Consider the following 144,179-nt stretch of genomic DNA (forward strand, 5'->3'; position numbering starts at 1 on the left):
ATGTGGATTGAGTCTTATGGCCGCTAGAAACAGGACAGAAGTAACAGAATTTGTTTTATTGGGCCTGTCCAACTGGCCAGAGATGCAACCAGTCATTTTTGGGACCGTCCTTCCCATGTACCTCGTGGCAGTTATGGGCAATGCTCTGTTAATGATTGCTGCCCTCTCAGACCCTAAGCTTCAGACCCCCATGTACTTCCTGCTAAGCCAACTTTCCTTCATTGACATCTCTCTGACAACCATCACTGTTCCCCAGATGCTGGTGCACACGCTGTCTGTGAACAGAACCATCTCCTTTAACTGCTGCATGCTCCAGCTCTTCTTTTTTATGGCTGTGGGCAGCATGGAAGGCCACTTGTTGGCTGCCATGGCCTATGACCGCTATGTGGCTATCTGTGACCCCTTAAGATACTCTGCCATCATCAGCCATCGCCTCTGCTTACGCATAACATTGACCTCGTGGGTGGTCGTCAGCCTCAACAGCCTTCTTTATAGTGTGTTGGTCACCCGCTTAACTTTCTGTGGCAACCAGGTCACCCACTTCTTCTGTGACATCACACCCTTGCTGAAGCTCTCCTGTACCCGGCCAGTGGTCAATGAGATGTTAATATTTACTGAGGGGGTAGCCGTGGTGGTCAGCCCCTTCTTCTTTATTTTAGGTTCCTATGCCCGCATTGGTGTGACCATAACGCACATGCAGTCAGTTGCTGCCCTGCGTAAAGCCCTGTCCACCTGTAGCTCCCACATCCTGGTTGTGCTGCTCCTGTACGGCTCTGTGATCTGCGTGTACCTCCGGCCATCTTCCAGCCACGACTTGGACCAGGAGCGTCAGGTGGCCATCTTCTACACAGTTGTAACCCCTATGCTAAACCCAATGATCTACAGCCTGAGAAACCAGGAGGTGAAGGGTGCCCTGCGAAGGCTTTTCAGGAAGCTCTGTATCCCAAGCAACTTCCAGCCTGGTTCCCAGGCAAACAGGGAATGGCAGCACAGCTCCTGAACCCTTTATGTAGTATGGATATTTTAACAATATTCATTCTTTCAATCCATGCACATGACGTTGTTCCTTTGATTTGTGTCTGTTTTCTTTCATCAATGATTTATGGTTTTACTGTACAGATTTTTCAGCTCCTTAGCTAAATTTATTCCTAAGTAGCTGGTTCTTTTTGTTGTTATTATAAATGGGATTGTTTTCTTGTTTTTCTTTTCAGATAGATTGCTCTTGTTGTAAAGATACACATCCCTTTGAGAGATAAAGGAGGTAGTATCCATAATTACACTGAAACAATAGAATCAAGGAGTTCTTTTGTGCAAACCTAGGATCTCTCAGAAATTATTTTCCTTAAAGAAGTCAGAATGAAATAGAGTTCAAAAGCCCAAGGGAAAATGCTAGGGCTTGTTCGAAGGTAGTATAGTGTAAGTGCTTAAGGGAGTGGATTTTGGAGACAGAGTGAATTTGTGTCTCAGCTCTGTCATTACTTCTGTGGGATTGTTTTGTGCCTATGATAACCAGTGAGCTGGTCAGGCCCTTTTGATTCTTACTAGGATTGTAAGGCACCCTCAGCAGCTCTTTGGGGAAATTTGGGGAGAGGAAATGTTTATTACTCACAGGTCCTGGAAAGGACAAGCACATCTTGGGCCACCCAGTGAGGTTGTGGATAGAGGGAGAGAGTGTGGGCTTGGAGTTCTGCTTTTATTGTGGATGAAAATAAGGGATTCATCTTCAAGGTTCACTGTTTAATGGATGGATTTAAAACCCAAGAGTTGGAATTTCAATCACAGGAAGAATAAAATCAAGTGGCCCAAACAAACAGTTAATCTGAATCAACCAAGATCTCTAAACCAAGGAGGTGGGTTTGGCTGGCAATGTGTGAGGTAGCCTTTGAAATGCATGCTTCCTCAATCAAAGCCTATGTCAGGCTCTTGCATCACAAAAAGAAAAACACAGTGTTTATTTATTTGTTTATTTTTGTTTGTTTTTTAAAATTAATTAATTAATTAATTTTACTTGAAAATATTGTATTGGTTTTGCCATACATTGACTTGAATCTGCCATGAGTGTACATGTGTTCCCCATTCTGAACCCTCCTCCCACCTCCCTCCCATCCCATCCCTCTGGGTCATCCCAGTGCACCAGTCCCAAGCACCCTGTATCAAGCGTCAAACCTGGACTGGCGTTTCATTTCACATATGATATTTTACATGTTTCAATGCCATTCTCCCATATCATTCCACCCTCTCGCTTCCCACAGAGTCCAAAAGACTGTTCAATATGTCTGTGTCTTTTTTGCTGTCTTGCATACAGGGTTATTGTTACCTTGTTTCTAAATTCCATATATATGCATTAGTATACTGTATTGGTGTTTTTCTTTCTGGCTTACTTCACTCTGTATAATAGGCTCCAGTTTCATCCACCTCATTAGAACTGATTCAAATGTATTCTTTTTAATGGCTCAGTAATATTCCACTGAAACACAGGGTTTAAATGCTTATCATCTTTGGCAATTATTCAATTACTCTCTGCCTCAGCTATCCATTTATAAAGAGAGAAATAATATGTATAATTAAGGTTTAGGGTTCATAAGGATTTGATGAGTACAATATATGTAAAACACCATAACAATGACCAGTCCACATTAACTACCACATATGGTTTTCTATCATTATTATTATTACTTATTATTAATAGCATACACATGAAGAAATGATGGGAGAAAAGGACAAAGAATGGCTAGATAAGGGTTTGCATATCTGTATGTATCCAAAGACTTTATGAAATGAGAGAAAGGCCAGAAAGTAATCTGCTCCAGTTTTTTATAGACTGCACAGCAATTCATAGTATATGTGTTGAATTAGTTTGGATTTCCTTCAAAGTCCTAAATAAGAAACAATCCTAAATCTCAGTGGCTTATAACAACAGGCTTTTATTTCCCAGGCAAAAGTGTGGAGGCTGAAAGGGCCAACCATGCTTTAGACCCCAGGTCAAGTTCAGGTCTGTTCAATTTATTTCTTATCCTGAGATCCAAGCTAAGTGGCCCTAACTACACAGGGTGAGCTTTTCTTCTCATGATGAAAGCCAGAGCTCAAGAGGGCAAACCAAATCTTCTAAACCCATTCAAAGCTCTTTATCTGAAGAAGCATTTGTTATCCCTGTTCATAAACTATGGGCTAAAGTAAGTCCATAGTCAAAGGGATGGAGACGTGTATTTGGTTCTCAGTGAAGCCAAGGCAGGGATATGAAGGGAAGGAAGAAGAGATAGATACTATCTAACTACTAAACATGATAGTGTTACTGTTAGTTGCTCAGTCGTGTCTGACTCTTTGCGACCCCATGGGCTGTAGCCCACCAGGTTCCTCTGTCCATGGAATTCTCCAGACAAGAATACTGGAGTGGGTAGCTATTCCCTTCTCCAGGGGATCTTCCCAAACCAGAGATCGAATCCAGGTCCCCTGCATTACAGGCAGATTCTTTACCATCTGGATCATGAGGGAAGCCCCAATATTCATTGGAAGAACTGATGCTGAAGCTGGAGCTCTAATACTTTGGACACCTGATGTGAAGAGCCAACTCATTGGAAAAGACCCTGATGCTGGGAAAGACTGAGGGCAGGAGGAGAAGCATGTGACAGAGGATGAGATGATTGGATGGCATCACTGACTCAGTGGACAAGAATTTGAGCAAACTCCGGGAGATAGTAAAGGACAGGGAAGCCTGGCTTGCTACAGTCCATAAGTCACAAAGAGTCGGACATGACTTATTGACTAAACGACAACACTGGACATGACAAACCAAAAATTCCATTAGTATGCGTGAAGATTGTTTCTAATTTTTTACTATCATAGATAATAATATACTGAACCTAAATATATGTGTGTATTTACACATAAAATATATATTTATTCATTACATATGCTTATCTGTGTGATAAACTCCTAGAAGAGGAAGATATCTAAATACAAAATTTTTGATGGAATTGCCCAATTCTCTCCATTTCTTCAAAAATATTGTTTAATTTACTCTCTTGACCATCTCTTCATCTTAAGAAAATTCTTCCCATGGGGCAGGGGGGATTCTTAGAAGAGGTTAGAGTGCTAAAAAGTGAGGCTAATCCATGGGTAAAGAATGGAGATTAGTAACAAAACTAAAGGCAGAGAAGGAGGAAGGTGGGGCTGGGAGGCAGGAAATGGAATTCAGAAAAAATTTTTTTGGGTATATAAGATACTTACTGGCAAATGTTAGTTAACTAACCACAAGTTGGCTTTATCTTTTGTCATTTTATAAGTGCCATGGCTCTCAAAATCACTGCAGATAGTTACTGCAGCCATGAAATTAAAAGATGCTTGCTCCTTGGAAGAAAAGTTATGACAAACCTAGACAGCATATTAAAAAACAGAAACATTACTCTGCCAACAAAGGTCTGTATAATCAAAGCTATGGTTTTACCAGTAATCATGTATGGATGTGAGAGTTGGACTATAAAGAAAGCTGAGGGCTGAAGAATTGATGCTTTTGAACTGTGGTTTTGGAGAAGACTCTTGAGAGTCCCTTGGACAGTAAGGAGATCCAACCAGTCCATCCTAAAGGAAATCAGTCCTGGGTGTTCATTGGAAGGACTGATGTTGAAGCTGAAGCTCGAAAATTTTGACCACCTGATGCAAAGGACTGACTCATTGGAAAAGACACTGATGCTGGGAAAGATTGAAAGCAGGAGGAAAAAGGGACGATAGAGGATGAGATGATTGGATGGCATCTCTGACTTGATGGACATGAGCTTGAGCAAGCTCCGGGAGCTGGTGATGGACAGGGAAGCCTGATGTGTTATAGTCCATGGGGTTGCAAAGAGTTAGGCACAGCCGAGTGACTGAACTGAACTGATGGCTCCCATTACCTTGGAAGATTTATTATCCTGGTGCAAAGACTAAGGCGGTATACCTTCTCCATCCCATTTCAATGGTGTAAGTTTTGACCAAGCCTTTATATATATATATATATATATATATATATATATATATATATATATTTTTTTTTTTTTTTTAATAAGAAGCCCTTATTCTAGCTCATTACACAAAAATTATTACAATTTTATTTCCTTCTTGACTTTGTGCCTATAACAATCCATATTCTATGATAGAAACTTTATCTAGACAGATGGATTAAATTGATTTGTATTTGTGACATCTGCTTCATGTCATGGGAGGCCACTTTCACTTTTCCTTTTGATCCTATACCCACAAAACTGAAGAATCAATATTACTGTTGGCCACACCATGCATCATGTGGGATCTTAATTCCCCAACCAGGATTGAACTCTGGCCCCCTGCCTTGGGAGCACAGAGTCTTAACCATTGGCCCACCTGGGAAGCCCAAGAATCAACATATTGGTAGACATCTTGGCTCTTGGACCTGTTCCCCATGTCCAGCATTGATTGGTCAGCAAAAACATCGTTGTTGTTCAGTTGCTAAGTCATGTCTGACTCTTTGCAATCCCATGGACTGCAGCACACCAGGCTTCCCTGTCCTTCACTATCTCCCAGAGTTTGCTCAAACTCATGTCCATTAAGTCAGTGGTGCCATCCAATCATCTCATCCTCTGTCACCCCCTTCTCCTCCTGCTTTCAATCTTTCTCAGCATCAGTCTTTTCCAATGAGTTGATCTCATCAGGTGGCCAAAGTGTTGGAACTTCAGCTTCAGCCTCAGTTCTTCCAGTGAATGTTCAGGACTGATTTCTTTTAGGATTGACTGGCTTGATCTCCTTGTGGTCCCAGGGACTCTCAAGCGTCTTCTCCAACACCACAATTCAAAGGCATCAATTTTTCAGCACTCAGCCTTCTTTATAGCCCACCTCTCACATCTGTATATGGCTACTGGAAAAACCATAACTTTGACTATATGCACCTGTGTCAGCAAAGTGAATGAAACTGGAACACTTTCTAATACCATACACAAAAATAAACTCAAAATGAATTAAAGATCTAAACATAAGACCAGAAGCTATAAAACTTTTAAAGGAGAACATAGGCAAAACACTCTCCGACATACATCACAGCAGGATCCTCTATGACCCACCTCCCAGAATATTGGAAATAAAAGCAAAAATAAACAAATGGGATCTAATTAAAATTAAAAGCTTCTGCACAACAAAAGAAACTATAAGCAAGGTGAAAAGACAGACTTCAGAATGGGAGAAAATAATAGCAAATGAAGCAACTGACAAACAACTAATCTCAAAAATACACAAGCAACTCCTACAGCTCAATTCCAGAAAAATAAATGACCCAATCAAAAAATGGGCCAAAGAACTAAATAGACATTTCTCCAAAGAAGACATACAGATGGCTAACAAACACATGAAAAGATGCTCAACATCACTCATTATCAGAGAAATGCAAATCAAAACCACAATGAGGTACCATTTCACGCCAGCCAGAATGGCTGTGATCCAAAAGTCTACAAGCAATAAATGCTTGAGAGGATGTGGAGAAAAGGGAACCCTCTTACATGGTTGGTGGGAATGCAAACTAGTACAGCCACTATGGAGAACAGTGTGGAGATTCCTTAAAAAACTGGAAATAGAACTGCCTTATGATCCAGCAATCCCACTGCTGGGCATACACACCGAGGAAACCAGAATTGAAAGAGACATGTGTACCCCAAAGTTCATCACAGCACTGTTTATAATAGCCAGGACATGGAAGCAACCTAGATGTCCATCAGCAGATGAATGGATAAGAAAGCTGTGGTACATATACACAATGGAGTATTACTCAGCCATTAAAAAGAATACATTTGAATCAGTTCTAATGAGGTGGATGAAACTGGAGCCCATTATACAGAGTGAAGTAAGCCAGAAAGAAAAATACCAATACAGTATACTAACACATATATATGGAATTTAGAAAGATGGTAATGATAACCCTGTAAGCGAGACAACAAAAGAGACACAGATGTGTAGAACAGTCTTTTGGACTCTGTGGGAGAGGGAGGGGGGATGATTTGGGAGAATGGCATTGAAACATGTATAACATCATATAAGAAACGCATCACTAGTCCAGGTTTGATGCTTGATATGGGATGCTTGGGGCTGATGCACTGGGATGACCCAGAGGGATGGTATGGGGAGGGAGGTGGGAGGGAGGTTCAGGATTGGGAACACATGTACACCTGTGGTGGATTCATGTTGATGTATGGCAAAACCAATACAATATTGTAAAGGAATTAACCTGTAATTAAGATTAAAAAAAAGTGATGTCTCTGCTTTTTAATATACTGTCTAGGTTTGTCATAGCTTTCCTCCAAGGAACAAGCATCTTTTAATTTCATGGCTGCAGTCACCATCTGCAGTGACTCTGGAGCCCAAGAAAATAAAATCTGTCAGTGTTTCCACTGTTTCCCCATCTATTTGCCATGAAGTGATGGGACCGAATGCCGTTATCTTTGTTTTTTGAATGTTGAGGTTTAAGCCAGCCTTTTCACTTTCCTCTTTCACTTTCATAAAGAATCTCTCTTTTTCTTCTTCACTTTCTGCCATTAGAGTGGTATCATCAGCCTTGTGGCAAAGGGCTTTTCATAACTCAGTGAAGTTATTAATCATGCCATGTAGGGCCACCCAAGATGGACAGGTCATAGTGGAGAATTCTGACAAAATGTGATCCACTGGAGAAGGGAATGGCAAACCACTCCAATATTCTTGCCTCAAGAACCCCATGATCCATGAAGCAACCCCTTCATGGATCACAGCAAATACATAGTAATAGACTAATTCCACATTTCAACTACAGAAAAGATTAGGAGAACCCTGAGACAGAAAGAGGTTAAGTAATCCCAGAATAATGCAGCTCATCAAGGTTAAGGAAGTGCAAGTTGGAGAGCTGTGACAGGTGATCAGTTCTGAAGCAACTGTAACTCCCGGCCCTACAGTGGACATTTGTCACTACGTCCCTCTTCCCATTCCAGAGGAGTTCCCCCATTTCCTTTGTCTTGGTGGGAAGCAGAACCTCCCTTATTTTTACGGAAAATAAAAGTAGCAGTATTGTTTTTCCAGTTCCCTCGGGAATTAGAGCTTGGGTGAGTGACCAAGACTTGGCCAGTCAGACGCACCATTTTATATTGAATCTAGAGGTGTTGATGCAGAGAATAGGAAGTGAATGCTCTTTCTGGAGGTGATCACATCTGATTTTCAGGCCCCTAAGGGCTCGGCCAGTGACTATTTCTGGTAATGTTGGTGGGGATTCAAGTGGCATTGAACAGAGTTTGGTAGCTACAGTGGTGACCTCATCATACCAGTTCTGGGATGTGATTTTGACTATGGTTCTGCCTGTGTGGCCTTTCTTATTCTTGTCCATTTTGCTGAACTTATTGGCTTAGCCTTCTTGGAAATTCATGAGTTTCATATATGCTTTCAATAAACTTGTTTCCTCCACGAATAACCAGAATTAGTTTCTGTTGCCTGCATCTAAGAACTCTGAAAGTTACAATCCTGGTGTTAGATATCATGCCCACAGAACACCATCAGCTGTAATTAAAATCATGTCACTGATTTACACTAAATACATAGCTCCATGTACTTTGGATTTAAGAAATATTTCTAGGCAATATCCATTGAGAAAACTGTGATACATACCTAATATTTCTGGGAAGTTCTAAAGGAAACAGACATTTGAAGGACGAAAATCTTTCATAGATAAAGCTTGAACTCATAGATAAAACTTGAAACTGTGTTTTGGGGTTTTATCTAAATGAAGAGGTCCAGATCCTGTTCATCCATTTCCTGAAGGCTCCCTTGACATCCTTGTTCCTTAGGCTATAAATGAAGGGGTTCAACATGGGGGTCACTACTGTGTACATGACAGTCAGGATACGACCCCCGGGCACTGAATAGCTGGTAAGGGGCCGGAAGTAGACCCATGTGAGGGTCCCATAGAATATAGCCACCACAGTGAGGTGGGAGCCACAGGTAGAAAAGGCTCTCCACTTGCCTTTGGCTGAGGGGCTCTGGAGGACTGCTGAGATGATGCAGGCATAGGAGGCCATGATGATGGCCAGGGCTCCACTGATGACAATGACTCCTTCCGTGTGAATCATCAAGGTGTTGAGGTGGGTGCTGGAGCAGGAGATCTTCATCAAAGGGTAGAGGTCACAGAAGAAGTGGGGGATCCTGTTATCTGCACAGAAGATCAGTCTGCCCATGAGAAAGGTGTGCAGCAGGGCATGAAGATGGGAGAGGATGTGGCACATGACCACCAAGTGTGAACACAGCTTCCTGTTCAGAATCATACAGTAGTGGAAAGGGTGGCAGATGGCGATGTATCTGTCATAGGCCATCACAGCCAGGAGGAAGTTCTCCATGGCTGCAAAGCAAATGAAGAAATAAGTCTGTGTTAAGCAACCCATGTAGGAAATAGCCTTGGTAGAAGAGAAAATGTTCTGCAGCATCTTGGGGACTGTGGTGGAGGTGAAGCAGATGTCTGCCAAGGCCAAGTTGCTGAGAAAGACGTACATGGGAGTTTGGAGGCGTGGAGCAGAGATAATCAGGATGATGATGACAGAGTTGCCAGAAATGTTGATGGTATACATGAACAGAAAAAGAAGACAGAGCGGGATCTGCTCTTCCTGGTGGGGAGAAATGCCCAAGAGAACAAAATGGGACACACTGGTCCAGGTGGTATTGTCCATCTATTACCATTAAACAAACAGGATTATTATTATTTTTATTGAGGTGTAATTCATATATAACTTTACATTAGTTTCAGGTGTACAACATAGTGATTCAATAAGTGCATGCATTATAAAATGATCACCACAGTAAGTCTAGTTATTATCCATCCCCATACATAGTTACAAAAGTTGTTTTTTCTTATGATGAGGGCTTTTAAGATTTGTTCTCTTAGCAACTCTCAAATATGCAACATGATGTAATTAACTGTAGTCACCAAGCTGTATATTACATGCCTATTATTTATTTATTTTATTAACTGGAAGTTTGAGCCTTTGAATCCCTTTCACCCACCTTGTCCATCCCCTCACTCCCCCGCTTCCAATCTTTTCTCTATGAGCTTGTTTTTTCTTTAATTCCATGTATAAGTGAGACCACAGAGTGTTTGTCTTTCTCTGTCTGACTATTTCACTTATCATAATACCCTCAAGCTTCATTCATGCTGTTGCAAATGGCAAGATTTCTTTCTTTTTTATTGCTGCTTAGTATTCCACTGTGCATGTGTTTATGCCCTCTTTATCCATTTACTCAATGATGGACACCAAGTTGTTTCCATGTCTTGGCAACTGCAAATAATGTTGCAATGAACCTGGAGGCTCCATATATCTTTTAGAATTAGGGTTTTGTCTCCTTTGGATAAATATCCAGAAGTGGAATTGCTGAATGATATAGTATTTTTAATTTTTAAAGGAGCCTACATACTATTTTCCAAAAAGAATTGTTTTTATAGACCTGGATATCTGAGCAGTCTGTTTAGTTACTTTTAGTTTTGTGCTCCAGGGTAAACTACACATGAGTAACTTGGTATTGATAACAGGATCAAGTGCTTAATTATTTTCCAAAATAATGAGATATGGATTTTTCATTATCAGTATCAAGATCACTATCATCATAGATAACATTTATAGAGCACTTACTTTGAATCAAGGACTTTGCTACATTATCATATTTGATTCTTACAATAACCCCATGAGGCAAATATTATTATTATTATCGTATTCATTATTATTCCAGTTTTACAAACTAGAAAATGGAGGCATAGAATGTTTAAACTCATAAAGGGCAAAATCAGAACTTAAAGTCATATTTGTCTCACTCCAGAGTATGCTAGTGACAAAATATAATACGACTTCCCAAATTAAAACTAAGACATCCGAGATGGCTAACAAACACATGAAAAGATGTTCAACATCACTCATTATCAGAGAAATGCAAATCAAAACCACTATGAGGTACCATTTCACACCAGTCAGAATGGCTGCGATCCAAAAGTCTACAAATAATAAATGCTGGAGAGAGTGTGGAGAAAAGGGAACCCTCTTACACTGTTGGTGGGAATGCAAACTAGTACAGCCACTATGGAGAACAGTGTGGAGATTCCTTAAAAAACTGGAAATAGAACTGCCTTATGATCCAGCAATCCCACTGCTGGGCATACACACTGAGGAAACCAGAAGGGAAAGAGACACATGTACCCCAGTGTTCATCGCAGCACTGTTTATAACAGCCAGGACATGGAAGCAACCTAGATGTCCATCAGCAGATGAATGGATAAGAAAGCTGTGGTACATATACACAATGGAGTATTACTCAGCCATTAAAAAGAATACATTTGAATCAGTTCTAATGAGGTGGATGAAACTGGAGCCTATTATACAGAGTGAAGTAAGCCAGAAGGAAAAACACCAATACAGTATACTAACACATATATATGGAATTTAGAAAGATGGTAACAATAACCCGGTGTACGAGACAGCAAAAGAGACACTGATGTATAGAATAGTCTTATGGACTCTGTGGGAGAGGGAGAGGATGGGAAGATTTTGGAGAATGGCATTGAAACATGTAAAATATCATGTATGAAACGAGATGCCAATCCAGGTTCGATGCACGATACTGGATGCTTGGGGCTAGAGCACTGGGACGACCCAGAGGGATGGTATGGGGAGGCAGGAGGGAGGAGGGTTCAGGATGGGGAACACATGTATACCTGTATGGATTCATTTTGATATTTGGCAAAACTAATATAATTATGTAAATTTTAAAAATAAAATAAAATTTAAAAAAAAAGAAAAAAACTAAGACATCTAATTCATGGCAATAAAACTTGCTAATGGGCTACATAACCTTGTTAAAAGAGATTTCAAAGGGCATTTGGTTAAGTAGTGTCTATTATGGGTAATGCATACCCTTGGTAGTACCCACAAACTTCTCAGAGTACACAGACATGGTTTTAGGAGAATCAATCTCTAGATTCCCAACTTATTCTCTTTACTAAAATCATTTTGTCTTCAATATGTCACCTCATGCATTATCCTGTCTCTCACTTGCCAAATAAAAGACTTACTTTCATCCATCACAAATCTTATTAGATGTATTAACTCAGGAAATAAAAACTTCAAATAAGTTAAATGAAGCGATAGTCAGCAATATTAAGAAAATGAATGGCTTTTTGGACCAGATAGCGAGTCTATTTTGAGATCAGGGAGCTTCCAGTTCTTTGCTCTCAAAAAAATTAAAAAAGGAGAGATATTGAAGGAGACCTAATCTGCTTGTCAGTAGATTTAAAATAATTTTTCCATTTCTTTCAGTATTGTTTTTTTATTCAGAAATAAGTATATTTATATTCCACATGTAAGTGAGGTCACATAACATTTGCCTTTGTCTGACTTAACTTCACTCAGTGTGATAGTCTCTAGGTCCATCCGTATTGCTGTCTGTGTAGCCCCAAAAGATTTGGGGCACAACTTAATGACTAAATAACAACAAAGCAGAAATAAGGCACCCAGAATAGAGATGAAGAAAATAAAACTTTTGTTTTTAAACAGAACTATAAATGAATATTTTAATTCAACAATCTTCATCCTTTATTTATATAGTCAAAATATAGCACCTATACTATACAATCTTTTTCCAGAAAATAGAAGAGGAAAAAATACTTTCCAGCTGAATTTCAGACAGCATTATCCTAATACCTATCAGAGAAAGATATTACCAGAAGTGAAATAAAAAATCAATAACCCCTCATAAGCATACCATATCTCCCTATGATGTAAGAAAATAAAACTTTTCTGACTCAAAAAAAAATAATTTTTGTTAGTATGTGACACTAACTTCTGTCATATTACTTGCACAGCGTTTAGTCCTCTGGAATCTCAAAGAACAAGTCTATTATTCTTTGACACAAAAAGTCCTTAAGAACTCTAAAAACTAATACAATTATGTAAAGTTTAAAAATAAAATAAAATAAAAAAAAAAAAAAGAAATCTAAACATGAGTTAACAGAGGAAGCACTGCATGGTGGGTTTTAAAGCCACTGGACTAGAACCTGGCTCTTCCATTTAATTGTTCTATGACCTAGAGGAATTTGCTTACCCTCTATGAGCCAACTCTTCTCATCTGTAAAATGGGGAATGGTAATAGCACATTACTCATAAAGTTGTTCTGAGGATTAAATGATACTTTCTGGTCCCTGGCAAGTGTTCAGTAAATCATGACAATTATTCTGATCAATTTTTCAGACTTGTTCTGCGCCAAGTCAATGGATTTTTCTAGGACAGTGTGCTGCCAGCTGGGTCCCTCTACCTAAACCTACTCTACTTTGTCACTGTCTTTGTTTTATTTTATTTTTAATGTTTATTTATTTATTTGACTATGCCAGGTCTTGGTTGTGGCACGTAGGATATAGTTTCCTGACCAGGGATTGAACCTGGGTCCCCTGCATTGGGAGTGGAGAGTGTAGCCAACTGGATCACCAGGGAAGTCTCTGTCACTATCTTCAAAGTGTGGTTTCCAGAACTGAGCAAAATTCTATGAGTCTGGATTCTCATCACAGGGTAAACATAATGATTCAGTCTGGCCATCATTCGTAGCTTTTTGGGTGGAGATCAAAGTTGGCAGTCCACAAGCTAGCTGTGTCCATGGCTAGCCCATGAATTTTTAAGCTTCACAATTCAGTTGTTGGGAGAAAAAGTGCAAAGAGTTAAGAGCTGCCTGGTGGAAGGCACTTTCACATGCTTTATCACATGTAACATATAGTAATCCCAACATACTTGTAGCCACACCAGTCATTTATTATCCTCATCTCACAGATGAGTAAACCAAGGCTTAGAGAGGTATAACAATTTGCTCAGCATCACTCAGTGTTAAGTGGTTCGACTGGACTTTATACTTGTGTCTGGACACCTTGAGTGCTCATATGTGTAAGGCTCTACCACACCGCCCTTTCATTGCCTAAGCTTCTGCCCCATGAAAATGGATTTATTCATCACTCCTGGTCTATCTGCTTTCATATCCCAAATTAAAGGATGTCACCATGGAAGCACTCAAGAAAGTAAACTTTAGATGTTTCAATGACAAAAATGTGGAAATTCATAATATGCCATTGAATCATCCTGAATTGGTTTCAATAGGATATGATGATAAATGAGAACTGCAAGTTGTAGCCACATTGACTGAGCACTAACTATAAACCAGGAAGTGATCTGAGAGCTTTATATGTGTGTTTCTCATTTGGTGATCACAGCAAGTCTATGATCAATTGAAGCTCAGAGGGATTCTGTGAGATGCTCAAAGACACCGAATTAGTAAGCGGTAGAACAGATATTTGAATTCAGTTCTAGCTGACCTCAATGTCTATGCACTTAACCTTGGGCTGTGCCATCTCTTAAATGTCATCTTCCCATTTCAATTCCCACTTTTCTCTTTGTTCCTTCCTTTCCCACTGTGCTGTCTTATGCACTTGGCCAGTGATAAATGTCTACCCCCCTTTTTTTTTTTCTAGTTTAATCCTCATTATTGAACTTGAGAGTAGATATTACTGTTCCTACTTTCAGATCAGGAAAATAAGGGCTGGGGGATGAATTTGCTTTCCCAGGGACACAGGGCATAGGGTTGGAGTCAGGTTGATTATAGATCTGTCCCACTCAAAAGCAAGGCTCTCTCTACCCCACTTCACCCATTTACACCTGTGTTTTTTTCTGTTTCTGCATTTGGGTCCCTTTTGTTAGTCTGTCACTGTAATTGAACTCTCCAGATTGAATCAGTGGTCCTGAGTCATGACTTAGGAAACAGGGGAGGGCTGGAGAAGGGACTGAGCTGTACTTGACAGTCAGCAGGCTATGGCCGGTACCTGGGGCAATGTCCATATAGCTCCTGTGACAGCTGCTCAGAAGCTAGAGAGAGCCCCAGAGGTGGGGGCGGAGGGACTTCCTGGAGCCTTGGAGTCCTTGCTCTCCTCTGGCTGGCAAAAGTCATTCTGCCTGACCCACAGTGCAGCATGTGAGCTCCTGACATGTGGTGTGGGGCATGGGGCTGTGCAGTTGAGACTGGGGAACTACAAGTGAAATGTCTTGCTTTATAGAGAAAGATGTAGACAAAGAAAAAGTAGGGTGGGGCACGGGAATGGGTCTGGTGTCAGAAATTGAAAGATTTGGGCTTTGGTCCCAGGTCTCTCATGAACACTCTGAGATCTTGGAAAAAATCACTTCATTCTTGGAGACCTCAGTTTCTTCATCTGGGAAATGGGATGAATAATACCTGCTTTTCATGCTGAAGCTCTGTAAAATAACAGAGGAGACTATGGACATAACAAGTCCTTTAACAAGTCTTATGAGACAGGGAGAAGTTTGTTTTACGTTTCCACTTGGAACTTGGTTTCTGTCTAGCATAGATCCCCGTAACTTCTGACAGTCTGATCCACGGACTTTGGTGATAATAAAGCATTTCATTCTAAAGAGACCTAAGCATTTGGATAATGTGACCGTCTATTCTCTGAGTTTCTCTGTTGGAATATTAATGCCCAGATGTGAAAAGAAATGTCTGAGTCAGTTGTTAAGCAAGACAAAGTAGACAGCCTTGAACAGGGGCAGAATTTTTGGGTCACTCAAGGGTAATTATCTACAATCCTTCCCTACCTGATTGAGGTCTCTGGAATTCCATTAGATAGTTTCTTTTTTCACTCAAGAAAATTTTCCTCAAAGGAAACACTTTTGGCTATGTAAATCCATTCACTTTTGTGGTTCTGTTTTAATGAGGGGAGGAGAGAGAGTTCACCAAGACCCAGAATATCTGAGGATGGCATAGGGAAGAGACACCGTGAAGGGAAAGTAAAGGGCAAAGATGACCTGCGGAGTCAAAGACGAACATCACAATGCACACAACGCTGCGTGAAGGATCAAATTTGAGAAAGATGATCCTCCCTCCAGAATTTACAGGGAGCCTGTGTAGGAACTGTCTGAGGGGCTGTGTGAGTGTGGGGTCCTCAGCACACACTCACCTCACTGTGGACCCGCTCTGGGCTGGAATGGGCTGGGCTTGGCACTTCCATCAACCCTCAGCAGACACTCACCTCACTGTGGACCCGCTCTGGGCTAGAATGGGCTGGGCTTGGCACTTCCGTCAACCCTCAGGTGACGTGTGTTGTCCTGTTGTGACAGCAGCTCGGATCTGTCTGCTCAGGGAAGACAGAGCAAGTTGCCCGGCATGGAAGGAAGAAAGACCTTAGAGAAGGGCTGACGGGGTTGAGCACCAAGACTCCTGGGAGGGTGCTTCTGCTTGGCAGGGGCAGGAAGGCACGTCTGGGAAAGGCGTCGGTGGTTTTTTTATTGCATGCTTTTGGATGAATTCCATGGCTCCCACCACCTCATAGTTCCAAGTGCATCATCGTCCAAACTCACTGCCTTCTCTGGGGACTGGGGCCCATGAAGCAGTGCTTCCAGGATTAGTGGGAATATTAGCATTAGTGACTGTTTCTTGGCAGCTTGGCTAATCCCAGGAGGGGAGGCCAGAACTTAGGGGATCATCCTGGACATGGAGTTCTCTGATCTGTGCTCCAAAATTCGACTGTGAGGTGGAATCTCAGAAAAACCCAGGTATGGTCAAGGCACAGATGGGTGTCTCCTTGCCCTGAGTTCTTGAATGTAGCCTCACGTTTTACATTTCTTTCAGGTAACACACACTTATTGTAAAAAATATTTAAGGACCTCCCTGGTGGTCCAGTAGGTAAGAATTCACCTTCCAATGCAGGAGACATGGGTTTGATCCTTGGTCAGGGAACTAAGATCCCACAGGCCCTGGAGCAAGTAAACCACGTGCTACAACTGCTGAGCCCTCGTGTTACAACCTGAGAGAAGCAGCAAAGAGCCCAGACACCGCAGCTAAGGCCCAACACAGCCGAGTAAATAAAGAAGTAGGGAAAAGTACTCAGCACTGAGACATGTATCAAATGAAAAGTGAGAATCTGTTTCTCATCCTTCCCATCTCTCTCCAGGGGTAATCACTGTTAGAGTTTTGACCTGTACACTTTCAGATACTTTTCTATGCACATACATATATAGGTAGCGGAGAAGGCAATGGCACCCCACTCCAATACTCTTGCCTGGAAAATCCCATGGACGGAGGAGCCTGGTAGGCTGCAGTCCATGGGGTCGCTATGAGTCGGACACAACTGAGCGACTTCACTTTCACTTTTCACTTTCATGCATTGGAGAAGGAAATGGCAATCCACTCCAGTATTCTCGCCTGCAGAATCCCAGGGACGGGGGAGCCTAGTGGGCTGCTGTCTATGGGGTTGCACAGAGTTGGACACGACTGAAGCGACTTAGCAGCAGCAGCATATATGTAGAATTTTGATTTTACAAAAATGGGATCATTTGTTCTGGAGCTTTCTGTGTTTCTCTCACCAATATATCATGGACCTCCTATATTACCATGGGATCTACCTCATTATTTTTTAAAGTATTTAATAGATTAATAGATGTACCATTAGTAATACACATTTCCCTACTCATGCCACTTACCTATCTCCTTTTTTTGGGGGGTTGGGATGGTTATTACAAAAGCGATGCTGCATGGATATTTTACAGGCATTTTTGTGTACATATATTTTCTAGAAATGGAAACGCTAGATGGAAGTATTAATGGAGGAATTAAAAAATACTTTTCAACCATTTGAGTTTCTTATTTTTAAAAAAATTTCCAGCTATATTGTTGCCTCCTTTTCCCTATGTCGTTGCTATGCTTTTATTATTGATTTGCAGGAGTTATGCTTTGATTATGAAATATTCTCAAGTTTTCCTTCTTGACCTAACTTACAACTCTAATTATTCTCAATGTCCAGCTCAAATAGACATTTTCTCTTTTACTTACACTTTCTGTTCATTCTGGAAACATAAATCATTAGTTTCCCTAGAACATGAAACAGAACATTTCTTATCATCTTTCATTTTTGTCAGCTCTCAAAAATCTGAGACTCACATGGACACAGACGTAACTGAATGCATATAGTTAGCAATAATAACAGGTTATATATGTTGAGTGTTTACTGTGTGCCAGGCATTCTGTTTAAAGTGTTCAAATGTTTTTATATCCTTCAGCCCTTTCAGCAGCTACATTAATTATCCTCATGTTCATTGCAGCGTTATCCACAATAGTCAAAATATGAAAAAAAACCTAAATGACTGTCGACAGAGAAAAAGAGGTATATATAAACAGTGGAATATTACTCAGTTATACAAAAGAAGAAAATTCTGCCACTTGTGACAACACGGATGGACTTGGAGGGCATGATGTTAAGTGAAATAAGTCAGACAGGAAAAGATAAATACTGTATGATCTCACTTACGTGTGAAATCCAAAAACGCCAAGCTCAAAGAAACAAAGAGCTGATGTCCAGGTGTGACGTGTGATGTCCGGGGTGTGGGTGAAATGGGGAGAGTTTGGGATAATGCTATATATTTCCATTTATAAGACAAATAAGTTCTGGGTAAATAATGAACAGTATGGTGACTGTAGTTAACAATTCTGTGTCATATACTTTAATGTTGTTAACAGTGTAGATGCTAAATGTTCCTAACTCCCATACCCACACACATAGAACATAACTATGTGAGGTGATGGATGCGTTAACTGACCTTTATTGTAGTCGTGATTTCACCATGGGTGTATACCAAATCATCAAGTCCTATACCTTAAACTTCCATAAACATTATATGTCAATTATACATCAATAGCACTGGAAAAATTTTTTTAAAAATTAAAAATGGGCAAAACCAAACTATAATGTTTAAGCACACCTGTGTATGTGGAAAAATTAAACGGAAAGCAAGGAAGGGAAGTAATTGACATAAAAAGTCAAAGAATAATTTTTACCCTTATGGGGAAGAGAGGAGTAGCACTTTGGTAGAGGCACAGATAACTATTTTATGATGTCATTTATATGTGGAATCTAAAAAGTAATACAAATGAATCTTTATACAAAACAGAAATAGACTCACAGACATAGAAAGCAAACTTATGGTTACCAAAGGGCAAAGTGAGAAGGGGAGGAATAAATTAGGAGTATGGGACTAACATACAAACTACTATGCATAAAATAATTAATAGAAGTTTACTGTATAGCACAGGGAACTATATTCAATATCTTGCAATAACCTATGATGGAAAAGAATCAGAAAAGTATATAAGTAAAACTGAATCACTTTGCTGTACACCTGAAAGCAAAACTCAGAGAAAGAATATTCCTAAAGTTATACAGTGTGAAGTGGTGGACTTTGGTTCTGACTTGTAACTTCTGACGTGGTCTTGCATTCTTGTTACTCTAGCACTACATATTATTAGAACTGGGAACATGTATGCAGGGGCTTCAGCTCATATAACACAATCACTTTATTTTACAAAAAGGGAAACCAAGGCTCAGAGATGTCAAGTGATTATCCAGCTGTCATACAATATATACTGTCAAAGCCAGCAATGGAACCCAGAACTTATAGCCCCATCCTTATTCTTCTATAGATCACTGCTTGGTTAAGATAAAGCTTGTTTAAGATTATATCCTTTGTATTTCATTCTACCAACCACAATCACTCCTGTATTCTTGGACTAGAGATATCCTCCATAGTTCCTTTGTGACTTCAGCAAAATAAGATTTTCACTTTCATTTTCATGTCATACATATACAAATGTATATATATATATATATATATATATATATATATATACACATATATATATATACACACACACACACACACACACACAAGCCCCCTACCTGTGGACTTCAGGTAGGCATCTAGTAAAAATAAGCAAGAACCGTTTTGAAAGTGAATAGTAAACTGCTCAGAGCATGGACACTTCACAGGGATGATTAGTGCTTATAGGTGTCAGTGGTCCCTTCCCTGAAATGTAAATATGAGGAAAAGAGAAGTCTCAGGTTAAGGGACACTATAGTGGTTAGGCCCTTAAGAGACCATTTTTCAGCCCTCAGCTCCGAGTCTTGGAGACTTGGACCTTTCAGTCCCAAGAAAGAGTGTTAAACATGTTTCTTCTCAGTATTTTCCCCAGTGCCCCCTTTATATCCCTGTTTCTCAGGCTGTAGATGAAGGGGTTCAACAAAGGGGTCACCACCATGTACATTACTGAGAAGACCCGGTCCTTTCCACCTGAAGGGGATGATGGAGGACATAAATAGACCCCAATAGCTGTGGTGTAAAACAGAGAGACCACAGAGAGGTGCGAGGTGCAGTTGGAGAAGGCCTTTTGCTTACCCTTTGGGGAATCGATTCCTAGGATAGCCAATGCAATGTAAAAGTAAGATGTAAGGATGCAGACAAAGGGTGCAATTAACAGTGTTCCTGCCACAAGGATGAGCACCATGTCATTGACATGAGTGCTGGAGCAGGCCAGCTTTAGGAGTGGGACCAGATCACAGAAGAAGTGGGGGATGACATTGGGGCCACAGAAGGAAAGCCTGGTCACCAGGAGGGTGTGCACTAGGGCATGGAAGGTAGTGACCACCCATGACCCAGCCACCAACAGGATGCAGCGTTGGGAGTTCATGGTAATGGCATAATGGAGAGGTTGGCTGAGGGCCATGTAGCGATCCAGTGCCATCACAGCCAGGAGAAAGTTGTCCAGATCTGCAAACAGGCCAAAGAAATAGAGTTGTGTCAGGCACCCGCCATAAGAAATCTGTTTACTTCCTGAGCCAATATTATTGAGCATCTTGGGAATGACTGTAGAGATAAAACCAATGTCAGAGAAGGACAGGTTGGCCAGGAAGAGGTACATGGGGGTGTGGAGGTGCACGTCAGAGCCAATGGCCAGGATGATAAGCAGGTTCCCCCAGACGGTGACCAGGTACATGCCCAGGAAGAGCCCAAACAGGAGAGGCTGCTGCTCTGGGTGCTCAGAGAGGCCCATGAGAAGAAATTCATACGTGCCTGTCTGGTTTCCTCTGTCCAAGTCTGGAATTCTGTATGAAATAAATGTTATTATAAATAGCAAGAAAGTAAAATAATGCTGTGTTGGAAGTACTCTGAACCCCTGTTTAAAAAAATAAACATGGTTTGACAATTCTGTTTTGGTAAAGCTTAGATTTATAATTGTGCACATTTAAAAAGACAATTTGGATTAGACTCTATAAAGTTATGGATGGATGTCAGCACTTGATCAGATATCCAAAGCTTCTTTGAACTGTTTCAACCATCCCCATGAAACATGTCAGGTACCATGTGAAAGTGTTCTTTGAGTAGCACTTTGCTTTTGTTTTTTTAATATGTTACTTTGCTTTTTTCACTGAGTAGTAGCACAATCAAGCAAACAATATTTAACTTAACAAAAAAAATTAAAATAATGTTTATAACACAATAACATGTAATAGTTATAAATACAATAATTATATAATTAATTACCAATTTTAAAAGGTAGAATTTCAGAATAGCATGTGTATTTATAACTATTTTTGTAAAATTGAAACACACATGTTGATATATGAGTAAAAACAGTGAAAGAGCACATGTTAAAGCCCATAAGCCATCTAATACAACTCACATTTTATGAATGAGAAAATGATAGACTCTTAAAAAGTTGCTGTAATCTGCTGAAGACCCACACTACAACTGGTACCAGAAACAGGTTTCCTACAACTATTTCCAGCAGACCACTCTGTTTCCCTCAACTGACCAAGAAGGGGGACGTATGGCCAATGACTTACTGTCTGTCCCGAGGTGGGCCAGGAAGGGTCATCATTTCTCACGTTAAGACAGAGGTTTGACTCTTGGGCTCTCAGTTCTCCCTTGTCAAAAGTGGAGAAGCCATATGTGATGGCCAGATGAAAAGACAGCCTCCTCCCCTCTGTTTAAGGAGGGGACAGGGAGCCCTCATCTGCTCCAATGAAGGAGAAAGGAGGGCAGGCCACTCCAGATCCTTAGTCAACCAGACTGAAGAGAAGCCCAGGAAAAGAGAAGTTATCTGCGTGTAGTGTCTGTCACAATCCCTAGAGCTGCCTGTTGGAAGCAGCAGAGACATCTGGGAATACCGGTCCCTAAAATACCCATTGAGGGAAAAACCTTGGTTCCTTGCCCAGTCCCAATCCTCAAACTCTAAATTAACTTACTCTGTGGCTCAAAATTCTCTTATCCTCTCTGAACTTTGGTTTTCAGGTAAATAAGTCAAAAATATTCTCCCCCTCAAAAAATAGTCTCCCAAAATAGAAGTACATTTTTGCCATTCTGTAATAAAAGCACATGAAGTGGTACCTCATTTTGGTTTTACTTATCATCCTTCCAATTCTTAATAATGTTGAACACATTCTCATATGCCTATTAGTCATTCTTATATCTTCTTTTTAGAAGAGTCTGCCTATTTTTATTGGGTTGATTATCTTTTGATAATGATGTATAGAAATTTTAATACTATTTATAAGGGATATACTTCATAATTTTTCTTTTAGCTCAGCCCTTTTAAAAAAGCCTAATTTTTTTTTTTACTTTACAATATTGTATTGGTTTTGCCATACATCAACATGAATCCGCCACAGGTATACATGTGTTCCCCATTCTGAACCCCTCTCCCACCTCCCTCCCCGTACCATCTCTCTGGGTCATCCCAGTGCACCAGCCTACTGGAAATAAAAGCAACAATAAACAAATGGGACCTAATTAAACTTAAAAGCTTCTGTACAACAAAGGAAACTATAAAAAAGCCTAAATTTTAAAGAAATATTTGACCTTTTTTTGGCTATCAAGAGGATATTTTTGATTTTTTGAGTGTTTTTTTAATTTTAATTTTATTGAAGTAGAGTTGATTTATAGTATTGCATTAGTTTTAGGTGTATAGCAAAGTGATTCAGTTATACATATACATATATTGGTTCATTTTTTTAAAGATTCTTTTCTTATATAAGTTATTACAGGATATTGCTTATGGTTTACTATGCTATACAGAAGATCCTTGTTGGTTATCTATCTTCTATACAGTATGTAAGTATATATAAAGCATTGTATGTATATTCATATCCTGATTTATCTCCCCCCATTCCTCCAATGTTTCCCCTTTGGTAACCACAAGTTTGTTTTCCGTATCTGTAAGTCTGTCTCTGTTTTGTAAATAAATTCATTTGTATCTTTTAAAAATTAGATTCCACATATGAGTGATACCATATGGTAATAGTTTTTCCCTGCCTGACTTATTTCACTCAGTATGATAATCTCTAGATCCTTCCATGTTGCTCAAATGGCATCATTGTTTCAAACGACAGTAATGTTCCAATGTATATATGTACCACATCTTCTTTATCCTTTCCTCTGTCAACAGACATTTAAATTGCTTCCACATCTGCATTTCACACATCTTTCAGAATTTCCTAAAAATTTTCTTTCTTTTTATTTGAGTATTTCCTCCACAAGTCTCTTTGTGTGACAAAACTTCTGAGGATTTATACATCTAATAAACGAATGGCCAGTCCAGGTTCGATGCAGGATACAGGAAGCTTGGGGCTGGTGCACTGGGATGACCCGGAGGGATGGTATGGGGAGGGAGGGGGGAGGGGGGTTCAGGATGGGTAACACGTGTACACCCATGGCAGATACATGTTGATGTATGGCAAAACCAATACAATATTGTAAAGTAAAATAATAATAATAATAATAAAAGTAAAAATAATCGAAAACATCTCTACATTTTAAATAGCAACTTGACTGGATATAAAAATTTGGGGTCAAAGCTATATTTCCTTATGCATTAAAAACATGTCATTGTCTTTTTACATACAGTTCAGTTCAGTTCAGTCGCTCAGTACTGTCCGACTCTTTGCAACCCCATGAATCGCAGCATGCCAGGTCTCCCTGTCCATCACCAACTCCCAGAGTTCACTCAAACTCATGTCCATCTGGTTGGTGATGCCATCCAGCTATCTCATCCTCTGTCATCCCCTTCTCCTCCTGCCCCCAATCCCTCCCAGCATCAGAGTCTTTTCCAATGAGTCAACTCTTCGCATGAGGTGGCCAAAGTACTGGAGTTTCAGCTTTAGCATCAGGCCTTCCAATGAACACCCAGGGCTGATCTCCTTCAGAATGGACTGGTTGGATCTCCTTGCAGTCCAAGGGACTCTCAAGAGTCTTCTCCAACACCACAGTTCAAAAGCATCAATTCTTCAGCGCTCAGCCTTCTTCACAGTCCAACTCTCATGTCCATACATGACCACAGGAAAAACCATAGCCTTGACTAGATGGATCTTTGTTGGCAAAGTAATGTCTCTACTTTTAAATATGCTATCTAGGTTGGTCATAACTTTCCTTCTAAGAAGTAAGCGACTTTTAATTTCATGGCTGCAATCACCATCTGCAGTGATTTTGGAGCCCCCCCAAATCAAGTCAGCCACTGTTTCCACTGTTTCCCCATCTATTTCCCATGAAGTGATGGGACAAGATGCCATGATCTTTGTTTTCTGAATGTTGAACTTTAAGCCAACTTTTTCACTCTCCTCTTTCACTTTCATCAAGAGGCTTTTTAGTTCTTCTTCACTTTCTGCCATAAGGGTGGTGTCATCTGCATATCTGAGGTTATTGATATTTCTCCCAGAAATCTTGATTCTAGCTTGTGCTTCTTCCAGCCCAGCATTTCTCATGATGTACTCTGCATATAAGTTAAATAATCAGGGTGACAATATACAGCCTTGACAAACTCCTTTTCCTATTGGGAACCAGTCTGTTGTTCCATGTCCAGTTCTAACTGTTGCTTCCTGACCTGCATATAGCTTTCTCATGAGGCAGGTCAGGTGGTCTGGTATTCCCATCTCTTTCAGAATCTCCCACAGTTTATAGTGATCCACACAGTCAAAGGCTTTGGCATAGTCAACAAAGCAGAAATATATGCTTTTCTGGAACTCTCTTGCTTTTTCTATGATCCAGCGGATGTTGGCAATTTGATCTCTGGTTCCTCTGCCTTTTCTAAAACCAGCTTGAGCATCTGGAATTTCATGATTCACATATTGCTGAAGCCTGGCTTGGAGGATTTTGAGCATTACTTTTCTAGTGTGTGAGATGAGTGCAATTGTGTGGTAGTTTGAGCATTCCTTGGCATTGCCTTTCTTTGGGATTGGAATGAAAACTGACCTTTTCCAGTCCTGTGGCCACTGCTGAGTTTTCCCAATTTTTACATACAGGGTAGCTATTAAGAAGTCTGATGTGAATATGATTACTGTTCCTTTGTAGGAAAACTTCCTTTTCTCTCAGAATTTTCTCTTTGACTTTGAAATTCTTAAAATCTATTAAGCCTATGGAGGTTTTTGTTTTCTCTCCTTTTTGCTACTTTACAGACTCTTGAAATATGAAGTTGTTAATATTTAACTCTGAATAAATTTGTCTCCATTATTTTTCTTTCTTTCTTTTTTTTTTTTACTACCTACTAGGTAACTTTATTGAAAGTATCTTGCATTCATGACGGATGCTTTCTGGGTTATGCCACACATTTTAACATTAAAGGTTAAATTATTTTCTACATGCAAGTAGTATGAATAGTTTTCCCCACATGGGATCACTGATTATAAAAAGATGACACACCATATAGGCTATCTTTTTTTAACTGAAAAGCTAGCAAACTAATTATTATATCTCCTCCCAAACCACTAACTGAGTAGTAACTGAGCCTTCAAAGCTGAGAGGATTAAAAATGCAAAAATAAGCCCTCAGACCCAATTAAGGAAGCCCTGCTACATACAGGCTAATGAATACCAGGGGTACTTACTCCTCCAGGAAGATTAAAGACACTCTGATAACCCCACTCAAAGCATTTACCTCAAGTAGCCTTTATCCAGTTTCCAGTTGAATAAAGATAATACGTTGTTAAATTCTATTTCAGAAGGTTTTTTGCAAGTTGCTTTATTTACAACGCCAACTTTAAAAGTCACTGAACTAAAATTAACTGGACAATAAACTAGGCAGAAATTGCTTTACAGAAAGGGAAAGCCCAAAATGCCACTTTCTGTAGGGAACCCACAGTTCAATTTTATTCAGAGCAAAGAAAAGAAACTTTCAATCACACTAGAAGAAACTGGGCCTTAAGTTTGGGAACTGTACTGAAACTACACATGCAATGAGGACAACATTCTGCTGATACAATTGACTTGCTGCTGCATTTGTTGACTCTTTTTCTAATATTAACAATTATAAACAAAGCAGTGCAACTAGTATTTGGAATAATCCTTACAGTGTTACAGCGTTAGACACGAAATTTCACTTCTCCTCACACCACTGGTTCTCTTTGCGTACCTGGCTTCCTCTTCTTTAGTAAAATCATTTTTGATATTGAATGTCTTTCGAATCTCCTCAGGAGTTTTGCTCTTGATCATATTAGCAACAGTCTTGCAGGTAACATCAAGCAAACCTTTGATGTCTAAATAGTTTGCTGCCAATATAAGTTCAAAGAGTGTCCCTTGGTCAACTTTCAGGAATTCTTAATCCCAAACAAATATATCATCTGTTCGTTTTTCTTTGTTCTCATCATCCTCAGGAGGAGGAGGATCATCCTTGTGGTGGGTGCACCACTGAATGACCTTTTTCAATATTGCTGCATTAACATTTGGCAAGGGGACTGGATCATCATCTCCTTCATCATCCATTCCCAAATCTTCCAACATAGTCTTGATGGTCGCAGATTGTTTTGCAATTTCAACATCAACTTCGAATATCTCTCCATCAGAGCTCTGCAACTTAATTGAAGGCATGGTGGTAGGTCTCAAGGAGATGGCGGGCCGGAGGCTGAAGTGAGCAGGGCAACGTCGTCAAACAGCAACAGCGAAAAGCGGAGAACAAGGCCACTACAGCGCAGCCTCCATTATTTTTCTAAATCTTTTTCTCCAATTTTATTTTTTGTTCTTCTAGGATTCATATTACATTTTTAATTACTCTTTCTTTTATTTTCCCTATGGAATAAATTGTACTTTTTGAAAAAATTTGGAATGTAATTGCTTTACAATGTTGTGTTAGTTCCTGCTGTACAATGAAGTGAATCAGACTTATGCATACATATATCTCTTCCCTCTTGGACCTCCTTCACATCATCCCCATCCCACCCCTCTAGATCATCACAGAACATAAAGTTGAGCTTCTTGTGCTTTGTAGTAGCTTCCACTAGCTATCTATTTCACACAGGGTAGTGTGTGTATGTCAATCCCAGTCTTCCAATTTGTCCCACTCTCCCCTGCCCCTCTTGTATCCAAATGTTTGTTCTCTGCATCTATATTGCTGCCTTGGAAATAGGTCCATCTGAGCGACTGAACTGAACTGATACCATTTGTTGAGATTCCACATATATGTGTTAATATATGATATTTATTTATCTCTTTCTGACTTATTTCATTCTGTATGACAGACTCTAGGTCCATCCATGTCTCTACAAATGACCCTATTTTGTTCCTTTTAATGGCTGAGTAATATTTCATTATATATACACATATCATAAAATTTACCATTTTAACCAATTTAAAGTGCACAATTCAGTGGCATTAAGTATATTCACAGTGTTGTACAGCCATCACCTCTATCTAGGCTTTCTTCTGTAAGTTCAGGAACAATAGTGCTTCTAATCAATATTCACTGAAGGTTATGACCAACCTAGATAGCATATTTAAAAGCAGAGACATTACTTTGCCAACAAAGGTCCATCTAGTCAAGGCTATGGTTTTTCCAATGGTCATGTATGGATGTGAAAGTTGGACTATGAAGAAAGCTGAGCGCTGAAGAATTGATGCTTTTGAATTGTGGTGCTGGAGAACACTCTTGCGAGTCCCTTGGATTGCAAGGTGATCCAACCAGTTCATCCTAAAGAAGATCAGTTCTGGGTGTTCATTGGAAGGACTGATGTTGAAGCTGAAACTCCAATACTTTGGCCACCTCATGCAAAGAGTTGACTCATTGGAAAAGACCTTAATGCTGGGAAGAATTGGGGGCAGGAGGAGAAGGGGATGACAGAGGATGAGATGGCTGGATGGGATCACCAACTTGATGGACATGGGTTTGGGTGAACTCTGGGAGTTGGTGATGGACAGGGAGGCCTGGCATGCTGCGATTCATGGGGTCGCAAAGAGTCGGACACGACTGAGCGACTGAACTGAACTGAACTAGCCAGTGCAATTAGGCAAGAAAGTAAAAGGCATCAAGATTGGAAAGAAGAGAGAAAAACTTTATTTCCAGGTGATTATATATATATAAGATTCTAAAGAATCCCAAAACAAACTATGAGAACTAGTAATAAGTTCAAAAGATTGCAAAGTGCTATATACAAAAATCAATGGTATTTTCTACACATTAGCAAGGAACAATGAAACTGATGAAACAATTCTACTTATAATAGCACCAAAAGAATAACATGCTTATGAATACATTTATCAAAATCAGTGCAAAATTCATTCTCTGAAAACAGCATAGTATTGTAGAAATAAATTAAAGGTATAAATATACCTATGTTCATAGCTTAAAAACTTAATATTGTTAAGGTAGCAAGACTCCCCAAACTGATCTATATATTCAATATAATTTCTGCCAAAATCTCAGCTGGCTTCTTTGCAGAAAATGACAAGCTGATCTCAATCTACATATGCAAATTTAAGGAATCCAAACTAACAAAAAATATCTTGAAAGAGTAGAACAGTGCCAGGATTCATATGTTCTGATTTCTGATTTTAAAACTTTATATAAAACTGTGGTAATCAAGATAGTATGATGCAGGCATAAGGATCGATGTGTAGATCACTGGAATGGAGCTGAGAACCCAGAAGTAATCCCTTACATTTATATACATTTGAATTTTGATAAGGTGTCAAGACAATTCAGCGTGGGAAAGAAACGCCTTCTTAACAAATGGTGCTAGGAAAACTGAACATATACAAAAGAATAAATTTGAGCTCCTTTTCCCCTATATACACAAAATTAACTCAAAATGGACTGTATTCCTAAAAGTTAGAGCTAAACTATAAAACTATTACAAGAAACATAAGACTAAACTTCCAAGATGTTGAGTTTGACAAAACCTTTTTAGGCCTGACACAAGTACCAAAAAAAAAAAAAATTTCATGAAAATTAAAGCCTTCATGCTTAAAGTAATATGATCAAGAAAATGAAAAGTCAGCTCACTTTTCATGGGGGTGAAAAATGGGAAAATATTTGCAAATTACATATCTGATAAAGGACTTGCTTCTAAAGTATATATGTGTAATTTTTACAACTTGTTAGAAAAATCCAGCTTAAAAGTGGACAAAGGATCTGAATAGACATTTCTCTGAAGAAGATATAAAGAAGGCCAATAAGCATATGAAAAAGATGCTCAGCATCTTTAGAAAACTAAAAATCAAAACTACAATGAGATACCACTTCAATCTCGCTAGGATAATGAAAACCAAGAAGGAAAACAATTTCAAGTCCTGGTGAGGATATGGAGAAATTGAAACCTTCTTATATTCCTGGTGGGAATGTAAAATAGTGTGGCTACTTTGGGAAACAGTCTGGTAGTTCCTCAAAAGTTAAATATAGACTCACCATACAATCCTTCAACATCCAATCGTAGGTATATATCCAATAGAAATGAACACAGGCCCACAAAAATTTCTGCACAAATGTTCTGAGCAGCATTATTCAGAATATCCAAAAAAATTGTAAAGGAACTCAATGTCTAGCAACTGAAGACTGCATAAATAAAACATGGTTTGTCCATACAATGAAGTATTATTTGTCAATGAAAAAGAATGTAATACTGTTCGTATGCTACAGTTTTCTCACTTTAAAGATGATAGTTCTCCCCAAGCTGTTTCATACGTTCAATGACCTCCCAAATAAAATAACAATAATTTGGTTTTGGTTTTTCTCGAGCAGAATCTAAAATTTAAATGAAAAGAAAAAATAATTAAGACAACATATTCAGTCATTTGATTTATGATAAAAATGATATAATGATTTTGTAGTTTTAGTGGAGAAAGGATGTAATTTTCAGTAAATTCTTGTGTATCTATTGTATATCCATATGGAAAAAAATTAATCTGAATCCATATCCAAAACATATATAAGAAGTGAACCCAGATGGATTTTAAATACAGATATCAAAGAATATTAAAACAAGAAATTTAAAAGGAAAAATCTTAGAGTAATATCTTTATGAATTTTGGATAGACAAAAATTTCTTCAACAGAACACAAACAGAATTAACTAGATTGGAAAAATATCTATTACATTAAGATTAGAACTTCTGTTTGACAAAAGAATCATTAATACAGTGCACAAACAAGCAACATAATGGAAAAAAAAACTCTTTCTCTATAAATATATATATATATATCCAAAAAGGAGTCATAACTATCATATTTAAAGAATTCCTGGAAAGTAATTTATAAAAGCAGACTACCCAATAAAACAGCAGTAAAGAACTGGGAAGAGGTCCTTTGTAAGAGAAGATACCCAAATGATTAACAAGCAGAGGCAAAGGGGACAAATTATAGGAGGTATCAGACAAATGTAAATTAAAATCATAACACAGTTCTGCAAACCCATAAAAATGTATGCAGTGGAAAAGACGGATGGTATAAATGTGGTGAGGAAGTAGACTAGTGTTTCACATGTTACAAGGATGATCGGTACAAACACTTTCATTTTCTGATGCAAACTATTAAGGCTGAAAATATGCATTCATTGTGAACCCCAAACTCCATTCTTAGGTATATACACAAGTCCCAGCCGGAAACAATCCAAATATCAGTGAAAACTAGAATGGATGAGTACATGAAGGCATGTAGACACATTAGAAAACTACAAAGCCTTGAGACTGAGTTAGCCATAGTGCTGCTGCTGCTGTTGCTGCTAAGTCGCCTCAGTCGTGTCCGACTCTGTGCGACCCCAGAGACAGCAGCCCACCAGGCTCCCCTGTCCCTGGGATTCTCCAGGCAAGAACACTGGAGTGGGTTGCCATTTCCTTCTCCAATGCAGGAAAGTGAAAAGTGAAAGTGAAATCGCTCAGTCGTGTCCAACTCTTAGCGACCCCATGGACTACAGCCCACCAGGCTCCTCCATCCATGGGATTTTCCAGGCAAAAGTACTGTAGTGGGTTGCCATTGCCTTCTCCAGCCATAGTGATACTGAAGCAAAAAAAGTGGACCACAAAAGAGTATTTATTGTATACTTTATATAAGGACAAAAACATCCAAACTGGTAAACAGCGTTAGAGATCAAGATAATGGCAATAAAATAATCTGATTAAACACATGGTTTTAAAGCCATACGTGTCTGAGACATGTAAGTAAGGGCAGTTACTTACTTGATTTCTCTGGACTTCTGCGTGTGTGTGTGTGATAATTCGCTTCAGGTGTGTCTGACTCTTTGCAACCTTATGGACTGTGGCCTGCCAGTCTGCTCTGTCCATGGGATTCTCCAGGCAAGAATAGTAGAGTGGGTTGCCATGCTCTCCTCAAGGGAATCATCCCCACCTAGTGATAGAATCTTTGTCTTGTATGGCTCATGCATTGGCAGGTGCCATGCATGTGCCATCTTACCACTAGTGCCATCTGGAAAGCCTGGACTTTTCTTTGCTTCTCTGTAAATTTGGAAAATGTTAGCATCCTTATAAAAGGATGGTGCTGAGGATTAAATAAATTGCACGTTAAAATTGTATATTAATTAATGCCAGCTGTAATTGATACCATTCCATAGATAAACCAGTTTGGTAACTTCTTCTGAATTCCTCACACATGAAATAAGAGAAATTTGGTGGTATTAAGAAAATTCATATGACTATGTGTTGATATCAGTACAAGACAAGAAGATTACTGAAGAAAAATATGGAGACAAGAAAACTAAAATCTCAGGGAAGTGGATTCAAAGTCTCACAGCTTGCAGTGACCATCATAGGAGTGGTTGGAATTTCAGTGCAGAAACATTAATACATAGAATTCAGAGAGCAGATAGGGGGAAAAAATCAGGTTAAGAAAAAGATGAGAGAAAATATAAAATGAGACTGAGAGAAAAATGGTGTCAGCAATAAGATTTGTCCAAGTTACAACTTCTAAAGGAAACATATTTTACAGCCTCATGAGTGCCCATGACATAGGGAAGGAATTAACGATAGCCAGGGGTGCCCACGGTCCTGAAAAATTTCTGAAGAGCATGTTTCATATCCTTATTCCTCAGGCTGTAGATGAAAGGGTTCAGCATGGGGGTGACCACCATGTACATCAATGAAGCAACTATGTCCTTGACTTTGGAGTTGCCTGATGAGGGGAAATAGTACACACCTGCAATTGTCCCATAATATAAAAACACTACAAAGAGGTGAGAACCACAGGTAGACAAGGCTTTGAAGATTCTTGTGAAGGAGGGGACCTTCAGGATGATGGCTGCCATGCGGATATAGGAGCCCAGGATACCACCCAAAGGCAAGGTGAAGATCAGTCCTCCTTCAGTGAGGATGAGCAGCTCATTGAGGGAGGTGTCGGAGCAGGAGGATTTGAGCACAACAGCGAGATCACAGAAGAAGTGAGGGATGACAGTCCCTGCACAGAAAGTCAACTGGTCCACAAGGAGGGTGTGCAACAGAGCCTGGGCACAAGCGGCGAGCCAGCACCCAGCCACTAGGATGACGCAAAGCTCATCCCTCATGATGGCAGTGTAGTGGAGAGGGTGACACACAGCCACGTACCTGTCATAGGCCATCACGGCAAGAAGAAAACTGTCAAGGCAACCGAAGAATATAAAGCAATACACCTGTGAAATGCACCCTGCATATGTGATAGCTTGGCATCGTGTCTGCATGTTCATGAGCATCTTAGGGAGGGTGACAGATGAAAAGGAGACATCAGTGAGGGCCAAGTGGCTGAGGAAGAAGTACATGGGGGTGTGGAGGCGAGGGTCCAGCCTGATGAGCAGGAGGATGAGCAGGTTGCCCAGCACCGTGGTCAGGTACACGCCCAGGAACAGGGCGAAGAACACACCCTGCTGCTCTGGCCGGATGGGGAGTCCCAGGAGGAGGAACTCGGACACGCTGCTCTGGTTCTCAGGTCTCATACCATGCTGGGGATAAAGAGGGTTTAGGAACATCAGGACGAATGGTAGGGATATATTCTGAACTGCATTTTCTGAGAAAACAATGAATTTTTAACTATCTTCCTATTCATTTCTAGCCCCTGTGGATGCATGCATCCTTGCTCTATCCCAGTCTGGATCCAGGAAACATCACACCCAGAAGTAGCCAACAAGACCTCATTGCACAAAGGCCAGAGGATGTTTGCTGTTTCATTCAACCATTATTTATTGAACATTGAGTATGAACCCTGCCATCTACTCATGATTGAAAACGCAGCAGTGAAGAAGAAAGGCAAGGTCCCTTTCTTCTGTGAGAATATTTTCTATAAACATGCTGGGATAGTTTATGCCAATGAGATGGAGCCAAACCATAATACTTCACTGTGGCAGAAATAGTAGATGAGTCTCTATAAACTGATCTCAGGTGTTTCTGGGCTGAGGTGGTGGTGTTGGAGCCTTGTGAAACACCTCCTGGGACCCTGGTTAGTGCCGTTGACCTATAGCTATAAACTCATTGGTCCTCTAGAAATGGCTTAACACCACTTGATGCCAGGATAGCTCCCCAAACAAAATAGTCCACAGACTATCTTTCATAATGATGGTGAACACTTAGCGGATTATACTATGTTACCAGCACTATGCTAAGGGTTTTTCATACATTATTGGCCTTCCCTGGTGTCTCAGATGGTAAAGAATCTGCCTGCAATGCAGGAGACCTGGGTTTGATCCCTGGGTAGGGAAGATCCTCTGGAGAAGGAAATGGTAACCCACTGCAGTATTCTTGCCTGGAGAATTCCATGGACAGAAGAGCCTGGTGTGCTACAGTCCATGGGGTAGCAAAGAGTTGGACACGACTGACCAACTAACACTTTATATACATTTACTAATTAAATTCATATGTCAGCCTTATAACAAAATCTTTATGGTATTAAGAATTAGTGTTCTTTCTGCTTTTAAGCTTTTAGGAAATGACAACATAAATGATATAAATTTCACAGGCATGTAGCTGATGTAGCCGTCAGAGATGGGATGCATATATATTCACATATATATGGTAATGTGTGTTTATATATACATACATAGATGAACTGTATAAAAACATATATGGAACCTGGGGCATATACATATGTGTATATATCCCATACAGATATAGATTGAACTATATTCATATACATACATACACATGAACATATGTATAGGAATATACAAATAAGTATATAAGAATATATATGTATTACACATATAAAATTGCCTTTTTCTGTAGGTTAAAAACGATCAACTATTAGTTACTTCATGTAGTTCAGTCTAATACTATTCATGTGATCAGATTCTGTGCCTTTAATATGGAAGCATCTCCTTTCATTGTCATGGACGCCAGACACTCTGTGTTATTTGAGGGCTGCAAGGAAACTGAAGCTGTCCTGAATTCTCTTAGTGCTCTGTCTAGATAATTCCTTTCATTCATAATTCTATACTTTCCAGATGCCAAAAGGCTCTCACATACATTAGCTTATGTTTGCTGCTGCTGCTGCTAAGTCGCTTCAGTCGTGTCCGACTGTATTCGACCCCATAGATGGCAGCCCAACAGGCTCCCCTGTCCCTGGGATTCTCCAGCCAAGAACAGTGGAGTGGGTTGCCATTTCCTTCTCCAATGCATGAAAGTAAAAAGTGAAATTGAAGTCACTTAGTCGTGTCTGACTCTTAGCGACCCCATGGACTGCAGCCTATCAGGCTCCTCTGTCCATGGGATTTTCCAGGCAAGAGTACTGGAGTGGGGTGCCATTGCCTTCTCCATAGCTTATGTTTAAGCCATCGATAATTATTGAGAATTTGTGAGCTTCCATTTATGACCACCTAGATAGCATATTCAAATGCAGAGACATTACTTTGCCAACAAACGTCCATCTAGTCAAGGCTATGGTTTTTCCAGTAGTCAAGTATGGATGTGAGAGTTGGACTGTGAAGAAAGCTGAGCGCCGAAGAACTGATGCTTTTGAACTGTGATGTTGGAGAAGACTCTTGAGAGTCCCTTGGACTGCAAGGAGATCCAACCAGTCCATTCTAAAGGAGATCAGTCCTGGGTGTTCATTGAAGGACTGATGCTGAAGCTGAAACTCCAATATTTTGGCCACCTCATGCCGAAGAGTTGACTCATTGGAAAAGACTCTGATGCTGGGAGGGATTGGGGGCAGGAGGAGAAGGGAACAACAGAGGATGAGATGGCTGGATGGCATCACCGACTCGATGGACATGAGTTTGAGTGAACTCTGGGAGTTGGTGATGGACAGGGAGGCCTGGTGTGCTGCAATTCATGGGGTTGCAAACAGTCGGACACGACTGAGTGACTGAACTGAACGGAACTGAACTGAAACTGAAATAAAAGAATTAAGTGGCCTTCCAAGGTATTGCACCCATTTTTTTGGTGGGGGGGCTCCTGCATTCTAACTTCACTCAGCAGGGTGCCTAGTGTTTCTTTGCTGGGACATTAAATGAAGCAAAGAGATACAAAACTTTGAGACACTCAGTCACTCTCAGGTGTCTGAAAACGAGGGCGGTTCCTTTACAGGAAACAGTCACTTGGAGCATTGGTTATATCAGTTGATGTTACCCTAGAAGAAGGTCACATAAGAAGATACTTGAGATCATGGATGCAAGTCAGTGAGTCAGTCAGTTCAGTCGCTCAGTCGTGTCCGACTCTGTGACCCCATGAATCGCAGCATGCCAGGCCCCCTGTCCATCACCAACTCCCGGAGTTCACTCAGACTCACATCCATCGAGTCAGTGATGCCATCCAGCCATCTCATCCTCTGTCGTCCCCTTCTCCTCCTGCCCCCAATCCCTCCCAGTATCAGAGTCTTTTCCAATGAGTCAACTCTTCGCATGAGGTGGCCAAAATATTGGAGTTTCAGCTTCAGCATCATTCCTTCCAAAGAAATCCCAGGGCTGATCTCCTTCAGAATGGACTGGTTGGATCTCCTTGCAGTCCAAGGGACTCTCAAGAGTGTTCTCCAACACCACAGTTCAAAAGCATCAATTCTTAGGCGCTCAGCTTTCTTCACAGTCCAACTCTCACATCCATACATGACCACTGGAAAAATCACAGCCTTGACTAGACAAACCTTTGTTGTCAAAGTAATGTCTCTGCTTTTCAATAGGCTATCTAGGTTGGTCATAACTTTTCCTCCAAGGAGTAAGCGTCTTTTAATTTCATGGCTGCAATCACCATGTGCAGTGATTTTGGAGCCCAGAAAAATAAAATCTGACACTGTTTCCACTGTTTCCACATCTATTTCCCATGAAGTGATGGGACCAGATGCCATGATCTTCATTTTCTGAATGTTGAGCTTTAAGCCAACTTTTTGACTCTCCACTTTCACTTTCATCAAGAGGCTTTTGAGTTCCTCTTCACTTTCTGCCATAAGGGTGGTGTCATCTGCATATCTGAGGTATTGATATTTCTCCTGACAATCAGGAGTCCTCAAACACACATAGAAATCTCTCTCTCTCATGCACACACACACACCCTGCTGATCTGAGGATTCCTGTCATCTGTGTCTGAGACTCATTCCAGGGGAAGGATAACCAGTCTGTGGTTCAGATCGTAAACACTCGTATATGTACAAGTCATAAATAACACACAAAGCAAGACATATACAATGCACAATCATGTGTCATCCAACAATACACTCACAACACACCACTGGCACAGCAGGACACACCTTATAAAATACATAAACACACTGCATACACATAGCTCATCACTATACATACACACCATCAAAAACATACAAGGCCAACTACAAATCAAAAATCTTACAAGACACACAACAACAACACACAAGCACACCCAGTCGTGCACTCACTACAAGCAGCACACACACTCCCTTAATTGAGGTTTGCTTGTGCCCCAAATCCTTGCGAGGTGAAGGCAGTTAGCATGGGTAGGCTAAGCCTATTCACCACCACCACCAACCTGTGCCCTTCGTGACACACGCACAGACAGAAGCAAACAACACACATTCCTGCTCTCACTCTCAAGTGTGTCACCCACAAACACAGGTTGGACACACACTAAGCTCTGGCTGCCGAGTGGAGGTTGAGCCCTGTCTGACTTTGGTTCCTTGGTGAGGTCGGGCATCTGCTCCAGCAGCCCCGATGCTGAACCCTCACCCTGAACTGTAATGCCTGCCTGCTGGGGGACATGCCCCATCATGACAACAGGAGGCAGATATTTAAGATGATGGGCACCACTCAGGAGCTGCTAATTGCACGTTAAGAGGCTGACAACTAGATCTCTGTGTGCTAAAACAGGCCTGGACTGGGTCTAACTCAGGAAGAGAATCAGGCTGAGTCAGGTACAGAGGACACACACATACACGACTATCAAACAACACATACACAATCATACACAGCCCACACACACAAACTACCAAGCAACAAATACACAAGCATACATGATACACACATGCTTATCAGACAACTTGTACACAAGCATACACACATACACACTCATGAACACAGACATACTCACACTCAAACCCAAATAGATCCTTCGGCAAGTGTGGATTTCCAGCTCCTTCTGACCTGTGCTTGTCATGAGTTCAGACACCTCTTTCAGACTGTTGCTTAAATCCTCAGCTTCTCTTCATAGTACAGGAGGAGCTCCTGTGGATTAATCGGCCAATTTCTTACTACCATTTTGGGAGTAGCATGTCCAGGAGCCAGAGGGGACTGGAGGAGTCACAGGGGAGAGTGTCTCTAATGCCAAGGCTGACTGGCATTCCTTCCTTCTTGGGCATGGTTCCAAGCTCAAACTTACCTTGGGCAGAGTTCCAGCTGGGACTCAGAATTTTCTAATTTAATTTTTAAATGATTTCAGACTTAGAAAAATGTGTGTAAAGGTGATAAAATGAATTCCTGTATGCCCTTTGCCCACATTCCAGAAAGACTAACATTTTACCATGTTTTGCTTTATTATTAATACGTGTGTGTGTATCAAATATTCACACTGCAAATCTTTGATAGGTATACACAGCACATGTATCAGAAGGCATATGATTCCGTTCAGATGTCAGAGACATCTGAATAACTCAGGACAGGAAGATAATTTAAGAGAAAGTGTATTACTCACACTAAAGGACTCCTGGGGAGAGCTGGGTGTGAGCAAGCAGGTTGGCTTTGACAAAAGAGAGAGAGGGTTTGGGAACTCTCAGTGGTTAAGGAGTGGGAGGGGGGAAAATGTTCTGCTGGAAGGACAAACCATGTGCTGTGCTCTCTGATTAACTCTGTGTTGTGTATTCACATACTGCAACATGTACCCTTCAGGGGAAAAATGCCCGCTTGGCTGACGGCAGATAATCTAAGGGATTGTCAGTAACCACAGTGGCCAGTGAGCACTGCCTTTCAGTCAGGGCTTCAAGGGTGGTGGCAGGCAAACAGTATATTCAAATATTATTTTGGATATTTCTTGGTTGGTATTGATTATTTTATTTTGTTGTGCAATATTATGGGTTCCACAGCAACACTGGTGACCCCCATGTGGTCAGCAGAATAAAGCAGTTGGCAAGAATATAACATACTTGGTGGTGAGAAGCTGGTTGGTGAGCTTTGTTTATGGGCAGGAACCCAAAATGCAGATAGTGCAAGTTAGATTATGAGGAGAAGCCTGAGTAAGAGGCCTAAATCAGATGAAGAGGGGACAATAGGCACCACGTGGGAAGATCCAGGACTTGGGATGTGCGCATATATGAACTGGATGAGCGGGGTCTCTTTCAAAGAGAGTTAGAAGTACCACCTTTTGTATAGTCTCTGACATGTCTGTCTTCTCTCCCTTCAGAAGGTGTGGTGGCATGGACCAGAACAACCAGTCCAGTGCCACTGAATTCCTCCTCTTGGGTCTTTCTGAGAGGCCAGAGCAGCAGCCTCTCCTATTTGGCATCTTCTTGGCCATGTACCTGGTCACCATGCTAGGAAATCTGCTCATCATCCTGGCCATCGGCTCTGACCCCCACCTCCACACCCCCATGTACTTCTTGGCCAACCTCTCGTTGGCTGATGCCGGCTTTTCTTCCACCATGGTTCCCAAGATGCTGGTGAACATTCAGACTCACAGTCAGACCATATCCTGTGGGGGATGTTTGGCCCAGATGCACTTGTTCATGACATTCTGGGCACTGGATGACTTCCTTTTGAGGGGGATGGCCTATGACTGCTATGTGGCCATCTGCCGGCCCCTTCTCTACTCCACACTCATGAGTCCTCTTGTGTGCGTGCTCCTTTTGGCATCATGCTGGGTTCTCACCAAGCTCGCTGCCCTCTTACACATCCTGCTCATGGCCAAGCTTGCTTTCTGTGCAGACAACACTATCCATCACTTCTTCTGTGACGTGATCCCTCTGCTGCAACTCTCCTGCTCAGATACTAGCATCAACCAGGTAACCCTGTTCGCTGTGGGCTCCATGATACTGACTGGTCCTCTCTCCCTGATCATCCTGTCACACACACATATCATCTCCAGCATCCTCAGGGTCCCATCTGCCTCTGGCAGGCAAAAGGGCTTCTCCACCTGCGGGTCCCACCTCACGGTGGTCTTCTTGTTCTATGGCATGGCTACTGGGGTCTACCTGTGTCCTCCTGCATCACATTCTGGGGGTGAGTATAGGCACTGTACTGACACCGATGTTGAACCCCTTCATTTACAGCCTCAGGAATAAGGATATGAAGGTGGCATTGGGCAGGCTTTTGGAAATTCACACACTGTCTTCTCAGGGACTTTAATCCTAAATCCATATTTTGCAGTTTCACTCTGTAGAACCCATGTGTTTATAAAGGAATACCATCCCCTACTGTATTGACTTACATTTTGAGAAAAGTGATCTCAAAATCATTCACTTAAGCCCCCAAATCCTACAATGTGAATCATCTGTGTATTTTATGAATGTCTTATAAACATTGGGCACAGAGAGAAATTTTAACAGACTTTGTTAGGTTCCTCTCTGTTTACTACCACTAGTTCAAACCGTGGTGATCTATGGTGATGGCTCCCCTCCTGGAAAAGGTCCTCTGTCTACTTTCTTTTAGGGAGTTCTGGGAAAGGTCGAGGTTCTTCCTGAGTCCTTTAGGCCTTAATTGTCATCAACTTGAACTAAATGACAAGTCAAAGAGATACTTTGGGGTGGCAAATATTGCTCCACGAGTCTAGTCTTTCCCATCAGAACCGTGGATTCAGAACAGGAGTGGGTGTGATTTGCCAGTACATGCTGTGCTTTGGCTGGTTTCTTTAAATACTTATGTGGAGCCATTTGGCTTTCATATCATGCCTTTAGTGGCTAGCTGTCCATGCTGTCAATTCTTGTCTTTCATTAGTATGTCTAGTTCGGTTCACTTCAGTTCAGTCTCTCAGTCGTGTCTGACTCTTTGCAACCCTATGAACCACAGCACGCCAGGCCTCCCTGTCCATCACCAACTCCCAGAGTCCACCCAAACCCATGTCCGTTGTGTCAGTGATGCCATCCAACCATCTCATCCTCTGTCGTCCCCTTCTCCTCTTGTGCTCAATCTTTCCCAGCATCAGGGTCTTTTCAAATGAGTCAGCTCCTTGCATCAGGTGGCCAAAGTATTGGAATTTCAGCTTCAACATCAGTCCTTCCAATGAATACCCAGGACTGATCTCCTTTAGGATGGACTTGTTGGATTTCCTTGCAGTCCAAGGGACTATCAAGAGTCGTCTCCAATACCACAATTCAAAAGCACCAATTTTTTGGTGCTCAGCTTTCTTTATAGTCCAACTCTCACATCCATACATGACTACTGGAAAAACCATGGCCTTGACTAGATGGACCTTTCTTGGCAAAGTAATGTCTCTGCTTTTTAATATGCTGTCTAGGTTGGTCATAACTTTTCTTCCAAGGAGCAAGTGTCTTTTAATTTCATGGCTGCAGTCACTGTCTGCAGTGATTTTGAGCCCAGAAAAATAGTCAGCCACTGGTTCCACTGTTTCCCTATCTATTTTCCATGCCATGATCTTAGTTTTCTGAATGTTGAGCTTTAAGCCAACTTTTTCATTCTCCTCTTTCAGTTTCATCAAGAGGCTCTTTAGTTCTTCACTTTCTGCCATAAGGGTGATATCATCTGCATATCTGAGGTTATTGATATTTCTCCTTGCAATCTTGATTCTAGCTTGTACTTCTTCCAGCCCAGTGTTTCTCATGATGTCTGCATATAAGTTAAATAAGCAGGGTGACAATATACAGCCTTGACGTACTCCTTTTCCTATTTGGAATCAGTCTGTTGTTCCATGTCCAGTTCTAACTGTTGCTTCCTGACCTGCATATAGGTTTCTCAAGAGGCAGGTTAGGTGGTCTGGTATTCCCATGTCTTTCAGAATTTTCCATAGTTTCTTGTGATCCACACAGTCAAAGGCTTTGGCATAGTCAATAAAGTAGAAATAGATGTTTTTCTGGAACTCTCTTACTTTTTCGATGATCCAGTGGATGTTTGATCTCTAGTTCCTCTGCCTTTTCTAAAACCAGCTTGAACATCTGGAAGTTCACAGTTCACATATTGCTGAAGCCTTGCCTGGAGAATTTTGAGCATTACTTTACTAGCGTGTGAGATGAGTGCAATTGTGCGGTAGTTTGAGCATTCTTTGGCATTGCCTTTCTTTGGGATTGGAATGAAAACTGATCTGTTCCATTCCTATGGCCACTGCTGAGTTTTCCAAATTTGCTGGCATATTGAGTGCAGCACTTTCACGGCATCATCTTTCAGGATTTGAAATAGCTCAACTGGAATTCCATCACCTCCACTTGCTTTGTTTGTAGTGATGCTTCCTAAGGCCCACCTGACTTCACATTCCAGGATGTCCGGCTCTAGGTGAGTGTGAGTGATCACACGATCGTGATTATCTGGGTCATGAAGATCTTTTTTGTACAGTTCTTCTGTGTATTCTTGCCATTTCTTAATATCTTCTGCTTCTTTTAGGTCCATACCATTTCTGTCCTTTATTGAGCCCATCTTTGCATGAGAAAAGGGAGCAACAGTGAACTAAATTCACAATCCTCAGATTTACCTTTGGCATTTATCTTTTAAAAAAAATTATTGAAGTATAGTTGGTTTACAATGTTGTGCTTGATTTTCTACTGTATAGCAAGTGACTTAGCTATTCTTTTTCAAAGAATTTGTCTATTTCATCCAGTTGGACAATTTTGTCCATATAAAGTTTACTACCACTGATCAGTGAGAATTCCTCCTCCTATGATACATTCAACTTGCTTTCTCTCGTTTTTCCTAACTATCTGGTAGCTGTTTATCAGTTTTGCTGATTCTTCAAAGAATCAACTTGTTTCTTTTTATTTTCTCTATCCCTTATCAATACTGTGTTCCAGTACTTCTGTATTTATTTTTATTATGTCTTCCTTCTACTTCTGGTATCTTTTATCCTGCCTTTTATAGCTTTCTAAGGTAGAGCATTTTGTTATTTTTGTTGATGTTTTTTATTCTGTTTCAGTGTACGTATTTAAAGTGATAAATTTCCCCTTAAGCATTGCTTTATCTGAAGCTTGTCAATGTTGATATGTTGTCTTTTCTACATCTTGCAACTTAAAATATTATCTTATTTCCCTTGTTCTTTTATTTTTTGACTGGTGATCTCTTTTTAGAAGTATGGTGGTTAATTTATGGGTTCCTACATATTTCATTATTATTTATTATTTTAAAATTTTTGTGTTTAATTATTTTACACTTTTAAATTATGAAATAGTTTTAGACTATCAAAATAGTGCAAAAATACTGAACAGTATTCTTATATACCTGATAACCAGTTTTCCCAATTACTCTAGAGTGCTTATCAAAATCAAGGTATTAATATTGATAAACTTCTATTAAATAATCAGTAGACTTTTTTCAAATTTTCTTACTTATCCCAGTAATATCCTTTTTAAGCTAGGAGCCAATCCAGGGTCACACATTATATTTCACTGTTAAATTTCCTTTAATATTGTATAGTTCTTTTGTTTTTTATGTCCTTGATATATATGAAGACTACTGGACAGTTATTTTGTAGAATTTTATCCCTCATTTGGAGTTATTAGATGTTTCTTCATGATTGGACTGAGCAGATACCACTTTGACATATCACAAAAGTGCAAGTGTCTCCTTATTACATCCTATCAGGAAGTGAATAGAGTTGGTATGCTTTTCTCTCTCAGTTTAAATGCTGTTTGTCTTTATTTGTGACAGACATTGCAAATATCTTTCTTTTTTTTTTCCAGTTTGTCAACTGTCTTTTACTTTGTTTATAGGATTTCTTTGTCATGAAAATTTTAAGTTTTTATATGATCAAATTTATTCAATTTGTATTACCTCTTGATTATGAATGAAAGTTATTCTTAATATTGATGTTAAAGAGGAATTTTTCTTCCTAGTACCTGTATGACAAATGGCAGTTCACTTATTCTAGGACATTTATTAAACAATGCATCTTTGTACAAGCATGGAAGTTCTATCTGTATGTACTCTAAATTTTTATTTCCAAGTATTCTACTCTGTTTTGTTCTATTCACTTGCCTATTCTGAAGTTCTATCTGTATATATTTTAATTTCTGAGTATTCTATTCAATTCACTTGCCTACTTGTTGATTCATTCACTAGTTCCACACTCTTTAATTACTGCATTTAAGACACACTCCAAACGCTGGACTGGAAGAAACACAAACTGGAATCAAGATTGCCGGGAGAAATATCATAGGAAATGACAATCATATTTCAATATTATTTGTATTTTACACAGAATTTTCAGATTATAAGTATCACTGTGGTAAGCATTTTATGTGTTATCATTTATATGGATTGTCACAGCAGCCTTAGATGATAGTTACTGTAGTTGCTACCAAATACTTATTCATGTATTTATATTTGGAAGCAGACTCAGAGATGTTGAGAATTTGTTGAAAGTCACACAGACAGTGAATAGTAAATCTAACTTACAAACCCAAGTATTTCTGATACTAATGTAAGTTTTACTTTCATTTAAAAACTATTTTAAAAACCTGAGTTTATCAGTGAGATTTCAGTAGAATCTGAGTTATGTGGGGAAGAAATACAGAGTGCAATACAGGTTCCAAACTTCCGCATACATTTTATTAAAAAGTCCTCTGCACATTGTTAGGATATATCCTTAGCAGCATCCTTAGGGGGGATGCAATAATGAAATTGATAGTTACATTTTAAAGCATATCTAACATGGACTGTTGCCATATTGCTGAAGAAAGATGATGATTTCATGAAAGAAACTTGGTAAGAGTCTCAAACAATGTGGTCCCAAGTTCCCTTCTCTCTGATCATGTGGCTTGATTCACAAGTCATTGCAGGATATCTAAGTAAGGGCTTATGCTTAAGCAGAGGGTGTGCATCCCCGAGGAGAGAGAATCTCTGGGCCTGTTTCACACTCATTCTCCAGCTTCTTATTTGCTTTACCTTGTTTTCAAATCATTTGCTTGTATTGGGAGAAGTTGTTGATTAGAACTGTGTATGTGAACAATGTGAAGGAAGAAAAAAAAGAGAAAGCTAGAAACTGAGAAGAATATGTGTATTTCATGTCCATTGAACCAAATGTATGCATTTTGGAATCAGATATCTCAGTTCAAATTCTGACTCTGCCACTTCCTGTGGTAATAATTATTTCAGGTATATAATTTAGCCTGTTTGAACCTTTGCTTTCTCTTCTGCACAATATTTGCCTCAAAGTCTCATGTTGTCTATTGCTGAAAATAATGAAGATCTAAATAAATTTACACAACACAGAGTACTTGGAGATTGATATATGCAAAGAATTCACCTGCCAATGCAGGAGATGCGGGTTCTATCCCTGGGTTGGGCAGATCCCTGTAGAAGGAAATGGCAACCCACTCCAGTATTCTTGTCTGGAAAATGCCATGGACAGAGGAGGCTGTCACACTACAATCCATGGGGTTGCAAAGATTCGGACATGGCTGAGCAACTGTACACACCCACCCATTTAAAATAGATAACTAACAAGGACCTACTGTATAATACAGGAAACTCTGCTCAATATTCTGTAATAACTTAAATGGGAAAAGAATTTGAGAAAGAAGAGATATATGTGTATGTATACCTGAATCACTTTGCTGTATACCTGAAACTAATACAACTTTGTAAATCAACTGTACTCCATTATAAAATAAAAATGAAAAAACTCAAATGATGATGTACATAATAATGAACTTTCCTAAGAGTTTACCATAAAAAATGAATTTGCATATGCACACATTTTTTTCTTGTAACCTCTCCAGAAACCCTGCATGATAGAGAGTGTTTTATTACCTCCTTTTACAAGTAAGGGGAGAAGGCAATGGCACCCCACTCCAGTACTCTTGCCTGGAAAATCCCATGGATGGAGGAGCCTGGAAGGCTGCAGTCCATGGGGTCGCTAAGAGTCGGACACGACTGAGTGATTTCACTTTCACTTTTCACTTTCATGCATTGGAGAAGGAAATGGCAACCCACTCCAGTGTTCTTGCCTGGAGAATCCCAGGGACGGGGGAGCCTGATGGGCTGCCGTCTACGGGGTTGCACAGAGTCGGACAGGACTGAAGTGACTTAAAAGTTGCAAGTAAGGAAATTGTGTCTCACTAAGACAGGGAGGCCTGGCATGCTGCGATTCATGGGGTCACAAATAGTCAGACACGACTGAATGACTGAACTGAACTAAACTGAAGGTTATTTAATTTGCCCTGGGTTTGAAAGCTAGCAAGTGGCAGATACAGAATTTGAATGGAGGCACCAAGATAACTCTATAAGTTGATTTCCCCTGAATTCCCCCAAATGATGTGTTTGACCTCATGGAGATTACAGTGCCCTTCTGCTCAGGAATCTCTTCAAGGCACTCTTCAGGTCTCTGTTTCTCAGGCTGTAGATGAATGGGTTCAGCATGGGAGTCACCACGGCATACATCACTGCTGCAATCCTGTCCTTGCTGGCTGAATCTGCAGAGGAGGGAATGAAGTACACCCCAATAGCAGACACGTAGAACAAGCAAATTGCTGAGAGGTGGGAGCTGCAGGTGGAGAAGGCTTTCCACTTGCCACTCACTGAGGGGATGTGCACTATGGCAGCCACAATGCGGGCATAGGAAATGACAATCAGCAAGGGGATCAAGATGGTTAATGCCCCTCCCCAGTATGTCAGCACACACCTGTTGGCATAAGTATCAGAACAAGAGAGCTTCAACAGGGGGAGAAGTTCACAAAAGAAGTGGGGGATGATGTTGTCAGTGCAGAAGGATATCTGAGCCAGGAGAAGGGTGTGGGTTAGAGAGTAAGCCTGAGCAAGGATTAGGGGCATGACTACCAGCAGGATACAGCATCTGGGACTCATGACCAAGGTGTAGTGAAGAGGGTGGCAGATGGCTACCAGCCGGTCATATGCCATCACTGCCAGGAGGAAAACATCTAGACCAATGAACCACAGGAAGAAGTAGATCTGAGACAGGCATCCAGCATAGGTGATGGTATGCCTGTGAGCCTGGATGTTCACCAACATCCTGGGGACCGTGGTGGATGATAAACCCAGGTCAGTGAGGGAGAAGTGGGCCAGGAAGAAGTACATGGGGGTGTGGAGGTGAGGGTCAGAGACAATGGCCAGGTTGATGGCAATGTTCCCCACCACGGTGATCAGGTACACGCTCAGGAAGATGCCAAAGAGAAGAGGCTGCTGTGTCTGGTGCTCAGACAGGCCCAGGAGGAGGAATTCAGAGACACTGAATGTGTGGTTTCCAGGTTTCATCTCACTGGTGTAAACTAAGGAATAAAATGAAGGATGATGCTTCCAAAACTTTTCTTGCTCTCATATTGTCTATATGTAAACAAAAGTATAAAACAAAGATGGAATCAGGATATTAATAGCTGTGCATTATCTCATTTAAACCTAAACAGATCTGTGAGATTGTTATTATTATACTCATTTTGTTGATAAAGGAATGAGTTTCTTTGAAAGAGAGGTAAAGTTTAAACCTGGAGATTCCGATTTTAGAGTTTGTGATCTTAACCTCCTTACCAGTCTGCCTCTGATTTGGTACCCAGAACTCATTCATTTATTCGTTCCACATATTCAGTGAGTACTGACTATAACTAACTACCAGAGAAACAATGGTTCCTGCCTTTCTATGGATAGCATGCTAGTCAAAGGAGTCCTGTAATATACAAAGACTTTTATAAAAAACAAAGAAGAATTAAAATGAAGCAGAATATAGCTATCACTAGCAGATTGCTTTAAATTTTGTGGTCAGCAAAGAACTCACCATGAATGATTAAAAAGGACTCAACCAAGTAAAGAATTGTGGGAAAGAGTGTTTGCAGGAAGTGTAAACAGGGCAGGAGCATATATATTTGGAGGAGCAGAAGGAGGGCAGGTGGGGCTCAAATATGGTAGGTGGAGAGGGGTAGGAGAAGGGAGAGGGTTGAGAGAGGGGATGAGGGGTGGGAGGGGTGTATAGGGGTAGGCAGAGCATGTACACCATGGAGTGAAGATTCCCAGTAACATTGGAGACCTGCTGGCATGGGTGGCTCTTAAAACAGCAGACAGGATCAATCATGGGATCTGTGGAAGGATCATTGTGCTACTGTGGGGAGAAGGACTGTAGGGGCAATAATGACTATATAGTACAAGGAGACCAGTTAGAAAATTCAGGGACTTCCCTGATGGTCCAGAGGTTAAGAATCCACCTTGAAATGCAGGGGACGGTGAATTAGACTGCACATGCCTCAGGAAAACTGAGCCCTACATGCTGCAATGAAAGATCCCACATGATGCAGCTAAGATCAGAAGCAGCAATAAAGAAATAGATAGATAGATAAGTTTTTTTTTTTAAAGAAAAAATTCATATAGGACCCAGCCAGGTATAGAGACAGGATGAAGTAGCTGGATTTGGGTGATGATTTAGAGTTGGTGATGAAACCAGAAGTGGTAGACAGAGATATGGAGTAGATTAAGGCTTTTCACTCCCCCAGCTGCACTCTTAGAGGTACAAGTGGTAAAATTCTCTGAAGTAAACAGGAAAGGATTAAGGTGATTTCTTTTATCAATGGAATCTGTTTAAAATTTATATAGCTTAAAATATCCAAGACATGGTCTCAAATGGCAAAAATCCCTGTAATGACCTGGAAACATTAATGGAAATTTCCTGTTAGTTTTCTTTGCCCTTCTTGAGAAAATTATTATTGTTACAGTTTAGCCAGCAATATTTACTCTTTTACTCTGTATTTATTTAGTCTCAGCATTTGTCTTTACTGATTGTATTCTGTGAAGCTTTTTAGTTGTATTACTTCTAGTACTTTCTAGTTTTTTAAGGTGATCACTGACTTGTTTTCAAACTTTGTTTTTTAATTAAATCTTTTATTTATTTTATTAAAAATTTTTTTATTTTTATTTATTTATTTTTATATGATATTATACATGTTTTAATGCCATTCTCCCAAATCATCCCTCCCTCCCTCTCCCACAGAGTCCAAAAAGACTGTTCTATACATCTTTGTCTCTTTTGCTGTCTCACATACAGGGTTGTTGTTACCATCTTTCTAAATTCCATATATATGCGTTAGTATACTGTATTGGTGTTTTTCTTTCTGGCTTACTTCACTCTGTATAATAGGCTCCAGTTTCATCCACCTCATTAGAACTGATTGAAATGTATTCTTTTTAATGGCTGAGTAATACTCCATTGTGTATATGTACCACAGCTTTCTTATCCATTCATCTGCTGATGGACATCTAGGTTGCTTCCATGTCCTGGCTATTATAAACAGTGCTGCGATGAAATCTTTTAAAATAAAAAAGAAAAGAAAAGAAAAACAGAGTTCCAGTGATACAGATGACTCTGAATAATTCCCAGAAGAGAGAGAATTAAAAAGGCAAAGGCTTCAGGGACCATTTGCAGGACTGTGGATAGATATATAAATCATTTCTGATGTGTTTCCTATGTGACAGTGACTTCTATCATTTAATCCATACCACCTGTATGCCATGCATCTTTACCCTGCATTTCCAGATCAGGAAAGCTCAGAGAGGCTAAGGGACCAGATTAAGATCACACAGCTATAAGGGAATAAGTCAGTATTCAAACTAAGATCTCTCTTCAACCAAATCTGGAAATTGGTCCATCATGCAATTCTACCTCCTAAGGCAGGCCTTTATTTTCTCATGGGTACTAGAGAGGGACTAAAGTCTCTGATGCTGGTAAAGATCGAGGGCAGAAGGAGGAGAGGGCATCAGAGGATGAGATGGCTGGATGGTATCACCGATGCAATGGACATGAATTTGGGCAAACTTCGGGAGATGGTGAGGGACAGATAGGCCTGGTGTGCTGCAGTCTACGGGGTCACAAAGAGTCCAACGTGACTGGGTGAATGAACACGCACTAGAGATATTTGTTAACTACTTTGTAATCATGTGAAATAAATCCAACCTTTAGAATACCTCCACATTGGGTCTGGGGAGCCATGTTTGTAATTTTTCATGTATTCAAATATTTATTGATTGCCTGCATTATACCAGGAATGCCTCTGGGCATGAGATATTTAAAGTCATTTGAAGCAGGCACAGTCTCTGCATGTACAGTCTGATTGGAGAGACTGACAACAAACAAGTGAACAAGAAAATACATAGTCAAAACTCTGCTGAGTATGAAAAGGAGAGATACAGGGGTGACACTGAGAACATATAATTAGAGGACCTAATTGAGAAAGGAGTTCAGGGGAAATTTCTTTGAGAAAACCAGGAGTAGAAGAAAGAAGAGGAGGGGAGGAAAACTTTCCAGCACATGTGGTGGTCTGGAGGAGGGAAAGGACTGGTCGGTAGAGGAAAAGCAGTGTGACTGGAGTATAGTGAGCAGGCAATGAGCTGAATGTAATACAACCTCTTTGGCCACAGGTGGTTGAACCATGGAATTGGATGAGTCAAACTGAGTCAGGAGAATTGTCATTTAAAACTCGGAGTTAGTGATACAGAGACTTGAACCATTAGTTTTGGGCTCTGAAAATATAAATCCCTGTGTGTTCATGGGGGTGTAAGTCTCTCAGTCTTGTCTGGCTTTTTTTTTAACTCTTTTTTTTTACCACCAGGCTCCTCTGTCCATGGGATTCTCCAGACAATAATATTGGAGTGGGTTGCCATACCCTCCTCTAGGGGATCTTCTTGATCCAGGGATCGAACCCACTTCTCCTGCAGTTCCTGCATTAGCAGGCAGATTCTTTACCACCAGTGCCACCGCAGATGACAAATGCCCTTGTTGTTGTTGAGTTATTGGACAATATTCTTGGCAAGTGCCAATTTGTAGTTGACATTACACAACATTGTAAAGTAATTATACTCTCAAGAAATATGTTCATCCATCTGGAATTTTCTAGGCAAGAGTACTGGAGGAGGTTGCCATTTCCTACTCCAGGGGATTTGCCCAACCCAGGGATCAAACACCTGTCTCTTGCATCTTCTGCATTGGCAGGCAGATTATTTACTATGTACCACCTGGGAAGCCCATTATATAGGATTCATTACATAGGACACTGACCGATGGATGTGAGTTTGAGCAAACTCCAGGACAGAGTGAAGGACAGGGAAGCCTGGTGTGCTGCAGTCCACGGGGTCACCAAGAGTCAGACAAGACTTAGGAACTGAGCACATCATTACACTGGAATCATTGATTTAAATCATTGGCCACTGGCTATTCACTCAACCTCCAGCCTCTCCCCTCCATGGGAGGTCACCTGACAACCAGCATCCTACCTTGGGTGGGGTCCAAAATTCACCTCATTGACATAACAAAAGCAAACTGAAAATAAACTGATGTTCCAGTTTATTTTCACTCTTCTGAGTCTTTCCCACCCCACCCCAACCCTCAACGAGAGGCAGAATGACTTAGTGCTCAAGAGGGCAGACTCTAGGGTAAAATGGACCTGGCAATCAATTTCTTCTCTCATCTGTGAGCCAGGGATAAATTACAAAATATCTCAATGATCACAACAACAGCAATAGCAAGAATAACAAGTATTGATTCATCCTGCCAGATGTTGAACTGAAGTGCTTTGCTTCTCTCACTGTGGTATTTTCACTCTGATTAGATGAACTCTCTATTTTTCAGATGAGGAAACTGAGATGTAAAGAGGTGAAGCAATTTGTCCCAGATGAGGTGGCAGGTGAGTAGTAAAACCCAGACTTGAACTGCAGGGTATCTGATTCAACACTTACCCAGCTGATCTCAAGCCAACCTCAGCTGTTACTCAGCATGGAGTTCTACACTCGAACACTTTCTCCTTGGACAGTGGCAAATTCACATCACAGCCCCATTAGGAGACTCAGCCTCTTCTCCTTGTGTAATGGAAATGAAGCCCAGTGTTTTTGGCAACTATGGAGTAGATTTCTAGAGTCACAATAAATGGAACTGAGAGGGCCTGAGGGGATTCATGCTGGGAATATTTTCCAGGTTTGGAGACCCCAGTGACCTCATTAGTGGGAATAAAGACTAACTGTCTCTGAATCCCTAAAGAGATGAGGAGCACTGCTCTTTCCAGTTGGGATTCCTGTTCTACATGCATGCTCTTAGAGAGCGTTCCTCTTGTCCATCACCTGGGGAGGCAATGTTCTGGGCTTGCTACTGTTGCCCTGTTCTCTTATATCTGTGACTCAGAGGAAGAACTTGGGTGAACAGTCTGGGCATAATGTAGTTCTTCATTTGGACTTGACATGGTCTTAGCCCAAGTATCTTGACAAATATTTCAACCCTTCTATATGTTATTCTCCTCATCAAGGGCAACTAGGGTGTCTTTTAAGGAACAGAAATTCTTTAATGTAGACCGATTTATCAGTTTTGTTTGATTTATTTTGCTCACCAAATTTATTTTGTTTGTGAGATTCATCACTGTTTAGTGTGTATTTTATTTATTCTCATTCTGTTTACAATTCCGTTATACAAATATACTACAACTTTTAATCCATTGTAACATTGATGTAATGTTCCCTGGTACTCAGGTGGTAAAGAATCTATCTGTCTGTAGTGCAAGAGACCTGGTTTTGATCCCTTGGTTGGGAACAATCCCTGGAGAAGAGGATGGCTACCCACTCCAGTATTCTGGCCTGGAGAATTCCATGGACAGAAGAGCCTGGTGGGCTATAGTCCATGGGGTCAAAAGAATTGGACATAACTGAGCAACTAACACACACACACACACACACACACACAATGTAGATGGACATTTAAGATTTTTTTTTTTCTAGTTTGGGACTATTATGACTAGGGCTGCTGTGACTTTCTTGTAACAATCTATTAATATGCATATATATGTAACTCTTTGGGGGCATATACCTAGGTATGGAAATGCCAGGTTACAGGGAACACGTGAAAAGATACCACCCAATGGTAGTCCAGGACTGCCCTAGTGGCTCAGACAGTAAAGCATCTGCCTACAATGCAGGAGACCAGGGTTCAATCCCTGGGTTGGGAAGATCTCCTAGAGAAGGAAATGGCAAAAGGTCAGACACGATTGAGCAACTTCACTTTCACTTTCAATGGTAGTCCAGAGGGTCCAGAGTATGTACTCCCATTTGTAGCATAAGATGGTTTTAGTTGCTCCACAACCCCAGCAAGACTCAGATTGTTAGTCTTCTAAATTTTAGTCATGCTGATGGGTGTGTGACAATATCTCATGGTGGTTTTAATTTGTATTTATTTGACATTAAAAATTGAATTTGAACACTTTTTGTTATGTATGTGGTTCATTTGGATATCTTAAGTAAAGTAGTCATTCAAATATTTTACTTATTTTTCTATTGCATTTTATCCCCCTTTTTTCCCATTGATATAAAGAACTTTTTATATAGTCTGAATCTGATTTCTTTGTTGAAGAAAGGTAGGTAGCTAGCTTTATAGACAGGTGCATATATGGATAGATAGAATCTTCTCCTACTCTGTGAGTTGCCTTTTAACTATCTAAATGATATATTTTGATGAACAACAGATCATAAATTTAAGGTAGTCAAGTTTGTTGATTAGTTCCTTTATGATTTATACTTTTTGTGTTTTTAAAAATATGGCCAAATATATTAAAATACCCTTGTATATTATTTCTAAGAAGCTTTTATTTTTTACCTTTCACTTTTAGATCTATAATCTTCTGGAAGTAATTTTTGTCTATGGTGTGAATTATAATTCATTTTTCTTCTCCATGAATATTCAACTACCCTAGCACCCTTTGTTGAAAATCCATCTTTTCTTCGTGGCGTTTCAGGATCACCTTTGTCACACGTATTACTATATGAATATGTGTATAGCTGTGTGGGCTTGCCTGGTAGCTCAGCTGGTAAAGAATCTGCCGGCATGCAAGAGACCCCGCTTTTGATCCCTGGAGAAGGGTTAGGCTACCCACTCCAGTGTTCATGGGCTTTCTGGTGGGTTAGACAGTAAAAAACCTGCCTGCAATGTGGGAGACCTAGATTCAATCCCTGGGTTGTGAAGTTCCCCCGGAGGAGTGCATGGCAACCCCCTCCAATGTGCTTGCCTAGAGAATCCCCATGGACAGAAGACCCTGGTGGACTACAGTTCATGGGGCCGCAAAGAGTCAGACACGACTGCCTGACTAAGCACAGCACAATGCACATAGCTGTACATTCAAATCTTTGTGTGAGAAATTTATATTTCTTTTGCACAAATCCCTAAGAGTGGAATTGCAGGGCCAAGGGTGTATTTAATTTCAGGAGAAACTGACAAACTATTTCCTAAACAGTTCTATATTATGCAATACTGCCTGTAATGTATGAGAGTTCTAACATCCTCACTACCACTAGGAATTGCCATTTATCTGAATTTTGGCCATTCTAGTGGGTTTGTTGTGCTATATCATTGTGGTTTTCATTTCCATTAATCTAACGACTAATGAGGTTGAGTGTCTTTATATATGCTAATTTGCTATATATCTTCCTTTGGTGAGATATCTGTTCACATTTTTCACATTTTTTTTTCAAATAATAGGATTGCTTGTCTTTTGTATACGTTCTGGATTCAAGTCTTTATCAGAAATACATTTTGAGAATATTTTCTGCCAGTCTGAAGCCTGTCTTTCTACTTTGAATTTCCTTTGTGTTCAGTTCAGTTCAGTCACTCAGTTGTGTCCGAGTCTTAGGGACCCCATGGGCTGCAACATGTCAGGCTTCCCTGTCCATCACCAACTCCCACAGCTTACCCAAACTCATGTCCATTGAGTCGGTGATGCTATCCAACCATCTCATCCTCTGTTGTCCCCTTCTCCTGCCTTCAATCTTTCCCAACATCAGGGTCTTTTCCAATGAGTCAGTTCTTCACATCAGGTGGCCAAAGCATTGGAGTTTCACCTTCAGCATCAGTCCTTCCCTTTTTTTGTGTTAATATACAGTATTTGTTTTTCTGTTTCTGACTTAGTTCACTCTGTATGACAGTCTGTAGGTCCATCCATGTCTCCTCATATGGAACAATTTTGTTCCATTTTATGGCTGATTAATATTCCATTGTATACACATGCCAAATCTTATCTCTTGATGGATATTTACTACTATGTATAAAATAGATAACTAATGAGAACATACTGTAGAGCATAAGGAACTCAGCTCAATGCTCTATGGTGACCTAAATGGGGAGGAAATCCAAAAAAAGAGGGGTGTATGTGTGCATACGGCTGATTCATTTTCCTGTATAGCAGAAAATAACACAGCATTGTAAAGCAACTGTAGTCCAATAAAATTTTTTTCAAAAAGGTTTGTTTTGAAAAACAGATGCATTTTATCATGTATTGAAATGCATAGAAGTATATATACAATTATTATAATAAATTACATTAGGAAAATAAAACTATAAATTACCATATAAAGTAAACTTCATTTATGGAAATATGTATACCTATGGCTGATTCACAGAGAAGGCAATGGCACTCCATTCCAGTACTCTTGCCTGGAAAATCCCATGGACAGAGGAACCTGGTAGGCTGCAGTCCATGGGGTCACTAAGAGTTGGACACAACTGAGTGACATCACTTTTACTTTTCTCTTTCATGCATTGGAGAAGGAAATGGCAACCCACTCCAGCATTCTTGCCTGGAGAATCCCAGGGACGGGGGAGCCTGGTGGGCTGCCGTCTATGAGGTCGCACAGAGTCGCACACGACTGAAGTGACTTAGCAGCAGCAGCAGCAGCAGCAGCATGGCTGATTCATGTTGATGTAAGGCAAAAACTATCACAATATTGTAAAGTAATTATCCTCTAATTAAAATAAATTAATTTAAAAAACCATCTTAGAAGGATAAATAAATAATGGATGGGTGAAGTACTTTGACTTTCTTCTTTGTTTTCATGTCTATGTTATTGTATTTGGATTCTCATCATAAAGCAGAATTAATTTTAGAAGCATCAAATCAAAAAGGAATTCCTACTTGGGAGAAAAAAATCCATCCCTATATCCAAGCTATGACCTAACTAGAGGAAACATTAAGCCATGGGGAAGGGGCAGTAAGGAGATTTTTCCACATCTCCTTTGGGCTCAAACCCACAGGGCATCACCCTGATGTTCTTCCTCAGGACAGTGTTTCCTCAATGTCGGCCCTTAGGTCCATGTACCTCAGAATTCGCTGGCCCTGGAGCTCATGAATGAGCATCACTGGAGGTGGAGCTGGGACCTGCATCTTTAACAAGCTCCCAAGGGATTCTGGGAAATGTTGAAGTTTAGGGACCACTGCCTGGGAGCATGTTTCCTGAAGGGAGTATAAAGAAAACTGAGTAATTAATAGATGTTTAATGCGTGTCTCTAGCCAAGAACTTGGTGCCCAGTCCCTGTGGTCCCCTCCCTGGTGGGCAGAGCATAGTCTTCATATTTTCATTTATGAAACTGTGGATTGAGGAGTCTGCTTACTTCACCCTGATGCTGGTGAGAGGTTCAGGACCACAGAAAGTAAGTGAAAGTGAAGTCGCTCAGTTGTGTCAGACTCTGCAACCCCATAGACTGTAGCCTACCAGGCTCCTCTGTCCATGGGCTTTTCCAGGCAATAGTACTGGAGTGGATTGCCATTTCCTTCTCCAGGGGATCTTCCCAACCCAGGGCTTGAACCCGGGTCTCCCACATTGTAGACAGACTCTTTACCATCTGAGCCACCAGGGAAGTCCCTGGTGAGAGGTTTGGGACCACAGAAGTGGTGGCTAAATCTGGTCTTGGAGTATCCTACCGAGAAGCTGAAGCCATTTTGTCTGACTCTCTGTGACCCCACTGGCTGTAGCCGCCAGGCTTCTCTGTCCATGGAATTCTCCAGGCAAGAATACTGGAGTGGGTTACCATTTCCTTCTCCAGGGGATCTTTCCAACCCAGGAATCGAACCTGGGTCTCCCCCATTGCATTGCAGGTAGGTTCTTTACCATCTGAGCCACCAGGGAAGGCCCAGAGAAGCTGAGAAATCAGTCCTTATTCCCTGAAGCTAGATCACTTGAGCATAAAGTTCAGAGTAGAACTTAGTCTCTTTCAACCAAAAGCAAGTGTGTGTGTGTGTGTGTGTGTGTGTGTGTGTGTGCACAGGTGGTCATCACCTCTGTGCTCTTGGCTTATGTCATTTCTTTTTATTAGTTTCTAAAGATGGCAGTGGGGGAGAAGACATATCATGGTTTATCTCTTTGACACCTATTGACAACAGCCCTTTTTACTATGAATTGTGGATGTTCAAGGGGTCATGGGAACTTGTTGGATCAGGAGGAGACTGGAGAATGAAAAATATGATTACTAGTAAAAAATATGTAACTGCCAGTAATAAGTTTGCTTTGTAAAGCAGTGATATTGCAAGACTGAGCTCTAAGGCACTCTGAGTTCAATCAACAGATAAGCTTATTTTTCCTTCAATCTTTATACATAATGGAAACTTTGACTATTTATTTTTGATCCACTTGCCTTTGAGAATTTGTTGTTGAAGCTTCCTCACTATACTTACTAAAGGATTTTGAAGTCAGATTTCAAAAGTTCATATGTAACAACCTAAAGGTCAAACTTTATGACTGATTTTAAAGGTACAGAAACAAAATAGAAATGAGGTAGATTTTAGCTTAACATCCCTCTGCTATGCTAGGGATTCATTTTGATCTGCCTGATTGTTAGTTTCTGCTTCTTTCACTGTCCTTTCACCCCCATCAGACAGGAGAGGAGCATGACGAGGGAGAACCAGAGCAGCATGTCCGAGTTCCTCCTCCTGGGGCTCCCCATCCAGCCAGAGCAGCAGGGTGTGTTCTTCGCTCTGTTCCTGAGCATGTACCTGACCACAGTGCTGGGCAACCTGCTCATCCTCCTGCTCATCAGGCTGGACTCTCATCTCCACTCCCCCATGTACTTCTTCCTCAGCCACTTGGCCCTCACTGACGTCTCCTTTTCATCTGTCACCATCCCTAAGATGCTGATAAACATGCATACTTGGGATCAATCCATCCCCTATGCAGGGTGTGTAACACAGATGTATTTTTTCATATTTTTTACTGATTTGGACAATTTCCTGCTCAGTTCAATGGCCTATGATCGGTACGTGGCCATCTGCCACCCTCTCCACTACAGCACTGTCATGGGACAGGGGCTGTGCACCTTACTAGTAACTGTGTCCTGGATTCTCTCCTGTGCCAACGCCCTGTGTCACACCCTCCTCCTGACCCGGCTGTCCTTTTGTGTTGACCTCAGCATCCCCCATTTCTTCTGTGACCTTGGTGCCCTGCTGAAGCTCTCCTGCTCAGACACATCCGTTAATGAGCTGGCCATTTTCACAGCAGGAGTGGCCGTCATCGTCCTCCCATTAATATGCATCCTGATCTCTTACGGATGCATCGGTGTTGCCATCCTGAAGGTCCCCTCCACCAAGGGGATCTGCAAAGCATTGTCCACATGTGGCTCCCACCTCTCTGTGGTGTCTCTGTATTATGGAACAATTATTGGACTGTATTTTTTCCCCTCATCCAACACCTCCAGGGACAAGAGCACCATTGCCTCTGTGATGTACACAGTGGTCACTCCACTGCTGAACCCCTTCATTTATAGCCTAAGGAACAGGGACATGAAAGATGCCCTGGAGAGACTCTTGCACAGGGCAAAAGTCTTGTCTCAATGACATTTGCTCATCTTATAACAGACACATGTGTTAACAGAACCCCAGATCCTAGCATGGAATAAATCCTCAGTTAATATTTTATAACTTGGATTGCATGCTATGACAGTTATTGTCTATTTCCTTACAATTCATTAGAATAAATTGTTATTTTTGAGTTGATATTCTTGATTATAGATTTTGTGTATTAAGTTGAGAAATTGCATAGCTGGCAGTACTTATGTCTCTCCTCTCATTTCCTGGGAATTTATTAGTCCCCTTAAAAATATTTTATTTAATTTTGTTTTTTATTTATTTTTAATTGGAGGATGATTGCTTTAGAATGTTGTGTTGGTTTCTGATGTACAGCAACATGAATCAGCTGTAAGTATACATGTATCCCCTCCCTCTTGAGTCTGCCTCCCACCACCCAGCTTTTCCACCCATACAGGTCATCACAGAACACTGAGCTGAGTTCCCTGTGTTGTATAGCTGCTTCCCACTAGCTGTCTATGTTACACATGGTAGTGTATATGTGTCAATCCTAATCTCCCAATTTGTGCCACCCTCTCCTTCCCTGGTGTGTCCATATGTCTGTTCTCTGCATCTGTTAGCATCTCTATTCCTGACCTAGAAATACGTTCATCAGTACTGTTTTCCAGATTCCATACATATGCATTAATATACGATATTTTTTTTCCTCTTTCTGACTTACTTCGCTCTATATGACAGTCTGTAGGTCAGTCTACATCTCGGAAAATGGCACAATTTGATCCATTTTTTGGATGCGTAATATTTCATCGTATATATGTGCCACATCTTATACCTCTCACCCTCTCCTCCCCTCTCCCCATGTCCATAAATCTGTCCTCTATGTCTGTTTCTCCATTGCTGCCCTGCAAATAAATTCTTTGGTACCATCTTTCTAGATTCCATATATATTCATTAGTATGAGATATTTATCTTTCTCTTTCTGACTTACTTCACTCTGTATAATAGGCTCTAGGTTCATCCACCTCATTAGAACTGACTCAAATGTGTTTCTTTTTATGGCTGAGTAATATTCCATTACTGGCTGGGAGGAGCTACCCCACTCCTGAGGTCAGGGCAGCGGCCGAGAGGAGCTACCACATGTCTAAGAAGCAGTGGCTACGTGGGTGCAGGAGGACTGAGCGGAGCTACTCCACGTCCAAGGTCAGGAGGGGTGGCCATGAGGAGATATCCCTCGTCCAAGGTAAGGAGCAATGGCTGTGCTTTGATGGAGCAGCCGTGAAGAGATACCCCATATCCAAGGTAAGAGAAACCCAAGTAAGACGGTAGGTGTTGCGAGAGGGCATCAGAAGGTAGACACACTGAAACCATAATCACAGAAAACTAGCCAATCTGATCACATGGACCACAGCCTTATCTAACTCAATGAAACTAAGCCATGCCGTGTGGGGCCACCCAAGACAGGAAGATCATGGTGGAGAGTTCTGACAGAATGTGGTCCACAGTAGAAGGGAATGGCAAACCACTTCAGTATTCTTGCCTTGAGAGCCCCATGAACAGTATAAAAAGGCAAAATGATAGGATACTGAAAGAGGAACTCCCCGGGTCAGTAGGTGCCCAATATGCTACTGGAGATCAGTGGAGAAATAACTCCAGAAAGAATGAAGGGATGGAGCCAAAGCAAAAACAATACCCAGTTGTTGATGTGATGGGTGATAGAAGCAAGGTCCGATGCTGTAAAGAGCAATATTGCACAGGAACCTGTAATGTCAGGTCCATGAATCAAGGCAAATTGGAAGTGGTCAAAGAGGAAATGGCAAGAGTGAACGTCGACATTCTAGGAATAAGTGAACTAACATGGACTGGAATGAGTGAATTTAACTCAGATGACCATTATATCTACTACTGTGGGCAGGAATCCCTTAGAAGAAATGGAATAGCCATCATGGTCAACAGAGTCTGAAATGCAGTACTTGGATGCAATCTCAAAAATGACAGAATGAGCTCTGTTCATTTCCAAGGCAAACCATTCAATATCACGATAATCCAAGCCTATGCCTCAACCAGTAATGCTGAAGAAGCTGAAGTTGAATGGTTCTATAAAGACCTACAAGACCTTTTAGAACTAACACCCAAAAAAAATGTCCTTTTCATTATAGGGGACTGGAATGCAAAAGTAGGAAGTCAAGAAACACCTGGAGTAACAGGCAAATTTGGCCTTGGAATACAGAATGAAGCAGGGCAATGGCTAATAGGGTTTTGCCAAGAGAATGCACTGGTCATAACAGATGCCTCTTCCAACAACACAAGAGAAGACTCTACACATGGACATCACCAGATGGTCAACACTGAAATCAGATTGATTATATTCTTCACAGCCAAAGATGGAGAAGCTCTATACAGTCAGCAAAAACAAGACCGGGAGCTGACTGTGGCTCAGATCATGAACTCCTTGTTGCCAAATTCAGACTTAAATTGAAGAAAGTGGAGAAAACCACTAGACCATTCAGGTATGACCTAAATCAAATCCCTTATGATTATACAGTGGAAGTGAGAAATAGATTTAAGGGCCTAGATCTGATAGATAGAGTGCCTGATGAACTATAGACAGAGGTTCATGACATTGTACATGAGACAGGGATCAAGACCATCCCCATGGAAAAGAAATGCAAAAAAGCAAAATGGCTGTCTGAGGAGGCCTTACAAATAGCTGTGAAAAGAAAAGTGACAAGCAAAGGAGAAAAGAAAAGATACAAGCATCTGAATGCCGAGTTCCAAAGAATAGCAAGAAGAGATAAGAAAGCCTTCCTCAGTGATCAGTGCAAAGAAATAGAGGAAAACAACAGAATGGGAAAGACTAGAGATCTCTTCAAGAAAATTAGAGATACCAAGGGAACATTTCATGCAAAGATGGGCTTGATAAAGGACCGAAATGGTATGGACCTAACAGAAGCAGAAGATATTAAGAAGAGGTGGCAAGAATACACAGAAGAACTGTACAAAAAAGATCTTCACGACACAGATAATCACGATGGTGTGATCACTGACCAAGAGCAAGACATCTTGGAATGTGAAGTCAAGTGGGCCTTAGGAAGCATCACTATGAACAATGCTAGTGGAGGTGATGGAATTCCAGTTGAGCTCTTTCAAATCCTGGAAGATGATGCTGTGATAGTGCTGCACTCAATATACCAGCAAATTTGGAAAACTCAGCAGTGGCCACAGGACTGGAAAAGGTCAGTTTTCATTCCAACCCCAAAGAAAGGCAATGCCAAAGAATGCTCAAACTAATGGACAATTGCACTCATCTCACACGCTAGTAAAGTAATGCTCAAAATTCTCCAAGCCAGGCTTCAGCACTACGTGAACTGTGAACATCCAGACATTCAAGCTGGTTTTAGAAAAGGCAGAAGAACCAGAGGTCAAACTGCCAACATCCTCTGGGTCACAGAAAAAGCAAGAGAGTTCCAGAAAAACATCTATTTCTGCTTTTTTGACTATGCCAAAGCCTTTGACTGTGTGGATCATAATAAACTGTGGAAAATTCTGAAAGAGATGGGAATACCAGACCACCTGACCTGCCACTTGAGAAACCTATATGCAGGTCAGGAAGCAACAGGTTTTTAGAACTGGACATGGAACAACAGACTGGTTCCAAATAGGAAAAGGAGTACGTCAAGGTTGTATATTGTCACCCTGCTTACTTAACTTCTATGCAGAGTGCGTCATGAGAAACGCTGGGCTGGAAGAAGCACAAGCTGGGATCAAAATTGCCGGGAGAAATATCAATAACCTCAGATATGCAGATGACACCACCCTTATGGCAGAAAGTGAAGAGGAACTAAAAAGCCTCTTGATGAAAGTGAAAGAGGAGAGTGAAAAAGTTGGCTTAAAGCTAAACATTCAGAAAACGAAGATCATGACATCTGGTCCCATCACTTCATGGGAAATAGATGGGGAAACAGTGGAAACAGTGTCAGACTTTATTTTGGGGGGCTCCAAAATCACTGCAGATGGTGACTGCAGCCACGAAATTAAAAGTCGCTTACTCCTTGGAAGGAAAGTTATGACCAACCTAGACAGTATATTAAAAAACAGAGATATTTCTTTGCCAACAAAAGTCCAGTCCATCTAGTCAAAGCTATGGTTTTTCCAGTGGTCATGTATGGATGTGAGAGTTGGATTGTGAAGAAAGCTGAGTGCCAAAGAATTGATTTTTTGAACTGTGGTGTTGGAGAAGACTCTTGAGAGTCCCTTGAACAACAAGGAGATACAACCAGTCCATCCTAAAGGAGCTCTGTCCTGGGTGTTCCTTGGAAGGACTGATGCTGAAGCTGATACTCCAATACTTTGGCCACCTCATGCAAAGAGTTTACTCATTGGAAAAGACCCTGATGCTGGGAGGGATTGGGGGCAGAAGGAGAAGGTGACGCCAGAGGATGAGATGGCTGGATGGCATCACTGACTTGATGGACATGAGTTTGAATGAACTCCGGGAGTTGGTGATGGACAGGAAGGCCTGGTGTGCTGCGATTCATGGGGTCACAAAGAGTCAGACAAGACTGAGTGACTGAACTGAACTGAATATTCCATTGTGTATATGTACCACATCTTCTTTATCCATTCATCTGTTAATGGACATCTAGGGTGCTTCCATGTTCTAGCTATTGTAAATAGTGCAAATACTGCAATGACCACTGGGTTTACATATGTCTTTTTCGAATTTGGTTTCCTCCGGGTATATGCCTAGGAGTGGGATTGCTGGGTCACGTGGTGTTTTTATTCCTAGCTTTTTAAGGAATCTCCATGCCATCTTCCATAGTGGCTGTATCAATTTACATTCCCACTAACAGTTATGTGCCACATTTTTATTTATTCCTTTGTCATATACATTTACTGTTGTTGTCATTCAGTTGCCCAGTCATGTCTGACTCTTTGTGACCCCATGGACTGCAGCATGTCAGGCCTCCCTGTCCCTCACCATCTCCTGGAGTTTCCCGGAGTTCATGCCCATTGCATCAGTGATGCTATTGAACCATCTTACCCCTGTCTCACTCTTCTCCTTCTGCTGTCTTTCCCACCGTCAGGGTCTTTTCCAGTGAGCTAGCTGTTCACATCAGGTGACCAAAGTATTGGAGCTTCAGCGTCAATCCTTCCGATGAGTATTCAGGGTTGATTTCATTTAAGATTGACTGGTTTGATCTCCATACTGTCCAAGGGACTCCCAAGAGTCTTCTCTAGCACCACAGTTTGAAAACATCAATTGGTCGGCACTCTGTCTTCTTTACCATCCAGCTCTCACAACCATATGTGACTACTGGAAAAACCATAGCCTTGACTATACGGACCTTTGTTGGCAAAGTGATGCCTTTGCTTTTTAACATGTTAGGTTTGTCATAAATTTCTTGCCAAGAAGCAATCATCTAATTTCATGGCTGCAGTCACCATCAGCAGTGATTTTAGAGCCCAAGAAGAGGAAATCTGTCACTGCTTCCACATTTCCCCCTTCTATTTGCCATGAAGTGATGGGGCTGGATGTCATGATCTTAGTTTTTTTAATATTTAGATTTCATCTGGCTTTTTCACTCTCTCCTTCACCTTCATCAAGAGGTTCTTTTTTTTTTTTTCTTTTTGCTTTCTGCCATTAGAGTAGTATCATCCTCCTATATGAAATTGTTGATGTTTCTTCCATCAGTCTTGATACTAGTATGTAACTCATCCAGCCTGGCATTTCTCATGATGTGCTCAGCCCATAAGTTAAATAAACAGGGTGACAATAAGCAGCCTTGTCTTACTCCTTTCCTTTCAAACCACCAGACATTTGTTCTCATCTCCCATACTAGTAAGATTATTCTCAAAATCCTGCATGCTAAGCTTCAGCATTATGTGAACTGAGAACTTCCAGATGTCCAAGCTGGGTTTAGAAAAGGCAGAGGAACCAGAGATAAAAAAAAAAAAAAGCAACCAGACATTTAGTACTATGTATTATAAAGATAACTAATGAGAACTTACTTTATAGCAGAGGAACTCTTCTCAGTGCTCTGTGGTGACCTAAATGGAAAGGAAATCCACCACAGAGCACTGAGAAGAGTTCCCTGTGCTATACAGTTCCCTATGCTAAACTGTTATATTTAAAATATAGTAGTGTTATATTAAAGTTTTATATTTTAATACATAGTAGTATTGTGTTGCTGCTGCTAAGTCGCTTCAGTCGTGTCCGACTCTTTGTGACCCCATAGATGGCAGCCCACCAGGCTCTACCGTCCCTGGGACTCTCCAGGCAAGAACACTGGAGTGGGTTGCCATTTCCTTCTCCAATGCATGAAAGTGAAAGTGAAGTTGCTCAGTTGTGTCCGACTCTTCATGACCCCATGGACTGCAGCCTACCAGGCTCCTCCACCATGGGATTTTCCAGACAAGAGTACTGGAGTGGGGTGCCATTGCCTTCTCCCAGTATTGTGTTAAATACTACTATATATTAAATAGAATAGCAAGGAGAGATAAGAAAACCTTCCTAAGTAAACAATGCAAAGAAATAGAGGAAAATTATAGAATGGGAAAGACTAGAGATCTCTTAAAGAAAATTAGAAATACCAATGGAACATGTCATCCCAAGATGGGCACAATGAAGGACACAAATGGTATGGACTTAACTGAAGAAGATATTCAGAAGAGATGACAAGAATACACAGAAGAACTATACAAAAAAATCTGAATAACCCAGATAACCATGATGGTGTGATCACTCACCTAGAGCCAGACATCTTGGAGTGCAAAGTCAAGTGGGCCTTAGGAAGCATCACTACAAACAAAGCTAGTGGAGGTGATGGATTTCCAGCTGAGTTATTTCAAATCCTAAAAGATGATGCTGTTAAAGTGCTGAGCTCCATATGCCAGCAAATTTGGAAAACTCAACAGTGGCCATAGGAATGGAAAATGTCAGTTTTCATTCCAGTTCCAAAGGGCAATGTCAAAGAATTTTCAAACAACTGCACAGTTGCACTCATTTCACATGCTAGCAAAGGAATTCTCAAAATTCTCCAAGCTAGACTGGTTCAACAGTACATGAACCAAGAACTTGGAAATGTTCAAGCTAGATTTATAAATGGCAGAGGAACCAGAGATCACATTGCCAACACCCGTTCAATCATAGAAAAAGCAAGAGAATTCTAGAAAAATATCTGCTTCTGCTTCATTTCCTGGTGGCTCAGAGGGTAAAGTGTCTGCCTGCAATGCGGGACACCTAGGTTTAATCCCTGGGTCAAGAAGATCCCCTGGAAAAGGAAATGGCAACCCACTCCAGTATTCTTGCTTGGAGAATCCCATAGACATAGGAACCTGATAGGCTACAGTCCACAGGGTCTCATAGAGTCGTACACGACTGAATGACTTCACTTTCTTTCTACTTTCTTTTCTGCTTCATTGACTACGCTAAGGCCTTTGACTATGTGGATCACAACAAGCTTTGGATAATTCTTCAAGAGATGGGAATACCAGACCACCTGACCTGCCTCCTGAGAAATCTGAATGCAGGTCAAGAGGTAACAGTTAGAACTGGACATGGAACAATGAACTGGCTCCAAATTGAGAAAGGAGTACATCAAGGCTGTTTATTGTCACCCTTCAAATTCTATGCAGAGTACATCATGCGAAATGCCAGGCTGGATGAAGCACAAGCTGGAATCAACTTTGCCAAGAGGAATATCAATAACCTCAGATATGCAGATGACATCACCCTTATGGCAGAAAACCAAGAAGAACTAAAGAGCCTCTTGATGAAGGTGAAAAAGGAAAGTGAAAAAGCTGACTTAAAACTCAACTTAAAACATGCAAAAAACTAAGATCACGATGGGGAAACAATGGAAACCATAACAGACTTTATTTTCTTGGGCTCAAAAATCACTGCAGGTGGTGATTGCAGCCAGGAAATTAAAAGACCCTTACTCCTTAGAAGAAAAGCTATGACCAGCCTGCTGCTAAGTCGCTTCAGTCGTGTCCGACTCTATGCGACCCCATAGATGGCAGCCCACCAGGCTCCGCCGTCCCTGGGATTCTCCAGGCAAGAACACTGTAGGGGGTTGCCATTTCCTTCTCCAATGCATGAAAGTGAAAAGTGAAAGGGAAGTCGCTCAGTCGTGTCCGACTCTTCGCGACCCCATGGACTGCAGCCTACGAGGCTCCTCCATCCATGGGGTTTTCCAGCCAAGAGTACTGGAGTGGGGTGCCATCGCCTTCTCCGATGACCAGCCTAGACAGCGTATTAAAAAGCAGAGACATTACTTTGCCAACAAAGGTCCATCCAAAGCTATTGTTTTTCCAGTAGTCAGACATGGATGTGAGAGTTGGACCATGAAGAAAGCTGAGCACCAAAGAATTGATGCTTTTGAACTGTGGTGTTGGAGAAGACTCTTGAGAGTGCCTTGGACTGCAAGGAGATTAAACCAGTCCATCCTAAAGGAAATCAATCCTGAATAATCATTGGAAGGACTGATGCTGAAGCTGAAGCTCCAATACTTTGGCCACCTAATATGAAGAGTTGACTCATTGGAAAAGACCTTGATGCTGGGAAAGATTGAAGGCAGGAGAATGGGACAACAGAGGATGAGATGGTTGGATGGCATCATTGACTCAGTGGACATGAGTTTGAGCAAGCCCCGGGAGATGGTAAGGGACAGGGAAGCCTAGCATGCTGCAGTCCATCGGGTCGCGAAGAGTTGGACATGACCGATCAACCGAACAACAACAGAAATGTATACGTATGACTGATTCACTTTCCTCAAGAGCAGAAACTAATACAACATTGCAATTATACTCCAATAAAAATTTTTAAAGAAGAGTTTCTTTTGAATTGCAGATGCATTTTATTATTACGAAGTCAAGATTACTTTTTTTTTAGAGTTTATGACTTCTGTGTCTTATCTAAGAAAATGTTGCCTACACTATAGTTTTATACTTATAGGTTTTACACAATTGCTCCATTTCAAGTTACGTTTTGCATATGGTGCAGCCAAAAGTCCGTGTTCATTTAAGACATATGGATACTGAATCATGCTGACATCGTTTTCTGAAACAATATCCTTGCCACATTAAATTGCCTTGGTGCATTCATAAACTATTAATTGACCTTGTGTGTACTGACTGATTTCAAAATTATTCACTATTCTATTGATCTATATTCCTATTCTCATGCCAATATTATTATTTTCTTTGCTATGGATTATAAAAGTTTTGAAATTAGGTAAAGTAAGTCTGACAGTTTTTTTCTCATTTTAAATTATTATGGCTTCCCTTTCACTTCTGTGTAAAATTAAGAAATATCTTCAAAAAGTAGGCTGCTAATGTTTTTGGCTTTGAGGGAGTTGACCCTGTAGGTCAAATGGGGGAGAGAACCAGCTCTATAATAATATTGAGTTATTCAGTCTGTGTGCAAGGTATATCTCTATTTGCATCCTCTTTAGTTCACCATAAATATTTTGTGGTTTTTAATGTACTAGTATTGCAGGTATTTTGGTAAATTCATCCATATGTATTTTTCAGTTTTTATATTGTTATAAATAGCATATTAAAATTTTTCAAGACAGCAAAAGATACACTGATGTATAGAACAGTCTTTTGGACTCTGTGGGAGAGGAAGAGGGTGGGGTGATTTGGGAGAATGGCATTGAAACATGTATAATATCATATATGAAATGAGTCGCCAGTCCAGGTTTGATGCACGATACTGGATGCTTGGGGCTGGTGCACTGGGACGACCCAGAGGGATGGTATGGGGAGGGAGGAGCGAGGAGGGTTCAGGATGGGGAACCCATGTATACCTGTGGCGGATTCATGTTGATATATGGCAAAACCAATACAATATTGTAAAGTTAAAAATAAAAAATTGAAAAAAAATTTTTTTTTCAATTCTCCATGCTAGGATATAAAGTACCATTGCTTTTTGGTTTTTGTTCATCAGCCTTGTAATCCTGCTACCTTGCAAAATCACTTAGTACAAACCGATTTGGAGGGAGATTCTTTTTTATTTTCTTTCCCCTCTTTTTCTGCCTTCTTTTAGATTAGTTTATTTCTTACTTGTTCATTTTATTTCTATTATTATCTTATTAGGTATATCTCTTTTTTAGCATTGGTTTTTATCCCAGTCTTTCTATCGTGTCATTTTGCATATGTGCTGGTGCTATGCAAAATGTAATATCTTTACCAACTTTATATATAAACATACCACTAAGCAATATGTAACCAGTATCTGGAGTGACATTTAAGTCTGTGGTATGTCCTCAGCTCTATTCTGTTTGGGTGTAAAGACAGAAATCAAAATGTTGGAAGGAGTTTGATATTTGATACATTATAGAATATTACAATAGCAAATTACTTTACTGTTTATTTATTTCATTCCATAAGCTCTGACTTAAGCAATCCCTTAGGTGAGTGAAGATGATCTGGCTTTATTACCTCTCTTTTCACAGAGTTCAATTTAACCTTCCATTCTTCATGTATTTTTCCTGGACATTTTCAAAGTTAGGTTCTTCTCTTTTCAAAGGAGCATGAAGTTCCTCACGGATATGGGGGAACCATGATAATGGAGCCTGTAAAACTGGATGCTTTGGAGATGTGAAAGTCAGACAACTGACACAGAGAAGATTTCAAGGCATAGTATAATCTTTAGTAAGGTTTAACTTTATTAAAGAATTCAAGATTTTTTATTAAAGGATCACTGAGTTAATGCAACAATTTTGTTGTTTAGTCATTAAGTTGTGTCCGACTCTTTGTGACTCCATGGACTGCAGCATGCCAGGTTTCCCTGTCCTTCACCATCTCTGACAGCTGCTCAAACTCTTCCCTGGTAGCTCAGCTGGTAAAGAATCTGCTTGCAATGCAGGAGACACCAGTTCAATTCCTAGGTCAGGAAGATACACTGGAGAAGGGATGATACCCACTCCAGTATTCTTGGGCTTCCCTGGTGGCTCAGGTGGTAAAAAAATCACCTGTAATGCAGGGCATTTGGGTTCAATACCTGGGTTGGGAAGATCCCCTGGAGAAGGCAACGGCTACCCACTCTAGTATTCTTGCCTGGAGAATTCCATGGACAGAGGAACCTGGCGGGCTACAGTCCATGGGGTTACAAAGAGTTGGACACGACTAAGGGCTTTCACTTGCTTTCAATTTTCATGTCCATTGAGTTGGTGATGCCATCCAACCATCTAATCCTCTGTCACCCACTTCACTTTCTGCCCTCAGTCTTTCCCAGCATCAGTGTCTTTTGCAATGAGTTGGTTTATCAGAACTATTCAGCAATAGTGCAGCTAAAATTTTTAAAATTTAAGTACACTGACATGTTGATGTTATATGTATTCTTTATATGCATAGAAGTAGATATGCAAATATTGTTGCAATATATTCTTATAGGAAAAGAAAGCTATAAAATACCATATAAAATAAATCCTGTTTATGTAAATGTAAAATTTCTTGAATAAAATCCACTTTAGAAGGATAAATGAATAACGGAAGGGTGAAGTTCTTTGACGTACTTCTTTCCATTCATATCTATGTTATAGTATTTGGGTTTCCATCATGAAGAAGAATTAATTTTAAAAGCAGAAAATCAAAAGGGAATTTCCACTTGGAAAATAAATCCCTGCTCACATACCAGGCTATGACTCAACTCAGGGAAACATTAAGTTAGTAGGGAAGGGTAAGGAGGTCTTTTACATATTTTGGGGGGTTCATATCCACAGGGCATCACCATGATGCTTCTCCTAAGGACAATGTTTCCTCAAAATCTGCCCTTAGGACCATGTGCGTCAGAATTCCCTGGCTGCAGAGTTCAAGAAAGAGCATCACTGGAGGTGGAGCTGGGATGTGCAATGTTAACAAGCTCCCCAGGGGATTCTGTGGCACATCAAAGTTTAGGAATGACTGCCCGAGGGCATCTGTCTTGGGGAGAGTAAGAAGAAAACTGAGCAATTAATCTATGTTTAATGCATGTCTCTAACCAGGAGTTCGGTGTCTGGCCCCTTGAGTCCTCTCCCTGTTGGGCAGATGATAGTGTTCACACTCCATTTCTGAACTTGGAGATGAACTCCTTGGAGACGAACTCCAAGGCTTATGGATTTTTTCTCTCTGATGCTGGTAAGGGGTTCAGGACCACAGAATTGGCCACATCTAGTCTCCAGGTGTCCTAAGGAGAAACTGAGAAACCCGTCCTTACTCTCAGCAGCCAGATCACATTAGCATAAAGTTCAGAGCAGAACTGGTTTCCTTTCCCTATAGCAGGTGTGTATTTGTGTGAGTGTTTGTGTGTGTGTATGTACACAGGTGTTCTTATTTATGTCAGTTCTCATGCTAGTACCTAAAGACAAGGGGAGAAGGCATATCATGGCTTATCAGTTTGACTCTTGATAACAACTCTTTTTATTATGGGTGTGCCTATTCATGGGGTCAGGAGAGTTTGTTGGATCAAGAGAAGATTAGATAATGATAAATATGAGTACTAGTAAAAAAAAATATGTGACTGACAGCAATATTTTTAGTTTGTAAAGCAGTGATATTGCAAGGCTGAGATCTAAGACCCTCTGAGTTCAATCAAGAGATATGATTCTTTTCTGTTCAGCCTTTATACATAATGTAAACTTTGGCAATGTATTTTTGATCCACTTCCCTGTGAGAATTTGTTGTTGAAACTTCCTCCCTACACTTTACTTAGGAAGGGATTTTGAAGTCAGATTTCAAAAAATCATTATGTCACAATCTGAAGGTCAAACCATAGGATTGTTCTTAAATGTACAGAAACAGAATAGAAATTAGGGAGATTTTAACTTACTATCTATCCCTCTACTAAGATGCTGTGACATTTTCTCTTTGCTGAAAAGACACAGCTGCAAATTATGACTTAAAGATGGCCTCTCTCCTAGAAGATGGAAAAACGCCACTGAGCCAGTTTCTGTTCTGTATCAAACCTCTTCTTGGTTGGTAAATTCCCTGTTTTATTTGGTAATGCCATACATTTTAGGGTTTTGCAGGGACATGGCAAAGCAGGCAGACACTGACATTCACCAGCAGAAAGGACTCATTATTATCTGCCTCTGTAGTGAAAATTTACTATCCTTTTGTTCACAACAGACAGGAGAGGAGCATGAAGAGGGAGAAAAATAGCAGCGTGTCAGAGTTCCTCCTCCTGGGGCTCCCCATCTGGCCAGAGCAGCAGGGCATGTTCTTCGCCCTGTTCCTGGGCGTGTACCTGACCACGGTGCTGGGCAACCTGCTCATCCTCCTGCTCATCAGGCTGGACCCTCGCCTGCACACCCCCATGTACTTCTTCCTCAGCCACTTGGCCCTCACTGACGTCTCCTTTTCATCTGTCACTGTCCCTAAGATGCTGATAAACATGCATACTCGGAATCAATCCATCCCCTATGCAGGGTGTGTAACACAGATGTATTTCTTCCTCTTTTTTACTGATCTGGATAATTTCCTGCTCACCTCGATGGCCTATGATCAGTACGTGGCCATCTGCCACCCTCTCCACTACAGCACCGTCATGGGACAGGGGCTGTGCACCTTACTAGTAACTGCGTCTTGGATTCTCTCCTGTGCCAACGCCCTGTGTCACACCCTCCTCCTGACCCGGCTGTCCTTTTGTGCTGACCACAGCATCCCCCATTTCTTCTGTGACCTTGATGCTCTGATGAAGCTCTCCTGCTCAGACACATCCCTTAATGAGCTGGCCGTTTTCACAGCAGGAGTGGTCGTCATCATCCTGCCATTAATATGCATCCTGACCTCTTATGGCCGCATTGGGGCCACCATCCTGAAGGTCCCCTCCACCAGAGGGATATGCAAAGCATTGTCCACATGTGGCTCCCACCTCTCTGTGGTGTCTCTGTATTATGGAACAATTATTGGGCTGTATTTTTTCCCCTCATCTAACACCTCCAGGGACAAGAGCACCATTGCCTCTGTGATGTATACAGTGGTCACTCCATTGCTGAACCCCTTCATTTATAGCCTAAGGAACAGGGACATGAAGGGGGCCCTGGAGAGACTCTTGCACAGGGTGAAAGTCTTGTCTCAATGATGTTTGCTTGTCTTTATAACAGCCATGTGTGTTCACAAAACCTCAGCTCCTATATCCCTAGATTTGATCCCAGCATGGAATAAATACTCAGTAAATGTTTGATAGTTGAATTTCATTCCTTTACAATTATGTCTATTTACTAACAGTTCATTAGCATAAATTTGGAATTTTGAGTTTAGGTTCTTGATTTTTGATCTTGTCTATTAGGCTGAGAATTTATATAGCTTTTAGTACTTATGTCTCTCCGCTTATTTCCTGGGAATTTATTTCTTTTTAAAAATGTATTTAATCATTCATTTATTTTTATTGGAGGATAATTGCTTTACAATATTTTGTTGGTTTTTGCTATACAGCAACATGAATCAGCTCTAAGTATACGTATATTCTCTCTCTTTTTATCCTCCCTCCAACTCTCCCCATGCTTTGCAGCCCTCTAGGTCATCACAGAGTACCACACTGAGTATCCTGTGCTATGGAGCAGTTTCTCACTAGTAATCTAATTTACACATGGTAGTGTATGTATGTCAGTGGTACTCTCTCAGTTTTTCCCGCCCTCTCCTTCCCCCTGAGCAAACTCTGTGAAGGACAGGGGAGAATGGTATGCTGCAGTCCACGGTCTTGGAAAGAGTCACATAAGACTTAGCAACTGTAACAACAATTCCTCCTCCAACTGTGTCCAGAAATTCATTCTCTATGTCTGCCTCTCTATTCTTGCCTGTGAAATCGCTTCATCACTACCATTTTTCTCTATTCCGTATGTAGACATTAACATAAAATATTTAGTTTTCTCTTTCTGACTTTTTTCACTCTATATGTCAGACCCAGACACTATGTAGACCCATCCACGTCCCAGCAATGGCACAGTTTTGTTTGTGGCTGTATAGTATTCCATTGTATATACATGCCACATCTTTATCTATTCCTCTGTCAGTGGACATTTACTACTGTGTATAAAATAGATAACTAATGAGAATATACTGTATAGCACAGGGAACTCTACTCAAAGCTCTGTGGTGACCTAAATGGGAAGGAAATTTTAAAAAGAGGGGTATACAGTTCAGTTCAGTTCAGTTGCTCAGTTGTGTCTGACTCTTTGCAACCCCATGAATTGCAGCATTCCAGGCCTCCGTGTCCATCACCAACTCCCGGAGTTCACCCAAACTTATGTCCATAGAGTCGGTGATGCCATCCAGCCATCTCATCCTCTGTCATCCCCTTCTCCTCCTGCCCCCAATCCCTCCTAGCACCAGGGTCTTTTCCAATGAGTCAACTCTTCACATGAGGTGGCCAAAGTATTGGAGTTTCAGCCTCAGCATCAGTCCTTCCAATGAACACCCAGGACTGATCTGCTTTAGGATGGACTGGTTGGATCTCCTTGCAGTCCAAGGGACTCTCAAGAGTCTTCTCCAACACCACAGTTCAAAAGCATCAATTCTTCATTGCTCAGCTTTCTTCACAGTCCAGCTCTCACATCCATACATGACCACTGGAAAAACCATAGCCTTGACATATGGCAAATTCATTTTACTGAGATCAGAAAATAACAAAACATTGTTAAGCAACTATAGTCCAATGACTTTTTTAAAAAAAAGTTTCTTTGGAAGAGCAAATGCATTTTATTTTATGAAATCAAGATTCTATCTTTTCCTTTTAGTGTTCATGACTTTTGTGTCCTATTTAAGAAAATATTACCTACCTCACTTTTACCAAGATTTTGTCCAATGTTTTATTCAAAATAGTCTTATAGCTATAGTTCTTACACATTTGACCCATTTTGAGTTATGTTTTGCATGTTGTGTGGCTCAAGAGTCCATGTTCAATTAAGCCATATTGATACTGAACAATGCTGGTACCATTTATTGAAACACTATGCTTGCCACATTAAATTGCCTTGGTCCACTGTAAACTATTAACTTACCTTATTTGTATTGATCTATTTAAAAATTATTCGCTGTTCAGCAAACAAAAGCCCAGGTCCAGACGGCTTCACAGCTGAATTCTACCAAAAATTTAGAGAAGAGCTAACACCTATCCTGCTCAAACTCTTCCAGAAAATTGCAGAGGAAGGTAAACTCCCAAACTCATTCTATGAGGCCACCATCACCCTAATACCAAAACCTGACAAAGATCCCACAAAAAAAGAAAACTACAGGCCAATATCACTGGTGAACATAGATGCAAAAATCCTTAACAAAATTCTAGCAATCAGAATCCAACAACACATTAAAAAGATCATACACCATGACCAAGTGGGCTTTATCCCAGGGATGCAAGGATTCTTCAATATCTGCAAATCAATCAATGTAATACACCACAGTAACAAATTGAAAAATACAAACCATATGATTATCTCAATAGATGCAGAGAAAGCCTTTGACAAAATTCAACACCCCTTTATGATAAAAACTCTCCAGAAAGCAGGAATAGAAGGAACACACCTCAACATAATAAAAGCTATATATGATAAACCCACAGCAAACATTATCCTCAATGGTGAAAAATTGAAAGCATTTCCTCTAAAGTCAGGAACAAGACAAGGGTGCCCACTTTCCCCATTACTATTCAACATAGTTTTGGAAGTTTTGGCCACAGCAATCAGGGCAGAAAAAGAAATAAAAGGAATCCAAATTGGAAAAGAAGAAGTAAAACTCTCACTATTTGCAGATGAAATGATCCTCTACATAGAAAACCCTAAAGACTCCACCAGAAAATTACTAGAACTAATCAATGACTATAGTAAAGTTGCAGGATATAAAATCAACACACAGAATTCCCTTGCATTCCTATACACTAATAATGAGAAAACAGAAAGAGAAATTAAGGAAACAATTCCATTCACCATTGCAACGGAAAGAATAAAATACTTAGGAATATATCTACCTAAAGAAACTAAAGACCTATATATAGAAAAAACTATAAAACACTGGTGAAAGAAATCAAAGAGGATACTAATAGATGGAGAAATATACCATGTTCATGGATTGGAAGAATCAATATAGTGAAAATGAGTATACTACCCAAAGCAATGTATAGATTTCAATCCCTATCAAGCTACCAACAGTATTCTTCACAGAGCTAGAACAAATAATTTCACAATTTGTATGGAAATACAAAAAACCTCGAATAGCCAAAGCGATCCTGAGAAAGAAGAATGGAACTGGAGGAATCATCCTACCTGACTTCAGGCTCTACTACAAAGCCACAGTTATCAAGACAGTATGGTACTGGCACAAAGACAGAAATATAGATCAATGGAACAAAATAGAAAGCCCAGAGGTAAATCCACGCACATATGGACACCTTATCTTTGACAAAGGAGGCAAGAATATACAATGGATTAAAGACAATCTCTTTAACAAGTGGTGCTGGGAAATCTGGTCAACCACTTGTAAAAGAATGAAACTAGAACACTTTCTAACACCATACACAAAAATAAACTCAAAATGGATTAAAGATCTAAACGTAAGACCAGAAACTATAAAACTCCTAGAGGAGAACATAGGCAAAACACTCTCTGACATACATCACAGCAGGATCCTCTATGACCCACCTCCCATAATATTGGAAATAAAAGCAAAATAAACAAATGGGGCCTAATTAAACTTAAAAGCTTCTGCACATCAAAGGAAACTATTAGCAAGGTGAAAAGACAGCCTTCAGAATGGGAGAAAATAATAGCAAATGAAGCAACTGACAAACAACTAATCTCAAAAATATACAAGCAACTCCTACAACTCAACTCCAGAAAAATAAATGACCCAATCAAAAAACAGGCCAAAGAGCTAAGCAGACATTTCTCCAAAGAAGACATACAGATGGCTAACAAACACATGAAAAGATGCTCAACATCACTCATTATCAGAGAAATGCAAATCAAAACCACTATGAGGTACCATTTCACACCAGTCAGAATGGCTGTGATCCAAAAGTCTACAAATAATAAATGCTGGAGAGGGTGTGGAGAAAAGGGAACCCTCTTACACTGTTGGTGGGAATGCAAACTAGTACAGCCACTATGGAGAACAGTGTGGAGATTCCTTAAAAAACTGGAAATAGAACTGCCTTATGACCCAGCAATCCCACTGCTGGGCATACACACTGAGGAAACCAGAAGGGAAAGAGACACGTGTACCCCAATGTTCATCGCAGCACTGTTTATAATAGCCAGGACATGGAAGCAGCCTAGATGTCCATCAGCAGATGAATGGATAAGAAAGCTGTGGTACATACACACAATGGAGTATTACTCAGCCATTAAAAATACATTTGAATCAGTTCTAATGAGGTGGATGAAACTGGAGCCTATTATACAGAGTGAAGTAAGCCAGAAAGAAAAACACCAATACAGTATACTAATGCATATATATGGAATTTAGAAAGATGGTAACAATAACCCTGTGTACGAGACAGCAAAAGAGACAAAGATGTATAGAACAGTCTTATGGACTCTGTGGGAGAGGGACAGGATGGGAAGATTTGGGAGAATGGCATTGAAACATGTAAAATATCATGTATGAAATGAGTTGCCAGTCCAGGTTCGAAGCACGATACTGGATGCTTGGGGCTAGTGCACTGGGACGACCCAGAGGGATGGTATAGGGAGGGAGGAAGGAGGAGGGTTCAGGATGGGGAACACATGTATACCTGTGGTGGATTCATTTTGATATTTGGCAAAACTAATACAATTATGTAAAATTAAAAAAAATAAAAATAAAAATAAATTTAAAAAATAAATAAAAATAAAATAAAAATTATTCGTTGTTCTATTGATCTATATTCCTATTCTCATGCAATTATTTTTATTTTCCTTTCGATGGATTATAAAAAGGTTTTGAAATTAGGTAAATTATGGCATTTTGCTTTCATTTTAAGATTTTTTGTCTTCCTTTGACTTCCATATAATATTAAGAATCACCTTCTACAAGTAGGCTGCTGATACATTGCCTTTGATTGCACTGACCCTATAGATCAGTTGGAGGAGAGACTTGGCTTCATAACGATATTGGGCTATCCAGTCTATGTGCAAAGTGTATCTCTATTCATTTTCATTCTCTTTAAATTTACAATGAATGGGTTTGTAGTTTTAAATGTACTGGTATTTTGGTAAATTCATCCATATGTATATTTTGCTTTTTAAACTGTTATAAATAGTATATTAAAATTTTCAATTCTCAGTGCTCACTGTTAGGATATAAAGTATCATTGATTTTTGTTCTTTATTGACCAACTTTGTAATGCTGCTACCTTGCAAAACTCACTGCAAATAGATTTGGACAAAGATTGTTTCTTTACTTTTCCCTCTTTACTGGCCTTTTTTAGATTAGTTTGTACTATTCATTTGATCTCTCTTATCAGCATAGATATGTCTCTTTTTGAGCATCAGGTTTTTACCCCTTTTTTCCATCTTGTCCTTTTGTGTGTGTGTGCCTGCACTATGCAAATGTAGTATGTTTACCAATATTATACATAAACACTAATTACACTAATTAGTATGTAACCAGCAGCTGGAGTGACATGGAAGGCTGTGGTAATGTCACAACTCTACTCTGTTTGAGGTGTAAAGTTGGAAATCACAATATTTGGAAGGAATTTGATATTTGATACATGTATAAAATATCATGATGCAACTTTCCTTTATTATTCATTTATTTCATTCCATAAGCTCTGACTTAGATGATTCCTTAGGTGAATGAAAAGAGTCTGGCTTTATTGCCTCTCTTTTCATGGGCTTCCACCTGGACTTCCATTCTTCATGTATTTTCATGGACATTTTCAAAGTTTGGTTGTTCTCTCTTCAAAGGAACAAGCCACAGGCATGGGGGAACTAAGACAATGCAGCCTGTTAAAATCAATGCTTTGGAGATCATAAAGTAATCTTGATCAGACAAATGACACAGGAGAAGACTTCAGGGTGTACTATAATATTTTTTAAAGTTTTATCTTATTTTTTATTATTTTATTTTATTTTTTAACTTTACAATATTGTATTGGTTTTGCCATATATCAAAATGAATCCACCACAGGTATACATGTGTTACCCATCCTGAACCCTCCTCCCTCCTCCCTCCCCATACCATCCCTCTGGGTTGTCCCAGTGCTATTGAAGAATTAGAGATTCTGTGTTAATGGATCACTCAGTTAATTCAACAACAGAGCAACTAAAAATTTAAAAATTTAAGAAGATTAAGGTATTGATGTTAAATATATTCTATGAACTGATAAGCATAGATGTAGACTTGCAAGTATTAATGCAATAAATATATTTTAGGAAAAGAAAGCTCTAAGATACCATGCAAAATAAATCCCATTTATGTAAATATATCCTAAAAGATGATGCTCTTAAACTGCTGCACTCAGTATGCCAGCAAATTTGGAAAACTCCCCAGTGGCCCCAGGACTAGAAAAGGGCAGTTCTTATTTCAATCCCAAAGAAAGGCAAGGCCAAAGAATGTTAAAACTACAGTACAACTGCACTCATTTCACATGCTAGCAAGATTATACTCAAAGCCATTCAAACTAGGCTTCAGCAGTATATGAACCAAGAACTTCCAGAAGTTCAAGCTAGATTTAGAAAAGACAGAGGAACCAGAGATCAAATATCCAACATCTGTTGGATAATAGAAACATCAAGAGAATTACAGAAAAACATCTACTCCTCTTTCACTGAGTATGCTAAAATCTTTGACTATGTAGATCACAACAAACTGTGGAAAATTCTTCAAGAGATGGAAATACAAGAGCACCTTACCTGCCTCCTGAAAAACCTGTGTGCAGGTCAAGAAGCAATAGCTAGCATGGGACATGGAACAATTGACTGGTTCCAAACTGGGAAAGGAGTACATAAAGGTATATTGTCACCCTGCTTATTTATTTATATACAGAATGCATCACGTGAAATGCCAGACTGGATGAATCACCAGCTGGAATCAAGATTGCTGGGAGAAATATCAACAACCTCACATAAGCAGATGACACCACTTTAATGGCAGAAAGTTAAGAGGAACTAAAGACCCACTTAATGAGGGTGGAAGAGGAGAATGAAAAAGTTGGCTTAAAATGCAACATTCACAAAACAAAGATCATGGCATTCTGTTCTGTTGCTCATGGCAAATAGATGGAGGGCAAAGTGGAATCAGTGACAGATTTTATTTTCTTGGGTTCAAAATTACTTCATTTGGTAACTGCAGTCATGAAAATAAAAGGCACTTGACCTTGAAAGAACAGCTATGACATTTCTATACAACCTATTAAAAAGCAGAAACATCACTCTTCCAACAAAGGTAATTTAGCCAAAGCTGTGGTTTTCCTGTGGTCATGTATGGATGTGAGAGTTGGACCAGAAAGAAGACTGAGTGGCAAAATTGATACTTTCCAAATGTGGTACTGGAGAAGACTCTTGAAAGTCCCTTGAACAGCAAGGAGATCACACCAGTCAATCCTAAAGGAAATCAATCCTGAATATTCATTAGAAGGACTGATGTTGAAGATGAAACTCCAATAATTTAGCCATCTGATGTGAAGAGTCAACTCACTGGAAAAGACCCTGATGCTGGAAAAGATTGAGGGAAGGACATAAAGGTGATGACAGAGGATGAGATGGTTGGATGGCATTACTGACTTAATGAACTTGAGTTTGAGGAAACTCTGGAAAATAGCAAAAAACAGCGAAGCCTGGCATGTTGCAATTCATGGGGTCGCAAAGAGTCAGATATGGCTTAGACACTAAACAACAACAACTGGAGTTGAACAACACTGGAGTTGAACAATAGCTCCAATATTCTTGCCTGGAGAATTCCACTGACAGAGGAGCCTGGTGGGCTACAGTCCGTGGGGTTGCACAGAGTCCGACATGATTGAGCGACTAACCTTTTGATAGAACAACAACAAATGTAAGGTTTTATGAATAAAAAACATTTTAGAAGTATAAAAAATGAATAAAAGACAGGGGAAATACTTTGACTTTCTCATATTGTATTTGGATTTCTACCGTGAAGCAGATATATTTAAAAGGCAACAAACTAAGAAGGCATCTTGGCTTGGGAGAAAACTCCATCCTCACATCCCAAGCTTTGACTTAACTAGGGGAAACTTGAAGCTTGTGGGAAGGGTCAGTGAGGAGGTCTTTCCACATCTCCTTCAGGCTCACACCCATGGGGCGTCATCATGATGTTCTTCCTAAGGACACTGTTTTCTCAGTGTCGGCCCTTAGGACCATGTACATCAGAATTCTCTTGCTGCAGAGTTCAAGAATGAGCATCAGTGGAGTTGGAGCTGGAATCTGCATCCTTAATAAACTCCCCAGGGCATTCTAGGGAACATCAAAGTTTAGGAACCACTGCCCTAGGGCATGTGTCCTGGAGGGAGAAACAAGAAAACTGAGCAATTAATACATGTTTAATGCATGTCTCTAACCAAGAGCTTGGAGCCCTGTCCCCTTGGATCCACTCTCTGGTGGACAGATCAGTCTTCACATCTTCATGTCTGAAGTTGGTGAATTGAAGATAAAGCTCTTTTTTCTCTGATGCTGGTGAGTGGTTCAGGACCACAGAAGTGGATAAGTCTTGTCTCCAGGTGTCCTACAGAGAAGCTGCAAAACCAGTTCTTACTCAAGGTAACTAGATCAATCAAGCATAAAGTTCAGAAAAGAACTGTGTATCCTACGGCAATAGCAGGTGTGTATTTGTATGTGTGTGTGTGTCTGTATATAGGTGTTCAGCATTTCTCTGTGCTCTGGCTATGATACTTTTTTAAACTAGTTCTTAAAGATGAGCGAAGAAGGCATATTAGGGCATATCTCTTTGACACCTCTTGGCAGCAACTGTTTTTATTTTGGATTAGGGAACTCTTCAACAAGAGGATTTTGTTGAATCAGGAGGATATTGGTGAATGATTAATATGAGTGTTAGTAAAAATATATACATAACTGCCAGTAATATTTTTATTTCATAGAGCACAATATTACAAGATTGAGCTCTTAGAAATTCTGAATTCAGTTGACAGGTAAGCTTCCTTTATTTTTCTTCAACTTTTATACATAATGGAATCTGGCTATTTAGTTGCTTATTTATTTTTAAAGAATTTTTTTGATGTGGATCATTTTAAAAATTCTTTGCTGAATTTATTACCATATATTTTTGTTTCATGTTTCAGTTTTTAGCTATAAGGCATGCGATTTCTTTATACATGGAACAGAGATTGAACCCACAACCCCTGATTTGCAACGTGAAGTATTAACCACAGGACTGCCTGGAAATTCCTTGGCTGTGTATTTTTGACCCACTTTACTTCAAGAATTCGTTATTGAACAGTCCTCCTTATACTTTACATGTGAAAGGACTTTGAAGTCAGATTTCCATAGGTCAATATGTCACAACTTGAAGGTCAAACCTTATGATTGTATGTCCAGAAACAGAAGAGAAATTAGGGAGGTCTTTAACTTACTATTTCTCTGCTAAGAAAGTGTGATACTTTCTCTTTACTGAGGTGATGGAAAAATGCCACTGAGCCAGTTTCTCTTCTGTATCAAACTCAATTCTTGGTTGGTAATTCCCTCACTATACATGGTAATACCATTCATCTTCGGGGTTTTTGCAGGGCAATGCAGACAGACACTAACATATTCACGAAGAGAAAGGACTCATTTATATATGCCTGCTGCAATCAAAATATGCTTCTTTCACTGTCCTTTCATTCCCATAAGACAGGAGAGGAGCATGAAGAGGGAGAATCAGAGCAGCATGTCCGAGTTCCTCCTCCTGGGACTTCCCATCCGGCCAGAGCAGCAGGGCGTGTTCTTTGCCCTGTTCCTGGGCGTGTACCTGACCACGGTGCTGGGCAACCTGCTCATCCTCCTGCTCATCAGGCTGGACCCTCGCCTGCACACCCCCATGTACTTCTTCCTCAGCCACTTGGCCCTCACTGACATCTCCTTTTCATCTGTCACTGTCCCTAAGATGCTGATCAACATGCAGACTCAGGGTCAATCCATCCCCTATGCAGGGTGCGTAACACAGATGTATTTTTTCCTATTTTTTACTGGTCTGGATGATTTTCTGCTCACTTCAATGGCCTATGATCGGTACATGGCCATCTGCCACCCTCTCCACTACACCATCGTCATGGGACAGGGGCTGTGCACCTTACTAGTAACTGTGTCCTGGATTCTCTCCTGTGCCAATGCCCTGTATCACACCCTCCTCCTGACCCAACTGTCCTTTTGTGCTGACCTCAGCATCCCCCATTTCTTCTGTGACCTTGGTGCCCTGCTGAAGCTCTCTTGCTCAGACACATCCCTCAATGAGCTGGCCATTTTCACAGCAGGAGTGGCCGTCATCGTCCTCCCACTAGTATGCATCCTGATCTCTTATGGACGCATCGGGGCCACCATTCTGAAGGTCCCCTCCACCAAGGGGATCTGCAAAGCATTGTCCACATGTGGCTCTCACCTCTCTGTTGTGTCTCTGTATTATGGAACAATTATTGGACTGTATTTTTTCCCCTCATCCAGCACCTCCAGGGACAAGAGCACCATTGCCTCTGTGATGTACACAGTGGTCACTCCACTGCTGAACCCCTTCATTTATAGCCTAAGGAACAGGGACATGAAGGAGGCCCTGGAGAGACTCTTGCACAGGGCAAAAGTCTTGTCTCAATGACATTTGCTAGTCTTTATAGCAGCCATGAGTGTTCACAAAACCTCAGATCCTACATCCCTAGATTTGAGCCCAGCATGGAATAAATATTCAGTAAATGTTTGATAATTGAATTGCATTCCTTTACAATTATTGTCTATTTCCTATCAGTTCATTAGCATAAATTATGAATTTTGAGTTCTGGTCTTGATTTCTGATCTTGTCTATAAGGCTGAGCATTTATATAGCTGGTAGTACTTCATCTCTCCTCTTATTTCCTAGGAATTTATTTCTTTTTAAAATGTATTTAATTTTTTATTTACTTTTTATTGGAAAATAATTGCTTTACAATATTTTGTTGGTTTTTGCTATATAACAATGTGAATCAGCTCTAAGTATACATATATTCTCTCTTGATCCTCCCTCCCTACCCTCCCCATGCTTTGCAGCCCTCTAGGTCATCACAGAGTACTACACTGAGTTTCCTGTGCTATGGAGCAGTTTCTCATTAGCAATCTAATTTACACATGGTAGTGTATATATGGGAAATAGATGGGGAAACAGTGGAAACAGCATTGGACTTTATTTTTGGGGGCTCCAAAACCACTGCAGATGGTGATTGCAGTCATGAAATTAAAAGACACTTACTCTTTGGAATGAAAGTTATGGCCAACCTAGATAGCATATTGAAAAGCAGAGATATTACTTTGCCAACAAAGGTTTGTCTAGTCAAGGCTATCATTTTGCCAGTAGTCATGTATGGACTTGAGAGTTGGACTGTGAAGAAAGCTGAGTGCCGATGAATTGATGCTTTTGAACTGTGGTGTTGGAGAAGACTCTTGAGAGTCCCTTGGACTTCAAGGCGATCCAACCAGTCCATCCTAAAGGAGCTCAGTCCTGGGTGTTCATTGGAAGGACTGATGATGAGGCTGAAACTCCAATACTTTGGCCACCTCATGAAGAGTTGACTCATTGGAAAAGACCCTGATGCTGGGAGAGATTGGGGGCAGGAGGAGAAGGGGACCCCAGAGGATGAGATGGCTGGATGGCATCACCGACTTGATGGACATGAGTTTAGATAAACTCCGGGAGTTGGTGATGGACAGAGAGGCCTGGTGTGCTGCGATTCATGGGATTGCAAAGAGTCGGACATGACTGAGCAACTGAACTGAACTGAACTGAACTGAAGTGTATATATGATAATGGTACTCTCTCAGTTTGTCCCACCCTCTCCTTCTCTCTGAGCAAACTCTGTGAAGGACAGGGAAGCCTGGTATGCTGCAGTCCATGGGGTTGTAAAAAGTCAGACAAGACCTAGTGACGGAATAACAACTCCACCTCCGACTGTGTCTAGAAATTCATTCTCTATGTCTGCCTCTGTATTCTTTCCTGTCAAATCGGTTCATCACTACCATTTTTCTAGACTTCATATATAGACATTAACAAACAATATTTATTTTTCTCTTTACTCTGTATTGCAGACCCAGACAATATATAGACCCATCCATGTTCCGGCAATGGCACACTTTTGTTACGTTCTGTGGCTGTATAATATTCCATTGTATATATGTGCCACCTCTTCTGTATCTATTCCTCTGTCATTGGACATTTACTACTGTGCATAAAAGAAATAACTAATGAGAACCTGCTGTATAGCACAGGGAACTCTACTCAAAGCTCTGCAGTGGCCTAAAGGGGAAGGAAATGAAAAAAAAAGGAGGGGGTACATATGGCAGATTCAGTTTTCTGAAAAAAGAAAATAACACAACATTGTTAAGTAACTATAGTCCAATAACTTAAAAAAAAATTTCTTTGGAAGAGCAAATGCTTTTTATTTTTATGAAATCAAGATTCTACTCTTTTCCTCTTAGTGTTCATGACTTTTGTGTCCTATTTAAGAAAATATTGCCTACCCCACATTTTAAGATTTGTCCAAGTTTTTCTGGAAGATAGTTTTATAGTTATAGATCTTAAACAATTGATCCACTTTGAGTTATGTTGTGCATGTGGTGTAGCAGCAGCGTCCATGTTCACTTAAGACATATTGATGCTGAACCATGCTGGTACCATTTATTAAAACACTATCCTTGCCATGTTAAATTGCCTTGGTGCATTTGTAAACTCTTAATTGACCTTATATGTATTGATGTATTTCAAAATTACTCATTGTTCCATTGATTTATATTCCTATTCTCATGTAATTATTTTTATTTTCCTTGCTTTGGATTATAAAACAGTTTTGAAATTAGATAAATTAAGTATGGCATTTTGCTTTTCATTTTAACATTTTTTGTCTTCCCTTTTCAGTTCAGTTCTGTTCAGTCACTCAGTTGTGTCTGTTTGTGACCCCATGTACTGTAGCACGCCAGGCCTCCCTGTCTATCACCAACTCCCAGAGTTTAATCAAACTCATGCTCATTGAGACGGTGATGCCACCCAACTGTCTCATCCTCTGTCATCCCCTTCTCCTCCCACCTTCAATATTTTTTTTTTTCTTTACAATATTATATTGATTTCGCCATACATCAACATGAATCCACCACGGGTGTACACGTGTTCCCAATCCTGAACACCCCTTCCACCTCCCTCCCCATACCATCCCTCTGGGTCACCCCAGTGCACCAGCCCTGAGCATCCTGTATCATGCATTGAACCTGAACTGGCAATTCGTTTCACATATGATATTATAATATTTCAATGCCATTCTCCCAAATCATCCGACCCTCGCCCTCTCCCACAGAGTCCAAAAGACTGTTCTATACCTCTGTGTCTCTTTTGCTGTCTCGCGTACAGGGTTATCATCACCATCTTTCTAAATTCCATATATATACATTAGTATACTGTATTGGCAGAGAAGGCAATGGCACCCCACTCCAGTACTTTTGCCTGGAAAATCCCATGGACAGAGGAGCCTGGTAGGCTGCAGTCCATAGGGTTGCTCAGAGTTGGACACGACTGCGCAACTTCACTTTCGCTTTTCACTTTCATGCATTGGAGAGGGAAATGGCAACCCACTCCAGTGTTCTTGCCTGGAGAATCCCAGGGATGGGGAAGCTTGGTGGGCTGCTGTCTCTGGGGTCGCACAGAGTCGGACACGACTGAAGCGACTTAGCAGCAGTAGGAGCAGCATACTGTATAGCTGTGTTTCTTTCTGGCTTACTTCACTCTGTATAATAGGCTCCAGTTTCATTCACTTCATTAGAACCGATTCAAATGTATTCTTTTTAATGGCTGAATAATACTCTATTGTGTATATGTACCACAGCTTTCTTATCCATCGTCTGCTGATGGACATCTAGGTTGCTTCCATGTCCTGGCTATTATAAACAGTGCTGCGATGAACATTGGGGTACACGTGTCTCTTTCAATTCTGGTTTCCTCAGTGTGTATGCCCAGCAGTGGGATTGCTGGATCATAAGGCAGTTCTATTTCCAGTTTTTTAAGGAATCTCCACAATGTTCTCCATAGTGGCTGTACTAGTTTGCATTCTCACCAACTGTGTAAGAGCATTCCCTTTTCTCCACACCCTCTCCAGCATTTATTGCTTGTAGACTTTTGGACAGCAGCCATTCTGACTGGCGTGAAATGGTACCTCATAGTGGTTTTGATTTGCATTTCTCTGATAATGAGTGATGTTGAGCATCTTTTCATGTGTTTGTTAGCCATCTGTATGTCTTCTTTGGAGAAATGTCTGCTTAGCTCTTTGGCCCTTTTTTTTTTTTTTTTGATTGAGTCGTTTATTTTTCTGGAGTTGAGCTGCAGGAGTTGCTTGTATATTTTTGAGACTAATTCTTTGTTAGTTGCTTCATTTGCTATTTTTTTCTCCCATTCTGAAGGCTGTCTTTTCACCTTGCTTACAGTTTCCTTTGTTGTGCAGAAGCTTTTAATTTTAATTAGGTCCCATTTGTTTATTTTTGCTTTTATTTCCAATATTCTGGGAGGTGGGTCATAGAGGATCCTGCTCTGATTTATGTCAGAGAGTGTTTTGCCTATGTTCTCCTCTAGGAGTTTTATAGTTTCTGGTCTTATGTTTAGATCTTTAATCCATTTTGAGTTTATTTTTGTGTATGATGTTAGAAAGTGTTCTAGTTTCATTCTTTTACAAGTGGTTGACCAGTTTTCCCAGCACCACTTGTTAAAGAGATTGTCATTTCTCCATTGTATATTCTTGCCTCCTTTGTCAAAGATATGGTGTGTGGATTTATCTCTGGGATTTCTATTTTGTTCCATTGATCTATATTTCTGTCTTTGTGCCAGTACCGTACTGTTTTGATGGCTGTGGCTTTGTAGTAGAGCCTGAAGTGAGGCAGTTTGATTCCTCCAGTTCCATTCTTCTTTCTCAAAATTGCTTTGGCTATTCGAGGTTTTTTGTATTTCCATACAAATTGTGAAATTATTTATTCTAGCTCTGTGAAGAATACCGTTGGTAGCTTGATAGGGATTGCATTAAATCTATAGATTGCTTTGGGTAGTATACTCATTTTCACTATATTGATTCTCCCAATCCATGAACATGGTATATTTCTCCATCTATTAGTGTCCTCTTTGATTTCTTTCACCAGTGTTTTGTAGTTTTCTATATATAGGTCTTTTGTTTCTTTAGGTAGATATATTCCTAAGTATTTTATTCTTTTCTTTGCAATGGTGAATGGAATTGTTTCCTTAATTTCTCTTTCTGTTTTCTCATTATTAGTGTATAGGAATACAAGGGATTTCTGTGTGTTGATTTTATATCCTGCAACTTTACTATATTCATTGGTTAGCTCCAGTAATTTTCTGGTGGAGTCTTTAGGGTTTTCTGTGTGGAGGATCATGTTATCTGCAAACACTGAGAGTTTTACTTCTTCTTTTCCAATGTGGATTCCTTTTATTTCTTTTTCTGCTATGATAGCTGTGGCCAAAACTTTCAAAACTATGTTGAATAGTAATGGTGAAAGTGAACATGCTTGTCTTGTTCCTGACTTTAGGGGAAATGCTTTCAATTTTTCACCATTGAGGATAATGTTTGCTGTGGGTTTATATAGCTTTTATTATGTTGAGGTATATGTTCCTTCTATTCCTGCTTTCTGGAGGGTTTTTTTTTTTTTATCATAAATGGATGTTGAATTTGTCAAAGGCTTTCTCTGCATCTATTGAGATAAATATATGGCTTTTATTTTTCAATTTGTTGATATGGTGTATTACATTGATTGATATGCGGATATTGAAGAATCCTTGCATCCCTGGGATAAAGCCCACTTGGTCATGGCATATGATCTTTTTAATGTGTTGTTAGATTCTGATTGCCAGAATTTTGTTAAGGATTTTTGCATCTATGTTCATCAGTGATATTGGCCTGTAGTTTTCTTTTTCTGTGGCATCTTTGTCAGGTTTTGGTATTAGGGTGATGGTGGCCTCATAGAATGAGTTTGGAAGTTTACCTTCCTCTGAAATTTTCTGGAAGAGTTTGAGTAGGATAGGTGTTAGCTCTTCTCTAAATTTTTGGTAGAATTCAGCTGTGAAGCTGTTTGGACCTGGGCTTTTGTTTGCTGGAAGATTTCTGATTACAGTTTCAATTTCTGTGCTTGTGATGGGTCTGTAAAGATTTTCTATTTCTTCCTGGTTCAGTTTTGGAAAGTTGTACTTTTCTAAGAATTTGTCCATTTCTTCCAAGTTGTCCATTTTTTGGGCATATAATTGCTGATAGTAGTCTCTTATGATCCTTTGTATTTCTGTGTTGTCTGTTGTGATCTTTCCATTTTCATTTCTAATTTTGTTGCTTTGATTTTTCTCACTTTGTTTCTTGATGAGTCTGGCTAATGGTTTGTCAATTTTATTTATCCTCTCAAAGAACCAGCTTTTGGCTTTGTTGATTTTTGCTATGGTCTCTTTTGTTTCTTTTGCATTTATTTCTGCCCTAATTTTTAAGATTTCTTTCCTTCTACTAACCCTGGGGTTCTTCATTTCTTCCTTTTCTAGCTGCTTTAGGTATAGAGTTAGGTTATTGATTTTACTTTTTTCTTGTTTCTTGAGGTATGCCTGTATTGCTATGAACCTTCCCCTTATCACTGCTTTTACAGTGTCCCACAGGTTTTGGGTTGTTATGTTTTCATTTTCATTCACTTCTATGCGTATTTTGGTTTCTTTTCTGATTTCTTCTGTGATTTGTTGGTTATTCAGCAGCGTGTTGTTCAGCCTCCATATGTTGGAATTTTTAATAGTTTTTCTCCTGTAATTGAGATCTAATCTTACTGCATTGTGGTCAGAAAAGATGCTTGGAATGATTTCAATTTTTTTGAATTTACCAAGGCTGGATATATGGCCCAGGATGTGATCTATCCTGGAGAAGGTTCCATGTGCACTTGAGAAAAAGGTGATATTCACTGTTTTGGGACGAAATGTCCTATGGATATCAATTAGGTCTAATTTGTCTATTGTATCATTTAAAGTTTGTGTTTCCTTGTTAATTTTCTGTTTAGTTGATCTATCCATAGGTGTGAGTGGGGTATTAAAGTCTCACACTATTATTGTGTTATTGTTAATTTCTCCTTTCATACTTGTTAGCATTTGTCTTACATATTGTGGTGCTTCCATGTTGGGTGCATATATATTTATAATTGTTATATCTTCTTCTTGGATTGATCCTTTGATCATTATGTAGTGTCCTTCTTTGTCTCTTTTCACAGCCTTTGTTTTAAAGTCTATTTTATCTGATATGAGTATTGCTATTCCTGCTTTCTTTTGGTCTCTATTTGCATGGAATATCTTTTTCCAGCCATTCACTTTCAGTCTGTATGTGTCTCTTGTTTTGAGGTGGGTCTCTTGTAGACAACATATATAGGGGTCTTGTTTTTGTATCCATTCAGCCAGTCTTTGTCTTTTGGTTGGGGCATTCAACTCATTTACGTTTAAGGTAATTATTGATAAGTATGATCCCGTTGCCATTTACTTTATTGTTTTGGGTTTGGGTTCATACACCCTTTCTGTGTTTCCTGTCTACAGAAGATCCTTAAGCATTTGTTGGAGAGCTGGTTTGGTGGTGCTGAATTCTCTCAGCTTTTGCTTGTCTGTAAAGCTTTTGATTTCTCCTTCATATTTGAATGAGATCCTTGCTGGGTACAATAATCTGGGCTGTAGGTTATTTTCTTTCATCACTTTAAGTATGTCCTGCCATTCCCTCATCGCCTAAAGAGTTTCTATTGAAAGATCAGCTGTTATCCTCATGGGAATCCCCTTGTGTGTTATTTGTTGTTTTTCCCTTGCTGCTTTTAATATTTGTTCTTTGTGTTTGATCTTTGTTAATTTGATTAATATGTGTCTTAGGGTGTTTCGCCTTGGGTGTATCCTGTTTGGGACTCTCTGGGTTTCTTGGACTTGGGTGATTATTTCCTTCCCCATTTTTGGGAAGTTTTCAACTATTATCTCCTCAAGTATTTTCTCATGGTCTTTCTTTTTGTCTTCTTTTCCTGGAACTCCTATGATTCGAATGTTGGGGCATTTATCATTGTCCCAGAGGTCTCTGAGATTGTCCTCATTTCTTTTAATTTGTTTTCCTTTTTTCCTCTCTGTTTCATTTATTTCTACCATTCTATCTTCTACCTCACTTATCCTATCTTCTGCCTCTGTTATTCTACTGTTGGTTCCCTCCAGAGTGTTTTTGATCTTATTTATTGCATTATTCATTATATATTGACTCCTTTTTCTTTCTTCTGCTGCTGCTAAGTCACTTCAGTCATGTCCGACTCTGTGCAACCCCATAGATGGCAGCCCACCAGGCTCCCCCATCCCTGGGATTCTCCCGGCAAGAACACTGGAGTGGGTTGCCATTTCCTTCTCCAATGCATGAAATTGAAAAGTGAAAGTGAAGTCACTCAGTCATGTCCGACCCTCTTTCTTGCATCTTCTCAATCCTTGTCTCCAGGCTATTTATCTGTAACTCCATTTTGTTTTCAAGTTCTTGGATCATTTTCACTATCATTATTCGGAATTCTTTATCAGGTAGATTCCCTATCTCTTCCTCTTTTGTTTGGTTTGGTGGGCATTTATCCTGTTCCTTTACCTGCTAGGTATTTATCTGCCTCTTCATCTTGTTTATATTGCTGTGTTTGTGGTGGCCTTTCTGTATTCTGGCAGTTTGTGGAGTTCTCTTCATTGTGGAGTTTCCTCACTGTGGGTGGGGTTGGACAGGTAGCTTGTCAAGGTTTCTTGATTAGGGAAGCTTGTTTTGGTGTTCTGGTGGGTGGAGCTGGATTTCTTCTCTCTGGAGTTCAGTGAAGTGTCCAGTAATGAGTTATGAAATGTCAGTGGGTTTGGAGTGACTTTGCTGCTACTGCTGCTAAGTCGCTTCAGTCGTGTCCGACTCTGTGCGACCCCATAAACGGCAGTCCACAAGGCTCCGCCGTCCCTGGGATTCTCCAGGCAAGAACACTGGAGCAGGTTGCCATTTCCTTCTCCAATGCATGAAAGTGAAAAGTGAAAGTGAAGTCACTCAGTCATGTCCGACTCTTCGCGACCCCATGGACTGCAGCCAACCAGGCCCCTCTGTCCATGGGGTTTTCCAGGCAAGAGTACTGGAGTGGGGTGCCATCACCCTTTGGGCAGCCTGTTAATTGAAGCTCAGGAATATGTTCTTGTCTTGCTGGAGAATTTGCGTGGTATGTTTTGCCCTGGAGCTTGTTGGCCCTTGTGTGGAGCTTGGTTTCAGTGTAGGTATGGAGGCTTTTGGATGAGCTCTTGTCGATTAATGTTCCCTGGAGTCAGGTGTTCTCAGGATTTGGACTTAAGCCTCCTGCCTCTGGTTTTCAGTCTTATTCTTACAGTAGCCTCAAGACTTCTCCATCTATACAGCATTGATGATAAAACATCTAGGTAAAGGATGAAAAGTTTCTTCACAGTGAGGGACACTGCCTTTGATTGCATTGACCCTATAGATCAAATGGAGGAGAGACCTGGCTCCATGATGATATTGAGTTATCCAGTCTATGGGCAAAGTGTATCTCTATTCATTTGTATTCTCTTTAAATTAACTATGAATTAGTCTGTAGTTTTTAACTTACTGGTATTTTGGTAAATTCATTCATATGCATATTTTACTTTTTAAACTGTTATGAATAGTATATTAAAATTTTCAATTCTCAGTACTCACTGCTAGGATATAAAATATCATTGATTTTTGTTCTTTTTTGACCAACTTTATAATGCTGCTACCTTGCAAAATTCACTTAGTAAAAATATATTTAGAGAAGGATTTTTTGTTTTTCTTGCCCTCTTTTTTGGTCTTCTGTTAGATTAGTTTATACTATTTATTTCATCTACTTATCGACTTATTACATATATGTCTTTTCTTGTGCATCTAGTTTTTACCCTGTTTTTTCATCTTGTCCCTTTGTGTGTGTGTGCCTGCACTATGCAAGATGTAATATGTTTACCAACATTATACAGAAGCAGAAGGCTAATTAGTATGTAACCAGTAGCTGGAGTGACATGCAAGGCTGTGGTGATGTCCACGACTCTAGTCTGTTTGGGATGTAAAGTTGGAAATCACAATATTTTGAAGGAGTTTGATATTTGATACATGTATAACATAGTATGATGTAACTTTCCTCATTATTCATTTATTTCATTCCATAAGCTCTGACTTAGATCATTCCTTTGGTGAATGAAGAGTCTGGCTTTATTGCCTCTCTTTCCATGGGCTTCCACCTAGACTTCCATTCTTCGTGTATTTTCATGGACATTTTCAAAGTTCGGTTTTTCTCTCTTCAAAGGAGCAAGCCATAGGCACGGGAGAACCAAGACAATGCAGCCTGTTAAAATTAATGCTTTGTAGATCATAAAGTAATCTTGATCAGACAACTGACACAGGAGAAGACTTCAGGGTGTACTATAATATTTTTAAAAGTTTTACCTTATTGAAGAATTAGAGATTTTGTGTTAATGGATCATTCAGTTAATTCAACAAGAGATCAACTAAAAATTTAAAAATTTAAGAAGATTAATGTATTGATGTTATATATATTCTATGAACTGATAAGCATAGATGTAGACTTGCAAGTATTAATGCAATAAATATATTTTAGGAAAAGAAAGCTCTAAGATACCATGCAAAATAAATCCCATTTATGTAAATACATCCTAAAAGATGATGCTTTTAAACTGCTGCACTCAGTATGCCAGCAAATTTGGAAAAATTGCCAGTGGCCCCAGGACTAGAAAAGGGCAGTTCTTATTTCAATCCCAAAGAAAGGAAGGCCAAAGAATGTTAAAACTATAGTACAGCTGCACTCATTTCACATGCTAGCAAGATTATACTCAAAGCCATTCAAACTAGGCTTCAGCACTTTGTGAACCAAGAACTTCCAGAAGTCCAAGCTAGATTTAGAAAAGGCAGAGGAACCAGAGATCAAATCGCCAACATCTGTTGGATAATAGAAAAGAAGAGAATTACAGAAAAATATCTACATCTCTTTCATTGACTATGCTAAAGCCTTTGTGTAGATCACAACAAACTGGAAAATTCTTCAGAGATGGGAATACCAGACCGCTTTACCTGCCTCCTAAGAAACCTGTGTGCAGGTCAAGAAGCAATAGTTAGCATGGGACATGGAACAACCGACTGATTAAATTGGGAAAGCAGTACATAAAGCTGTATATTGTCACCCTGCTTATTTAATTTATATACAGAATGCATCATGTAAAATGCCAGACTGGGTGAATCACTAGCTGGAATCAAGATTGCTGGGAGAAACATCAACAACCTCACATATGCAGATGACACCATTTTAATGGCAGAAAGCGAAGAGGAACTAAAGAGCATCTTGTTGAGGGTGGAAGAGGAGAATGAAAAAGCTGGCTTAAAACTCAACATGGACAAAACAAATATCCTTGCATCCTGCCTCATTGCTTCTTGGCAAATAGATGGGGGAAAATTGAAAACAGTGACAGACTTTATTTTCTTGGGTTCAAAATCACTTCATTCGGTGACTGCAGTCATGAAAATTAAAGACACTTGACCTTGGAAGAACAGCTATAACAAATCTACATAGCATATTAAAAAGTAGAGACATTACTTCTCCAACAAAGGTAATTTAGTCAATGCTATGGTTTTCCTGTGGTCATGTCCATATGCTGGAGGTGGACCGTAAAAAAGACTGAGTGCAGAAAATAGATACTTTCCAAATGTGCTGGAGAAGACCCTTGAGAATCCCTTGAACAGCAATGTGTCACACCAGTTAATCCTAAAGGAACTCAACCCTGAATATTCATTGGAAGGACTGATGCTGAAACCCCAATACTATGGCCACCCAATGCAAAGAGCCAACTCATTTGAAAATACCCTAATACTGGGAAAGATTGAGGGCAGGAAAAGAAGGGGATGACAGAGGATGAGATGACTGGATGGCATTACTAATTCAATGAACGTGAGTCTGATCAAACTCTGGGAGATAGCAAAAAACACAGAAGCCTGGCATAGGGTTGCAAAGAGTCAGACACGGCTTAGCGAATGAACAACTGGAGTTGAACAATAACTCCAATATTCTGGCCTGGAGAAATCCATTGACAGAGAAGCCTGGTGGGCTACTGTCCATGGGGTTGCAAAGAGTCAGACATGACTGAGAAACTAACACTTTGATAGAACAACAATAAATATAAATACTAAATTTAATGAATAAAAACCATTTTAGAAGTATAAAAAATGAATAAAAGACAGGGGAAATACTTTGACTTTTTCATATTGTATTTGGATTTTTACCATGAACTAGATTTCAGTTCAGCTCAGTTCAGTCACACAGTCATGTCCAACTCTTTGTGACCCCATGAACCGCAGCACGCTGGGCCTCCCTGTCCATCACCAACTCCAAGAGTCCACCCAAACCCATGTCCATTGAGTCAGTGATGCCATCCAACCATCTCATCCTCTGTTGTCCCCTTCTCCTCTTGTGCTCAATATTTCCCAGCATCAAGGTCTTTTCAAATGAGTCAGCTCTTTGCATCAGGTGGCCAAAGGATTGGAGTTTCAGCTTCAATATCAGTCCTTCCAATGAACACCCAGGACTGATCTCCTTTAGGATGGAATGGTTGGATCACCTTGCAGTCCAAGGGACTCTCAAGAGTCTTCTCCAACACCACAGTTCAAAAGCATCAATTCTTTGGCGCTCAGCTTTCTTTACAGTCCAACACTCACACCCATACATGACTACTGGAAAAACCATAGCCTTCACTAGACAGATCTTTGTTGACAAAATAATGTCTCTGCTTTTTAATATGCTGTCTAGGTTGGTCATAACTTTCCTTCCAAGGAGTAAGCATCTTTGAATTTCATGGCTGCAATCACCATCTACAGTGATTTTGGAGCCCAGAATAATAAAGTCAGCTGCTGTTTCCTCTGTTTCCCCATCTATTTGCCACGAAGTGATGGGACTGGATGCCATGATCTTAGTTTTCTGAATGTTGAGCTTTAATTTATTGAAAGACAACAAACTAAGAAGGCATCTCCGCTTGGGAGAAACTCCATCCTCACATCCCAGGCTTTGACTTAGCTAGGGGAAACTTTAAACTAGTAGGAAGGGTCAGTAAAGAGTTCTTTCCTCATCTCCTTTGGGCTCACAGCCACTGGGCCTCATCATGACATTCTTCCTAAGGACAGTTTTCTCACCATCGGCCCTTAGGACCACTTGCATCAGAATTCCCTGGCCACATAGTTCAAGAATGAATGTCACTGGAGCTGGAGCTGTGATCTGCATCTTTAATAAGCTCACCAGGGGATACTAGGGGACATTAAAGTTAGGAACCACTGCTCTAGGGCATGTGTCCTGGAGGGAGAAACAAGAAAACTGAGCAATTAATACATGTTTAATGCATGTTTAATGTCTCTAACCAAGAACTTGGAGCCCTGTTCCCTTGCATCCCTTCCCTGGTGGACAGAGCACAGACTTCACGTCTTCATTACTGACATTGGTGAATTAAGGATCAAGCTATTTTTTCTCTGGTGCTGGTGAGTGATTCAGGACCACAGAAGTGGATAAATCTGGTCTCCAGTTGTCCTACAGAATTCTGAGAATCCAGTTCTTACTCAAGGCAGCTAGATCATTAGAGCTTAAAGTTCAGAGAACTGGGTCTCCTACACCAATAGCAGGTGTGTGTATGTGTGTGTGTGTGTGTGTGTGTGTGTGGTGGTATGTGTGTGTGTATCTGTATACTGGTGTTCAGCACTTCTCTGTGCTCTTGCTTATGATACATTTTATTACTAGTTCTTAAAGACTAGGGAGAAGGCATATCAGGGCATATCTCTTTGACACATCTTGGCAGCAACTGTTTTTATTTTGGGTTAGAGACCTCTTCAACAAGAGGATTTTGTTGAATCAGGAGGGTATTGGAGAATGATAAATATGAGTACCAGTAAAAATACATACAACTGCTAGTAATATTTTTTAGTTCGTAGAGCAGTGATATTGCAAAATTGAACTCTAAGATACTCTAAGTTCAGTTGATGGGTAAGCGTCTTCTTTTTCTTCAACTTTATACATAATGGAACTGGCTATTTATTGCTTATTTATTTTTAAAGAATTTTTTTTATGTGGATCATTTTTAAAATTCTTTGCTGAATTTGTTACCATATTGTTTTGTTTCCTGTTTGGGTTTTTAGCTGTAAGTCATGTGATATCTTTATACCTGGAACAGGGATTGAACCCACACCCCCTGACTTGGAAGTTGAAGTCTAAGCAGTGAATCGCCAGGAAATTCCTTGGCTGTGCATTTTTGCTCCACTTTCCTTCAAGAATTCGAAGGAAACATCCTCCTTATACTCTGTTGAAACATACACATTGTTGAAATGTCCTCCTTATACTTTACATACGAGAGGACTTTGAAGTCAGATTTCTGTAGGTCAGTATGTCACAACCTGAAGGTTCAGCCTTATGATTTTATGTACAGAAACAGAAGAGAAATTAGGGAGGTTTTAAACTTACTATTTCTCTGCTAAGACATTGTGATAATTTCTCTTTATTGAGATGATGGAAAAATGCCACTGAGCCATTTTCTTTTCTGTATCAAACTGTCTTCTTGGTTGGTAAATTCCTGCATTATACATGGTAATACCATTCATCTTAGGGCTTTTTGCAGGGACATGGCAATGCAGACAGACACTGGCATATTCATCAAGAGAAAGGACTCATTTATATACACCTGCTGCAATCAAAATGTGCTTCTTTCACTGTCCTTTCATTCCCAGCAGACAGGAGAGGAGCATGAAGAGGGAGAACCAGAGCAGCATGTCAGAGTTCCTCCTCCTGGGACTGCCCATCCGGCCAGAGCAGCAGGGCATGTTCTTTGCCCTGTTCCTGGGCGTGTACCTGACCACGGTGCTGGGCAACCTGCTCATCCTTCTGCTCATCAGGCTGGACGCTCGCCTGCACACCCCCATGTACTTCTTCCTCAGCCACTTGGCCCTCACTGACATCTCCTTTTCATCTGTCACTGTCCCTAAGATGCTGATCAACATGCAGACTCAGGGTCAATCCATCCCCTATGCAGGGTGCATAACACAGATGTATTTTTTCATATTTTTTACTGGTCTGGATGATTTCCTGCTCACCTCGATGGCCTACGATCGGTACATGGCCATCTGCCACCCTCTCCACTACAGCACCGTCATGGGACAGGGGCTGTGCACCTTACTAGTAATTGTGTCCTGGATTCTCTCCTGTGCCAACGCCCTGTGTCACACCCTCCTCCTGACCCGGCTGTCCTTTTGTGCTGACCACAGCATCCCCCATTTCTTCTGTGACCTTGGTGCCCTGCTGAAGCTCTCCTGCTCAGACACATCCCTCAATGAGCTGGCCATTTTCACAGCAGGAGTGGCCGACATCATCCTCCCACTAGTATGCATCCTGATCTCTTATGGACACATCGGGGCCACCATCCTGAAGGTCCCCTCCACCAAGGGGATCTGCAAAGCATTGTCCACATGTGGCTCCCACCTCTCTGTTGTGTCTCTGTATTATGGAACAATTATTGGACTGTATTTTTTCCCCTCATCCAGCACCTCCAGGGACAAGAGCACCATTGCCTCTGTGATGTACACAGTGGTCACTCCACTGCTGAACCCCTTCATTTATAGCCTAAGGAACAGGGACATGAAGAGGGCCCTGGAGAGACTCTTGCACAGGGCAAAAGTCTTGTCTCAATGATGTTTGCTTGTCTTTGTAACAGACACGTGTGTTCACAGAACCTCAGATCCTATATCCCTAGATTTGATCCCAGCATTGAATAAATATTCAGTAAATGTTTGATAGTTGAATTGCATTCCTTTACAATTATTGTCTATTTACTAACAGTTCATTAGCATAAACTGTGAATTTTGAGTTTATGTTCTTGATTTTTGATCTTGTCTATAAGGCTGAGAATATATAGCTGGTAGTACTTAGTCTCTCCCCTTATATCCTGGGAACTTATTTCTTTTTCAAAAATTTATTTACTTTGTTATTTATTTTTTATTGGAGGATAATTTCTCTGCAATTTTTTTTTGCTATACCATAGTGTGAAACAGGTATAAGCACATATATTCTCTCCCTCTTGAGCCTCCCTCCCTCCCATCCCCATGTTTTGCAGCCTTCTATGTCATCACAGAGTACCGCACTGAGTTTCCCGCGCTATGTAGCAGTTTCTCATTAGCAATCTAATTACACATGGTTGTGTACGTATGTCAGGGGTACTCTTTCAGTTTTTTCCACCCTCTCCTTTCCTGTGAGCATACTATGTGAAGGACAGGGGAGCCTGGTATGCTGCAGTCCATGGCCTTGCAGAAAGTCAGACATGTGACTGAATAACAGCAACTCCTCCTTCAACTGTGTCCAGAAATTCATTCTCTATGTCTGCATCTCTATTCTTGCCTGTCTAATCAGTTCCTCACTACCAGTTTTCTAGATTCCATGTATAGACATTAACATACAATATTTGATTTTCTCTTTACTCTGTATGTCAGACCCAGATACTTTGTAGACCCATCCACATGCCGGCATATGGCACAATTTTGTTGCATTTTGTGACTGTATAATATTCCATTGTATATATGTGCCACTTCTTCTGTATCTATTCCTCTGTCAATGGACATTTACTATTGTGCATTAAATAAATACTAATGAGAATCTACTGTACAGCACAGGGAACTCTGCTCAAAGCTCTGTGGTGGCCTAAGTGGGAAGGAAATTCAAAAAACAGGGCTATAGATATATATACATATGGCAGATTCATTTTTCTGAGATCAGAAAATAACACAGCATTGTTATGCAACTGTAGCCCAATAAATTTTTATTAAAAAGTTTCTTTGGAATAGCAAATGCATTTTATTTTTTTGAAATCAAGATTCTTCTCTTTTCCTTTTAGTGTTCATGACTTTTGTGTCCTATTTAAGAATATACTGCCTACCCTACATTTACCAAAATTTTGTCCAAAGTTTTCTTCAAAATAGTTTTACAGTTATAGTTCTTACTCATTTGACCCATTTTCAGTTATGTTTTGCATGCAGAGCAGCACAGGAGTCCATGTGCACTTAAGACATATTGATACTGAAGCATGCTGGTACCATTTCTTGAAACACTATGCTTGCCACATTAATTGCCTTGGTGCATTGAAAACTATTAATTGACCTTTTGTGTATTGATCTATTTCAAAATATTCACTGTTCTATTCATCTATATTCCTATTCTCATGCAATTATTTTTATTTTGCTTGCTATGGAGCATAAAAAATTTGAAATTAGGTAAACTGAGTATGACAGTTTCCTTTTCATTTTAAGATTTTCTTGTCTTCCCTTTTGCTTCCATGTAATATTAAGAATCAGTTTCTGCAAATGGGTTACTGACATACTGCCTTTGATTGCACTGACCCTATCAATTGGAGGAGAGACCTGGCTCCATAATGATATTGAGTTAACCAGTCTATGTGTAAAGTGTATCTGTATTCATTTGCATCCTCTTTAAATTTACCATGAATGAGTTTGTGGTTTTTAACATACAAGTATTTTGGTAAATTCATCCATAAGCATATTTTGCTTTTTAAACTATTTTAGTTAGTATATTAAAACTTCAATTCTCAGTGCTCACTGCTAGGATATAAAGTATCATTGATTTTTGTTCTTTATTCATCAACTTTGTAATCCTGCTACCTTGCAAAGCTCACTTAGTACAAATAGATTTGGAGAAAGATTTTTTGCTTTCTTTTCCCTCTTTTTGGCCTTCTTTTAGATTAGTTTATACTATTCATTTTATCTCTCTTATCGACATACTACATATGTGTCCTTTTTTGGCATCAGGTTTTTACCCTGTTTTTTCATCTTGTCCCTTTGTGTGTGTGTGTGCCTGCACTATGCAAGATGTGATATGTTTACCAACGTTATACAGAAGCAGAAGACTAATTAGTATGTAACCAGTAGCTGGAGTGACATGCAAGGCTGTGGTGATGTCCACAACTCTAGTCTGTTTGGGGTATAAAGATGGAAATCACAATATTTTGAAAGACTTGGATATTTGATACATGTATAAAATATTATGATGCAACTTTCCTCATTATTATTTATTTCATTCCATAAGCTCTGACTTAGATGATTCCTTAGGTGGATTAAAAGAGCCTGGCTTTATTGCCTCTCTTTCCATGGGCTTCCACCTAGACTTCCATTTTTCATGTATTTTCATGGACATTTTCAAAGTTCGGTTGTTCTCTCTTCAAAGGAGCAAGCCACAGGCATGGGGGAATTCAGACAATGCAGCCTGTTAAAATGGATGCTTTGGAGATAATAAAGTAATCTTGATCAGACAATTGACACAGGAGAAGACTTCAGGATGTACTATAATATTTTTAAAAGTTTTACCTTATTGAAGAATTAGAGAACCTTTGTTAAAGAATCACTCAGTTAACTCAGCAAGAGAGAACTAAAAATTTGAAAATTTATAAGATTAATGTATTGATGTTATATATATCCTATGCACTGATAAGCATAGAAGTAGACTTGCAAATATTATTGCAATAAATATATTTTAGGAAAAGAAAGCTCTAAGATACCATGCAAAATAAATCGCATTTATGCAAATATATCCTAAAAGATGATGCTTTTAAACTGCTACACTCAGTATGCCAGCAAATTTGGAAAAATCGCCAGTGGCCCCAGGACTAAAAAATGGAAGTTTTCATTTCAATCCCAAAGAAAGGCAAGGCCAAAGAATGTTAAAACTATAGTACAGCTGCACTCATTTCACATGCTAGCAAGATTATACTCAAAGTCGTTCAAACTAGGCTTCAGCAGTATGTGAACCAAGAACTTCCAGAAGTCCAAGCTAGATTTAGAAAAAGTCAGAGGAACCAGAGATCAAATCACATCTGATCACATCACATATTATCCAACATCTGTTGGATAATAGAAACATCAAGAGAATTACAGAAAAACATCTTCTCTTTCACTGAGTACGCTAAAGACTTTGACTATGTAGATCACAACAAACTGTGGGAAATTCTTCAAGAGAAGGAAATACCAGAGCACCTTACCTGTCTCCTGAGAAACCTGTGTGCAGGTCAAGAAGCAATAGTTAGCATGGGACATAGAACAACTGATGGTTTCCAAAATGGGAAAGGAGTACATAAAGGCTGTATATTGTCACTCTGCTTATTTAATTTATATACAGAATGCATCATGTAAAATGCCAGACTGGATGAATCACCAGCTGGAATCAAGATTGCTGGGAGAAATATCAACAACCTCACATATGCAGATGCCATCACTTTAATGGCAGAAAGCAAAGAAGAACTAAAGAGCCCCTTGATGAGGGTGGAAAAGGAGAATGAAAAAGCTGGCTTAAAATGCAACATTCACAAAACAAAGATCATGGCATCCTGTCCCATTGCTCATGACAAATAGATGGGGAAAAAGTGGAAACAGTGACAGATTTTATTTACTTAGGTTCAGAAATCACTTCATTTGGTGACTAGTCATGAAAATTAAAGACACTTGACCTTGGAAGAACAGCTATGACAAATCTACGTAGAACATTAAAAAAAAACAGAGACATCACTATTCTAAAAAATGTAATTTAGTCAAAGTATTGGTTTTCCAGTGGTAATGGACGGATGTGAGCATTGGGCCATAAAGAAGACTGAGTTCCGAATATTGATACTTTCGAAATGTGGGGCTGGAGAAGACTCTTGAGAGGCCCTTGGACTGCAAGGAGATTGCACCCGTCAATCATAAAGGAAATCAACCCTGAATATTCATTGGAAGGACTGATGCTGAAGCTGAACTCCAATACTTTGGCCACCTGATGCGAAGAGACAACTCACTGGAACAGACCCTGATGCTAGGAAAGATTGAGGGCAGGAAAAGAAGGGGATGACAGAGGATGAGATGGTTGGATGGCATTACTGACTCAATGAACATAAGTCTGAGCAAACTCTGGAAGATAGCAAAAAACAGGGAAGCCTGGCATGGTGAAGTTCATGGGGTTGCAAGAGGTGGACAGAGCTTAGCAACTGAAAACAACAAATGGAGCTGAACGACAACTCCAATATTCTTCTCTGGAAAATTCCACTGACAGAGGAGCCTGGTGGGCTACTGTCCATGGGGTGCAAAGAGTCAGACATGACTGAGCAACTAACACTTTGATAGAACAACAACAAATGTAAATATAAAGTTTTGTGAATGAAAACCATTTTAGAAGTATAAAAAATGAATAAAAAGACAAGGGAAATACTTTGACTTTCTCATATTGTATTTGGATCTCTACCATGAAGCAGATTTACTTAGAAGGCAACAAACTAAGAAGGCATCTCGGCTTGGGAGAAAATTCCATCCTCACATCCCAAGCTTTGACTTAACTAGTGGAAACTTTAAGCTTGTAAGAAGGGTCAATAAGGGGGTCTTTCCACATCTCCTTTGGGCTCACACCCACAGGGCATCATCATGACATTCTTCGTAAGGACACCGCTTTCTCAGTGTCGGCCCATAGGACAATGTGTGTCAGAATTCCCTGGCCATAGAGTTCAAGAATGAGCGTCACTGGAGATGGCACTGGGATCTGCATCTTTAATAAGCTCCTCAGCACATTCTAGGGAACATCAAAGTTTAGGAACCACTGCCCTAGGGCATGTGTCCTGGAGGGATAAACAAGAAAACTGAGCAATAAATACATGTTTAATGCATGTCTGTAACGTAGAGCTTTGAGCCCTGTCCAGTTGGGTCCACTCCCTGGTGGACAGAGCAGTCTTTATATCTCCATTTCTGATGTTGGTGAATTGAGGGTCTAGCTCTTTTTTCTCTGATGCTGGTGAGTGGTTCAGGACCACAGAAGTGGATAAATCTAGTCTCCAGGTGTCCTACAAAGAGTCTGCGAAACCAGTTCTTACCCAAGGTAGCTCCATTACTTGAGCATAAAGTTCAGAGAAGAACTGGGTCTCCTACACCAATGGCAGGTGTGTATTTGTGTGTGTGTGTGTGTGTGTGTGTGTATACAGGTGCTCAGCACTTCTCTGTGCTCTTGCTTATGATACCTTTACTACTAGTTCTTAAAGATGAAAGGAGAAAGCATATCAGGGCATATCTCTTTGACACCTCTTGGCAGCAACTGTTTTTATTTTGGATTAGGGAACTCTTCAACAAGAGGATTTTGTTGAATATTGGAGGATATTGGAGAATGATAAATTTGAGTACTAGTATCAAAGTGAAAGAGGAGAGTGAAAAAGTTGGCTTAAAACTTAAAATTCAGCCATTCTGACTGGTGTGAAATGGTACCTCATAGTGGTTTTGATTTGTATTTCTCTGATAATGAGTGACGTTGAGCATCTTTTCATGTGTTTGTTAGCCATCTGTATGTATGTCTTCTTTGGAGAAATGTCTATTTAGTTCTTTGGCCCATTTTTTGATTGGGTCATTTATTTTTCTGGAGTTGAGCTGTAGGAGTTGCTTGTATATTTTTGAGACTAATTCTTTGTCAGTTGCTTCATTTGCTATTATTTTCTCCCATTCTGAAGGCTGCCTTTTCACCTTGCTAATAGTTTCCTTTGTTGTGCAGAAGCTTTTAAGTTTAATTAGGTTCCATTTGTTTATTTTTGCTTTTATTTCCAATATTCTGGGAGGTGGGTCATAGAGGATCCTGCTGTGATGTATGTCGGAGAGTGTTTTGCCTATGTTCTACTGCATCCAAAAGTCTACAAGCAATAAATGCTGGAGAGGGTGTGGAGAAAAGGGAACCCTCTTACACTGTTGGTGGGAATGCAAACTAGTACAGCCACTATGGAGAACAGTGTGGAGATTCCTTAAAAAACTGGAAATAGAACTGCCTTATGATCTAGCAATCCCATTGCTGGGCATACACACTGAGGAAACCAGAAGGGCAAGAGACACGTGTACCCCAATGCTCATCGCAGCACTGTTTATAATAGCCAGGACATGGAAGCAGCCTAGATGCCCATCAGCAGATGAATGGATAAGAAAGCTGTGGTACATATACACAATGGAGTATTACTCAACCATTAAAAAGAATACATTTGAATCAGTTCTAATGAGGTGGATGAAACTGGAGCCTATTATACAGAGTGAAGTAAGCCAGAAAGAAAAACACCAATACAGTATACTAACGCATATATATGGAATTTAGAAAGATGGTAACAATAACCCTGTGTATGAAACAGCAAAAGAGACACTGATGTATAGATCAGTCTTATGGACTCTGTGGGAGAGGGAGAGGGTGGGGAGATTTGGGAGAATGGCATTGAAACATGTATAATATCATGTATGAAACGAGTCACCAGTCCAGGTTCGATGCACGGTACTGGATGCTTGGGGCTGGTGCACTGGGACGACCCAGAGGGAGGGTATGGGGAGGGAGGAGGGAGGAGGGTTCAGGATGGGGAACACAGGTATACCTGTGGCGGATTCATTTCGATATTTGGCAAAACTAATACAATATTGTAAAGTTTAAAAATAAAATAAAATTAAAAAAAAAAAACTTAAAATTCAGAGAACTAAGATCATGGTATCTGGTCCCATCACTTCATGGCAAATAGATGGGGAAACAGTGGAAACAGTGGCCGATTTTATTTTTGGGGGGGCTCCAAAATCACTGCAGATGGTGATTGCAGCCATGAAATTAAAAGATGCTTATTCCTTGGAAGGAAAGTTATGACCAACTTAGACAGTACATTAAAAAGCAAAGACATTACTTTGTCAACAAAGGTCTGTCTAGTCAAGGCTATGGTTTTTCCAGTAGTCATGTATAGATGTTAGAGTTTCTATAAAGAAAGCTGAGCACAGAAGAATTGATGCTTTTTAAAAAATTTTATTTTATTTTTAAACTTTACATAATTGTATTAGTTTTGCCAAATATCAAAATGAATCCGCCACAGGTATACATGTGTTCCCAATCCTGAACCCTCCTCCCTCCTCCCTCCCCATACTATCCCTCTGGGTCTAACTGTGGTGTTGGAGAAGACTCTTGAGAGTCCGTTGGACTGCAAGGTGATCCAGCCATTCCATCCTAAAGGAGATCAGTCCTGGGTGTTCACTGGAAGGACTCATGTTGAAGCTGAAGCTCCAATACTTTGGCCACCTGATGTGAAGAGCTGACTCATTTGAAAAGACCCTGATGCTGGGAAAGATAGAGGGCAGGAAGAGAAGGGGACGACAGAGGATAGATGGTTGGATGGCATCACTGACTCAATGGATGTGAGTCTGGGTGAACTCCAGGAGTTGGTGATGGACAGGGAGGCCTGGCGTGCTGCAGTTCATGGGGTTTCAAAGAGTCAGACACTACTGAGCAACTGAACTGAACTGAAGTGAAACTGCTATAAAGTACTGTAACTGCCAGTAATATTTTTACTTCATAGAGCAGTGATATTGCAAGATTGAGCTCTAAGATACTCTGAGCTCAGTTGACAGTTAAGCTTCTTTCTTCAGCCTTTATACATAATGGAACTGACTATATTTGCTTATTTATTTTTAAAGAAATTTTTTCCTGTGGATCATTTTTTAAATTCTTTGCTGAATTTGTTACCACATTGTTTTGCTTCATGTTTTGGTTTTTAGTCATAAGGCATGTGATATCTTTATACATGGACGAGGGATTGAACCCACGCTCCCTGACTTGCAAGGTGAAGTCTTAAGCACTGGGCTGCCAGGAAATTCCTTGGCTGTGTATTTTTGACCCACTTTCCTTTGAGAATTTGTTGATGAAACATCCTCCTTATACTTGATATATGAAAGGACTTTGAAGTCAGATTTCAATACGTCAATATGTCACGGCCTGAAGGTCTAAACCCTCTGATTATATGTACAGAAATAGAAGAGAAATTAGGGAGGTTTTTAACTTACTATTTCTCTGCTAAGACAGTGTGACACTTTCTGTTTACTGAGGTGATGGAAAAATGCCACTGGGCCAGTATCTCCTTTGTATCAAACTCTTCTTGGTTGGTAAATTCCCTCATTATACATGGTAATACCATTCATCTTAGGGGTTTCTGCAGGGACATGGCAATGCAGACAGACACTGACATATTCACCAAGAGAAAGGACTCATTTATATATGTCTGCTGCAATCAAAATGTGCTTCTTTCACTGTCCTTTCATTCCCAGCAGACAGGAGAAGAGCATCAACAGGGAGAATCATAGCAGCATGTCCGAGTTCCTCCTTCTGGGGCTCCCCATCCGGCCAGAGCATCAGAGCATGTTCTTTGCCCTGTTCCTGGGCATGTACCTGACCACGGTGCTGGGCAATGTGCTCATCCTCCTGCTTATCAGGCTGGACCCTCACCTCCACTCCCCCATGTACTTCTTCCTCAGCCACTTGGCCCTCACTGACGTCTCCTTCTCATCTGTCATCATCTCTAAGATGCTCGTGAACATGCAGACTCAGGATCAATCCATCCCCTATCCTGGATGTGTAACACAGATGTATTTTTTCCTATTTTTTACTAATCTGGATGATTTCCTGCTCACCTCGATGGCCTATGATCGGTATGTGGCCGTCTGCCACCCTCTCCACTACACCACCATCATGGGACAGGGGCTGTGCACCTTACTAGTAACTGCATCCTGGATTCTCTCCTGTGCCAGTGCCCTGTGTCACACCCTCCTCCTGACCCGGCTGTCCTTTTGTGCTGACCTCAGCATCCCCCATTTCTTCTGTGACCTTGGTGCCCTGCTGAAGCTCTCCTGCTCAGACACATCCCTCAATGAGCTGGCCATTTTCACAGCAGGAGTGGCCGTCATCGTCCTCCCACTAGTATGCATCCTGATCTCTTATGGCCGCATCGGGGCCACCATCCTGAAGGTCCCCTCCACCAAGGGGATCTGCAAAGCATTGTCCACATGTGGCTCTCACCTCTCTGTTGTGTCTCTGTATTATGGAACAATTATTGGGCTGTATATTTTCCCCTCATCTAGCACCTCCAGGGACAAGATCACCGTTGTCTCTGTGATGTACACAGTGGTCACTCTACTGCTGAACCCCTTCATTCATAACCTAAGGAACAGGGACATGAAGGAGGCCCTGGAGAGACTCTCGCACAGGGCGAAAGTCTTGTCTCGGTGTTTGCTCATCTTTGTAACAGCCACGTGTGTTCACACAAACCCCAGATCCTACATCGCTACATTTGAGCCTGGCAAGAAATGAATACTCAGTGAATGTTTGACCACTTGATTGCATTCTTTTACAGTTATTGTTCCCTTACAATTTATTAGTATAAATTATGGATTCTGAGTAGATATTCTTGATTTTTGATCTTGTGTATTAGATTGAGAAACTACACAACTGGTAATACTTATGTCTCTAGTCTTATTTCTCAGGAATTTATTAGTTCTTTTTAAAACATATCTGTTGAGCTAAAATCATCATATACACATTGTAAATATTTAATGTTTATATTTGATATTTTGATGTATATACATTGTGAAATAACCACTACAATCAAGTTCACATATTCATCATCATAGTTATCAGTTTAATCCATTTGTGTGTGTGTTTGTTGAGAAGATGTAATTTATTATCCACTTTACTAGTAAATATCTAGCATACAGTATGTGTGTGTTAGTTAAACAGTCATGTCCAACTCTTTGTGACCCCATGGGCTGTAGCCCATCAGGTTCCTCTGTCCATGAAATTCTCGGGCAAGAATACTAGAGTGGGTTGTCATTCCCTTCTCCAGGGGATCTCCCCAACCCAAGGGTCAAACCCAGGTCTCCTGCATTGAAGGCAGATTCTTTACCATCTGAGCCACCAGAAAAGCCATACAATATAGTATGTTTAACTATAGTCCTCTTGCCATACTTTGGACCTCCCGAGAAGTTATACATCTGCATAACTGGAACTTTGTACATTATGCCAAGTGAAATAAGTCAAATTAAAAAAAAAACAACATTTCATGATCTCACTTATAAATGGAATCTAAAATAGTCAAATTCATAGAAGCAGAGACCAGAATGGTGATTCCTAGAGGATGGAGAGAAAGAAATGGGGTTCTTATGACCTGCTGGAAGATACTGTCTAACAAGGCTCCCACAGTGTAGAAAGCTTGGGATTTGTAATGTATTTCCTTTAATTTCCTCACTTTCCCTTCAGCGTTCTTTTCAGTTTTTCTTGGTGGTGGTAATAATGGTGGATCAGGAGAAGAAACTGTATAGTAGCCTTTATTGCTTCAGGAAACAATCTACAGATATGAGTTCAGTTCCTCCACTTTAGGACTCAAAGCTTGTTCTTGATTTAGAAACACTGAAACAAAGTCTATGGATTTTTCTGACTGCATGTATGAGTTTCAAGGAGACACCTGCTCAGTCCAGACTGGGACTGGAGTCTTCTGTTGCCCACACTGAATTTGGAGCATGTCACATTCAATGTCAAAATATGTCTCCCAGAAACTCATTTGTACTCAGTTTAGGGAACCTAGGTTTGTGTTATAAGCCAAGTAATCTATTTTCTTTGACATCCAGTAAAGGATCACATAGTTTTCTTTGTTCAGGCTGCAGTCATTTAAGGACAACCATGATCAAATCTGCTTCTGAGGCTCAGCACCACATAGCTGTAAGAGAAGAGCATGTGGGAAAGACAGAGCTCAAGTAAGTTGTATCTGCCATAGGGTATGGCCTCAGACAACTCACTTAACTCCTCTAAATATCAATTTCTCTTGTGTAAATTAAAATATTATAAAACATTTAATGTATTTTTGATTTAAAAATTAAATACTAAATTTGGTCAGCATTACAATTGACCAAGAATAATCAATATTAGCTTTCCCTACTGATTCATCAGAGGTGAATTTTGGAGGAAAATTTGCAAAAATATTCCTGAATTATGCCAACTTGGAATCATAGAATAGAGATTATATTCCCAATACAAAGGTAATCTGCACTCCTAAGGACACAGTTACACATCTCGGCTGATGAGGCTAGAACCAAATGACCAAGAAGCAATGGATAAGTTGGTGGCTGAGTAGATGAGGAAAGAGATCAGAAGAGTATCTTACTCTCTACCTGTTTGACATTCACTCAGAGAGTGATCCTTGACCTGGAGCTGATGTGCTCATATTCAGTCATGTCTGACTCTTTGTGAGTAGCCTATGGACTGTAGCCCACCAGGCTCCTCTGTCCATGGGACTTTTCGGGCAAGAATACTGGAGTGGGTTGCCATTGCCTTCTCCAGGGGGTCTTTCCAACCCAGGAATTGAACCTGCATCTCCTATGTCTCCTGAATTTCAGGCAGATTCTTTCCCAGCTGAGGCATTAGGGAAGCCCCTGGAGCTGATGAAGCTGCTATTCAACATCCCAGTTGACTTTGTGGAAGGACAAAATTGTCCCCTACCCCAACCCTGAACAACTAAGCTACAGACATGGAGTTACTGTGTCTGCAGGCTTAGTATCCTCCAGTTCCAGAACCCAAACCTGAACAGAGCTGAAGCCTTTTGTGCTGTCCTAGAGAAAATATTGAAAGGTTGTTGTTGAATCACGTGAATACACCAGGATTCTTGGCCCCCGGAGGAGAAGAATTCAATCCGGGGCCAGAGACGAGGCTTGATCGCTCAGAGCTTTTGGGTAGTTTTTGGCCTGGACACACCCATGAGTGCCTGGCTCAGCATCCCTGTTGGCACTAGAGTTCTGTTTTGGATCCCTGATCATCTACCTGGTTGTCTCTGGCTCATTCCCTAAAGAGGTCATTGCTGTTCTTCACATTTTTGGTCATGGATGGGTGACAGTGCTCTTAGTGGATTTTTCTCAAAAAATGTCAAAGGCACTTGCTTGTTGGGAAGAGTTTTATCACCACCTGCTATGCTAGATTGGCTTTCCTTGGTTGTGAACAGTCCAAAGCAAGCTGGTATTCACCATATTGATTTGGTTATGTATATAAAACTTCTGAAAATCTCTTTGAAAGTATGAACTTTATTTGAAGCATTTTCCCTCAGCCATGCCAGGGCTGTCTACACTGTAATAGTCTTAAGTGGGAGAGAGAATAAGTTTCTGACTACCTGCTTTTTTATAAAAGGGCTCCAAGCAAGAGGAAGGCAAGTACCTTGAATAGTGAAGGGGTGACCAGAAACTCTTCATCACCCACCCATGAACAGATCCCAATCAAAAGCACTTCTTTCTCAGATGACACTACCAAAATGCAGAGTTAGAAGTGACTTGTAATCCAGTGTGAATTGTTTTAATGTCAATATCACATTAACCTTATTTGAATTGGGGATCTAAAATAATTGAAGGTTGAATTTAGAGATGGGGGTCTGGATGATAGGATGTAACAGGAGATAAATAAGTTTGGAAATTTAAATACAGCGATAACTATCCTGGTTGTGGGGAACCCAGTCTCATCTAGTCTGTTTGGGACCTGTAGGATAAATGTAAATCCAGCCACCCAACAGGGTTCCTATGTGCACTGCACTGTTACTGGATTAAGATTACCTGAGGGTCAGAATGAGTAGAGAAGGTGAACTGATGGGGGCCAGTGTGAGCAACAGGTTCAGAGTATCAGAAAGGTCATGGATGGCAAGGTTGGTTGGATGCTGTGTTCAGTAATCTCACATCCTAGCCCCTGTCTTGTCCATGTGATTTGTCAACATGAGCTTTAGAACCCTGCCAGAGATGCCTTTCCTAAAAGAGCCAATCAAGAGGGGCAGAAGATATTTTCTTGCCAATTCAAAGGACGAAAGAACGCTAGAGGTTAATGGTTCAGTGAGACTAGACTATCAGTTCCCCATAGTCTGCAAAATAATAGATGACAAGAAAATGAAATGACAGTCATCGATAAGAAGATGGGACAGAAGGACTCTGGGGCTTCAATAGCTCCAGATCTGATTATTTGAGAAGGTCCTCTTCATATCCATCCTCTGTGTCTGCATCTCTGTTCCTGACCTGAAAATACCATTTTTCTAGATTCCACAAATATGCATTAATATATGAATTTGTTTTTCTCTTTCTGACTTACTTCATTCCATATGACATGACAGACTCTGTGTCCATCTGCATCTCTACAAGTGAACCAATTTTTTTCCATTTTATGGCCGAGTAGTATTCCATTGTATATATGTACTACATCTTCTTTACCCATAAACCTGTCATTGAACATTAAGGTTGTTTCTGTATCCTGGCTATTGTAAATTGTGCTGCAATGAATGAATTCAGAGATTGGGATTGATATATATACACTGCTGCCAAGTTGCTTCAGTCGTGTCCGACTCTGTGTGACCCCATGGACTGCAGCCTACCAGGCTTCTCCGTCCATGGGATTCTCCAGGCAAGAACACTGGAGTGGGTTGTCTTTTCCTTCTCCAATGCATGAAAGTGGAAAGTGAAAGTGAAGTCGCTCAGTCATGTCTGACTCTTAGTGACCCCATGGACTGCAGCCTACCAGGCTCCTCCATCCATGGGATTTCCGGGCAACAGTTCTGGAGTGGGGTGCCATTGCCTTCTCCCATATATATACACTACCATGTGTAAAATAGGTAGCTAGTGAGAACAGGCTGTGTAGCACAGGGAGCTCAGCTTGGTGCTCTGTGATGAACTAGAGGGGTGGGAGGAAGGTCCAAGAGGGAAGGAATATATGTATACATGTAGCTGATACACTTCATTATATAGCAGAAAGTAACACAACATTGCAGAGCAATCATGCTTCATTACTAAAAAGGGGAAAAAAGAAAGCCCTTCTCACCGAGTCAAGGACCCTAGAGAGACTATCCAGAAAGGAGATCTCGAGGGAACAGAAGCCCCACCTCCAATCAGCAAACAAATGGAATCGTCAAGTACTAAAATGAGGCTGCTGCTTGAAATGATTCACATTTATGCCTTCCACTGCTGAAGGCTGGGAGAGTTTAATTCCATGAAGGATGCTCAGTAATGAAAATTAATTTACACATATAGGTATTGTGAGACATTTTAAGACAGACTGAGTATGAGAAACAAACTGCTTTGGGGAGGGGTTTTAGGTAGCCAGTAGACTCCTGGTCACACCAGGGGGGATGTGAGGAGTCAAAATTTTATGGTCTTTATTTTTAACAACAATATTTTTAATGTGTTTAAGATTCTTAAAGGCAGAAGAAAACTTAGGTGCCCATAAAAAGGTTGTTTTTTTTCCTATCTCTGCAATTGTTTAAGCTTTGGTGCCCCTTTTAGATCTGACAACAAACCTGAAAGTAAATAAGGAAAAGTTTGCAGTGTTCACTCCTTCAGGTCACACAAAAGATGCTTGGCACTGAACATTTTGGCCCATAAGTAGGGTGAAGAGGCAGCCCATGGAACTCAATCATCTTTCCTGGTTGAAATTTTGGCAAACCATGGAATATAAAGTAACCATCGTGGAAACCTAAACATTGAAATATCAGTCTTCAGTCAGGGAAGTCTTTACCTATTTTGCATCTCCTAGAATGGACTTCTACTCTTTATTTCTTTTGTCCAAACCTCCACTTAGTGCTATGAACATAGAGATGACCACCAATTTTATGATTGACAAATTAACAACCTGGAATGAAAGTGTCATGAAAGCAAGGTCAATGTCTTGTTCAGGGTTCTATTCCCAGAACTTATTAAACCTCCCCCCACATAGTAGGTGTCTGGTGTATATTTGTTTAATGAATGGATCTCAAAGAAAAGATTTTTATACCTTTTCAGTGAAAGAGGGATGAAGATTGAGAATGATGCTAATAATAATAGCCATCATTTATTAAAAACATCCTATTATGAGCCAGTATACTACACACATTTTCTAGTTTATCTTAGTTAATCCCCCAAGTCACATTATTAAGTAGAGATTACATTTCCATTTTATTGATGAGAAGTCTAAGTTTCAGCAAGGTTAGGTAACTTTTATGACTATTGTGTGGCAGATCAAAACTGAAGCCAAGTTTGACTTCAAGTCTATGTCTTTTCACTGAAAGTTACTATCACTAGAGCTAAGAAGCAGTAATTCTCCTATGACTGAGGAGCCTCTTAAGGGCCACCTTCATGTCCTTGTTTCTTAGGCTGTAGATGAAGGGGTTCAGCATGGGGGTCACTAGAGTGTACACTGCAGCTGCTGCAATGTCCTTGTCTTCAGAGGCAACGGATGGAGGACACAGATAGGCACTGAACAGGGTCCCATAGAAGACACAGACGACACAAAGATGGGAACTGCAGGTGGAAAAGGCCTTGCTACCCCCACCTGGCGTTCGGACCCTCAGAATGGCAGATACAATGTGAATGTAGGAGATGACAATGCATATGAAGGGGACCATCAGCACGGTGCCTCCTAAGGCAAAGACCATCAACTCATTGATGCCGGTGTCAGAACAGGACAGCTTCAGGACAGGAATTATGTCACAGAAAAAGTGAGCTATTTCCCCAACAACACAGAAGGACAGCCGAGCCATGAGGAGGGTGTGAGTCAAGGCAACAATGTGGGTGAGGATCCAACACAGTGCAAGCAGCAGGGAACAGACTTGCAGACTCATAACCGTGCAGTAGTGGAGAGGGCGGCAAATGGCCACGTAGCGATCATATGCCATCACGGCCAGGAAGAAGCTGTCCAGATCACCAAACATCAGAAAGAAGTACATCTGTGTGAGGCAGCCAACATAGGAGATGGTATGAAGTTGTGTCTGTATATTTACCAGCATCTTGGTTACTGTGGAGGATGTTAAACCCATGTCAACATAAGACAGGTTGGCCAAAAAGAAATACATGGGGGTGTGGAGGTGTGGGTCAGAGCTGATGGCCAGGATGATGAGCACATTCCCCGTCAAGGTGACAAGATACATACACAGGAAAATTCCAAAGAATAACTGCTGTTGCTCTGGCGAGCCAGGTATTCCTCGCAGGAAAAATTCAGAAACGCTGGTTTGGTTTTCCATGACTCTGCTGCATCTAGAAGGTAGGAAGGAGAGTTAGAATGCTAGATTTCTTCTAGAACTCTGTGCCGTCTGTCAAATTTTCCAACTCCCAAATCTCCCTTTTATTTCATTTTCATCCCCAATCTGGACTTCACCTCCAATCTGACCATACTTCTTTCTTTCCTCCTTATGAATATCATAGCTTTTTTTTCTTTCCTCTCTCTTCCCTCTGGTCAATCTTTTATACAGAAATGATTCTTTTAGGGAGTCTCTGGGCATATTCAGCTTCAGTCTTACAAAGTTTTGGTCTACTTCTGCAGCCCTGTATCAGTGTCATCATTTTTAGTAGCATGGACACACGCGTAGGTGGAGGTGAGCTAAATCTTATACTCTGTTGATAGCTCTTGAATTCCATAAAAAATTGTTTTTAAAGCCCTCACAATATCTCATTTTAGAGTGAAGGGCATTATTTTCTTATCTTTTCTTCTGAAATAGAAACTATGGAGTGCATTTTTCACCTGCCTTTCAGTTTTCATCATTGGCATAGGGTCATCCTGCAGCTAACATTTGCGTCCACTTGCTACATGTTAGGTGCTCAACTAAGCACTTCATACAGACTGTCTGCTTTAGCCCTTACACAAAACAAGGAAGGAGAGATTGTTATGCTTAAGGCCGTGTGTTGAAGAAAACTGAGGCTAAGATTACTTGAATCACTAGCACCAACAATTTGCAAATATTGGAGCTGGAATTCAAACCCATGCACTAGATGCCAGAGACTGAATAATAAATCAATATAGATAGAAAGTGGTTTTCTATTTATATTTTATTTTATATTTTATCTTTATACTTTATATTTATATTTTATCTCTACGTATTTCTATTTTATTTTTTATTATTTTTTAATTTTTAAATTTAAATTTATTTATTTTAATTGGAGGCTAATTACCTTACAATATTGTATTGGTTTTGCCATACATCAACATGAATCCACCATGGGTGCACTGGGATGACCCAGAAGTATTTTTATTTTAGAATCTTTAACCTCACCTTGTGGTTTTTCTATCTTATATACTTATTTTTCATAGAAGAATAATGAAATTTAAGAACTAGATAGAACCTACAGGATCATATGGCATTCCTGGGTGATTCAGTGGTAAAGAATCCACCTGCCAATACAGGAGTCAAAGGAGATGCAGAGTCAATCCCTGGGTCAAGAATATCCCCTGGAGGAGGAAATGGTCCCCAGTTCAGTATTCTTGTCAGGAAAGTCCCATAGACAGAGGAGCCTGCTGAGCTGTAGTCTGTGGGGTCACAAAGAGTTGGAGATGAATGAATGACTGAGCACACACACACATACAAGATCATATGGTCTAGAGATCCCCAAACATTGGTCACAATCATAACCAGATGAGACGCTTTTAAAAAACACAGACTCCTCAGACTTACCCAGATTTACTGAGTTAAATTTTTTAGGATATAGTCTGGTTACCCAGTTTAAATATTGGGTATTATTTAAAAACAAAAACTAAATTCTCAAGTATTTTAATGCTCAACAGAGACTAAGAAGGGCTTCCCTCGTGGCTCAGATGGTAAGAATCTCCCTGCAATGCAAGAGACCCGGGTTCCATACCAGGGTCCGGAAGGTCCGCTGGAGAAAGAAAGGACAATCCACTCCAGCATTCTTGTCTGAAGAATTCCACGGACAGAGGAGCCTGGCGGGCTACAATCCATGGGTCACAAGAAGTTGGACACAACTGAGTGATTAACACTTTCACTTTTTCAGAGACTAAGAATAAATAATTTTGCTTAACTCTTCCATTTGATTCACACATGAATAAGCTAAAGTTCAAAAATAAAGTTATTGAAATAATTTACGCTGTGCTTTAGAGGAAGATATGGAATGACAACTGGGATATTCAGCCTCTCTGACTATTGCCCTTTCTGTTAAGGCAGTTATGTTTATCATTATTTTTTTTTGTTATCAATATCTTGCAGGTCTAAATATGTTCCTATTCTTAACTTTTATTCAAACTCCACACTTAAAGAAAAAGTTACCAATAGATGGACAAGAAGATTTACTGAAACATTATTCATATTTTGAAGTTAATACTTCATGAACATGAAGAATATCTGAACACTATTGCATATTTGTTTATTCCTGAACCCTATACTAATTTAGGAATGTATCTCAGAACTATATAACTTTTCCCAAGAGACAACAAAACCACAAACTAAGTTATTTTTCTCCTACTCCATCTTTCCATGGAGAATACGATGCCTCACAAAGATTGGACTCCCCTGAATGGGCACATTCTAATAACCATGTTCTGGAAAGTGACAGATTCTTAAGACCCAAATGATTGTGTATCTCATTGAGAGGAGAATGATACAGATTGAGTGACTAGACAATTTTATCCTTTCCTGACTGCAGACCTTGCCTTTAGTGAGAAAGTCCACTCATCCCCACAAAGCTTCTCAAGGGGACTGTAAGTTATCTTAGGATGGAGTTGCATTTGGTTCACTATATCTGACAGTGTGTAAGCCTGAATCAGGTTATTCCCTTAATGCTCTCTTCATCAATAGCACTGACCATTTAACATCAGAAAAATTTCAAATCCTCAACAAAGGGTCTAAAACTCTCCATTGTCAACCCTGCTTTTTACCTTTGTCTTTTTTTTTTTTTTTTTTCCTATAAAGGGCCTTATCCTTTGATTCTGTTGTCCTATTCTTTGGTTCTTCTTTCCCTAAAAGAGTTTCTCAGCCTTCATCCTGACTATAACCTCAAAAAACTCTACAGCTCTTAGAGACAAAAATGAGCAACTCCAGATCCTTGCTTGGGCCAACCTCTGGCTTTGTCACCCCAGAGTGATAAGTTCCCTTTACTTACTTCTGCTGCTTCTTCACCTACTGTGTCTGCCAACAGGAAAAGATGGCTTGGCCTTGACGGAGAGGATTTTTCCAAAGGCAGGGCTTACTAGTTTGCAACTATTTGTCTCATTTCTCTTCTTACTGCTATACCAGTTACCAGGAAGAAGGCACTATGCTGCTGCTACTGCTGCTAAGTCACTTCAGTCGTGTCCGACTCTGTGTGACCCCAGAGACGGCAGCCCACCAGGCTCCCCCATCCCTGGGATTCTCCAGGCAAGAACACTGGAGCGGGTTGCCATTTCCTTCTCCAATGCATGAAAGTGAAAAGTGAAAGTGAAGTCGCTCAGTCGTGTCTGACTCTTAGCGACCCCAAGGACTGCAGCGCACCAGGCTCCTCCGTCCATGGGATTTTCCAGGCAAGAGTACTGGAGTGGGTTGCCATTGCCTTCTCTGAGAAGGCACTGTGGTTATCCTTAATTTGGAAGGAAGGAGGAAAGAGCTCAGATTCTTCCTGACAACCTTTGTGATGGGATTATGTGGAATCAGAATTTAGGATCAAGAATAATAAATACAATTGGCAAATATCCAGAAACATAAGTCAGATTGCTAAACTGATGTTATAAACAAGTTTAGGGTGAAGAAGGGAGAGAAAGAAATACCAGAATTCCCAGTAAGGAGCCCAAGAAATCAGCAAAAGATTGCAAAGGCAAGCCATGGCTAGGTGTGAAGGGGAATTTAGAGCAATCACAGTTACCTTTGCCAACTGGAACAGAGAAGCCCAGAATGAAGAGTATTTAAGACTGTCTGGGGCACATGGTACCGGAGAAGGCAATGGCACCCCACTCCAGTACTCTTGCCTGGAGAATCCCAGGGACGAGGGAGCCTCGTGGGCTGCCGTCTATGGGGTCACACAGAGTCGGACACAACTGAAGTGACTTAGCAGCAGCAGCGGCACATGGTACACTGACCCCACTCAGGTCTACAGAAATTTTGAAATATTTTATATTTTGAAACCTGAACAAGGGACTCAGAAATGGAGAGGATGCATCAGACTATACCAGGAAGAGGCTGAACAGGGCTCTACATTGGCCATATGTAGACAGGGCGTCATGGGAAAGAGTTCCCCAGAGCCTTGTTAGAACAGTCATAATTGCCCAGTTTCTCCTCTGTATCTCATATAATAGATTAAATTAGTACAGTGTTGGCTTCATTAAAACAACTTGGAAGCTTTACTGCTTTCTCTTGTTAAATGGTAGCATTAAGGATTGGTGTTATTTGTATTGATTTGTAATTGCAGTCCATGACAAAAATGCCACTTTCTATGTAAAGAAGTCTCCTAGCTGCCCCCTTGCAACAAGATTCCTGCCCCTAACTCCTCCTTTAAAGAAATCCAGAAACTGCCTGTATTCACATGTGCAGTTTAGCGGCATATGACATACTTAAAGAATTCTTGAACTTCTGGTTAAAGATGTTATATTAGAGCCATGCATTCAATTTTACTGTCCCCTCAAACCTATTAAAAGTAAAGTGACTTAAAAAATTTTTTTAATATAAATTTATTTATTTTAATTGGAGGTTAATTTCTTTACCATATTGTATTGGTTTTGCCATACATCAACATGAATCTGCCACAGGTATACACGTGTTCCCCATCCTGAAACCCCCTCTCTCTTCCCTCCCTGTACCATCTCTCTGGGTCGTCTCAGAGCACCAGCCCCAAGCATCCAGTATCATGCATTGAACCTGGACTGGCGACTCATTTCATATATGATATTAAGTGACTTTTTTAAAAAAGACATAAAACCCATGAAGGCAGAGAAGAGTGGAAAGCAAACAGTAGTAAAATGTCAGAAGCTGGAAAGCAAAGGGATGAGTGAGTGGTGATCAAAACGCTCTTTCCTCAACTTGACTAAATGTTACACAGTTTTTTCCTGACTATAGACTGCTGACCTCCCATTTTTTAGAACATCTAACTTTAGAAAAATTGTGTTTTAAAGTTCTTTCTTAGCCCTTTTGGGCTGTAAATCTCCCAGGCTCTTTTCTGTTATACTGTTCTTATACCTTACGAATGTCTTTCTCAAGGTTCTGGGAGCTATCCCTTTGAAATGTAATTATCAATAAAGATAACACCCCTGTCTCCCCGTCTCTGTGAAAGGGTAAGAACCTAACTTCAATAGATGCCTAGTAGCAAACATATTAATAGATGGCCTATATCTCTGACCTACCTTCTTTATAACACCCTCCGATACTTTTCAACTAGCTAATCCCGGCTCTCATAAATCCCCTTGCCTTTTGTTTCAGCAGAATTGACTTCAGTCTGTCTCTTCAATTGCAGTATTCTTGAATAAAATCTTCCTTGCTTCTTTAACTCCACATGTGTAATTTATCTTTGACAGTGGTGAGTGGGTTAACAGACATGAAGAAGCTAGATACTAAGCTGGTGGTAGATGAAATAAAATAATCAATTTTGTCAATACTGAAGAATCCACAAAAAAACAGAACCTGGGAGCTCTGGGTATATGAAATAAACTCAGAGGTGATAGCTATTTCAGAGACTGAATCTCTAGATTCTAGTTTTCACTCCTCACTACTGGAATACTGTCTTCTTCTATCCAAGCAGAAGTTGGTAGTTTTACTTTCTGGAGAAGTTGTGACTAGGAGTTGTCACATAAAATTCAGATTAGTGAATCATATACAAAAACGAGAATTACATGACTATGTGCATGCATGCTAAGTTCAGTCATGTCCAACTCTGTGCAACCCTGTGGACTGTAGCCCTCCAGGCTCCTCTGTCCATGGGGATTCTCCAGGCAAGAATCTGGAGTGAGTTGCCATGCCCTCCTCCAAGGGATCTTCCCCACCCAGGGATAAACCCAACTCTCTTGTGTCTCCTGCATTGGCTGTGCTGTGCTTAGGTGCTCAGTCCTGTCCTACTCTTTGCGACACCATGAACTGCAGCCCACTAGGCTCTTCTGTCCATAGGGATTTTCAGGCAAGAATACTGGAGTGGGTTGCCATGCCCACCTCCAGGGGATCTTCCCAACCCAGAAATTGAACCCAGGTCTCCCACATTTCAGGCAGATTCTTTACCGTCGGAGCCACCAGGCATTGGCAGACGGGTTCTTTACCACTAACACCACCAGGGAAGCCTTTTGCATGACTCTGTGTGTGTGTGTGTGTGTGTGTGTGTGTGTGCACACGCGCATGTGCACGTGTGCATGCGCGCTAAGTCCTTCAGTCGTGACTGACTCTTTGCAACCCTATAACATAGCCTGCCAGGCTCCTCTGTCCATAGGATTCCCCAGGCAAGGATACTGGAGTGGGTTGCCATTTCCTTCCCCAAGGGATCTTCTTGATCCAGGGAGGGAACCCACCTATCCTGCATTGGCAGGGCGTTTTTTTTACCACTAGCACCACGTGGGAAGCCCTTACATGACTATCAGTTCAGTTCAGTCGCTCAGTGTGTCTGACTCTTTGTGACCCCATGAACTGCAGCATGCCAGGCCTCCTTGCCCATCACCAACTCTTGGAGTCCACCCAAACCCATATCCATCGAGTTGGTGATGCCATCCAGCCATCTCATCCTCTGTTGTCCCCTTCTCCTCCTGCCCTCAATCTTTCCCAGCATCAGGGCCTTTTTCAATGAGTCAGCTCTTCGCATGAGGTTGCCAAAGTATTGGAGTTTCAGCTTCAACATCACTCCTTCCAGTGAACATCCAAGACTGATCTCCTTTAGGATGGACTGGTTGGATCTCCTTGTAGTCCAAGGGACTCTCAAGAGTCTTCTCCAACATCATAGTTCAAAAGCATCAATTCTTCAGTGTTCAGCTTTCTTTATAGTCCAACTCTCACATCCATACATGATCACTGGAAAAACCATAACCTTGACTAGACAGACCTTTGTTGACAAAGTAATGTCTCTGCTTTTTAATAACACTCCTTCCAAGGAGTAAATGTCTTTTAATTTCATGGCTGCAATCGCAGTGATTTTGGAGCCCAGAAAAATAAAGCCCAGAAAAATATATACATGACTATCAGTTCAGTTCAGTTCTGTTCAGTCACTCAGTCGTGTCCGACTCTTTGTGACCCCATGAATTGTAGCATGCCAGGCCTCCCTGTCCATCACCAGCTCCCGGGGTTCACTCAGACTCACATCCATCGAGTCAGTGATGCCATCCAGCCATCTCATCCTCTGTCATCTCCTCCTCCTGCCCCCAATCCCTCCCAGTATCAGAGTCTTTTCCAATGAGTCAACTCTTCACATGAGGTGGCCAAAGTACTGGAGTTTCAGCTTTAGCATCATTCCTTCCAAAGAAATCCCAGAGCTGATCTCCTTCAGAATGGACTGGTTGGATATCCTCGCAGTACAAGGGACTCTCAAGAGTCTTCTCCAACACCACAGTTCAAAAGCATCAATTCTTCAGCACTCAGCTTTCTTCACAGTCCAACTCTCACATCCATACATGACCACTGGAAAAACCATAGCCTTGACTAGACAGACATTTGTTGCAAAGTAATGTCTATATAACACCAAATGATGAATCCTGAAACCTAAAGACCTATATCGTGAATACAGAATAGTGTAAGAATTTCTTTGACATTCAAGTAGCTGAGCAGAAAATAACTAAGGATACTGGCATTGGCCTTGCCCCGAAAGTTTTCCCAGCCAGATAATCCTACAGTGAAACTCAAAATCGACAGCTCCTTCTATAAACACAGGGCTTCCAGGCAGTTCCAGTACAAAATTCATTGTAGTTAGCACTTCAAATTTATATGCTTTTCACAAAATTATCAGTTAATAAGATATTCAAATGAAAAAAAATTAATTTGATCCTGACCTCATGCTGTATAAAAAATCAGTTCCAACTACATTCATATACAAATAAAAGACAAAGCAACACAATTTTAGATGAAAACACAAATATCTTTCTAATCAAGAAGTATGCATTGAAACATGTAGAGTATCATGTAAGAAACGAGTTGCCAGTCCAGGTTCGATGCGCGATACTGCATGCTTGGGGCTGGTGCACTGGACGACCCAGAGGGATGGTGTGGGGAGGGAGGAGGGAGGAGGGTTCAGGATGGGGAACACATGTATGCCTGTGGTGGATTCATTTTGATATTTAGCAAAACTAATACAATTATGTAAAGTTTAAAAATAAAATAAAATTAAAAAAAAAGAAGTATGCAGCTATCTCTTAAATAGGACACAAACAGACTAACTGAAAGTAAATAAATAAGTGGGACCATATTAAAATTAAGAACTTCTAAAAAAATAAAATAAAACAAAAATAAAATTAAGAACTTCTATTTTTCAAAAGGTTCCAGTAAGAGAGTGAAAACTCAACACACAGGCAAGAAGGAGACATGTGTCATGCATGCATTTCACAAAATATTGTATACCAGTGTGTGTGTGTATATATATATATATATATATATATATATATATATAAAACCCTTTTCAAATCAAGGAATAGAAAGAAACTCCAAAATACATTTAAAAATATATCAGAATGTAATATCAAATATTTTTTAAAACACATGAAAATGTTTTCAACCTCATTAGTCATCAGGACAGCTTAAATTTAACCTACAATGTGTTACTACTACACATCTATCAGAATAGCTAAAATGAAAAAGACTGTACCAAAAGTTAGTGAGATTGGAGCAACCAGAATCTCATAACCACTGTCAACACCATAGAACAATCACTCTGAAAAACTAAAGCTGAACCATGCAAACCTTAGGATTCCCAAATTCTACTATTAAACATATATCCAACCAAAATGTGTACACACATTCCTCGAAAGGTCTGGATAAAAATGTTTATACCAGCACTATTCATAAAATACCAAACTGAAAATCACCTAAATAGCTATCAACAATAGATTAGATGAATTATGGTAATTTCCATTAATGAATATCAGCAGCAATGAGAATGAATGAAACACAGGTTTGAGTTTCCCGCTTGCTTCCCTGTCTACTCTCCCACTTCCAGATGATTTCCATTGTAGTTATCCCATGTCTGCATCACTCTTGTACTGGGTATATGTGTAGAGGAAATTAAGTCCAAGGTCTTCAGACTGAAAGGAACAATACATAGAGGGGTGCATCTAAGACATTTTTCCACTTGGACCTCATTTAGGTGACAAGATCTTGGACCTTGACCTCATGTTGCAATGGAATGAGATTCTGAGGCTTTTTTAGTTCAGTTCAGTCACTTGGTCATGTCTGACTCTTGGCAACCCCATGGACTGCAGCACACCAGGTGTTCATGTCCATCACCAACTCCCGAAGCTTGCTCAAACTCATGTCCATTGAGTCAGTGATGCCATCCAACCATCTCAGCCCTGTCATCCCCTTCTCCTCCTGCCTTCAATCTTTTCCAGCATTAGGGTCTTTTCCAATGAGTCAGTTGTCACATCAGGTGGCCAAAGTACTGGAGTTTCAGCTTCAGCATCAGCCTTTCCAGTGAATATTCAGAACTGATTTCCTTTAGGATTAACTGGTTTGATCTCCTTGCAGTCCAAGGGACTCTCAAGAGTATTCTCCAACACCACAGTTCAAAAGCATCAATTCTTTGGTGTCAGCTTTCTTTATAGTCCAACTCTCAGATCCATACATGATTACTAGAAAAATCATAGCTTTGACTAGATGGGTCTTTGTTGGCAAAGCAATGTCTCTGATTTTTAATATGCTGTCTAGGTTGGTCATAGCTTTTCTTCCAAGGAAAAGCATCTTTTAATTTCATGGCTGCAGTCATCATCTGCAGTGATTATGGAACCCAAGAAAATAGTCTCTCACTGTTTCCATTGTTTCCCCATCTATTTGCCATGAAGTGATGTGCCCAGATGCTATGATCTTCATTTTCTGAATGTTGAGTTTTAAGCCAACCTTTTCCCTCTCCTCTTCCAATTTCATCAAGAGGCTCTTTAGTTCTTCTTCGCTTTCTGCCATAAGGATGGTGTCATCTGCATATCTAAGATTATTGATATTTCTCCCAGAAATCTTGATTCCAGCTTGTGCTTCATCCATCCGGCATTTTGCATGATGTGCTCTGCATATAAGCTAAGTAAGCAAGGTGACAGTATATAGCCTTGATGTACTGCTTTCCCGATTTGGAGCCAGTCTGTTGTTCCATGTCCAGTTCTCACTGTGGCTTCTTGATCTGCATACAGATTTCTCAGAAGGCAGATGAGATGGTCTGGTATCCCCATCTCTTGAAGAATTTTCCACAGTTTGTTGTGATCCACATAGTCAAAGTCTTTGGCATAGTCAATAAAGCAGAAGTAGATGTTTTTCTGGAACTCTCTTGCTTTTTCCATGATCCAACCGATGTTGGCAATCTGATCTCTGGTTCCTCTGCCTTTTCTAAAACCAGCTTGTACATCTGGAAGTTCATGGTTCATGTACTGTTCAAGTCTGGCTTGGAGAACTTTGAGTATTTCTTTGCTAGTGTGTGAGATGAGTGCAATTGTGCCATAGTCTGAGTGTTCTTTGGCATTGCCTTTCTTTGGGACTGGAATGAAAACTGACCTTTTCCAGTCTTGTGGCCATGGCTGAATTTTCCAAATTTTCTAGCGTATTAAGTCTAGCACTTTCACAGCATCATTTTTTAGGATTTGAAATCACTCAACTGGAATTTCATCACCTCCACTAGCTTTGTTCATAGGAATGCTTCCTAAGGCCCACTTGACTTTGCATTCCAGGACATCTGGCTACAGGTGAGTGATCACACCATCGTGGTTATCACAGTCATGAAGATCTTTTTCGTATAGTTCTTCTGTGTATTCTTGCTACCTCTTCTTAATGTCTTCTGCTTCTGTTAGGTCCATATTATTTCTGTCCTTTATTGTGCCTATCTTTGCATGAAATGTTCCCTTGGTATCTCTAATTTTCTTGAAGAGATCTCTAGACTTTGCCATTCTATTGTTTTCCTCTACTTCTTTGCACTGATCCCTGAGGAAGGCTTTCTTATCTGTCCTTGCTATTCTTTGGAACTCCGCATTCAAATGGGTATATCTTTCCTTTTCTCCTTTGCTTTTCACTTCTCTTCTTTTCTCAGCTATTTGTAAGGCCTCCTCAGACAACCATATTGCCTTTTTTTCATTTCTTTTTTTTGGAAATGGTCTTGATCACTGCCTCCTGTACAATGTTATGAACCTCTGTTCACAGTTCTTCAGGCACTCTGTCCATCAGATCTAATCCCTTGAATCTACTTCTCACTTCTACTGTACAGGCATAAGCAATTTGATTTAGGTCATACCTGAATGGTCTAGTGATTTTCCCCACTTTCTTCAATTTAAGTCTGAATTTGGCATAAGGAGTTCATGATCTGAGCCACAGTCATCTCCCAATCTTATTTTTTCTGACTGTATAGAGCTTCTCCACCTTTGGCTGCAAAGAATGTAATTAATCAATCTGATTTCAGTATTGACCATCTGGTGATATCCATGTGTAGCGTCTTCTCTTGTGCTGTAGGAAGAGGGTGTTTGCTATGACCAGTGCGTTCTCTTGGCAACACTCTGTTAACTTTTGCCCTGCTTCCTTTTGTACTCAAGGCCAAATTTGCCTGTTACTCCAGATATCTCTTGACTTCCTACTTTTGCATTCCAGTCCACTATGATGAAAACGACCTTTTTTGTGTGTTAGTTCTAGAAGGTCTTGTAGGTCTTCATAGAACTGTTCAACCTCAGCTTCTTCAGTATTACTGGTTGGGTCATAGGTGTGGATTACTGTGATATTGAATGGTTTGCCTTGGAAATGAACAGAGATCATTCTGTTGTTTTTGAGGTTACACCCAAATACTGTATTTTGGACTCTTTTGTTGACTTTGAGGGCTATTTCATTTCTTCTAAGGGATTCTTTCCCACAGTAGTAGATATAATGGTCATCTGAGTTAAATTCACCCTTTCCAGTTGATTTAGTTCACTTTACTGAAATGTCAGTGTTCACTGTTGCCATCTCCTGCTTGACCACTTTCAGTTTACCTTGATTCATGGATCTAACATTCTAGGTTCCTATGCAATATTGTTGTTTACATCATAGGACTTTACTTCCATCATTAATCATATGCAAAACTAGGTGTTGTTTTTGCTTTGACTCCATCTCTTCATTCTTTCTGGAGTTATTTCTCCACTGTTCTCCAGTAGCATATCAGACACTTACCAACCTGGGGAGTTCATCTTTCAGTTCCTATCTTTTTGCCTTTTCTTACTGTTTATGGGATTCTCAAGGCAAGAATACTGAAGTGTCTTTCCATTCCCTTCTCTTGTGGGCCATGTTTTGTCAGAACTTTCCACCATGACCATCCATCTTGGGTGGCTGTCCATCATGGGTGGCCCTACACTGCATGGCTCATAGTTTCATTGAGTTAGACAAGTCTGTAGTCCATGTGGATTCTGAGGCTTTTCGGAAGGAACAAGTCTATTCTGAATCTGGGAAGAATATAAATAATTTGAGTCAAGAATATAAATAATTTGAGTCAGGCTGTGCTAATTGAAAGAGGGTCCCAAATTCTTTCCTATACTTCCTATGGAGGGATGGAGCTTAACTTCTTTCCCTTAGTCACTGGGCTGGCCTTAGTGATTGATTGCTCTATAGAAGACAGTGAAAATGAGATTCTCAGGTTTTCAAAGCTAGGTTTTATGAAGACCTTGCAGCTTCCATCATGACTTCTTAGATGGTTTGCTCTCAAAATGACCCACTTCTGAAGCCCGCTGCTGTGCTGTGAGTAGCCCAGACATATATGGAAAGGCCAGGTATAGGTGCTCAGACCCAACAAACAAATGGAGAATGTGTGAGTTACTAAAAAGTGGTACTGATAAAACTGTTGCTGCTGTTAGTCACTCAGTCATGACTGCTGACTCTTTGTGACCCCATGAACTGCAGCCCACCAGGCTTCCCGGTCCTTCACTATCTCCCTGAGTTTCCTCAAACTCATGTCCATTGAATCGATGATGCCATCCAATTTCATCCTCTGTCACCTGCTTCTCATGCCCTCAATCAAACTAGCTACGTGTGAAAAATTAAAAGTAAAGCTAGATACTTTTTTCTCACTCCACAGCAACATAAATTGCAAGTAAATGAAAAACTTAGTGTAGTGTTTAAAACTAGAAGAAAGAACTAAATGGAATTTCCTTGATCTACAGGATGGAAAGTACTTTTTTAGTATAAAAGTAATGGGGAAAATACAAAGCTAAATATCTGTCAATTTTGACTAAAAAATAATTTAAAAATTTTCTATAAAAATAGATGAATAGTCCAAGTTTGATGCATGAAACAGGGCACTCAAAGCCGGTGCACTGGGCCAACCCAGAGGTATGGGATGGGGAGGGAGCTGGGAGTGGAGTTCAGGATGGGGGACACATGTACACCCATGGCCGATTCATGCCAATGTATGGCAAAAACCACCACAAAATTGTAAAGTAATTACCCTCCAATTAAAATAAATTAATTAATTTTAAAAACTTCTATAAATATTCAATGGCAAGGACAAAAAACACCCCAAATAAAATGTTTTAATTTAATTTTATTGCATTTAATATCCATTTTAAAAGCACAAACACCCCAGTAGGAAAAAGACAAATATATTAAAAGGATAATTTGAAGAATAGTTATTCATGGTTAAAAATCAAATGAAAAAGAAAAAAACAGTTGATCTGGCTAGTAACCAAAGGCACACACAGAGAAAATGAGATTTTCACATAGAAAATGAGATTATTCTGTACCAGTGATATTGCTCATGAACATAGCGCGGGCGGCTGTGCCAGCGCACATAGCATGGCCAAGAGGAGCTATCCCACGTCCGAGGTCGGGGGCAGAAGCCGGGAGGACACCATGCCCAAGGGGCAGTGGCCAAGAGGAGCTACCCCATGCCCGGGGCCAGGGGCGGCGGCTGGGAGGAGCAACCCCACGTCCAAGGAGTGGTGGCTGCACGGGCGCAGGATGGCCTAGAGGAGCTATTCCACGTTCAAATTCAGGAGGGGCGGCTGTGAGGAGATACCCCTCGTCCAAGGTAAGGAGCAGCGGCTGCACTTTGCTGGAGCAGCTGTGAAGAGATACCCAAAGCCCAAGGTAAGAGAAACCCAAGTAAGACGGTAGGTATTGCAAGAGGGCATCAGAAGGCAGACACACTGAAACCATACTCACAGAAAACTAGTCAATCTAATCACACTAGGACCACAGCCTCGTCTAACTCAATGAAGCTAAGCCATGCATGTGGGACCACCCAAAATGGGTGGGTCATGGTGGAGAGGGCTGACAGAATGTGGTCCACTGGAGAAGGGAATGGCAAACCACTTCAGTATTCTTGCCTTGAGAACCCCATGAACAGCATGAAAAGGCAAAATGATAGGATACTGAAAAAGGAGCTCCCCAGGTCAGTAGGTGCCCAATATGCTACTGGAGATCAGTGGAGAAATAACTCCAGAAAGAATGAAGGGATGGAGCCAAAGGAAAAACAATACCCAGCTGTGGATGTGACTGGTGATAGAAGCAAGGTCCTATGCTGTAAAGAGCAATATTGCATAGGAACCTGGAATGTCAGGTCCATGAATCAAGGCAAATTGGAAGTGGTCAAACAGGAGATGGCAAGAGTGAAAGTCGACATTCTAGGAATCAGCGAACTGAAATGGACTGGAATGGGTGAATTTAACTCAGATGACCATTATATCTACTACTGCAGGCAGGAATCCCTCAGAAGAAGTGGAGTAGCCATCATGGTCAACAAGAGAGTCTGAAATGCAGTATTGGATGCAATCTCAAAAACGACAGAATGATCTCTGTTCGTTTCCAAGGCAAACCATTCACTATCACAGTAATCCAAGTCTATGCCCCAACCAGTAATGCTGAAGAAGCTGAAGTTGAATGGTTCTATGAAGACTTACAAGACCTTTTAGAACTAACACCCAAAAAATATGCCCTTTTCATTATAGGGGACTGGAATGCAAAAGTAGGAAGTCAAGAAACACCTGGAGTAACAGGCAAACTTGGCCTTGGAATACAGAACGAAGCAGGACAAAGACTAATACAGTTTTGCCGAGAAAATGCACTGGTCATTTTCTTGACCAAGAGCAAACACCCTCTTCCAACAACAAAGAAGACTCTACACATGGACATCACCAGATGGTCAACACCGAAATCAGATTGATTATATTTTTTGCAGCCAAAGATGAAGAAGGTCAATACAGTCAGCAAAAACAAGGCCAGGAGCTGACTGTGGCTCAGATCATGAACCCCTTATGCCAAATTCAGACTGAAATTGAAGAAAGTAGGGAAAACCACTAGACCATTCAGGTATGACCTAAGTGAAATCCCTTATGATTATACAGTGGAAGTGAGAAGTAGATTTAAGGGACTAGATCTGCTAGATTGCCTGATGATCTATGGACTGAGGTTCATGACATTGTACATGAGACAGGGATCAAGACCATCCCCATGGAAAAGAAATGCAAAAAAGCAAAATGGCTGTCTGAGGAGGCCTTACAAATAGCTGTGAAAAGAAGAGAAGTGAAAAGCAAAGGAGAAAAGGAAAGATATAAGCATCTGAATGCAGAGTTCCAAAGAATAGCAAGAAGAGATAAGAAAGCCTTCCTCAGTGATCAATGCAAAGAAATAGAGGAAAACAACAGAATGGGAAAGACTAGAGATCTCTTCAAGAAAATTAGAGATACCAAGGGAACATTTCATGCAAAGATGGACTCGATAAAGGACAGAAATGGTATGGACCTAACAGAAGCAGAAGATATTAAGAAGAGGTGGCAGGAATACACAGAAGAACTGTACAAAAAAGATCTTCACGACCAAGATCATCATGATGCTGTGATCACTGACCTAGAGCCAGACATCCTGGAATGTGAAGTCAAGTGGGCCTTAGAAAGCATCACCATGAACAAAGCTAGTGGAAGTGATGGAATTCCAGTTGAGCCATTCCCAATCCTGAAAGATGATGCTGTGAAAGTGCTGCACTCAATATGCCAGCAAATTTGGAAAACTCAGCATTGGCCACAGGACTGGAAAAGATCAGTTTTCATTCCAATCCCAAAGAAAGGCAATGCCAAAGAATGCTCAAACTACCACACAATTGCACTCATCTCACATGCTAGTAAAATAATGCTCAAAGTTCTCCAAGCCAGGCTTCAGCAATATGTGAACTATGAACTTCCAGATGTTCAAGCTGGTTTTAGAAAAGGCAGAGGAACCAGAGATCAGATTGTCAATATCCTCTGGATCATGGAAAAAGCAAGAGAGTTCCAGAAAAACATCTATTTCTGCTTTATTGACTATGCCAAAGCCTTTGACTGTGTGGATCACAATAAACTGTGGAAAATTCTGAAAGAGATGGGAATACCAGACCACCTGATCTGCCTCTTGAGAAACCTATATGCAAGTCAGGAAGCAATAGTTTTTTAGAACGGGACATGGAACAACAGACTGGTTCCAAATAGGAAAAGGAGTATGTCAGGGCTGTATATTGTCACCCTGCTTATTTAACTTCTATGCAGAGTACATCATGAGAAACTCTGGGCTGGAAGAAGCACAAGCTGGAATCAAGATTGCCGGGAGAAATATCAATAACCTCAGATATGCAGATGATACCACTCTTATGGCAGAAAGTGAAGAGGAACTCAAAAGCCTCTTGATGAAAATGAAAGAGGAGAGTGAAAAATTTGGCTTAAAGCTCAACATTCAGAAAACTAAGACCATGGCATCTGGTCCCATCACTTCATAGGAAATTGATAGGGACAGAGTGGAAATAGTGTCAGACTTTATTTTGGGGGCTCCAAAATCACTGTAGATGGTGATTGCAGCCATGAAATTAAAAGATGCTTACTCCTTGGAAGAAAAGTTATGACCAATCTAGATAGCATATTCAAAAGCAGAGACATTACTTTGCCAACAAAGGTCCATCTAGTCAAGGCTATGGTTTTTCCAGTGGTCACGTATGGATGTGAGAGTTGGACTGTGAAGAAGGCTGAGCGCCGAAGAATTGATGCTTTTTAACTGTGGTGTTGGAGAAGACTCTTGAGAGTCCCTTGGACTGCAAGAAGATCCAACCAGTCCATTCTAAAGGAGATCAGCCCTGGGATTTCTTTGGAAGTAATGATGCTAAAGCTGAAACTCCAGTACTTTGGCCACCTCATGCAAAGAGTTGACTCATTGGAAAAGACTCTGATGCTGGGAGGGATTGGGGGCAGGAGGTGAAGGGGACGACAGAGGATGAGCTGGTTGGATGACATCACTGACTCGATGGACATGAGTCTGGGTGAACTCCAGGAGTTGGTGATGGACAGGGAGGCCTGGCGTGCTGGGATTCATGGGGTCACAAAGAGTCAGAAACGACTGAGCAACTGAACTGAACTGAAATAAAAATCAACAATGATACTGGGACAAACTATGGTGGTTAAGTGCATGGACTGAAGCCACTCCATTCTTTTTTCCTTCTTTCCTTTCCCTGTGTACACTCTCCATCTCTAGGTCTCCATCCAAGTTCTGATTTTCTACTTCTCTCTCCTTTCCAGTCTGCCAGCACTACACCCTGCACTATCTGTCTCAAAAAAAAAAAAAAATGTGGGCTCTAGAGTTGTGGAGACCTAGATTGGAATTCCATCCTCTCCATTTAGTCAGTCAAGTCATTATCTTCACTGGGCCTCAGTTTTCTCAACTGTAAAGTAGGGATAACAATATTTCTTTATCCTAATAAACTTGTATTACTTGAGATCATTTAATGAAAGTGTGCAGTAAGGACTATAGTATTTTTTAAAAGATGTTTTATATGAACCATTTTTTAAGGCTTTATAGAATTTTTTACAATATTGTTTCTGTTTCATGCTTTGGTTTTTGACCCTGAGGCTTGTGGGATTTTAACTCCCTATCCAGGGAGAAACCCATGCCTCCTGCACTGGAAGGTGAAGTTTTAACCACTGAATCAGCAGGGAAGTCCCAGTACTACTAGTATTAATGACAATACTGAAGATGTTACATTTTTGCTGTGGTTATGTATCAGATATTATGGCTGGTGTGTTCTACATAGGCTGCCTTATGTAACTGAAAGTTTAGGACTTAGGGGAGTTGCTTCTTAGCATTACTCTGTTTAGAGAGGTAATACCTAGGTGTCACTAGTGGTAAAGAACCTGCCTGCCAATGAAAGAGACATAAGAGATGTGGGTTCCATCCCTGGGTCAGAAAGATCCCCTCGAGGAGGGCATGGAAACCCACTACAGTGTGCTTGACTGGATAATCCCGTGGTCAGAGGAGCCTGGCAGGCTACAGTCCATTTAGAGAAATCACCAGCAGGACCATTATATTTTAAGCTCTTAATGTCTCCCTCAATCCAGTTTAACCTAGAACCTGGGACAGGCATTAAATGGTCCAGGGCAGAGGCAAGAGTTCCCAGGAGGACTGCTGGTCAGGCTGGAGTGCATAGCATCCCAGCTAAAGGCCTCAGAATCTCACCCCCAAGTTCCCCATCTGAGAGCTTAACCCCTGGGAAAGAGATGTCCTCTATTCTCCCAGGACCCCAGCAGAGATGGCTAGAGAATAGGCTGAAAAGGGACACTGAGGTTGGCTCTAATGAGCACTTTGGGGATGATGTTCTAGGGATCTTTAAAACCGTAAGAAAGGCTCCTGTCTTGCCAGGTCTGAAAAATGCATTATACACTCCAGGTATTCCTGGTGACCCCTGGACTCAATAGACCCCAGATTTACAAGGTCAGGAAGGTCTCAAGGAGTTCCTTATTGTGAACTTCCCACCCACAAGAGGGAACTGGAGAATCTGAAAATGATTGAAACCAACCTATGCTCCGATAGGTGAGAGAATCTGGAAGGGTAGGGGACAAACACACACACTTGTACAAACACCTCCCTTTCCAGCCCAAGTACCAGGCAAAAGTTTCTAGGGTAGCCGATCTAAATGTCTGCCTAGGATTAGAAGCCTCTCTATAAACCAAGAACAAATGGAGTACTAATACAGTGACAAAATCTAATAAGGTTAGGGAGGACATGAAATGACATCTTATACAAGCTTGCTCTAAATCCTAGGAGAACTGAAGATCAGAGTGGCCATTTTTAAGCCCAGATAACCAGACACTGATTCCTTCTACCTTCCCTTTGCTGAAAAGAAACATCCGAGATTTAGAGTACAAGTGTCAATGGAAGGCACAGACACTGGAGCCAGACACACCTGCTGTTGAATCACATTCATTAGCTTTCTGATCTTGAGTACATCAAATATTTCTAAGACTCAATTGCACCATTTGCAGAATTGTGGAGGAGAATAATACCTACCAGACTTGAAAGAACAAAACAGTGCCATCAAGTTGGCTGGAACATAGCAAGCATCTACAAACAGCTACTGATCATGTTCATGTCCAAGAGGCTAGGGGGAGAGAAATATCAGTTTTCAAATGTCTAGATGTGCAATAGGGGAAGAGTTCAGGGAAAAAGGAGAGAGAGTGATGAGGGTCAAGGGTTGGCAGCCCTGTCCTGTTTGTCTACTGTGGATACAGAGAATGGAACATCACAGACGCTCCCTGGCCTCAGCCCATATATCTGTGCTTCCAGTAAGGTAAGAGTACAGGGAGTGGAGCTAAATAGGTGAGGTCAAGTTCTAGGGATTGAGGAGGCAAGTAGAAATAGATTATCTTGTCTATGGTGTATGTCAAGGGGTGTGTGTTGGGGGAGGGGCAGCAAGGAAGATCATGCATTTCCTTTTTACTTGGTGAGCAAAAGTGACTTTTCCAATCTTGCCTTTAAGGATATGCTCAATTCTTATCTCCTCCAATTTCCAACATGGACTTCTCTGGTCAAACTGATCACTTTCCTAAGGACCCTATTATATACAGCTATGAAGGCATGGTTCAGTTTGCATGGGTATTGGTTTGCCGGTTCTCTAAAGTCCCATGTGTGTTTTCTCTCACATCATAATGGCATCCAGAGATTCTCATGGGCAAGGACCACTTCTTTTTTTCCTGAAACAGTTTGGGCTACACAGATATTATCTGTGAATTGATCTAATACTTAAATATTGACACGTGGAAGGGTTTTATCTGCACAGATAGCAAAACTACAAAGGATGGGAAAACCAAGCAGAGTGAACCAAACCACCCTTTCAGACTTCCTCCTTCTAGGGATCTCTGAGTGGCCAGAGGAGCAAACGCTCCTGTTCGTCATCTTCCTGGGCATGTACCTGGTCACTATGATGGGAAACCTGCTCATCATCCTGGCCATCACCTCTGACCCTCACCTCCATACTCCCATGTACTTCTTTCTGGCCAACCTATCAATAACAGACGCCTGCTTCACTTCTGCCTCCATCCCCAAAATGCTGGTCAACATGCATACTCAGAGTCAGAGCATCTCCTATTCTGGGTGCTTTGCACAGCTGTATTTTCTCCTCGTGTTTGGTGGCCTTGACAACTTACTTCTGGCAGTGATGGCATATGACCGCTATGTGGCCATCTGTCAGCCACTTCATTACAGCACAGCTATGAGTCCCCAGCTCTGTGCACTAATGTTGAGCATATGCTGGGCGCTAACTAACTGTCCTGCACTGACACACACACTATTGCTGACCCGTGTGGCCTTCTGTGCCCACAAGGCCATTCCCCACTTCTACTGTGATCCCAGTGCTCTCCTGAAGCTTGCCTGCTCAGATACCCGCATTAATGAGCTGATGATCATCACCATGGGCCTCATGTTCCTCACTGCTCCCCTCCTGCTGATTGTCCTCTCCTATGTCCACATTTCCTGGGCTGTGTTTGGCATCTCATCTCCTGGAGGGCGGTGGAAGGCCTTCTCGACGTGCAGTTCTCACCTCACAGTGGTCCTGCTCTTCTATGGGTCTCTTATGGGTGTGTATTTACTTCCTCCATCAACTCACTCTGCAGAGAGGGAGAGCAAGGCTGCCATTCTCTATATGGTGATTATTCCCATGCTGAACCCTTTCATATACAGCTTGAGGAATAAAGATATGAATGAGGCTTTGAGTAAACTCTTCGGCAGTGGGAAAACCATCTTTTTATCATGACAGTGATGGCCAATCCTGGTATCTGAATTAGCCCCTACTCTCCATCACTTCATGGGAAATATATGGGGAAACAGTGGAAACAGTGTCAAACTTTATTTTTGGGGGCTCCAAAATCACTGCAGATGGTGACTGCAGCAATGAAATTAAAAGTTGCTTACTCCTTGGAAGGAAAGTTATGACCAACCTAGATAGCGTATTCAAAAGCAGAGACATTACTTTGCCAACAAAGGTTCGTCTAGTCAAGGCTATGGTTTTTCCTGTGTTCATGTATGGATGTGAGAGTTGGACTGTGAAGAAGGCTGAGCACCGAAGAATTGATGCTTTTGAACTGTGGTGTTGGAGAAGACTCTTGAGAGTCCCTTGGACAGCAAAGAGATCCAACCAGTCCATTCTGAAGGAGATAAGCTCTGGGATTTCTTTGGAAGGAATGATGCTAAAGCTGAAACTCCAGTACTTTGGCCACCTCATGCGAAGAGTTGACTCATTGGAAAAGACTCTGATGCTGGGAGGGATTGGGGCAGGAGGAGAAGGGGATGAGATGGTTGGATGGCATCACTGACTCGATGGACGTGAGTCTGAGTGAACTCTGGGAGTTGGTGATGGACAGGGAGGCCTGGCGTGCTGCGATTCATGGGGTCGCAAAGAGTTGGACACGACTGAGCGACTGAACTGAACTGAACTCCGTCATTTGAATGACTCCACTAGTTTCAGACTGATTTAAGGGGAAGTTATCAAGACATTAAAAAATTAGGTGTTTAACAAAGAAGGCATTTCCATTCTTTCACTGGGCCCTTGGCAACCACCATTCTATTCTCTGCTTCTATGATTTGACCGTGTTAGATGCCACAAGTAAGTGAAATCATACAGTATTTGTCTTTCTGTGTCTGACTTATTTCACCTAGCATAATGTACAAGGTTCCAGTTATGCAAGATGAGTGAGTTTTTTGAGATCAAATATTCGGCAAGATGACTATAGTGAATGACACTGTATTGTGCGCTTGTCATGTACTATGAAGGTGGCTCTTGAATTAAGTCTTCTCACCAAACATACAAAAATAAAATGGCCATTATATGGAGGTGATAAATACATTAATTAACTTGACTATGGTGATGATTTCCAACATATACCTACCAAAATATCAAGCTGTACATTTTAAATACATACAATGTTTATATGTCAAATATACCTCAATAAAGCTGTTTAAAAAAGAACTAATAGTTTCTCAGGAAATAAGACTAGAAACTTAAGTTCTACTAGTGATGTTAATTGCTCATTTTAATACACAAGAGCTATCATTAATAATAACTAGAATTCACTATTTATGTAAAGAATCACTAGGACGAGAGAATAACTAGAAACAAATGCAATTCAATCCATCATATATTTTCTGAGTATTTATTCCAGCTTACTGCTTCTCCTAGTTAAGTCACAGCTTGGGAAGGGAAGAGGGATTTTTCTCCTAAGTGGAAATTCTTTTTTGATTTGCTGCTTTTAAAATTAAATCTGCTTTATGATGGAAATCCAAATATAGTAACATAGACATGAAAACAAAGGATACAAAGTACTTCACACTTCTGTTATTCATTTTTTATCCTTCTAAAATGGTTTTTATTCATAACATTTTATGTTTACATAAATGGGACTTATTTTACATGGTATTTTATAGCTTTCCTTTTCTATAATAATTTAGTTTTATTGTATTGTAATATCTACATTTCTGCCTCTATACATATCAATACATAGAATGTACACAGCATCAATACATCAATCCACTTAAAATTTTTAAGTTTTAGTTGATCTCTTATTGAATTAACACAATGATTCATTGTGAAACTTTATTAACAATTATATTACACTTGAAATGTCTTGTGTCAGTTGTCTGATCAAGGTTACTTTCACATCTCCAAAGCATCTATTTTAAAGAGCTCCATTGTCTTAGTTCCCCAGTGCCTGTGGCTTGCTCATTTGAAAAGAGAAGCATGAACTTTGAAAATACCCATATAAGAAACGAATCGCCAGTCCAGGTTCAATGCAGGATACAGGAAGCTTGGGGCTGGTGCACTGGGGTGACCCAGAGGGATGGTATGGGGAGGGAGGTGGGAGGGAGGTTCAGGATTGGGAACACGTGTACACCCGTGGCAGATTCATGTTGATGTATGGCAAAACCAATACAATATTGTAAAGTAATTAGCCTCTAATTAAAATAAATAAATTTAAATTAAAAAAAAGAAAATATCCATAAAAATACATGAAGAATGGAAGTCTAGGTTGAACTCCATGGAAAGAGAGACAACAAAGCCAGATTGTCTTCATTCACCTAAAAGTGAAAGTGAAGTCGCTCAGTCGTGTCCGACTCCGTGACCCCGTGGACTGTAGCCCACCAGGCTCCTCCGTCCATGGGATTCTCCAGGCAAGAATACTGGAGTGGGGTGCCATTTCCTTCTCCAGGGGATCTTCCTGACCCAGGGATTGAATCCAGGTCTCCCGCATTGCAGGCAGACACTTTAACCTCTGAGCCACCAGGGAAGCCCCATTCACCTAAGGGATTACCTAAATCAGAGCTTAAAGAATGAAATATCAAAATATACTAATGTGTATCAAATATTAAGCTTCTACCAAAATTTCTGACTTCCATCTTCATACCTCAGACTAGAGTTGGGGACATCACCTTAGCCTTAAATGTCACTCCAGATGCTGGTTGCATACTAATTAGTCTTATATTTATGTACAAAATTGGATAAACATATTGCATTTTACATAGGGCAGACACATACACACAAAGAGAAAGGGAAAAGATGGGTATTACAGGTATTACAATGCCTGTAATATTGGATTCAAGATAAGTCCTATCCTTTGTGCTGTGTCAAGAAACATGGCAAGGTAGATGAGGGCTTTTAAACATGAATAGCATCATACAACAAAACATTTTTAGTGTCCTGTCAAGAACTCAAATGGGACTTCTCTGGTGGTCCAGTGGATAAGAATCTGCCTGCCAATGCAGGGGACACTGGTTTGATCCCTAGTCTGGAAAGATTCCACCTGCCCTGGAGCAACTAAGCTCCTGAGCCACTAAGCACCTGAGCCACGACTGCTGAAGCCCATGTGCGTAGAGCCTGTACTTTGCAACAAGAGAAGTTACCGTAATGAGAAACCTGCACACCACAACTACAGCATAGCCCCTGATTGCTGCAACTAGAGAAAGCCCATGCAAAGCGATGAAGACACAGCATAGCCAAAAATAATTAATTATTAAAAAAGAACTCAAAGGTCCCTTTGTGGAGGTACAGATGCTCTGAAATCAACTAATTCTTTATAACAGATGTACGGTTTTTGGCAGCATACGTGAAATAGCTGTTAGTTTAAAATATTAAAATGGGGTAGAGGAGGGAAGGGATACATGTATAATTATGGCTGATTAGCATTGTTGTACAGCAGAAACCAACACAACCTTGTAAAGCAGTGTTCCTCCAAATGAAAAATAAATTAAAAAATAAAATATTAAAATGTTTTTGAGTGACATTAGCAAAGTTGCAAGTCACACTGAAATTCCACGTAGCTTAATGTAAACAAGAAGCTACCAATGAACACAGGATGCAATTTTTTTCAAAGCTTTGGGTTTTTTTCATTGAATATACAGTCAGCAGTGTCTGATATGTCTGTAGTGAGTGTGAAAGAGAGAAGAGAATCTGATAGCTCAGGAAAGATCCTCTTCTATTAGAAATTGAAAAAAGGAATTTACTGTAGCTAGAATTAATCTGAAAATATCACCATGAACCACTGATTCCTCTATTCCCCCAAAAATCCAAGTGTTCTCTTGTTTCACTCTACCCAAATAAAATAAAATAAAATTAAATTAAAAAAAAAAGAATTCTTGGAAGATGTTATAAACCTGCATCCCACACTTTCATAGTTTAGTTTTTCACTGATCTTCAAATCATTGTTCACAAATCTGCAGTGTCCACATCGTGTGGGGGCTTGTTAGAAATGCAAATTCTTGGATTTCGTCCCACAACTACATAATTGGAATTCATGGAGATAGATTCAGGAATCTCTGTTTTAACAAGCTTTCCAGGAACTCTTAGGCATGTTAAAGTTTGAAAAGCCTTGCTTTCATTCTTTATTTGGGAAAGCAAGAAGTCCAGGAAGGATAGAGAGTGCTGAATCTGCAGTGATATTAACAAAAGTCAATGATGTTTTCAGAGATTATGCACTGGGATAATCTAGTGCATTTCAGTATACATACAAAGGAGGCCAGCACTAAGTGTGCTTTCGTTGCTGATTGTGTTTGGGGGCTAATCAATGTCAACCACACTGTGCTGGCAAAGGGGAACTTCCTGGCCAGTCTGGATCTCCTCCAGGTTCCCCTATCATCAGAGTTATTTTTGTAACATTTTATACCACAGGCAGAAAGTTATGCATTTCCTTTTATTTAAGTGACAGTTTGGATTCTATGATTTAATAGACCCATAAAGACAAAAAGAAAATCCTGCATTGTCTGCATAAGAGTGTAGTGTAATAATATAGGTAATTCTTTAGATTCTTGGGGTGTGAAATCCTGAAACTATGGGCTTAAAATATATCGGTTTCCAAAATTCTCCTCAAATAAAAGATAACTAAATGACCTGTATATTTTTGTATTGTTAATGCCCCCAAGTTGTAGAAATAAGTAATAAAATTAATATAGCATTTTCTGATCAAAAGTTGTTTCCAAAGGAGAGTACTGGGTTTTAAAAAAATTTTTTATTGAAGTATAGTTGATTTACAATGTCACGTTAATCCCTGCTGTACAGCAAAGTAATTCAGTTATGCATAGATACACATTTAAAAAAATATTCTTTACTATATGGTTTATCATAGGGTACTGAACATAGTTCTCTGTGCTATATAATAGGACATGGCTGTTTATCCATTCTATACATGGTAGTTTACATCTGCTAACCCTCTGGTCCATCTCTCCCCCCATTTCTCTTCTCCTTGGCAACCAAAAGTCTGTTCTCTATGTCCGTGAGTCTGTTTCTGTTTCATAAATAAGTTCATTTGTGTTATATTTTAGATTCCATGTATAAAAGGTAGCATATGTATTTGTCTTTCTCTTTCTGAGTTACTTCATGTAAGTACAATTGATAATCTCTAGGCCCATCCATGTTGCTGTTACTGGTGTTATTTCATTCTTTTTATGGCTGAGTAGTACTCCAATGTATGTATATATATATATATATACCATATCTTCTTTATCCCTTCATCTAAACATTGCTGGACATTTAGGTTGTTTCTGTCTTGGCTATTGTGAATAGTGTTGCTATGAACATGATAGGGGTGCATATATCTTTTTGAATTACAGTTTTGTTTGGATATATACCCAGGAGTGGGATTGCTAAATCATATGGAAATTCTGGGAAACCTCCATCCTGTTTTCCATAGTTACTGAACCAACTTACATTTCTACCAACAGTGCAGAGGTTTCCTTTTTCTCCACACCAGGAGAGTACTGCTAATAAGGGAATGAAATTCTGGTCAATGAACATTTGTCAAGTAAATACAACATGCCATCATCTTTCTTAGGGTTTGGTGACATTAAAGCTTTGAGTTATATTCAAATGGAAAAATCCAATACAAGAGATGAATCAAAATGAGGTTCTGATTTAAATAAAAGTTGGGTGTCACTGTAAGAAAAACATTGCTCTACTGCAGAGTTTGCCCAGGGCCCCTTTTATGTCCTTGTTCCTAAGGCTGTAGATAAAGGGGTTCAACATGGGTGTGACCACCGTGTACATGAGAGCCACAATGATGTCCTTGTCAATGAAATCACTCAGTGTTGGGAAGAGGTACTGCCCAAATATTGACCCATAGTACAGAGTCACTACAGAGAGATGGGCGCCACACGTGGACAATGCTTTGCAGATCCCCTTGGTTGAAGGGACCCTTAGGATGGTGGCCCCGATGTACCCGTAAGATACCAGGATACATGTGAATGGCAGAGTAATGACCACCACGCCTACTGTGAACATGACCAACTCATTGAGGAAGATGTCTGAGCAGGACAATTTGAGCAGAGTACCAAGGTCACAGAAGAAATGGGGGATGGTGTTGTCAGCACAGAAGGATAATTGGGTCAGGAGGAGAGTGTGAGAAAGGGAGCTGGCACCAGACAGGATCCAGGATCCGGCCACTAGGAAGGCACACAGCTCCTGCTTCATGATGGTGGTGTAGTGAAGGGGGCGACATACAGCAACATAGCGGTCATACGCCATGGAGGTAATAAGGAAGCTGTCCAGATCAGTAAAAAATATGAAAAAATACATTTGTGCTATGCACCCTGCATAGGGCATGGATTGATCCTGGGTTTGCATGCTCATTAGCATGTTAGGGACAGTGACAGATGAGAAGGAGACATCAGTGAGGGCCAAGTGGCTGAGGAAGAAGTACATGGGGGTGTGCAGGCGAGGGTCCAGCCTGATGAGCAGGAGGATGAGCAGGTTGCCCAGCACCGTGGTCAGGTACATGCCCAGGAACAGGGCGAAGAACATGCCCTGCTGCTCTGGCCGGATGGGGAGCCCCAGGAGGAGGAACTCGGACGCACTGCTCTGGTTCTCCCTCCTCATGCTCCTCTCCTGTCTGCTGCAGATGAAGAATGGTTGAGAATATGAAGGTCTCTGAAATAATTTTATCAGTCATGTAAAAAATATATATCTGATTTTGGGAAGTAGGAAACAACGTATTTCTTATATACTCCTTATACGTTGACACATAAGGGAATTAGAAAAAATTACCAACGAGGGACGTTAAAGAGAGCCATCTTTTCTTGATTCACTAGCAAAATAGCATTCATGTATCTGTGTCGCTGAGGGTGAGTACATGATGACACAGCCATTTTACTGCCCCATGAGTGCTCTGTGGTGAGGATCATCAACCATTGCACAGCAACCTTTAGAAGAATTGACTTCAACAACCACTGTTAAATTTTGTATGGGAGTTATACTTTTCATATGAAAGGATAAAAAAAAGTATTGTATTTGCTAAAGAGCACTCCTCATATACACATATTTTGTATTTTTTTCAATTCAGAGAGCGTCCTTAAGAAACTCTGGATTATGTTAATCCATTCTCCCTCCTGCAGCCAAAGAGAGATTCCTTTAAAAACCTATATTCCTTTTTTGAAAACCTAGATGACTTCCCCTGTTTAAAAATTCTCAAAGGATTCCCATGGATCTTATGATGAAGTGAAACAACCTTAATATGGTTTAGAGACCCTAAGAAATCTATGTGTGTCTCCTACATTTCCAATCTCTTCTTCCTCATCCCCATCATCCTCAACCTTGCTGACATCTCTGTTCCATCTTTCCTGGAAAGACAGATTTCCATTTGATGTCATTTAGACTCCCTCCCCTTTGGTGGTTGTACATTCTCTGGGATCCTATGTTATGTTAAGAAATCAAAGACCAATCGGACTCCCAGCAAATATTTAATGCAAATTTATTTATGGTTTATTTTCTAGACAGAAGGCTAAGGGATGATGTAGCATCATATATACAAAGTGTACAAAGTACAGTCCATGGAATTCTCCAGGCCAGAAAACTGGAGTGGGTAGCCTTTCCCTTCTCCAGGGGATCTTCCCAACCCAGGGATCAAACCCAGGTCCCCCGCATTGCAGGCAGACAAGGGAAGCCCAAAAATACTGGAGTGGGTAGCCTATCCCTTCTCCAGAAGATCTTCCCAACCCAGGAATTGAACGGGGTCTCCTGCATTGCAGGTGGATTCTTTACCAACTGAGCTATAAGGGAAGCCCTATATATACAAAGTATATCATTTTTAATACATTCCCTTTCCTCTCTATGCAACATAATAACATCTCATTAAAAAATAAGGACTATTATCAAAAGATGCCAAAATAAGTGAAATATTAGCTGTATCCCAAACTTTCATCTCCTTATTAGATGGTCCTGTCTTTTAATACACTTTCTAGTTGGTGATTGTAAGCAGAAATAGTAACCTGCAAAGATGTCCATGTTCTAGTACCCAGAACCTGTGTCTATGGCAAGAGAGGAATTAAGCTACAGGTGGAATTGAGGCTGCTAATCATCTGATTTAATACAAGATTACCCTGGATTATCTTGTGGGCCCACAGGTGTCTTTAAATGTAGAAGTGGAAAGCTGAAGTTTGTCAGAGATTTTAAGACATTATGCTCCTGGCATAGAAGATGGAGGAAGGGGCTACAAGCAATGAATGCAAGTGTCTTCTGGAAGCTGGAAAAGGCATGGAGACAATTCTCCTTTAGAGTCTTCAGGAGAAATGCCAACAAGTCAAAGACCTTCAGAGCTGTAAGACAATAAATATGTGGGCTTTTTAACTTACTAAATTTGTGGCAATTTCTTTGAGTGGAAATAAGAAACAGTTATACCAATAATGGGAGGATTTCAAACATACTCAAATACTTTGGTTATTTGGGTACCAAAGTGAAACAAAATCCCTGGGTCCTTCCCTAACTTTCACCTTGTATACCACAAAAAACAATAGCTTCACAGAACAAACTCCTACCTAGTATGTAAGGACATGAGGTTACTATCTCATTGGAAGCATTTGCCATTGGTCACAATGGCGACTCAGAAACATCCGTTCTCCTGCATTCAGCAACTGGACTCTGTCAGGACCCAAAGCAAGTAGAATTCCTCCTGAAAGACTCTGCTTCTCTGAATCTCTGTTTTATCTCTTGATTCACTTTTCTCCTTTTGCTTTTTTCTCTCTTCCTGTTCCCACCTTCACTTTATTTTTCTTTCATTTTCTCCTACTTTCTCTCTCAGTTCTTACTCTCTCTGCCTCTGCATCTTCATTCTTTGACACTCCAAGTCTCTATTCCTTCTCCATACTCTCTCTTATTTTCTCTTTCCCTTTTCCATGCCCAAATCAGCTTTCTGATTTCTCCTCATCCATACCCATATTTTAACTTACATATTGCAGAGAAAAAAAAATATCCATTCTGTCCCCAGTACTGACCTTAAGTGCATTTATGACCCAGTGTGAGGTGGATAAATATGTCCTGAGATTGTCTTTAGGGGACCTGAATATCAGCTTCCAAAGCCATCAACATTTCTTGAGCATCAAAAAGAAA

At 40.5% G+C, this 144,179-nt stretch overlaps 14 protein-coding genes and 1 pseudogene across 14 annotated transcripts; 8 read left to right on the plus strand and 7 right to left on the minus strand.

Moving 5' to 3' along the window:
• The first annotated feature begins 16 nt into the window (after positions 1-16).
• On the plus strand, positions 17-1,000 carry LOC102265347 (olfactory receptor 1f45). Its single transcript, XM_005903081.2, has one exon. The coding sequence runs from the start codon at positions 17-19 to the stop codon at positions 998-1,000; it is 984 nt and encodes a 327-aa protein (XP_005903143.2).
• A 7,729-nt stretch (positions 1,001-8,729) lies between these two features.
• Positions 8,730-9,674, minus strand: LOC102265631 (olfactory receptor 1Q1). The gene has a single exon (XM_005903082.1). The coding sequence runs from the start codon at positions 9,672-9,674 to the stop codon at positions 8,730-8,732; it is 945 nt and encodes a 314-aa protein (XP_005903144.1).
• A 10,330-nt stretch (positions 9,675-20,004) lies between these two features.
• LOC102265922 (olfactory receptor 1f45-like) lies at positions 20,005-21,738 on the minus strand. Its single transcript, XM_070380186.1, has 2 exons — positions 21,707-21,738; positions 20,005-20,965 (listed from the first exon to the last, which is right to left on the minus strand). Exons 1-2 carry the CDS (start codon positions 21,736-21,738, stop codon positions 20,005-20,007), a joined length of 993 nt encoding a protein of 330 aa, XP_070236287.1.
• Positions 21,739-25,427: 3,689 nt separating this feature from the next.
• Positions 25,428-26,815, minus strand: LOC138989956 (S-phase kinase-associated protein 1 pseudogene; annotated as a pseudogene).
• Positions 26,816-29,766: 2,951 nt separating this feature from the next.
• Positions 29,767-33,032, minus strand: LOC102266209 (olfactory receptor 1J2). The gene is made up of 3 exons (XM_005903084.2): positions 32,126-33,032; positions 30,385-30,435; positions 29,767-29,861 (listed from the first exon to the last, which is right to left on the minus strand). Exons 1-3 carry the CDS (start codon positions 33,030-33,032, stop codon positions 29,767-29,769), a joined length of 1,053 nt encoding a protein of 350 aa, XP_005903146.2.
• Positions 33,033-38,899: 5,867 nt separating this feature from the next.
• Positions 38,900-39,827, plus strand: LOC102266492 (olfactory receptor 1N2-like). The gene is given in 2 exon segments (XM_014480563.2): positions 38,900-39,696; positions 39,698-39,827. Coding segments are annotated over 2 exon segments (927 nt in total).
• A 6,090-nt stretch (positions 39,828-45,917) lies between these two features.
• On the minus strand, positions 45,918-46,853 carry LOC102266775 (olfactory receptor 1M1). The gene has a single exon (XM_005903085.2). The coding sequence runs from the start codon at positions 46,851-46,853 to the stop codon at positions 45,918-45,920; it is 936 nt and encodes a 311-aa protein (XP_005903147.2).
• Positions 46,854-57,262: 10,409 nt separating this feature from the next.
• LOC102287456 (olfactory receptor 1J4) lies at positions 57,263-58,204 on the plus strand. Its single transcript, XM_005903076.2, has one exon. The coding sequence runs from the start codon at positions 57,263-57,265 to the stop codon at positions 58,202-58,204; it is 942 nt and encodes a 313-aa protein (XP_005903138.2).
• Positions 58,205-69,433: 11,229 nt separating this feature from the next.
• Positions 69,434-72,242, plus strand: LOC102287737 (olfactory receptor 1J4-like). Its single transcript, XM_070380111.1, has 2 exons — positions 69,434-69,441; positions 71,300-72,242. Exons 1-2 carry the CDS (start codon positions 69,434-69,436, stop codon positions 72,240-72,242), a joined length of 951 nt encoding a protein of 316 aa, XP_070236212.1.
• A 9,713-nt stretch (positions 72,243-81,955) lies between these two features.
• Positions 81,956-82,897, plus strand: LOC102288023 (olfactory receptor 1J4). The gene has a single exon (XM_005903077.2). It carries the CDS (start codon positions 81,956-81,958, stop codon positions 82,895-82,897), a length of 942 nt encoding a protein of 313 aa, XP_005903139.2.
• A 14,201-nt stretch (positions 82,898-97,098) lies between these two features.
• LOC102267055 (olfactory receptor 1J4) lies at positions 97,099-98,040 on the plus strand. Its single transcript, XM_014480575.2, has one exon. The coding sequence runs from the start codon at positions 97,099-97,101 to the stop codon at positions 98,038-98,040; it is 942 nt and encodes a 313-aa protein (XP_014336061.1).
• Positions 98,041-106,503: 8,463 nt separating this feature from the next.
• Positions 106,504-107,502, plus strand: LOC106701196 (olfactory receptor 1J4). Its single transcript, XM_014480565.2, has one exon. It carries the CDS (start codon positions 106,504-106,506, stop codon positions 107,500-107,502), a length of 999 nt encoding a protein of 332 aa, XP_014336051.2.
• A 5,758-nt stretch (positions 107,503-113,260) lies between these two features.
• On the minus strand, positions 113,261-114,196 carry LOC102288311 (olfactory receptor 1N1). Its single transcript, XM_014480576.1, has one exon. The coding sequence runs from the start codon at positions 114,194-114,196 to the stop codon at positions 113,261-113,263; it is 936 nt and encodes a 311-aa protein (XP_014336062.1).
• Positions 114,197-134,117: 19,921 nt separating this feature from the next.
• On the plus strand, positions 134,118-135,071 carry LOC106701197 (olfactory receptor 1N2). Its single transcript, XM_014480566.2, has one exon. It carries the CDS (start codon positions 134,118-134,120, stop codon positions 135,069-135,071), a length of 954 nt encoding a protein of 317 aa, XP_014336052.2.
• A 5,661-nt stretch (positions 135,072-140,732) lies between these two features.
• Positions 140,733-141,674, minus strand: LOC106701198 (olfactory receptor 1J2). Its single transcript, XM_014480567.2, has one exon. The coding sequence runs from the start codon at positions 141,672-141,674 to the stop codon at positions 140,733-140,735; it is 942 nt and encodes a 313-aa protein (XP_014336053.2).
• Positions 141,675-144,179: the final 2,505 nt, after the last annotated feature.

The sequence above is a fragment of the Bos mutus genome, chromosome 11 (genome assembly GCF_027580195.1).
Source record: "Bos mutus isolate GX-2022 chromosome 11, NWIPB_WYAK_1.1, whole genome shotgun sequence".
NCBI lineage: Eukaryota > Metazoa > Chordata > Mammalia > Artiodactyla > Bovidae > Bos > Bos mutus.

What these genes read in the sequence shown, in the direction of transcription:
- LOC102265347 (XM_005903081.2), top strand. Translation starts at nt 17, where the DNA reads ATGGCCGCTAGAAACAGGACAGAAGTAACAGAATTTGTTTTATTGGGC.
- LOC102266209 (XM_005903084.2), bottom strand. Translation starts at nt 33,032, where the DNA reads ATGAGACCTGAGAACCAGAGCAGCGTGTCCGAGTTCCTCCTCCTGGGA. An exon ending in TATGAAACATGCTCTTCAGA is followed by an intron (nt 30,436 to 32,125) that starts AATTTTTCAGGA and finishes AATCATTTGGGT; the next exon opens with ATCTTCTCTTACAAAGGACC. An exon ending in CTTTACTGCTGTTTTATTGG is followed by an intron (nt 29,862 to 30,384) that starts GTAGTCTGCTTT and finishes TTTAAATTTTAG; the next exon opens with ATTCTGCTCGAGAAAAACCA.
- LOC106701197 (XM_014480566.2), top strand. Translation starts at nt 134,118, where the DNA reads ATGGGAAAACCAAGCAGAGTGAACCAAACCACCCTTTCAGACTTCCTC.
- LOC102287456 (XM_005903076.2), top strand. Translation starts at nt 57,263, where the DNA reads ATGACGAGGGAGAACCAGAGCAGCATGTCCGAGTTCCTCCTCCTGGGG.
- LOC102267055 (XM_014480575.2), top strand. Translation starts at nt 97,099, where the DNA reads ATGAAGAGGGAGAACCAGAGCAGCATGTCAGAGTTCCTCCTCCTGGGA.
- LOC102265631 (XM_005903082.1), bottom strand. Translation starts at nt 9,674, where the DNA reads ATGGACAATACCACCTGGACCAGTGTGTCCCATTTTGTTCTCTTGGGC.
- LOC102288023 (XM_005903077.2), top strand. Translation starts at nt 81,956, where the DNA reads ATGAAGAGGGAGAATCAGAGCAGCATGTCCGAGTTCCTCCTCCTGGGA.
- LOC102288311 (XM_014480576.1), bottom strand. Translation starts at nt 114,196, where the DNA reads ATGGAAAACCAAACCAGCGTTTCTGAATTTTTCCTGCGAGGAATACCT.
- LOC106701196 (XM_014480565.2), top strand. Translation starts at nt 106,504, where the DNA reads ATGTCCGAGTTCCTCCTTCTGGGGCTCCCCATCCGGCCAGAGCATCAG.
- LOC106701198 (XM_014480567.2), bottom strand. Translation starts at nt 141,674, where the DNA reads ATGAGGAGGGAGAACCAGAGCAGTGCGTCCGAGTTCCTCCTCCTGGGG.
- LOC102265922 (XM_070380186.1), bottom strand. Translation starts at nt 21,738, where the DNA reads ATGACCCTTCCTGGCCCACCTCGGGACAGACA. An exon ending in GGCCCACCTCGGGACAGACA is followed by an intron (nt 20,966 to 21,706) that starts GTAAGTCATTGG and finishes TATTTCATACAG; the next exon opens with AATTCCAGACTTGGACAGAG.
- LOC102266775 (XM_005903085.2), bottom strand. Translation starts at nt 46,853, where the DNA reads ATGAAACCTGGAAACCACACATTCAGTGTCTCTGAATTCCTCCTCCTG.